The sequence below is a fragment of the Candoia aspera genome, chromosome 13 (assembly GCF_035149785.1).
Source record: "Candoia aspera isolate rCanAsp1 chromosome 13, rCanAsp1.hap2, whole genome shotgun sequence".
Lineage (NCBI taxonomy): Eukaryota > Metazoa > Chordata > Lepidosauria > Squamata > Boidae > Candoia > Candoia aspera.
The window spans coordinates 1,161,791-1,303,807 of NC_086165.1; the positions used below are offsets into that span (position 1 = coordinate 1,161,791).

Sequence of the window (142,017 nt, forward strand, 5' to 3'; positions counted from 1 at the left end):
AGGACCAAAGAAAGGAAGACGACGTCCTTTTCAGAAATAATGCAATGGATGACATTAATGCAATAATGCAATGAATGACAGGGAACCTCTCTTTCCAAACACCAGGGGCTTCCTCACTGGTCATGACAGTGATTATTAAGCAGTGAGTCCCTCCACCTTGCTGCTGGTCATCCTGTTCTTCTCTTTCTTCCTATTGATCAGTCAACTGATTATGTGCCATCAAGTCATTGTTGACTCTTAGCGACAACATGGATAGAACTTCTCCATGATGTTCTGTCCCCAACCTGGTTGTTCAGGTCTTCCAACAGCACACCCCTCGCCACTATCACTGAGTCCATCCCTCTTGCTGCTGGCCATCCTCTTCTTCTCTTTCCTTCCACTTTCCCAGCATTATAGATTTCTCAAAGAAGCTAGGCCATTGACTGATTATGTGTCATCAAGTTGGCGCTGACTCTTAGTGACCTTGGGCCTTCAGGACTTCCAACAGTGCACCACTTTAATTGAGGGCATCCACCTTGCTGCTGGTCGTCCTCTTCTTCTCTTTCCTTCTACCCTTCCTGGTCACTTGTGCCTTGAGAGAGAACTCTGGGTTGATTTGTTCCATGATCCATTGGTTTGTTTTCCTGGCTGTCCATGGCACTCTCAGAAGTCTTCTCCAACACCATAGTTCAGAAGCATGAACCCTCTTCCTATCCTGCCTGAAGTTTCCTATACTGCATGGAGATGGCTCCTCTTTCTGTGCTCTCACAGCTTCCTTGAAAGAACACAGTGACGTGACTCAGTCCCAGCCCTCCTCCTGAGATTAAGAGAAGTCCTGCTCCCTATTGTTGTTGAAGCCACTAAACCCATGACATTCCTTGGGCAGGACTCCAGAGTAGAAATTTTTCCATGTCCATAACTGAAAGGGATGATAAATCCATTTTATATGCGTGCAATCTTCTGCCCCATGCTGTGAATTAATATGGCTGGAATCTTGCCATCCCAACTACGGAACATGTGAAGCACGAAGAAAAGGGTTGCTGACTCTGCCTTGGTGCCTTTCCAAGCTCTGTTGCAGGCGGCAGACCCGTGTGTCAAAGATCCTAGGTCCAGTCCTGGCCTCTCATGCAGGAAACACTCTTCCTTGAAACATCTACCATTTTCCCCCAGTTTAGGACCCTCCCCAAATTCCCAGACATCCAAATCACCAGGCCTCTGAGACTGGAAATTAGCTGGGCTGAGGACAGACAAAAAATGAGAAAGATGGAAAACTGCAGGACAGGTTTAATAAATGCTGGTGGATTCTCCTCTGCATTTGCAGTCCAAGCTGTGTTTGCAGCCCAAATTCAGAGTTCTGGATCAGGCCATTTCCAACTGTTTTCCAAGAGCAGTGTTTCTCAACCTCAGCAACTTTTAAGATGTGTGGACTTCAACTCCCAGAATTCTGGCAGGGGGAATTCTGGGAGTTGAAGTCCATGCATCTTAAAGTTGCTGAGGTTGAGAAACACTGGACTAGACTGTTTAAAAGAAAAAAACTTGGAAGTTGACAGTGATAAATCACCTCTGCATGGTTGTCAGGAGCACTATGGGGGTGCCCAACTCTGGACACCACATTTTAGGGAGGAAAGAGAAACTGGAGCCTGTCCAGAATTTCTGCATGCGGCTTTCTGTATTTGTGACAATGAATGGGACTTTCGTTCCTAGAAGGACCTCTTACAAATGCCAGGCGGTTTATTACGTTGCAATTGTGTTTGTCTGACAGGTTGCCCACAGTTCACTTAGCCATAATATACTTAATTAACTTAATTCCCTCTATTTGCACAAGATGTTATGTTAAAATGCGTTTGTGGCTCCTCTGAGGGTCCCTTGAAGGCCTTTTCTTTGCACAGACTTTGGGATGTGCTGCATGGTGCCTTCTGACCGCTGCCAGCCGGTGGAGCTGTTGACCCGAGCAAACGCATGCGACATCCTCGCCTGCTGTCTTTTTCACAAAGGGCGGTAAAATGGGCACAATTACCCGCTTTTTAGGCTTTTCAGGGAGCCTCCTTCGATGCCCAAGAGGCCTCTCTGCTTGCCAAGCCTTCTCAGCCCTCTGCCGAAGGAGCTCGGAGCGTTCTGCACCGCCCTCAGCCCTGGCTGGTGGCTGGCATCTGATGTCTGCCCTGGCGAGAGCGGGAAGGGGAGAGACGGCTGGCGTTCCTCTCTTGCCCAGCCTGCAGGAGGAGAGTCGGGCATGACCAGATCTGGACACGCTGCTCCTGCCCAAGGCTAAATCCAGCATCTTTTGAATGCATTTTTGCACCTGGGAACCCTGTGGCAAGCATTTCTGGAGGTGCGATGGGGTGAAATGGGGTTTTGTATTGATAGAAGGAGTTAGCTTTCGCCCCACTCCCTGCACTTCTTAGTCCCGGCTCCACCTCATTTCAGGAGTGGCCGCCTATGCTGGGCGGCTTCCAGCCCCAGAGAGATGCATCTTTGTTTTCCGGAAGGGTGCTTTGATCCGAAGAGCCCCACCAAATCATCACACTGGCCTGGAGATATTCCCTGAGAGTTCAGGGTGGGGGAGACAGAGGTGGCCCTCCGTTTATCCCTACAACCCCGACTCTGTGCGGCAGGTGGGAGCGGCTGGCCCCAACTCACGCAGGCGGCTCCATGCCTGGGGGAGAGCTTGGCTCTGGCTCAGCAAAGCAGGCCTGTTGTTCGACAGTTCAAGGCCTGGAGAAAGACACTGAGGCCACCACGCTCGGGATGGCCAACTGTGCCAGCGCTGCTAGGAAGCTGGGAAGTCTACGGTGCCAACCTCACCAGGGGTGCCAGGCAGTGGAAGGCCAGGGAGAGGTCTTGCCAGCTGGAGAGGGGGTGGGAGGGAGGGAGAGACCAGCTGCTTGATTCCCTTGCAAGAAGCCTGTGGGTCCCACGGGGTGGTGGGGAGGCTGGTGGCCTTCAGCCTTGTCTGAGCTCACTCAGCTCGGCTGCTGGTTCAGCAAAGGAGCCTCTCAGGTGAAGGAGCTGCTCCTGCTGCACCACAGAAAAGGAGGTGGGGGGGTGGTGCTTGTCCTTGGGAAGGAAGGGAGAGAGGGAGGACCATTAGCAACTGGATGGCTCCCAGATGTGGTGGTCTACAGCCCCCCTCACCCCATGGGCACACGACAGGAGGCACCCGCGTGAAAAACGGTGGAAGAACCCAAGCCTGTCTGATGGATCCAGAAGAAAGGGAAGGGGGACCAGCTGGCTCAGATCCTCTTCCCAGGCATAGTCTGGGTCTGCTGCCAGCCACCCCCGTTAAAAGGGGCAGATGCTCCTCCTGTTTCTGGGAAGCGCAAAGAGGATCTTGTGACTCTCACAGGCAGTGGGCACCTTGCCCAGGAAATGTGGGCTGCTGACAAAAGAGCTGTAACTTCTTCCCATAAAAAACAAGGGCGTCTTTGCCCGCCCTGTGGAGCAAACAGATGCCGGCTCTTTTCAGAGAGCGGAGCAACCCTTCAGTGTGATTTCTGGAGCCAGGCAACCCTGTGGGTCAGGGGTAGGGGTGGGAGGAGAAGGGCTCCGATTCAGTCCCAGGAAGGGCTGGAAAAAGGGCAGAGCCCCTGGAGAGCTGCAGACCATTTTTTCTAACATGGGCCAGTCACTTTTTTTTTCCGGGGTGGTGGGGAGAAAGAAATGAAGAAGCTGCAGGCTCTTGGCCCCGTTAGGGGCTGGGACACTGGCAGGACAGTCTGCCCAGAAAAGGACCAGCTTCCCCTTGAGGGGCTTCGAAAAGACCGAAAACTTCTCAGCTGCCTTCACACCCAGAGAGGCCCGTGTGTGGCCACCTCAGAACACCCTCTCTGCTTTGGATCTTTCTGGCTCCCGAGGAAACCCAGGGAAAGGTTAAGACTCCCTCATGCCAAGCACGCTCCAGCCGGCAGAACGTAGGGATCGGAAGGACCTGGGAGATTATGTGGTCCAGCCCTCTACCAAAATCCCCCAGACGTCCTCTGGCCTCTGCTGGACCGCCCCTGCTGAAAAGTCCATCACCTCCCGAGGCAGCCTCTTCCAGAGGGCCAGCCCAAATCTGTTTCCCTGTCACTGAAGCCCACGGCTGTTCCGTGGGACAGCTCTGAACAGTTATGCCCCCTACACGAAGACGCCTTTCTGTGCACGCTTCTGTTCCTCTGGCTAAACATACCCAGCGGCTGCCCCCGTTCCTCGTAAGGCCTTCCTTCCATCATGATGGTCTTCTGGACTGGCTCGTTTCTCTTTCCTCCCTAAAATGTGTCCAGAATTGGGCACCCCCATAGTGTTCCTGACAACCATGCAGAGGTGATTTGCCATTGTCAACTTCCAAGTTTCTTTTTTTAACAGTCTAGATCAGTGTTTCTCAATCTTGGCAACTTTAAGAGGTGTGGACTTCATCTCCCAGAATTCCACACCTCTTAAAGTTGCCAAGGTTCAGAAACACTGGTCTAGTCTGTGCTAGGACTTCCCAGTGGTCTCCCATCCATGGATAAATCAAGGCCAACTCCGATGGATTTTCTCCAACAATTTGCCACCAGATTTTAGGCTAGAAGGCACCATTTACACACCAAGAGAGAAGAGGAGGGATCAGCCAAGGCCGACTCGTTCTCCAAAATAGGATATTCCAACAGCAGAATCCGGGGGCAGCTCCAAGGCGCTGGCCACGGAAAGGGCCGTGACTTCACCGCGCCGCTTCGCCAACAGGGGCAGCGGGCTGCAAAAATCCGGCCGACCACGAGAGGCCCGCAAAGCCACGCCGCGCACACGGCTCGCAGCCGGCGACGCGCTCCAGCGGCTGCACGCCCTCGCGCCCCGCCCGCAAACCTCGCGCGCCCCCGAGCCAGCGGGAGACGCCCCCCGTCCCCTCCCTGCCCTGCGATTGGGCGCCCCGCGGCGGGCCGGGCGATAAAAGGGCGAGCCCGGGGGGGTGGTGTTGCCAGTGCGGAGTCGCAAGCGCGCTGGAGGAAGCGGGGACAGGCGTGGGAAGCGGCGCGTCTCGGAGAGCGGAGCTGCGCGAGGTAGGCGCGCCGTGCCTGCTCTTCCTCCCCCCGCCCCCGCTGTGCTCGGGCCCTGAAGACCGATTGGGACGGGGCTTTTATGGGGGGGGGTCTCTCCTTTTCCGCCCCCCTTCGGAATTTAACTTAACAGGCGGGGAAAGGCGACTCGGAAACCTGGCAAGGTCGCGCTGGTTATCTTCTAAAGTCAACCCCCCTTACACACACACACACACAGACAGTGTACCTGGATGCCGTGCAGCATCCCCCCTACCCTGGCTGGGAATGATGGGACTTATGGAGAGGGTGATGGGCTCAGGAGGAAGGGACCCCGAGGTGATGGGCTTGGCGCTCGAGTAGATCTGCAGAAGATCTGCGGAGGGGAGCGATGGCAAGGCGCAGCCAGCCTGGGTTAGGCGGATCCATGAAATTCTCCCCCCCAATGTACGAGCGTGTCCTGGTGGGAGGGTGCTGGAGGTCCTTCCCCCCAAAAAAGCCCTCTGCCCGACAGACGGCGCCGCACCCCGTCCGGAGCGCTCCCGTAAAGGTCGTAACGCGCTGCCTCCTCCCCGCAGGCGGGCGTTCCTGGCTCCCTCGAAGGCCGACCGACCGACCGACGCCCTGATGTGGTTCCTGGAAAAGATGCGGGCGGCCCACGGAGAGGCCAGCCTGCTGGGCCCCCTCTTCCTGGCCGGGTCCCCCGAGAAAGGCCAGGCGGGGGCGCCCGCCGCTGCCTTCCCCAACATCCTGACCCCGGACCGCATCCCCGAGTTCTGCATCCCACCGCGGCTGGCCGGCCCGCCGCCCCCGCCGAGCCTGGCCCCCGCCCTCCGGCCCCACCTCATCCAGGTGGAGAGCGCGGAGGAGCCCCTGGGCCCGGGGCAGGGTGCCACCAACTCGGACCCCTGCTCACAGGCCGCCCTCTCGCTGCCCCACGTGCCCAGGGCCCAGACCTCCTACGGGTTCTGCGTGCTGCTGGAGAGCCCACACACCCGCCGGAAGGAGTCCATCTTCCATGGTGAGCCCTCGGGCAGCCCCCTGGCCTCACCCCGGCCCCGGGCCGGCAGCTGTGGCGGCAGGGAGCCGGCCTGCACCCCAGCGGCGGCCCCCCGGTGGCCCCTCTTCAGCGGGCAGGGCCCCTGGGACAGTGACACGGCCTCCTCCTCCAGCGAGTCCTCGCCCTTCGGCTCCCCGCTCCTGGGCAGGTCCCCTGCCCGGCCCGGCTGCCTGTTCAAAGCCTGGAGCCAGGAGCGGCTGCCCGGCAGGGCCTGGACATCCCGGCGGCTGTCTGGTGGCATCTCGAGGGCTGGCTCCTGGTCAGTGGACGAGGGCAGCTCCACCTCCGACAGCAGCCCTGGCTCCCCCCGGCGCTCCTCGGAGAGCCTCCTGCCACCCCCTGCCTTCCCCCTGGACTTGCCCCGCGGCCTGGAGCGCCTGGGCCGCGAGGCCACCGTGGTGATGGACAAGGGAGGGCTGCTGCGCCTCTCCTCTGAGCACTGCCCCGAGAACCGGCGCCTGCGCATCCGCCTGATCAGTGTGGAGGGCCTGTATGAGGAGGCCGCGCTGGAGCCCCAGAGCATCAACTGCTGCGTCACCTTCTCGCTGCTGCCCGGCAAGGCCCAGAAGCAGCGGAGCACCGTCATCAAGAGGAGCCGGAACCCCATCTTCAACGAGGACTTCTTCTTCGTGGGCATTTCCGGGGACCACCTCCGGCACCTCTCTGTCAGGATGAAGGCCCTGAACAAGGGGGGGAACATGAAAAGGGACTTGGTGCTGGGGGAGAGCGAAGTGCCTTTGACGCAGATTTTGGCCGCGTGAAACTCAGGGCGGTCTCTGGATTGACTGATTTATTTATTTGGAGTGACGGGTCTGTGCGTGCGGGTTTTTTGTTTTTAATAAAGTGGAATTTTATTTAAATGTGCAAAAGTGTCTTCTGTGCTTAAATCGTAGAGAAGTGTTTTTGGATTCCAGGCCTAGAGTTGACCTGGAGTTCAGCCCTGGGTCTGCACGGTCAGCCTCTCTAATGGGGTCAGTTTGGCTAATCCCGCAGATGCAGGACGGATGCTAATTCGATCTCAGGTTAAGGCCCCCAGAGACAAGAAATTAAAAATACTAATGCAATACTACAGCCAGTTTGAAAAGTGGGAGTTTTTCTCTGGGCATGTACGTGTAAGATGGTGGTGGGGGCTCTTGGTGGGCTGTTCAAGGCCCTTAATCACCCCAGGAGGAGAGCTGTGTTTAGTTTATGATAATTAAAAAGGAGGAGAAATCTGTTAGCACCTTCCCCAATGAACTCATTTTATTCAAAGGCAGCAGCTTTAGTGAGCTTCATCAGTTGCATGTAAGTCCATGAAATCTGCCTTTGAATAAAACCTCTTCATCAGAAAAGATGCTACCTGACTCCTCCTGATTTTTTTAATCAGCACAGGAATCCAGGTGGGTCTTCTTATTCGGAATTACTAAGGAACCAAGTGAGGTGAGAACATAAAAAGGGCATATTCCCACCTGCAACCCCCCCACCCCCAGAATGTACAATCAATGTTCTCAACCTTGGCCATTTTCAGGCGGGTGGACTTCAACTCCCAGAATTCCCCAGATAGCTTTGCTGTCTGGGGAATTCTGGGAGTTGAAGTCCACCCGCCTGAAAGTGGCCAAGGTTGAGAAACACCGATCTATCATTTTGATCAGGGTGGAAAAGGAGAGAGGATATTGGTATAAATCAGGAAATAAGCCCAGGAAGCAAAAACATGTCAGATCTCTGCCCCAAAGAGCTTACAGTCTAGTTTCCCTCCACGTGGAGTGAGTCTAAGAGACAAAGGACAAGAACCACTGATAAAATGGATGGCTTTAAAAAAAAATCTCCCAAATATACAGTAGAAAAAGTCTGCATCAGCCAGAGCTCAGCTGGCAAATTTCTGGGGGTGGAATTCACAGCCCACAAAATGAAAGTCTGCTAGCATCCCTGGGCATGGCAAGCTCTGATATGCAGAGGGCAGGAGGAAGGAAACAGTATAGAAATTATATGCTCTTATAGGCCACCTTTTAGGAGCCAGAACAAAAGATGCTGTAGATCTGCAAGATCCCCCTTCTCCTCGATTAGATTCTCTTCGATTAGACGCCCCTTGTTCCATGCCAGCTTTCGCTCTTGTAAACCTGTCGACCGGAAGGCTCTGCAAGGTTTCCCCTTATGCCTTATTTGGCTGTCGCCTGACCACAGCAAGGCTTGCTCCTGAGGAAGCCTGGTACAGGACCAGGACTGCTTGGTTTTGCTCCCTTTGCAGCCTTTGACTTCACTCTTGACTTGGAAAGGAGGAAAAGATCTGTGGAAGAGGCAGCTAAATGGCAGAGGACCTGGGCAGAAAAGGAAGCTGCTGTAGAAGGAGACAAAAGCCCGGGGCTTGGGGGGACAAACCGTGTCCCATGAGTTGAAAGGGTGCAGACTTCTCTCTGGTAAATTCTCCCCCACCCTTGAAAAAAACAAATCCATACCAATGCATGGGAACAGGCTTGGCAACGCCCCAACTTAACTAGGAGCAGGCAAACAGAATTCTAAATCTCATAGCCACAGGCCAGTAAGTGCTTCTAAATTGCAGGCAGCATCAATTAAGTAGTACATTCGTGTCCTTCAATTAAATAACGTATTTGTACTTAAAGGGCCGATTCCATGGCCACCAGAGGCTAACCGAAGGTATTAGGGGTAGAGGGACTATGCGGGTTGATGCGGCAGAAGGGAAAGAATCTTGCGGGGCAGTTTGCCAAGCCTGAGCCCGTCTTATGTGGGCCTCCAAACAGCCGCCTCGTCCTGCGAGCGGAAGGTCGGAGCTGGGGGTGCCCTGTTTCCTTCATTTATGGCCTCAAGGAGCAACTGAAACAGAGTCGAGGAAGTAATCTATCAGCCAAGAGACGGCTTTCTTCCTGAAGTGGACACAGAGGCGTAAATCTGTCTTCCCAACTTCCTCATTTCAGTTGCTCCTTGGGGGACCAAGCTATGTGTCCGCCCTTCTCAACGAAGAAAACCGTTCTTCCTGAAACACGTTGGCCAAAGCTGTAAGAAATAGTTGATGTGAACTTTCCACCGCAGCCAGAGCTTTCCACACATCACTGTTCCCGTTACAAGGCAGCCAGTAAGTCGAGGACAACTCCCTGGACACCTGGGTAATGTCTGTATATTTCACATACACAAGTTCGGTGCTCTAGGCACTTTTTTCCTGGAAAGCACCAAAGCACTCCAAAAATGAAGTCTGAGGACTTCTGGAGCCGTCCCAAGAGGCTCTCCTCCCAGGCCTTGGACCGCAAGCGAGTGGGCACCAGTTGAAGGAGAAGCACGCAAGCGGTGGCAGTCCAGGCCAACCAGCTTTACTCCTGCTGCCTGTTCAACTCCCGGAGTACGTCAACGTTGGTTGTGCTGGGCTGAAACATGGGTAAACAGGTGGTGGCGTGGCTGCGGCAAGTTCACGTGGCAGAGAGACCTTTCCCTGCCTCTCACAGCAGGGAACCGGGAGCTCAACAGGTTGACCTGAGCCCAAAGCAACTGCTGTGTGTACAGAAATAGATCTACCCAGCAATTTGAAAACATTAACATTACAGAAAGAGCTGTAAAAGGGCTGTAATCAATACCACGAAGGGCAGAGGCCCTGAAATCACCCACCCCACCCCCTGTGCCACAGAAGGCTCAGCCCTGTAAGTACACTGGCCAATGCTAGCCTCCGAGAAAGAGGCGGCCTGAGAGGGCTCCTTCGCAGGCCCCTGGCTGCCTGCATGCTCTGGAGGGAAGCGCAGAGGCGCCGGAGGATCCCACAGGGCTTCAGCCTCCTTGGGTCACGTAGCTTTCAGCCCCTCTGATGGGGACATCCAGAGAGGGAGCTACGTGGGGGTCAGAAAAGGTGGGACTGACCGAACAACTTGGTGGCCACTCTGCTGATAAATTGCCTACGCGTGTGGAAGTAGGGGGATCCAAAGCTGGGGCTGGAAAAGCAAGGGTCTGAAGGGTGCCGGAGGGGATGAAGGGCGCTGGCCAGCTATGAGCTCTGAATTGGGAACTGACCAGGGGAAGGGGGCAATGGCCCTCGCCCTGCTCAGGGGGTGCCAGCTGCTGGGCGATGGAAAAGGCTTTGGTCCAACCCAGCTGCTGGACTCCACTGAACTGCCAGCCATGATCACCAGATGATCTTCAAGGAAGCAGAGAGAAACACACCAAGTTTTTTTCAACTCCTGGGAATACAGCGTGTGGCGGACTTACACACTCCCCACCGCCACCACCTGATGTGTCTTTATTCATCTGGGTTCTTGTAACCTTTCCTAGAAAAAACTCTGGAAAAGGGCAGCCTGACAAACCAAGGCTCGGGTGTAAGAAAGCCCCTGCAGGTGGTTGCCAGGCTACTAATGATAACCTGGCAGAGGAAAAGAAGTGTGTTTTGTGTGTGTTTTGGGTGTGTGTGTGTTTTGGGGGGAGCCAAGATAAATCCTGCCTGGGAAGTGGAGGGGGAAGGGCGCTCCAAGTGTCCACCGAACTGACCTCTGGCTCAAGGACAGTGGGCAGCCGATGCCTCAGCCCAGTTCAGTGCAGACATGGCCCCGACACATGCAACAGCGCCTCCTTTCAAGGGGCTAGTGTCCTGCTGGGCCCAGCAGCCTCCCAGGAACAGCCTTTCCCAGCCAGCATCCTTTCAGGCATACGGGGACCTCACTTGCCAGAGTCCCGGCCCTGTCGTCCCAGCTCACAGGCATTGATCCCGGAGGGCAAAGGTGGTCCAAGAGGGTCGGGCCTAAGGAGGTGAGGGCGTGTCTTCTCATTCGTCACCTCTGGAATTTGGGTTGTTGGCTTCCAAAGCTGCTGCCTTTTCTTAAGGGTTCCCTGCTTCCTTTCTTCAGTCAGATCCTTTGGCAGTTGCCTCAAAAGGAAGCGATGCTTCCCAAGCAAAATTCTCACACAATTCTCATTAGCAACTTTGATTGAGAGGAAGTGGATGGGGTTGCAGGAATTCCAGCAACCAAACTATTCTCTATTTAGAACGAATTTACCCCCTACTGCACTGGGTTGCAGGCTTTCTTCGCTTCCAGTGGCCTTCCTGTAACCTGGCAAGGATTTGGTCGTTTCACCGATAACAGGAAAACTTGCAGCAGGCGGTTGACATAAACATCTCAACTTTTATCAGGCTGAGAACGATTTGTGCATCTATCCAGCTTTTCCTCAAGGCACAACAACGCCATCAAGCAGGCTTGCCCAAGTCTTAAGTGTAGAAGAGTTGCTGCCTGGTCCCCCGAAACCGTAAGCTTGGTGGGGCCTAGAAACCAGCCCTTTCTCTGACGGCTTATAGCTGATGGAGCCCCTTCTCCAGGGAAAGGAAGGTGGCCAGACTTGGTGGTCAGCAGATGGGAGGAATGGAGGGGGAAGAACTTCCCCTTCTCCCTCTATGCCAGTGTGCAGATTTTCCCGGGAAGTCCTGCTCCAGGTCATCCTCCAGAGACCTTAAAACTATTTTTTTATGCACAGCCTTTTCAGCTGCAGCTCCAGGTTTTGGAACTGCCTTTTAGAAGCCCCCCAGCTGCTGGTTTTCTGGCGAAGAGGTCAAGCCTCGCCTCTTTACAAGTTTGGCAACAAGGGAAGGAAAAACAAGCTTCTTTTTGTAGTTTTATTCACTGTCCCAGTTTGGGTCATCTTTATGAATGTTGCTTTTAGTAGCCCTTGAGTCTGTTTTTATTTTCAGAGAAAACATGGCCAATTTTGCAAGAGCACACAAAAAATAAGAGGATATCCTAACTAAAGATGTTGCCCCCCTGGCTGCCAGGCACTTCTGCATACCCGGTCTGCAGTGGGCAAAATGTTCCAGCTTCTTCCTTGGCTGCTAAGGTGTAACAATGTTTCCCGTAACTTGTCCTTCGCTCCCCCGTATTAATGGGGATGTGGCTGAAGTGCATGAATAAGAGGCTGTCTAGAAAATGAACGCTGGAGGAGGATTTTGGTAAGTGAGAGTGAAATTGAGAAATGGAGAGGCTGCGAAAATTACGTAGGCAAAGCTGTATGAGGAAGACAAACCAGGTAATGATGCAATTTTAGTTGGAGCCCTTTCCGGCCCATCCTGCAAATCTCATTCAGAAAAATGGCACGTAATTCCTTCTGTACTGGATTAAGACCAACTACCCCCTGCCCCACAAGGACAGTTACAAAGGGGGGAAAGTATCCAGAAATGATGAACGGGAATGTCTTTTTTCAACTTCTCCCACCTCTTTATTGGCTTGATAGGAAACCTCCAAAGGCAACTGGAACAAGGAGGTCTTCCAGGGCTGGCAACTTCTTCGGGACCAGGACTCACGTTTGGCTTCTCAGTGCCTGGGAGAGGAGAGGGCTTTGGAAAACCCTGCAACGCACCTGCACATTCTTCCATTGTCTGGAGAATGGATGGCGTGCTCGCTCGCTCGCTCCCTCTCCCTCCTGTTCATCCAAGGGTTGTTTCCAGAGAATGGGGAAAGCTGGGCTCCAGCAACTCCGAGCTTTCAGTAAATCTGGTCAGAGAAACTTCCATGGGAATCTTATCTTTGGATGGACTCAGCTGTGGTCCAGAGTCTGACATAGTGTAGCCGGGGCCCCACCCTACAGGCTTTGATCTAGTTATAATAAAGTTAAATAGGACTACTCTGTAGGTATTTCATAGGTTTTCCATTTCTGTCACATTAAACACGATTCTTCCCAGAAAATTCAGGTTCAGTTGAGAACCGCTCACGTTCTGGCTCAGATTCTGGGGCGAGAGATCCCCCACGGCTGGTTTGGGAACAGCCCCCCCAAACTCTTACGTTTGTGCTTCCATTGAGCTTAGTAGGAAGAAAGGAGGAGTCAGAAATGCTGCTGTTGTGGAAGGCAGTGTCTTGTTCTTTGCAGCCTGTGGCATTGTGTGTGTTCTTCCTGGCAAAGGGAAGACGAAGAGGGAGGGAGGACACCTTTAAGGGACATTTAGAGCAGGACCCTTCTTCTTCCAAGCAACAGTGGGCTGGTCCCCTCTTCCTTGTCGGAAGAGCTCCCTGGAAACAGTTCCCACTGGCCAAAACGTTCAGGGAAAGTCCCTATGGCTCTCGGGGCGCTCGTTCATCTTTCTGATCCTAATTGGATTTCAGGAAGGCGGGGGAGGAAGGAGAACAAGACAGCCTTTCCAGAAGTGAACGCTTGCATTTCTCAATAATGAACTCATAACACCAATATATTAAACAAATGGAAAGCTTGGCTGATAAGATCCTGGTGGAAAAAAAAAAAAGCCCTACTGGGTTGCCCAAGTGATCTGCATGTGAACTATTCAAGGGATGCCTAATCTAGCTTGATTCTTTGTGTTTCCACTTAATATAATTATGCCAGGCACTGCTGGCTGCTGTAGCTGAGTCTGGCAGGCGGCACACCGAGATAAGACAGGGGGTTGCATTCATGGAAATAGTCAAAATGGCTGCACTGGCTTATGCTAATCCTGCACGTATCCACTGCAGAAATTTAATTATTCCAGCCTCTGGGACCTGCTGACTACTTAACTGAGTTTGGCACGGAGATGTTACAATGCTGAGTTCACCAGTTGAGCAGCAGCAGATGAGGTCAGAAGGGCTGGGCTGGGATTCTCAATTTCCATTTCCTACCCACCCTCCGCAGCCTGCCACTCTCCAGAGGTGTCAGATCCTACGAATCCCAGCCAGCACAGTCTCTGAGGGGCATCTGTTTGGCCAACAAGCCCAGGTAGAAATCGGACAGTTTCGTTGGTCCTTCCCCACGTTAGCCCTGATTTGAGGTGTGCGAGCGCCAGGCTGAGCTGCAAATTGGACTCATGGAAAAGCAACAAAAGAAGTATTTCAGAACACTGAGATTCGTGTGACTCGTTGGCCGTCTCAATCACCTGGGAAACGGCCTGTCAAGAACTGGTTACGGAACAGAAGATTTGTGTTGAGAATGCCTGCATAGGAACATTAGAGGGCTTCTCGTGCAGTTGAGGCATTTTTAAGCTTGAAATGCTTCTTAAGCTTAAGTCCAGACTTGGGCTTTACTCTTCAGCCCTGACCAAAGGCCTGTCTTGGGACTCCTCACTCTTGGCTCAGCTCTCACTGCTGCCTGTAGAACTCCAAATCATGCAAGCCTGTGGCGTTTTTGTCTCAATAATTAAACCACCCTTGGAGCCCAGGCTTAATAATCTGCAGGAGGGAAACCTGCTTGGGGACAGCGATTGGCATGGCTGAGAAGGGACAAACCGAATAATGGGACGCTGAGCGCACCAGGACTCCAGCGAACCCTCCTTATTTATATTTCCATTTAATGTTCTTGCTGTAAACAAACATTACCTTAACATGCTCTATCTCTCAGCACATGGCTGGGTTTTTTGTTTTTTGTTTAAGTACTTGACTCTTGATTAAAGGGTATTTTGAATGGTATAGTTATCAGCTACCAAGATTCCAGTTCATGTAGAAATGCAAGATCCTTTGAAAATACAGGCTAATATTTGCATTATAGTACTTTATCTTGCAGGTCTTTTAAGTTAAATTGAAGTTCATTGTCCAGCAATGGGAGGGATCTGGATGGGCGTGCCTTCCCCACCTGTTGTGGCCAATGGTGTTTCTAGGAACTCTTGTGCAATCAGTGGGCAAAGTCAAGGAGCCCCGAAAAGACTGTTCATGTCAGCCAGTCAGGCTGGATCATGCACTCTTGAATGGAAAATAATCTCAGTATTAAACACTGGACTGCTGCAGAAGGCAAACAGCAGAGTTGATTGCTGATGGGAACAGGTGCCCAGGTGCAACCTTTCTCTTCTCCAAGGTTAAAGAAAAGGAGGTCAACTCACATGCTGAAAACTGGCACTCTAGACCATACATCTCTCACAGAATAAGGAAATCCTTTAAACAGTCAGATGCTCCCGCCCCCACAACAAGGCTATCTCACCAAGGAGAGTACTTTAAAAGTAAGATCCCCCCCACTTCCAAAATAGGAGATTTCCTGCCAAAGGCACATGGCTATCCAAGCGACCCAGTTCTGACAGCGCTGCCATGAACCAGCTCAGAGCCGGCTGGCATCACGGGCACCCTTTGGGGAACAGACGCTTTGCTTCATCTGGTAAGTTCTAACTGTGAAACAACTCCTGCGCCTCTCCAGCTTCTCCAGCAGCTCACGTGCCTCTGGGCCGGGTGGGCTAGAAAGAAACAAGAGGAAGGCAGACTCCAGCGCCAGGAGCAGCCGTGGGGTGATGCTTTGCAAGATCGAGGCAGCCGGCCTGTTGCTGCTGATCTGCGCCTGCAACCGCAGGGCGAGAGCCGGCTCTGGTCTGTGGGGCCCCCTTGCAGCTGTGCGGGGGGGCAGAGTCCCCTCTCAATGCTTGGTCTTCTCCCTTTATGAACTCTCCTTCCTTTCCTATATTTTAGATTGGGTGTGTTGCCTGGGTTCCAATGTTGTTTAGTTTTAGTATGTTCTCTTGTTTATGCTAAAAATTCAGCTATTTGGATTTGTAGACAATAAACTATAATTTGCTGCACCATGGGAACCCGGCTACTGCAAGCCACAGTTTATGATTTGGCATGTTGGGCAAATTTCACAAGCAGTCTTGAAGAAACCCTGTTTAAGCAAAAACCAAGGCTTAGCATCAGATGGAAACCAGACATACCATACAACTTCGTTGGCTCAGCACTAGCTATGAATCCAGTGAGCATAAGGCCAAGAGACCAGGAAACAAATGCAGCCACCACTTTTTGAGAAATGAGAAACAGCCTGGTGACAGTGAGAATTTGCTGTCAGAACTGCCAGGCTGGACATTATCTAAGCCAAAGATGGTAAAATCATAGAGGTCGAGTAGGTGGAAGTTAGTTGCTGGAAGCTGGAGAATCTGATATAGATGGCTAAGTACGTAACTCTGTCCACATCCTGGTTTATCGACAAGTTTGGTTGTAGGCGCACAAAGTGGTATATTTCTGCAACCATTTCTATTTTCTATATCTGACCTGATGTTTACAATTCCTCTGTAGACTGTGTGTCTGCAAGCATATAATTTATCAGTGCCAGACTACCAAACTGGCAAAGGCGAATACTGTTGATCTTGGAAAGCGTGGCTCCCTGATGACCCCAATCGACAGTTTTGTAAACAAACACTGGGCTGGCACCCTCTTTGCATTTTCCAAATCAGTTATGCTGATTCCAGATACATTAATAGCTACAAAATACATATAGGCTAACGAGGCAGAGTGCGTTTATATCCCGTTCCCTCTTCTTCTAGCTTCTCTTCTGTTTTAGTATCACTCTGCAGCTACATTCACCTTTCTCAACCTGGTGCCTTTGATGCCCTGGCTGGCATGAAGAGTGTCCAAGAGATCCGAAGAGTGCCCACTTAGAGACGTTCGACCCATACTTAAAAGCTGCTGCTAGTCACTAGTCTGTCTCTGGACTGCTGCTTGCCTCTAAGAGTCAAGGTTAACATAACTTCATTCATACTTGATCCAATCTTCTGTGAATATTCTCGATTACTTTTTGCAGACCACTTCCTGATGATTAGAGAATTGCACCGGCATTTTGTTACAGGCTTAAATGACGTTTTATTATTTTATCCCTTTCATCAACTTGAATATTTAGCTTTATTGCTTGAATTGTACTTGGTGAACCAGATTCCTTCAGGTTAACTTGTGCTCTCAGATGGGTTCTCGTTTTGTACTAAGCTATGATTTGCTTTAATCCCAGTTTGCTCAGCAAGCCGTAACGGCAGGGTCCACGCCTTGGGCTAGGCCAGATCCACACCAAGGACATTGTGAGTCAATGCCGTATCTTCAGAATCTCAACTTAAAGAGTCAGAACCCTCAATTCTGCTACCTGCTAGGAAGCGAGGGGCTTCCCGGGGGTGTTAGCGGTCCAGCCTCTGCGGCAGGATCGGCGCCTCTGCAAGGCTTCCAAGATGGCAGGAGCTGTCCATGGTCCTGGGCATTCTTGCTCAGCACCGCTCCCTTGGCCCTCGGAGCACGCTGGTTCCTGCGGATTTTGTTTGTTGAGAAGGCAGAGGCATGAGGAATAATGGGGACAGTTATCCCAGGAACAAACTTTGCCTCTCCAAACATTCAGGAATGCATTCAGTGAAAAACTTGGGTCACTGTCAGAGATGAATGAATGGAGTGCCCCCAAGTAGAAACAGACGGTTGCCCATATCCCATTAAACAAGGAAAGAACAAAGGATAAAAAATCTCAGCCAGATTCTGCTTCTGTAACTGAGGTGTTCTTCCTACCCACCAACTATCAGAGCTAGGCACTTAAACACTGAAAATGGCCTGGTCCAACACTATGCTAAGTCATGACTCAGCTACCCAGGATTTATTAGGGTTTATTTCCTAAGAAACCTAAACTGATGGAAAAAAGTTTAGCATAACTTCATGGCATTTTGGTTCTGACAGTGGGAAGGTGTGGGAAGCAGTCAAGGAGAAAATTGCACCGCTCTGAGCCTTTGGAGCCTGCAGCCCTTCCGAATGAGAGTCAGAAATGTTGCCTGCTTAATCCAGGCTCCAACTGTCAAATATTGATTCAATGCAACCCCTTAGCAACCCTTGCTGTCTAAATAGAACAGCAGGATCAGTGTCAGCGCTCAGTCGGATATGAAAAATGGTGACGTGGGCAAGAGGAAATACGTGATTTTTCAGGAAACAAACTCAGCAGTACAGCTGCTATCTTTCAACCCCCAGTCCACCAAAGCAAATTGTATTTGAATGGAACTCTGTGTTCCAAGTCTCTTATTTGGGTTTTCTGCAGTCTTCCCCCCTTGAAAAAGCACACCCAAGAAGCTATTCACCCAGCCAATGTTGGAGAAGGTTCCCCCCCACCCCTGGCTGTCCAGAGAAGTTCAAGAGAGTAACAGGAAGTTCAAATTCAGGACGCACATCCTTAAAACCTTTGTTTGCTGTTGTAGTTCAAAGGTTTAATTATGGAACTTGAGTTTAGGGAATCTGAGATCTGGAGTACATTGAGCTAAGCCATCATGAGATTCATACGGTATTGGCATAATGTGTGAATAAGGAGAACAGAGGCTTATTCAACAAACCACAGTTAAATCAAAGCTTAGCATCTATAACATGCACCAAAATCTGTCAAACCTAAGTGGCCTTAAGTAATAATCACAATCAATTAATGCTTATTTGGGGGGCTTCCTAATTTACTTAAACTGCAATCCTGGACAAAGCATAATAGGATTCCCATATCTTGCTAAGGCATGGCTTGCTAACCTAAATTATTTAATAAACATGATTGGCTGGATTTGCATAGCACATAATTTTTTTTTTTGCATTTGATATACACCATTTTAAAAAGTTTTTAACATTGAAAGTTGATATAGAAATATATTAAATAAGACATAAACTCTAGCTTACAAACCACAGTGTCAAGATTCATATTAGAACAAAAGAAATCACCTTATGAGTAGCATGTTATGTGAACCAGGCCTATTCTATCTAGTTCAATACTAATATTGAATGATAATCATTTAGTGACACTTAACCTTATTCTAATTAGCCCTTTTACTGAACGATTTGCTGAAAAGCTTGTGCTTCTGGCTGGGAAGCTCATTTCCCATGCTGCCCCCTTTTCAAACCCACAATTTTTTTGTCTTAGTGTTATAAAGAGAGCGGCATTAGCCTTCGATAAGAAGCCCCTTAGCCATTTTACCGTTTGGAAGAGGCAATCAGAGGCAGTTTTCCCTGAGCTTAATCAGCTCCAAATGAACCATCAGGGTGTTTTGCTTTGAAGCTCTTGTTCCAGGATTTGGAGGGAAAAGCTGGAGAGCTTTTCACCCCCAATGCTGGTGTGCGAGTGTTTTCCCCCCCGAGAGCTGTTTACCGAACAGGGCAGCCCCTTCAAAACATGCATGTTTAAACAGATGTTTCCCGTCGAAAGCTACAGCGATTCCTGCAACAGACGCACTGCACCAAAAGGTGAACAGATGGGGCTGCCTTCAATGGCCATCCAGGGATGACCTTTTGCATCTCCATCACCTCGTCATCGGCAGAGCTGTGATCCTCTGCGCCCCCCCCCGCGAAGCGCTGTCTAAGAAGAACCGAGGCTGGACAAACGGCCTCTCATGAGCCGGCCTTTGGCAGGCCTGCAAGTGGACTTTTGGAAGAGGAGCAGAAAAGAGTAAGAGGAAAGCTCACCGGATAGGAAGGAAGTATAGGAAGGAGAAGATAAATAAGAGAATTAAATCCTCCCCCTCCTCCTTCCCCATCACTACTGTTATTTTGGGGGGTGGAACTTACAGCTGTCATGGTAACGGTGTGCTAATGACCGTGGCATTACTCTGTGGCCATCCTCTGGGACTTTCTCCCCTGAACGGGGGATTGGACCCCAAAACCCAAACTGTCTTCTCCAACTTAGCAATTTGGAGCTCCATGCCCTGTGCACGTGCGCATGTGTGCATCTGCTTTTTCATTACAGAAACAAAGCAAGATAAAAACTAGAACAGGTAGAGAGAAGTATATGAGCCAAGAACAAAACAAAAGCAAAGAAAAAAAAGAGTGTAAACACACACACACAACTTTTAAAGTTTTCGCGTTCAATATTTCTGCCCAGAACATTTGTACAGACAAAGGTAATTGATCAGGAGAAACATGATGAACATAGCTAATAAATAGTGACCCGATTTGAATTATTTTATCCTTCGTGCAAGATTTGTTTGAAGTTTCTCCCATACCTGGCTAAACAAACCACCCAGTGCGGTAAAGCATGAATCAAGGTTTACAAACTACAGTGGCTGTGTTCACACATTATACTAACTCCACCCGTCTCCTGGGAAGGAGGGTAAAAACTGCAGCATTTAGTTCCAGAGCCAACTGGCACATATTTTATTGCTATTTGGCAATAGAGCAGCTTTGCCAAAAGGCATCAGGCGACGCACCTTACATTTCTTTCAGGCAGACAGCCCTATTTATTCCATCTTGAAAAGAGCTCATGGAGTCTTTTATTTATTTATTTATATTTCAAATTTCGTCACTGCCCATCTTACATGAAGCGACTCTTGGGGAAAAGAACCCTCCAAGCATTTTAATGGCGTGCATAAATACATATATCCACTCATTTCTGTTTGAGAAATTGCCACATCCTTTTTCCTGAGTTTTGGATGGGCTTTTCTGGAAATGAGCAAACAATGTGTTCATGCCAGCCTAGCATACAGGAATGCAACGCAATGTGCCCTGCTGCAGATGAACAGACTGATTGCATATGCTGCTGCTAAGGCAAGGAAACTCACCATTCCCACTGATTCAGGAGCACCAGAAAGGAAGACAAACAAAATGTTCTTGACTGTCATCAGCAAGGACAGGGAAGGGAGGTCTGTAAAAATTCAGCAGTTGGCAATAAAAAGTCCATCCTTGTCCATAATGGAGTTGTCCCTTAAAAGTTTGATTGCATTTGTTCAAATTCCCCACAATTTCCAGAGTAGAAACTTCAGATTATTTTAACATGAAGGATTCATTTTTGGGAAGCGGCTTGAAAATGATTAGGATTCCTGTGTATTTTGATGGATATACTGTACAAGGCTATAGAATTGTTCTATATACTTATCATCTCTTCAAAACACCTGGTTTCCTGAACCAAGCATATTGGGGAGAACAGAAGTTTACGAGCAACTTGAGCACTCTTATTTAGACACATCGGCTTGGTTCAAATGACATGTTTAGCCATGATGTAGCTTCTTTGGCTATGGGATACTGGATTGTGTAAACAAAGACACGTTGCTTTTAAACTATGGTCTCTCCCCAGCCCCAACCAGTCTCTGGATACGCCATCCTTGTCCCTTGGGATGATATGCCTTGCATCTGAGGAAGGAGGCCACAATCCACCAAGCCTTATGCTGTGACAAATTGATTTGGCCTTAAGGTCTCACCAGACTTTTCATTTGTACGTATTTGCTGTGAAAATTAACCCTTTGGGAAGGGTTGGTCAATGGTTGGTCAATTCAACACTAATAGTTAAGCAAACTCTGGCCTAGCCCAAGGTGCAAATGACCTCGTGATAACCAGCAAGGAAAGAATTCTCGGTGGATAATCTCGTTCACAAGAATGTCATGGAAAAACTCCTCCTTTGTGGACCAGGGCTGAGTGGGAAATCTGCAGAACTGGGCTACCCATGATAAATTCAGGGCCTCAGCCTTTGGGTGCGAACCCGTGCTGCCGTTCCTTTGCAGAGCAAGTCCAAGGACTTCTCTTTCCTTGCCAACACTCTTCATTTCTCCCAAAGACAGATTCTGCCCAGTCGCTGGGAGTCAGGTGGCATATAAATTTTAAAAAAATAAAAATCCCACTGCTACAGATGTGTAATCCCCAAACACCCCGATATCCCCGCTGTTCCAGGATCTATTATGGTAGGACTCAGACTCAGAACCTGAGATAGTAGGTGATGCCGGCTGACAACAGGCTGATCAAGCCATCCATTCTGTGGCTTTGTTTGGAAACAAAAGTGGCTTTGAAGTAAAAATAGCCCGGAGACGTCAATGGGTTTTCCTTCTTTTTCACAGGGTGGATTCATCCAGCACAGCAGCTCCTGCCTTAGATATAATCCGAGGCTTTTAATGCCATCGATTGATCACAAAGGTCACTTGGAAACACCACAGGACAACGGCCCGGAGCAGGCGGGGTCTCGCGGAGAAGGAAAGCGGACCGCCACGTGCGCAGCCTCAGTGACCTTCTGTGAAATGGGCACGTGGGTGCTCCCTCAGCTTGGCGGGTCTTGCTATACCCGCATCTGGGTGGGCTCAGCAATGCTGGTTTGCCCAGGATTTCGCTTCTCCTGCAGCTGCTGGGCACCGAGATGGATTGCCCCTTCGGGGCAAAGGGCGGCAGGTGGCAGCCACCCCGGAGAGGCGGCGCAGCAAGGGCGTGGAGGGAGGCGCGGCAGCCCTGCACGTCGGAATGCTGCTCCTGCGCCTTACGGGTCGGGCCGCGCCTTTTCACATGTGTGCGATGCTGCGTTTTCGGGCCGCGATGCCCGACTCGGCCTCCCGGGCTCTTCTAAGCCGCAACGCACCAGGCAGGTCGGGCTGGGCCATGGACAGCTGACAGTTGCAGGCTCAGTTTAGACTCTGGGCGAGTCAGCGTCGTTCACACGACGCGTGTACCCCACGCACCCACCGGACGCCCTCGCGCGGCGAACCCCCGGGGGGCGGTTCCTCGGGGCGCGCGTGCGAGCCCAGCCAATTAGGGCGCGGGGAAGGGTCGCGCCCCGCCTCGCGCTCTCCGGCGATCGAATGGGGGGCTGCCGGGGCGGGGCCTGACAGCCAGGGCCACGCCCACCGCGCGGCTCCCCTCGGCCGTTCCGCCGCAGCGCGGCCTCGGGCCTGGCCGGGAAAAGCCGGCTGGGGTGGTCGAGGCCGCCGGGCTGGGGAGGCCCGTCCTCCGCCGGCTCCTCCTCCTCCTCCTCTCCTTGCCGGCGGGTTCGGGAGGGCGAGCCTCGCCAGCGCGGGCAAGAACAGCAGGGAAAGCCTGCCGCTTGGATCGAGCACGCATGCGCGGGACCGCCGCCGACGGAGGGCGGGGCGCTCCCGCGGGCGCGCGCCGCTCCCAGCTGTCGCGGGCGCGCGCGCGCTCAGCAGGCCTTTCCCTCCCGCCCTGCGAGGAAGGCCCGCCGCCGCCGCCATGGTGCTGGAGTCGGTGGTGGCCGACCTGCTCAACCGCTTCCTGGGCAGCTACGTGGAGAACCTGAACAGGTCCCAGCTGAAGCTGGGCATCTGGGCGGGTAAGCAGCGCCAGGGGCCGGCCGGCCCGGGCCCTCCGCGGGCTCCCCTCCGCAGGGCGGGGGGCTTTCCTCCCCCCCCCGCAGCGGGCCCGCGGAAGCTCCCGGTGGCTTGCAAAGCGGGGTGCGGCCCAGGCAGAGCGGGCTGCCCGCCGTGGCTCCCGAGGACGAGGGTCGGGGGGCAGGCCTGGCACGCGCGGAGGACGTGGCGACCCCCCAGGGCCGCCCCTTCCCCGGGTTTGAACTCTAAGCTGTTTGGAGCTTCCTTGAGAAGCTCTTTGGGCTTCCCGAAGCCTCCCAGGGGGTGAGGGGTCTCGCAGACTCCCAATTACCGTTGTCATTATCATTATCGTTATCGTTATCTATTTATCTGTTTATTTAAATTCGTTGGCCTCCCAACTCCAGTGGACTCTGGGCAGCGTACAAAACTGGAAAAAGCATAAAAACAGCTCAAAACGTAAAATCGGACACTACACGTATTCTGAGTATGTGGACACCCATCTTCTGGTTGTGAAATGCTGCTTTGTGGAAGAGTCTCAGGTTTTCAGCGCCTGCAGCAGCAACGGACTATTATTGTGCCTCTTTGCTGTGGCGTAAGAAGCCGCCTTTTCATAATGCATCGCTCGGTTGCCTTTCTTAAAAAATTAGTTCGGTGGCTTGTGTTTTGGTTGGTCAGCTTCGTCCCAAAGTTAAGTTCCTCCCCCTTGAACCTGCCAGGGTCGAGCAACAATAGTAAATATAGTACAGTACATAATCTCTCATGCCATATTTATAACGCCTGATCTCAAAGCCTTGGTGCTTTTTTCTCGGTTTGTGAAAAACCAGTGAACCTTAGTGCGCTGGATAAGAAGACCGACTCAGTTTTGTCTTTGAAAATATACGTACCTCAGTGCATTGCATTCGCATTAGATTTCTTCAGAACAGCCTGCCTTAAAGTTATGATGTTTAAATCTGACTAAAAAAGAAAGACCATTTTAACTTTATTTTATTCATGTTGCTCAAAAGAACTTTATAAGGAAGGCTTCCTGCATTTACAGAAATAAAACTGTAAATGGTGTTTTGGCTGAGATTTCTCAATGACTGGGCTGAATCCAGTTTTTCCAGTTTCGGTATAATCGGAAATATTTTCTTGACAAACTGCATTATTGTTCTGCAAATGTTTGCGCTGGAAGGTGTCCAGTGGGAATGCTTATATGTGGAAGCTGGATTTCAGTTGTATCTACTGTCCATCGCTTCTGCAAAAAATGCCATCCATACCTTGTTAGCTGTCAGTTGTGTCCTCTTTTGGAAAGAGACTTCTGAAAGAACATCTCTTTAAAGATTCATTAGGTTGCAAAGAATCTAAGCTTCCTTGAAAAAACGATTCTTGCTTCTGTGGGGCGGATTTAGCAGAAAACATATTTACTTTCTGGGCTGGACTGAAACATGGATTTGGTCGAAGCAAGAGCAGCGGAAGGGCCAAGAAAGAATTGAGTGTTGCCTTGAAAATCATCTGCCCTGCGATGACTGAGACCAACTGTGTGCATTCTTTGGTTGGAAGAAGTTTGCAGATCATGAGACGTACAGCCACGAGTTGCCGGTAGATAGTGGAGTTACACAACCACGCAGGGTCAGACTCCCTATCAGGGTTGGGTCAAGGCTTTTTGTAGAAATGTTGGGCTTTAGGTTTAAAAGTGTTTTTGCTACTGGTTAGAAAACGGTATCAAAAAGATAGGATGTCTTTTGTGACGAAACCCAGCTTTTCAGGAATGGGAGTCCCTCTTGCGTCTTCCTGTGGGTTTGCAATAAGAGTTAAGCGCAGGCTGCGTTTAGCGCAAGGCCTGAGTGCTTCCAAGTTGCCCTCTCATGGTAGCTTCCCTAGCGATGACTGTGGTTAATCAGCACGTACAGTACTGTGTTCCATAAGCAGGATACGAGACTGCGAGTTTTCTCTGCTCTTTTTGGCTGCAACCGTGATTTAACCTCACATCTGTGGTCTGGTTCCTCTCCAAACCAGAACTCATAAATAGTTGCAGGGCACTCTGGTTAGGTTAGAGATAACCAATAGAGGAAGAGCTGTGTTGTGAGTATCTTCTGATTCTGGTTGTTCAAAATGAGGTGTATTTCATGAAATGGAAAAGTTTACAAAATGGGCCTTCCCTTTTGGCTCATGGGTATGTTAAACAAGCCGAAAAAGGAAGTATTGTCAAGCACACATCTGTTTGGATGCGGGACTTTAGGGTTAGGGTTAGGGTTACTGGAAGTTTGACATGAGCTTAGTAACTGACTGACCCATTTTAAAAAATGGCATTGCTGCTTTTTGCTTTAAAACCCCTGTTGGGAACAGTAGGAAGTTTGAAGCAAAGTGCATTTCTAGAGATTGGCACTGAGTCAAATATTACGATAAAATGAAGTATAAGTCTTCTGCAGGGAAGGGGTTTAGTCCCTGCCCAGATTGGGGCAGTTCTCAAAGCAGAAGCTGCTACTCATGACCCACATAACTTGCTTTCTGCAGATGTGGGTGCAGTTTCTCTAAAAGATTCAAAACTGAGCAGCTCCTTAATATTAACTTTGCTTTTCCTCTAGATTAATGACTTGTCACCGCTTCGCTCGTGGCCTCTTCAAAATTATGCTCGCATTGCTGCTACCGAAATTAGCATGAGAAAGTTAATGCAATTATTATACTGTGGCACTTGTTCCTTCCATGGTTTTATAATAAGAATGAATAAGAATGAAAATAAAAGGTTGTGACGCAGCATTGCCCGTTTCATTCCCCCTTTAGTTTTCTGTTTCAATCATTTTTTATTGTATTAATGCTTACACTTGCTTTAGGGTTTTAGTTTTTATTTTATGCTTGTTTGATCCCCAAATCTGACGAGAGCAAATAAGCCAATATTCCATACCCACTAAATATGCTCAATATTCAACTGGGGGGGGGGCATCCTTCCCCTGAACCTACTGCTATTTCTCTTATTTCTGGATGTTGTCCCTTTGGTTATATAAACATCGGCTTTTGTGATTAGGTAGATATGGTGGGAATATGGCTCATAGATACCATTTTTCTTTTATAGGCAATGTGGCACTGGATAACCTACTAATCAAGGAGAATGCTCTGGTAAGCAGTCTGGAAGTTGTTGAGAAATTCCTTTCATTATCTCCGTGGATCCAATGTGTGATTTACAAACTTAAAAATAAATGTAGTTAATGCAGTTTCAATTGATTTAAGAAACCTGGATTTTAGCTGTTTGCTGGTCTCAAGATTTCGTGGTGTTAAGAGAAGCCCCGAATAGTACTGAAATGGTGGCATGCCAAGCCCCAATTGCCTCTCTGAAATATGTTTCCATTCTAGCATTAGTAGGAAGGAAAATTAAGTATCCCAACCACAGGGCTGTCTTACTCTCTTTTCTCATCAAGGGACCGCAAAGCATCACGAGGGGGTTTTACGCGACTAACCCCCTTTCCTGCTGGCAGACAGCCTGCCTGACTTGATTAGTAACTTTGACTATGGTTCAGCTTAGTGCTAAAAAGTATCTTCTCTTTCTTGATTAGAGTGAATTGGATGTACCGTTTAGAGTAAAGGCTGGCCAGATAGGTAAGTCCTTTACTCAGAATGATTTTTTGGTGGTTATATGCAATTTGTGGGCCTGCGCTTGAAAAATACCTGGAAATTACAGCTAGCCAACATTCAGCTGCTCTCCATTTGCCAGAACTGGCAGGGAGGCAACAATTTCACTATTGCTGTTTTGTTTCCAGGCACAGACCAAGTACAAATCATAGAAATAACCAGCAAGGTGCATTTGAATATTATCCCTACCATGAATCTGGTTGCACGGTATAGTTGGTCTCTGCTCGCTGCTTATTTAATCCGTTAGCGCAATGAATGAAACTTAAATAGAGGATATTTTGTTTTTAGATAAGCTTACTCTGAAGATTCCTTGGAAGAATTTGTACGGTGAAGCAGTAGTCGCATCCCTGGAAGGCTTATATCTCCTTGTTGTCCCTGGAGCAAGTAAGTTTCTTGGGGTAAATTTACATTGCTCAGTGGAGCCGCATTGAGTTGATGCCCTGCCAGTCCCTGTATTTAGGATCTATTGCCGACAGAGGTATGCAAAGCAGAAAGCGTTGAGCCGTTTTAAGCACAAAGAGTCATAAAACATCCCATTTGGAACACTGGGAAGTCTTTGTAGCTTGACACACTCCCGAAATGCTTGGAGCAGCTGTTTTGCGCTCAAAATAGGAGAGCGGGTGAAATTTCACACTCAGAACCATTTTGAAACTAAACATTTTTCAGCCTTGACTTTCTGGTGTCTTTTGCGAAGTGTATGGGCAAGATAAAATGTTAGCTGAAGTGGGCTGATGAGTCTGAGTCTCTCATTGCAGTCCGGGACTTCCTAGAATTATGTCCTACTGTGTACGTGGAACCTGACTCCCAGGCGAATCCACATAGAATTATATAGTTTGGCTTTCTTTGTTGGTAATCTTACATAAAACATCCTACCAGGCACTCATCACTCATATTACATCGGTCTTAAGCGTGTGGTCTTGACGAGGAAACTTGTAAATAGAAGCTCAGGAATATCCAATAACAAGTAGATGCTAAGAAACAAAGCTAATCATATTGAAGTTCTGAGCGTGCTACAGAATATTCTGATTCTTAATTTCTGTTCTCTGAAGGTTATTATAATGACAGATGGGAAAGGCAGGCTGCATAATTGGATGCAAAGAGAGCAGAGCGATGGTCTGATCAAGACATTATGTTCCATAAGGATGCAGTATTGAAAAAGTATGACTTGCTTACTGTTTTTCCCTTGCAGGCATTAAATATGATGCAGAAAAAGAAGAAAAATACCTACAAGATAATAAGCAAAAGGAATTATCAAGAATTGAAGAAGCCTTACGAAAGTCAGCAGAAAAAGGTATATTCTTTTTAAGAGATGAACACGACTGATATGTTCAGAGCTACTCCAGAAAGCTGAAGTGAAGCAGAGCAGTCCTGGAACATCCCAAGGGCCAAATTACCTGCATTTTTGTTAATTTTATGTGGGAGAGAAGGAGCTTAAAATCTATTTTTCCATACTTTAGGGTTATTACTATCTGTTTCATACTGTACTGGGAATTTTATGCTTTCATTTTTGTCCTTTACCTTGTCTTCGGTTGGAAGCACCTTGTCTTGCATAATTTAAAAAACAAAAACAAATGTGGTCTATGGACTTTTTGGTTAAGGCACAAACTCTCCTTGTAGATTGAAGCTTTCAGTGACAAACATGGTTGTGGGTCCCAGTTTTATTTCCTCTTGTCTCGGTGTTCAAAAATGTGTATTGGTGGTTCCGCCTGAAGAGCTGCTGCGTTGCTTTAAATGTGTGCTTTTTGATTACGCTGTCGTGTGGATGAAGGAGCTCATCCAGATTTCATACGTGGCCTGGAGAATATTGTGCACACGCCCGGTGGGTATGCATGCTTAATGACTACATTCAAGCAGTTGGAAGAGGGAGGTGGAATGGCTGGATTGCAAGATTAGCGGCCTAGACCAGTGTTTCTCAACCTTGGCGGCTTGAAGAGGTGTGGACTTCAACTCCCAGAATTCCCCAGATAGCCATGCTGGCTGGGGAATTCTGGGAGTTGAAGTCCACACCTCTTAAAGTGGCCAAGGTTGAGAAACACTGGTCTAGATTAATGCTACTGGCTGTATTCTGTCGACTACTAGAGCATTCCCTGGATGGTGACTCTGGGGAAGCTGATCAAAAAACTCTCACACTTCAGAGATTCTTAATGTTTCAAGCTTTGCTAACCTAAACCAACCACATTATACCTTAACATAGTGTATGAATCAAACATGGTGAGAGATGAGTTGTGCCTGGAGGTAGCTAAGGATCTCAGAGGCCTTAAGGGCCATTTCACTTTGATGGGCTCTCAGTCTCTGGTGATAAAATTACTCTTTTTATGATGGAAGTTTTTAACAAAGCAATGCTAGTAGAATATTTTCCCAACTTGGGTCAAAGTTGTTTAACAATACTAGTGTTCTGGTTTGAGGTAGCTTTGAGAAGTTGTTGGCTAGAACATTAACCTCAACAACTAAAAAGGTTATTTCATTTTAATATAGGCTTGTATGAAAAATGCAGAAACACTTTTAAATAGTGTAGTGAATTTTTATTACAGGCACTTGTGGATATTTAATTTAACAGTTCTGATGAAAGATGGTATTTTCCTCAGCTACCTTCTTAATTTGTCTTCCTTTATTTCTGTTGCTTGCTTTATAAGACTTTCCTAACTTTAATTTATCCTCTTTCTGTAAAATTGCTTGCATTATGAAGGACCTAAGTCTAAAAAGACTAAAAAACATTTTAAGAAACCATTTAAAGCCCGTGAGCACTCGAAAGGTGGGTACAATTAGCAGAATCTGCTGAATATTCTGTTTGCTGCTTCTGTTTTTTTGTAAATTGGTTTTAAAAATTCCGCAGTAATATGTGCAATTTCATTTTTGCCAATAACGTTTTCATGAGAAATGAAGGTAATCAGAGATAAACAAGAGGAAAACCAGCGAAGGTGTTTCGTATTGTACGTTGTGATGAAACATGGGCTGCAAATTTGAAAACGTTGTGCCCAGAGCACTGGGGAGAAAACAGTTTATTTAATATGCAGTTCAGCTGTGTGTCCTCTGTTTGATATTTTCCATGTTGGCTATTTCTCAAAAATATAAATAATCTATAATAAAATTGTTCCCCTTTGATTCTGTGAAACAGTGATGATGTGATTAACATTGTCCTTAAACTTGGGAGAACAATGCTTGGAATTATTTGGAGTTTAGCAAAAAAAGTCAAACAGTCAAAAATGGAAGTGTCAGATCCTGCACGCTAGAGGAAATGTAACACTAACCATAAACTACACATGTCTTGCTGTATATGTATGAACATGTGTGTTCAGAAACATGCAGGGATGTGGTAACCTAAATCCTATCAGTTGTCAGTCACTCTGTCACCTTGCTTTAGCCTTTGCTGTTGCTTCTTAAAATGAAATAAAAACCTGCTGCATTGCTTAGAAGTGATGAAAAGTAAAGAGATGATGCTTAATGAGATAATCTAGGTATTAAATTTAAGGAATGAGATGGAGGCTAACTTACAAATTATTGTTTAGATAAACCAAAGAAAGAGAAGAAAGATACTTTTTTGGAAAAGCTCGCAACCCAAGTCGTCAAAAATCTACAAGTCAAAATCACTGGCATCCATGTAAAGTATGAAGATGATGTAAGTAGTGTGAATTCTGTTTAGAGCTGGTAACCAAAAGAAGCAGTCTTGCTGAATTTATATGAACTGTTGGGGTGCTTATCTGAGGAACAGTGCAATAGTTTCAATGAACAATGGCATAAAAAGTAGGTAAGGATGTAAAATACATTGTTTCTTGAAAAGGCTGGCAACTTTCCCGTACGAGATTTACAGAAGGCTATTGTTCCTTCAAAATATGTGTAAGTAATGGAATTACAGAACAATTCAATCCTGTCCTCACTTGCCAGCACCTGTCTGAGATCTTATGCAGATTTTTTTTAGATGTAACTAAATTGAAAACACAGGGATTATGCGAAGGTGTTTCATATTCCTTATGAAGTATTTTCTCCTGGTATTTTGTAGATCACCGATCCTAACCGACCAATTTCTTTAGGAATGACTCTGGCAGAGCTCAGCTTGCAGGTAAGGGAGAGATGGGTTTAAAAGTCCCTGATGTGCTATGGACTAACCAAAGAATGAAACATTGTTTTAAGTTATACAGGTATTTTCACCCTGGAAGCCGTTAATAAAGATAAATGCTGCTTAATTAATGTAAAACCCCAGTTGCAGCTTTATCAGTAGGAAATTAGTGGAGACATGCAAGAGACATTTTTAGCTGTGAGGCTTTGACTTTGAGGAAGGAAATAAATTAGTTCCAAGTATGAGCACCTAAAACCTGGCACCTAAATGGTGTAAAATTGAGAAGTTTGAAATAAACAATATCACATAATTTCTTTCTCATTCCCAGACTACTAATGAAAACTGGACTCCTTGTATTTTAAACGAGACTGCGAAGATCATTTACAAGGTACAGCTGTCATTAGGTTCAAGCACAGGAACTTCCTTTTAGTCGTTTCTAGAGATACTGGAAAAGCACAGACAGGTAGAATTTTAATAGCCAGGATGCACAGTGATGCTGTGGTTAAGCCTAAAGGGTTGGACCCAGCACGGCAGAGCTTTTGATCTCTTCCCCTTTGAATAGTGTATTCTATCCCTCTTTCTCCCTCGCTTTCCCAAAAGATCACATACTGTTTTTGAAAGCAAGTTTGTGCTCCAGTCTTTTAAACGCAAGTTTCTGATAAACATACCCCGTTTTGACACTCCCTTGGGCAAGCCGAACAACTCATTAATTGGCTCCCAGCCAGAGGAGTGATTTTGGCAGCTTGTCTAGATCAAGGCCATGTTGCCCTCAAACTGAATTGTTCTGGCTTGGCTTTATATCTGTCTCTGTGAGCGCCTGTACTTTGAAGGGCTTCCCCAAATGCTTCTCTGACGTTAAAGTTGTTTGGGTTTGAGTGATACTTGCTATTCTTCACTGCAGCAGCTAATGAATTACATCTGTTCTTCCAGCTTTTGTGCCTTGATTCCCTCAGCGCCTACTGGAATGTGGATGGCGAAATGTATTACCATTCTTCCCGGGAGCAAATCTTGGTAATTTAAGTCTCAGTGTATTTTATGTTTATGACCACGCTTCTTCCTGCCTTTTTACTGATAAGTTTGAAAGAGCAGTAGTATAAAATGAGGTTAGCAAGCAGCCAAGGACTTCCACTTGAGGGCATTTCCCTTGCATGATGTCATCGCCAAAGTCCACAACTGTCCACATTTAATGGGCAAGTGTAAGATGAGAAGCAGGAGTACCTGCCTAGGCCAGCGTTTTGCAAACTTGGCAACCTTAAGATGAGTGGACTTCGACTCCCAGAATTCTCCGGCCAGCATCGAACACTGTCCTAGGCCGAGGTAGAGTTTAATAAAGCGATAACTTCAAATTAGGCCAGTTTGCAGTGGGCAGTTGCCCCTCAAATAAAACCTCTGACTTTTTCTGATGAGGCAAGAGAGAAATGAGACATTCTGACCTGTTTCCCTAAGAGAAAGAATTGCTGGATCCAATGCTGTGTTGATAACTCTGCAGCCAAAATTCATACATGTCAATTTATTTCTTAGTACTGCAGAAATTTACAGTCTGTTTTCTTGTGTGAATGTTTGGTTATTTATTTCAATTTATATAGCCACCCCTCTTGCCAAAGCAGCTCTGAGTGGTGAAGGAATTTAAAATTAAAGCAACAATATAAATAACTATAAAACATAACATATAATCAGAGGGAAAAAAGGAAATGGCAGCCAAGAAATAAAACTGCAAAATAAAACTTCACTAGCCTCCTGATCCCCATGCCTGGTCAAACAGCTAGGTCTTCAGTGCATCTAGAGAGGACAGTAGTTAAAAAGCTTGTGACGGTTTGACTTGTATTGTGCAGAGTTAGTTCTAAACAATTGAGTTGGCCTAGAAACTCCTTTACTTCTGTTACGCTTTTTTCTAATGAAGCTTAACATTCTCTTAATTCCTTATCCTACCTGTCCACTACTGAGAAGATGAGGCTCCATGCAGTGATGTCTTTGCTTCATAGAAAATCCTCAGCACCTATCGATCTTGAGAGTTAGGCCTCTGCGGTGTACCTGTGGGCAAGCCTTTGGCCTGATGCTGCTTTGGAAGTCAGCAGAATACTCTTCTGACTTGTGTCTGTGGATGTTGCAGGCCACGTGTGAAAGTGTGGCGAGGGGTCGTACAGGACCCTGGTACTCTGGAAGAAAAACGGCGGGGTGGCTTCTGTGTTATGGTTGAGTTATTTCTGGTAGCTTGAATTCTACCTCATTTAAAAGTGGTGAGATGTCCACATAGTCATTTGAGCATCATCAGGACTATGTTCTCCTACATGTTTGTCGTTAGAAAGCTTGGAGTTATGAAGGGTTTTTCTTTGCCATGTACAGGAGCAGTTGAAAAAAGGAGTCCCTTCTATGAACCGAGAGCCTCCTGACTATCAGTACAGTAAGTGAGAAGGACAGAACTGGGGGCACAGAATTCGCTACTGGTAATGGCAGACAGCCCACGGGGGGAGCTTCGGAAGACTGAGCAGACATCAGTCCACCTGTGTTGGAGCTGGGGCTTCTACAAAGCATGCCTGGTCTCTGTCGATACTCTCTGAAGTTTGCTACCAGGTGAAGCAAGTGGGTGTGGGGTGGGATAAGACTCTGGTGGCCGTGGAGCTGTGTTGTGAAGAGGAATTTAGGCTAAGAAGTTCAATATTCAGATAGGAATAGAAACAGGAGGAGAGGATCAGGGTGAAATAAATAGGCCAGATAGGGTTCACGTTATCTCCATGGTGGAAGAGGGTAGCACTTCTTTGGCAACTCAGTGGCTCCTGTCTTGTGCTAAGTACAGAGGGAGTCCCTTTGGCGCAGCATGTTGTATGAACACACCAGCTGTGACTTATAAGCCAAGGTTTTTGGCATGGCATGATGTATGGACCCAACTAGTAATGAGCTGGTAAGCAGCATATTTTAGATTTGAACTCTTCAGTACTGATTTTATATCCACTTTTATTCCTCCCTCTCTTTTCTGGAAGTATTTAAGCCTGTATTGGCTTCTGCAAAACTCTACATTAATCCTCATGCTGAAGTAGAACTAAAAACTCCCAAGGTTGACTGGAGCATGGAAGTCCAGAGCATCGCTGTCGAACTGACCAAGCCTCAGGTAGGGAGGGGCACGTCACCCACGGGAGGCAGGTGATGACTCCCCTAAACTGTCCTGGGAGGGTTGTGTGTGACCGGAAGGATTTGAAAAAGCTGCGCGGTGAACATGTTTTGTTACCTTGCTTTCCTGTCTTCGTGGACTGTGCTTATTTCCATAAAAAGTTTTGTTCCGAATTCTTTGTGATTGACTTGGGGACTGATGGGTGGTGATAGAAATTTGAATAAATAATTTATTAAATTGACATGCTGCCCAATTCCCAGCAACTCTGGGCAGTTTACAATTGTTAGAAACCTTCCGTGCAACTTCCTTAGTTAATGCTCAACATTCGGTGGTTCCCTGATTAAGATTCCTTGTTGTTTTTTGTTCATTTAGTACCTCAGTATGATGGATCTCTTGGAATCCATTGACTACATGGTTCGAAATGCCCCATACAGAAAATACAGACCTGAAGTGCCTCTGCGTGGGAATGCCGGACAGTGGTAAGCTGGAGGTGCTTGTTCGTTGCTTCTCGTCTGCTCGGAGTTGCGGTGTTTCAGTGCAGCAAATGGCCGTCTTTGGTGAGGAGCACGCCACGTGCAGGCAGTCAACGGGGACCCTAGTGGATGCTCTGAGGGCCTGTCACCTTATAGATGGTGCAGATTGTGGTAGTTGGCATTCAGTTCCGAACAACTCTTGCGTGTGCTGAACCTTTAATGATTTTGTTTTGAAAGCAAGCTTTGAGAAGTTGGATGTTCGAACTTCATATGCTATGTCTGTACTGTTACTACCATGCGATATCTTAATGGCTCATAAAATCAAAATAAAGCTCATATGGAGAATGATACTACTTTAAGCTAATGTTAAACATGTGCTCTGAAAAAAATGGGTTTCTGCCTACTAGTCCCTTGCATAATGGATATTAGAGACTAGATTTTTCAGATGATAGCTGTGGTCAACATTCACTCATCCACATGATGCTTTTCTTTAATTTTCAGTCTCCTGAAGCAGCCTTTTCTACACTTCCCACTCCTCCTAAGCAAGTGGCGTTTTCCAAAGTATATTAAAATATTGAATGGAGAATTTTTTTTTCTGGTTCAGCTACAGAAATTAAGGGGTGATTTTGCAGAGGAACAGCTAAGAGCATGCTGAGAATCTATTGAATTAGCCACAAAGACAAGAGTACAAGTGGTCCTCATTTAGCAACCACACTTGGGACCTGCAACTCGATCATTAAGCAAAGCAGTCACTAAGTGGAACTGCAACTGTACTTATGATCTTACTTGAGATTTCTTTTGCTTTACAGACCTGCAGAGGTTGTAAATGCAAGGATTGGTCGCAAAGTTACTTTTTCATCACTGTCGTAACTGTGAATGGTCGCTGTGCAAGGCAGTCACTAAACGGACCACCTGTATTTCAGAAAATTAAGAGACGTAGCTTGAATTGTTGATGCTCTGTGCGCTATCTGTTGGTTTGATTGTGTAAATAAAGCTGAAGTGAGAGAAGAGTTTCATTAACCAGGTTTTCAGAAATCGTTTAACTTTCAGTAGAGGAGTTTGAGTAAAAATGACAGGCTTCTGCTTGCTGGGGCAACTTCAGTTTTAACCAGAATTCTATAAAATTCTTAGCATTAAGAAAGCAATCTGATTTCCAGTACTGGAACTGAGTTTGCAGCATGTTACATGCTGAATCCCAAGACTTCTTGGTTTCAGTTTAGAAAAAAAATCCTTTAATTGGGGAAATACTAGGCTTAGAAGCTCTTGCCAGCAAATATCTTGCCTGCCCTGAGTTTTGTTCCTGTTCGTTCAAACCGTTGATTATTTCTTGCAGGTGGAAGTATGCAGGAAACTGCATTCTCGACCTTCACATCAAGCGATACTCACAGATGTGGTCATGGAATAACATAAAGCGCCACAGGCAACTTCTAAAAAGTTACAAGAATGTGTACAAAGTTAAACTGACACAAACCAAATTGCCAGAAGAACATCAGAAACAAATCCAGGTAATTGACATATGGCTAGAAGGTGCGTATCGATCGTATGGAATGTGGAACCCAGCTTACGTTCCAGGCATCGTCACAGCTGGGCAAAGTAGGGCTTCGGGAACGCTGCCGATTCTTCTTACCTAGTTTCGTACTTGGTACGCGTGCCCCCCGATCCCAAAACTTCCGGGCCACTAATGGTCTCGTAACATGAAAGCATCCGTAAGACAAAAGAAAAATAACCTGAATATACATTAAAGAGCCAAACCAAAATCAGAAGGTGAAACTGGAAAATAACAGAAGTTTTGAATTTTCACAAACCTGGCTTCCTGTCAGAGCATCCCCTCTTCCTGTGCTGGGCGAAACGGGCGGGCCCTGACAGCCTCCTTGAGCCCCGGAGGGACTGAGCTGGCCGAATCTCGGTGGGAAGGGTGGGCGGTCCAAAGTGGGGGAGCAGCTATGGAATTACCTGGCCTTACAGGAGAGTTTAAAGCAGCTGATGCATGGAGAACAAGCTGTAATACTGGATCAAATTAACGAGCTGTAAATGCAAAAGGGAAACCTGCTAACGAATGGGTGGCCAGGTGGCCTTTGGCAAAGAGCGGCTCTTAATCTTAAGGGCGCCTTGGTGGAATCGTTAATTGCTCCGCTTGTGTCGGAGCTTCAGCACGTGTTGCCCAGGGCCCGCCCTCCTCCGGGAACACGCTTTGGCCCTGGATTAGACGGGCTGGCACGGCAGGCAAGCGCCAAAACAGGAGGAGGGTTGCAGGAAGCGTGCAGAAGCCACCCCGAAACCCCATTTATGCATTTGCTCCGCAGGACTTCGAGAAAGCTCTAGATGTTTTCAGCATTGTTTTAGCAAGGCAACAAGCACAAACTGAGGTAAGTTCTTTTCCCCCCCCGTATTCATTTTATATGGATTTTAAAATATTCAGGGGTTCTACAAGTTTTAAATATGAAGTGAGCTTTACATATCTGATCTGGAAATGGCTTTACTGACCATCAGTACTTCCAAGACAGGTTACGTTGTCGGCAAAACATAATAAATTTCTAAAAACAGCAAATTGAGAAGTTACTTACAGTGTAGTAACACAGATTTATGAGCTTTTCAAATTATTTAGTTCGAATTATTCTTGCCGTTTTATTTGTTGACTAGTGACGATAAACTACAGGTAGTTCTCGACTTATGACCACAATTGGGATCAGAATTCCCATTGTAAGTCATTGCGGTCATAAGTGGAGTCACCATGTGACCGGACTGATTTTACGACCATTTTTACGGTGGCCGTTAAGCGAATCCAACTTCCCAATGGGCGTTTTTGGCTGGAAAATGGTTGCCAAGCTCCCAAAATGCGATCATGTGACTGCAGGCAGTGGTGTGACGTTTTGCAACACTTGGAAGTGCTTTACAGGCTCTAAAACACCCATTGCGAGGCCGTTGTGACTTCAGGCGGTCATTAAACAAACTGTTGTAAGTCAAGGACTCCCTGTAGCTATTAGCATGCAGACCTCACAGGTGCAAAATGGCAGTTTGTTTGCTTATACATACGTAAAATACACGTCTGAAGGTTGAGGTTAGGTTGTTGACCCAGGCTGTGCGTTCCTGCTTCTCGCTTGGGTACAGCAGCCTTGATGGATGAGTTGGCTGCAAGGCTCCACCTGCCCTCTTCGTGTGTGTGGCCTGCTTCAGAGCATCTCCCTTGTCCAGGGATGGAAGGAGTCACCCCACATGACCCTTCATGATTGTACTGTTAGATGTTAGTCCTGCAGGCTGCTTGTGGGTCACACCAGTGGCCATATTATGCTGCTGATTGTGATAGCTCTCTTTTCTCTAAAATTTCTGGCCACAGCCTCAGCAAACTTTAGTTTTAAAGGTTAAATTTCTTGAGCCCCTTTCTGTTTGCTGATGAAAGTGTAGCATCTCTAATCCAGTGTTTCTCAGCCTTGGCCACTTCACGCTGTGTGGGCTTCCACTCCCTGCTGGCTGGGGAATTCTGGGGATTGAAGTCCACACAGCTTGAAGTGGCCCAGAAACACTGCTCTAATCATTGGCCTGCACCTTAACTCTCTGATTTATAGGTCGTCAGGTCAGGACAGAAACTGTCAAAGAAATCTGATGGGGAGAGAAAAAGTGGATGGTTTTCTGGCTTGTGGGGAAAGAAGGAATCCAAGAAGAAAGAAGAGGAAGAAAAAGAGTCAGTTCCTGAAAGTAAGCCAGAGACCAACCAGCAGCCCTGCTCCAGAGTGACCGGTTGCAGGTGGCTGAACGTTAGGCTGGGCTGCAGAGATCATCTGGGGGCGCTGGTGATGAGGGGAAGGCGCCAAGTCAGTGCAGATGCACGAGCAGAAGTGGAGGCAGATGAACGCTGGGGCCGGCACCGTGTCGAGCCTGCTTGGTGGCGGTAAGAGGGCAGAGCACCAACACTTCTTTGTGCTCATTGTGCCCTCCAGCTCCCAATCGGGAGCCCTGCTGAGGGTGACCTGGGTCCTTTGGAGAAGGATTTATTTATCTAAATAATTTATATGGCTGCCCATCTCACAACGCTGACTCTGGGTGGCATGCAGAGTTTAAATCAATGCAAACAATGGTCCTTGATGCCTGAGGTAAACAGTAGGTCCCAATCGTAAAACTACATCAGCAGCAGGGCTCACCTAACCCCGGGCCAAACACCCAGAGAGACCGCAGAAGGTGAACAGGGTCGGGGCTGCTGGGATCTCGGGGCGGGGGGACGCCGTTCCACTCGGATGGCCCAGATGGTGTTGCCAGATGATGTTGCGGGTTTCCTTGCTGATGCTCTTGCTTGTACGCTCTCTGGTTTGGGCAGTCCAAGTGAGGTGAGTGGGGTGGTGTTTTCTGTTAGAGGTTCTTCTGAGCTTGCGGGACCTCAGAAAGTAGATGGGGGTCTCTCTAGTATGAAGTGCACTGAGGCGTGGCCCACATCCCTTCTGGACTGCTGGATTCAGGAAGGGGTTAATGGAAGTGGTGGGTCACTATCCTGAAGTAAGTCCTGCCTTGATCCAGATGCACTGGACAATCTGCCTGGCTAGATGAGAAGGTGGTGGTGATTGGCTGCAGAGGATCCAAGAGGAGCAGGTTGTCTGGGTCCCCTTTAGTCAGGATTCAGCCCTGACATGCAGTAGAAAGAGCCTTGTTGCTCCAGTAACTTGCCATGGATGGAGCTTGGATGCGGGGAGTGTACCCTTCCTTGTTGTCTTGGGCCTCTTGGCAGTGTCCAGCATGATTCACCATGGTTTCGTGCTGGCTGGTCTGCAGAGGTTAGGAGCGGGGGCATCGTTTTGCGGTGACTCTGGTCTGACCCGAGTGAGCAGCTCCAGTCACAGGATGAGAGGCTGAGCCCTAGGCTGCTCTGGTGTAAATGCCACTGGTCTCCCTTCCCTCCCCTTGTTTATTTAACATCTGTAAGAAACCAGTGGGAGACGTTATCAAGATGACGGGTCATAATGCAGTCATTGGGCAAGAATTGCTTATTACTTTAAAGATGGCTTCATCTTCATTCCTTTGGGTGGTTTCTCATCCTGGTTTCTCTGTTGTGTGCTACCCAAGGTCCCAGTGACTGAGGTGGTATACAGAAACTGTAAAATAAATCAATAAATCAGTCTTGTGCAACAGTTGGTAGGTAAACTCATGCTTTTAAAACTGATTGGACAGCATGAATCCTTACATTCATGAACATGGGGCTGCTGTCTCTTTATACGTAAACTCTTTGGTGATGGTATTGCCGTTCATCCCTTGCAAACTGGAAAACTGTGTTGAAATTGAATGATGCTGCAAGCAGATGCTGCAAGCCTCTGGAGAGTGGCTCACGATAATATCTTCAACCCTTTCTGCAGCTATTGATGACCTCATGACCCCTGAAGAGAAGGCCAAGCTTTTCACTGCCATTGGGTATAGTGACAGTACTCACAATCTGACTTTACCCAAAAAGGTATTTGTGCTTTTTGATTAAAGCTGGAATGTCACAGAATATGATGATTTCCTCCATTTCTTGTAGAGTGAAAGTTGATATGAAAAATTTTGCATTCTTTGGCTGGGTTCAGCCCCAGAAAGCCAGCGTTTTGCCATTTAGTGAACCACAGTGGCTGGGTTCACACCGAGTCCAGGCAGAATGGGTATTCAGAGCATTGATGGTTGGCTTTGCCCATTGTCCTAAGCCAAAGAGACATGATATTACTGCTTCGTGCATTGGGTGAGCTCGGTTTGAGAGCTGCTAGAGAAACTTAGAGGCGGGCTGTATTTGACATACATCCTTCTTTCTCACACTGTGGTTTAGAGTAGGGGGCCCTGGGCACTGTGCCTGCCTAATTTTTATGATGATGACACAGCATTCATTAGTATGACTAATGCTCTGTAATGCTTTTGTCTCCTGTTTAGTATGTGGCCCACGTGATGTCCCTGAAACTCCTAAGCACGTCCTTTACTATTAAAGAGGACGGAAATGTTCCAGACACTCTTAAAATTCAAATCATTGATTTAAGTACTGAAGTCTCACAAAGGCCAGGCGCACAAGCTTTTAAGTAAGTGCCAGTTCCAGAAGTCTTGGACGCCGAGCAGAAACAACTCCAGTTCCAATTTGATTATGTGCATTTTGTGTAAATACTTGTTGTCTTATTTAAAGGGGTGGCTTCTTTGGAATCGTTGATGACAGACACACAACGGTTTGGCAGAACAGCACTGGATTCTCCTCATGGACACTTCTAAGCTTAAAGTTTGGGTTCTGTTCCCACTCCTGCATCAGCTGGGCTGTCAGCCTTTTCATTTCCTTTTCGTTAATTATGCAGATGTTTTCCCCTCCTTAAGACAGACCCTCATCTAATCTGTTCCTTACATTTTGGGGAGGAGAAACAAGTTGCATATTATTGACGTCCTCAGTTCCAACCAGTCTGTGCCGTGTGCAAGGCGGCTGGCTGAGCAGTTGAACTAGTTTCTGTTGAGTGCAGTTTGGAAGAGGAAGGGCTCTGCTTGAACCAAACAGGGAGCGTCTGCATGGAAAGCACTTTCTCAAATTCGGCTCTTCCACACCTCTCCTTTTATTCTTCACAGCAGCGTTACCTGCATGCACGCTCGCATGTACGATGAACACACGAGGAAATACTTTGTGAAATCACTTCCCTATTTGGTTATTTCTTGCACTTAACTTGTTGTTATTAAAGTTAGAATGCTGCTGTAAGGTCAATTATAAATGCATTTGAAAAATACATATATCTGTACAGTTTATTTATTTATTATTTAAATTTATATCACCGCCCATCTCCCCCAACCACCAATTCAGTGGTTTTAATAATGAAGTAACCGTTTCAGTGCATTTTATTGTTCAGCTATTTTATTGTTGACTGTTTTAATATCTGTAATGTGTTCAAGTATTTGTTTTATTATTAAAAACTATTTAAGAGACCTAAGACTATTCAGACCACGTCCCTGGTATATCCTGTTCATATGGATACTGAAATTCTGCTTTCCCGTGATAATTTACAGGGTAGAGGCAAAACTTCAGCACTGGTATGTGACGGGCTTGAGGCAACGGAACGTTGTGCCTTCTCTCGTGGCTTCCATTGGTGATGCTGAGTCATCCCTGCTTGAAATAAAATTTGAGACAAATCCAGAGGATAGTGTGGCTGATCAGAGCCTCTTCGTTCAGTCGCAGCCTGTAGAAATGATCTACGATGCAGTGAGTGATATCAGCGTGAAATGCTTATCAGTCCTTGCATTTGATCTTCCTCCTTTCCTATTTCCATATTTGCAGTTCCATAAAGGAAATGAAAATGATTCAGCTGACATCTCTCCTTTTCAGAGAACAATCAACGCACTGGTGGAATTCTTCCAGACAAGCCGAGGCATGGACCTTGAACGCTTAACCACGGCTACTTTGTCGAAGCTAGAAGAAATTAAAGAGAGGACAGCCACAGGTCTGTTTTAGAAGCGTCTCTTCTTACACTAGCAAGTCAACTCCAGATGACTGACTAACCATTTTGACACCGTGGGCAAATATATAAACAGGTGGGGGGGGGCAGAGGGGTTTCCCATTGCCTCTGGGGGTAGTGATGTATTTTTAACAGAACTCTGCTCCGGTTGGGGAAGAGGGAGCCGTCCTGCTCAGCTCCATTTTGCTTTCTGTTTTAGGGCTTATGCATATTATCGAAACGCGAAAAGTCCTTGACCTCAGGATTAACTTGAAGCCTTCCTATCTGCTGATCCCGCAAACTGGCTTCCACCATGAAAAGTCAAACTTACTTATTTTGGACCTAGGTACTTTCCAGGTACGTTACGATGACCTTTCTTAAAGATTGAAGACAAGACATCGTTAAATTAAACATTGGTTGAAAAGCAGCTCCCCACCGCCATACTTCCTGCCAAGGACATGTACATGCATACATTCTTTCAAAGGTCAAGAAACGTCATGAAGATACGTATTTCTGTTTGAAATATAGCAAGCAAATTATGACACTGTTACTAATACTGTTGAACGTTTGCTGGCCTGTAATTGACCTGTTGATACCAGACCATCTTAGGGACAAAAAAATAGAAAATGCTTTTTGGCATGAAAAGTAGTTGATACAGCACTTTATAATGCAGAAAAAAGCTGCTCCATTAAACACAAAGACACCAATGTGTCGCATGGGCTTTGATGAATACGGTAATTGTCTAGTTGTGTTTAGTGATGTGTTTGTGAAGACTGAGTGACGTTTTAAGCAACAGAGAAACTTACTATTCTATAGCTGAAGAGCATCGGTCAAGGTCACCACCACCCTTCGAGCAGTTCCTTGGAAGAGATCATGGATAAAGCGTATGACAAGTTTGACATAGAAATCAAGAACGTACAGCTGCTGTTTGGCAGATCAGGTATTATGACTCTAAACACAAAATACTCTTGACTGCGTATCAAGTGGAAATTAATTCTTTAAAAATGTAATACTGAGGGAGGAAAAGAACTTGGTAATTGGTAGTGATCCTTTTCTGCTTCATCTGAACTTGTGTGCACTGGCATCTGTCCTATTTCTAGGCATGCCAACTTAATGCCAAAGTGAGGTTCCTCTTCAGAGTTGACCCAGAGGCTCCAGACTGCATGCCAGGGTGTGTCTCATGTTGACTTGGTCTCCTCCTCCTCCTCTTTTAACAAATAAACATCCCTGTAGTACTTACTTGGATAGATGTTTATTTGTTTAAAACGATCATAATTATAATTAAAATACGACATTTGAGCAGCTGAGGGGCAGGCAGGGAGAATCATTACATGGCACCAGACTTAACTTATATGGCTGCCCAACTCAGCATGATTCTGGGTGTGTGGTATACACCAATCAGCAAACCTGAACACAAAAGGAAAATAACACAAACCACCAAAACAAGCTAAAACAATTAAATGGCAGTCAGAACTAAAAACAGACCGTATCTCACCAAAAGGGAGCTCTGCTCATCCTGCTCTGCCAGGAAGAGCCGGGTCTAAAGGCCTGCAGGGTTGGGGCCAACTCTACAGTGGTGGTGGGGAGAGTGGTCCAGAGATGAACGTGCGGAAGGACGTCTGTGGAGAAGGCCCCACCGGTTACCTGAACCTTCAGGAAACTGGTGTTTCGGCTAGTGCTGTTTTCCGTCAGGACAGATGAAGGCCTAGAGTTCCTGCCAACCGAAGAAAATTGGCGCAGGGGGTACAGTATTAACTGTATCGACTTTTTGAAATTGGAATTTATTTACTTTCCTGGAGTTTGGCAGTTGTGCATTTTTAATCCTTCGTTTTTTGGGGGGTATCGCTAGGACTTACTAGGCTTTTGTGCATCAGTGTTATCGCTATTATGCTATAATTACCAAAGGATGAGCAGCTCTTTAATTGTACTTTAGGAGAAGACTGGACAAAGGCTCGGTTTGAGCCTGCCTCGCTGCTGCACGTACTGCGTCCCATGGACATGTGTGTACGAGTTGCCAAGTCGATGGTGGAGAAGGATATCAGGATGGCAAAGTAACGTAGCAATTTTAATAGCTGTGAAGATCGTTTAGTTGGACAGTATTTTCTAACAGTGGGGTGGGCCGCATTTTTGTGGCTGGGGAGCTGGACTTTTACTAAATGTGCTTGCTGGTGCCACAGGCCTCTTGCAGTGTTGCTAGAGCAGTGTTTCTCGACCTTGTCCACTTTAAGATGGGTGGACTTCAACCCCCAGAATTCCCCAGCCAGCCATGCTGGCTGGGGAATTCTGGGAGTTGAAGTCCACCCATCTTAAAGTGGCCAAGGTTGGGAAACCCTGTGCTAGAAAGACATTATTAGCAGGACTGGGAATTCATGGCCCGTTCTTCATTTTGGGTTGTTTGGGAGAGGTATTTTTAACTCTATCCTTTGGCGCACAGAAGCTACCGATCGATGCCATGAAACTCTTGCTAATGACATTTAATTATCCAAAGCTTCTCGGGAGAGGGTAGCAGGCAGGTCTCCCTGGAGAAGTTCTAATGGTCTTTTAAAAAACTTTTCAAATACACCTTAGCATTCCTTGGATGTTTCTCAGAAACATTAGTTTAGGCCCAGTTCAGCGAAAGCTGTGAGCTGGCTGTTCATTTCATGTCCTGGTAGCCAGAGGTCGGTGCGTTTGTTTGTCAAGACAAGATCTCATTACATTTCTTTTGATGGTGCCTTCCGTGCAGTGCGTGCCAATTTCAGAGCCCCGCTGATTTGTGTGTGTGTGTGTGTTTGTGCGCTTTCCCTTCTGGATCAAGCGTGTAGCAAAGTGATTAGCAACCTAGTTCTGTTTCTTCTGCACAGCATGAACATCTTTGTATATCCTCAGGTTTAAAGTGTCCGGGGAGCTTCCTTTGGCTCATCTGAGAATGTCTGATCAGAAGATCAAAGGTGTTTTTGAACTTATTGATAGTATTCCCCTTCCACAGAAATCAGCTGTTTCAGCTTCAGGTGCAAAGGTAAACTATCAAACGCGTTGAATATCGGGGAGCAACTGAGAGGGTCGTATTCTGTCATCTAATAAGAATAGAAGAATATGTTAAAAAACAAAAACAAAGCCACAAGCAGGATGTGCAAATGTAGGCAGCCCTGCTGACAAGCGTGGATGTTGTAAAAGGTTGGCCTGAAGATCAGCTCTTGCTTTGGAGACAGCGTTTGCTTAGAGGATTTCAAACAGGGCCTCCCCTCCCCTCCCCTCCCCTCCCCTCCCCTTCCCTTCCCTTCAGCAATTAGCATAAGTATTGGCATTTCTGATACACAGAAAGGTTGAAAGTGTAATAAATACTTGTGAAACAGTTGTGCCACCTTTGCACTGCTGTGGGCACATCCCTCCCTGAAGCATTGTTAGAGTAACATGAAAGTATAATTCAGTGGTTTCTCACTGTCTTGGCATTCTTTTCTAGGCTCCTGCCATTCCTGTGGTTTCTGATAGAGGGAAAGATATCCTTGGTACAACATTGTTTCTGGGAGAATTAGGATCAGGTAAAAAAGGAGAAAAGAAAGGACATCAAATTTATGGCAGATCCAAGGCAGTTGCTGGGATTTGGCTCCTGAGCTGTTGATTCAGTAGAGCAGAAAAGGTATCTGCAGCTGGCAAACTAAACTGTCGGGAAAGGTAGCAAAATGGTTCCCCCACCAACCCAAGATTGCTCCTCCATCAGCAGAGGAGTGTTGCTGGGAGGACATTCAAGATTCCTGCCTTTCTTGAGAAGGCGGGGCCAGCAGGCAAAGCTTTTAAGGGAGAGCCGCTCAGTCCCCTGTTAAACTTCGCCTTCTAGGTGATCTCACATTCCTTCTTAGGCAGTTCCTTGATTTGGACAGTGAATGATTATTTGAATAGTGAGATGCTGCTAACTTCTCTTGATAGAATCATCACCTGGTAGTCTGCGGGTCCCCAAACCTATAAAATTAATACATTGAAAAATTATAAATGGAGACTGGAAAATCTTGCATTATTTTTTGGGTGCGGGGAGGACTGTATTAATATACTGTTGCTGAAGCACTGAGATTGAGCCCGGTCTAAATGGAATAATCAGATTATTGCAGAAGGGATTCTTCCGGCTTAGACCACTTACTTTAACTTCCAGTTTAAATCTTTAAATGAAACATTTAAAAAAAAACAACGAATTATGGTAAAGAGAAGAAACTGCAAGTGACTGTCCCAACCCAATTTTATCCAAACAGAATGTTCTGATGGCACTTTCTTTGTTCCTTAGAATCTGAGGATGAATATTTTGATACTGATGAGTATCTCCAATCGCCAAAGAAAGCAGCTTCCCCTAAAGAGAGGCGGCTGAAGAATAAGACTGGAAGTGTTCAGGAAGAGCTGACAGACCTGCAATTAAAATTTGAAATCAAGGAGGCAAGTGTGGGTTTATTTATTTTTTCCCAGGAGGTGAAAGTGAGCGACTCAGCCGTGTGGGCTGCCAGAGAAAGAGAGAGACCGAGGGCATCGGGAAGAAACCAGGTGTCTGGACCTGCCCAGCTTTCAAAATCTAACAAGCATCTCTCACTTAGGTGATTTTGGAGCTCACCAAGCAACTGCAGAGAGAAGAAACAATACTAATACTCAACGTAAAGCAGCTTGGGATGGAAGCCATTGCTAGAACATACGACTTGAGAGCTGTGTCTTACTTGAGAAGGATTAGCCTGAATTACTATGAAATTCAAGGTAACGTCAATAAATCCACCAGTTACAAAAATACACTTTTGGGATGGGGGATGAGGAAAAAAAAATCATTATTTGTATCCTGTGGTCCTTTGGTGGAAAAAACTGCCATTTTTTTATTTTTATGTTTTATTTAAAAAGCTTTGTGAATTTTGTTTAAAAGTGCTAATTCTAGAAAAGGCTTACTTTAGAAACAGCCTGCGGACTTTCCATAATCCCTCATTTCTTAGATGTCCCATATTTTTGTAGGTAAACGACAGCAACTTCGTTTGATTAGTTCATTGGAGGAATCTGGATTAGATCTTTTGAAAGTAGAATATATCAAGGTAAAGGATTTTTTAAAAATGTTACGAAATTATGCATATTGAACTGCATAAGCAAATAATTGTGTTTGTATAATACGAAGATTCTGTTTTTGGTCACTGATTCATTGATCTTTCCCCGCAGGCCAGTAAAAACGGTCCAGAATTTCAGACAGTTTTTGACAATACTGAACAAAGAGTGGAGGTAAGAAAAATTTAAGAAAGGTAAGGAAAATGTAAGCAGGTTTTTGAGCGATGCCTGACTTTTTATAAACTCTTGTTTGTGTTATTGCTCTTGACTTACATCAAGGAAGGTGGTATCTTTGGCTGTCCCTCATTTTGAAACAGCCTGCTGTGTCCTTAGCCTGCTAAGCTAAGTACAGGTAGTCCTTGCTTAACGACCATTCGTTTAGCAATGGCTCAGACTTAAGATGGCGCTGAAAAACCCGACTTAACAACTGGTCCTCACACTTAGGACCGTTGCAGCATCCCTGCGGTCACATGATCACCATTTTCAATCTTCCAGCCAGCTTCCAGCAAGCAAAATCAATGGGGAACCGCATGATTCACTTAACAACCACATTGTTCACTTAACAACCATGTGATTTGGTTAATGCCCACCTCAAAAAAGATTGTAAAATCGGGTCAGATTTGCTTAATGAGCACATTGCTTACTGGCGGAAATTCTGGTCCCAATTGTTGTTGTTAAGCGAGGACTACCTGTATCTGTCATGCCCCAAGTCAGACGATGAAGTGGCATGGGGTCCTTTTTAGTAGTTTTGGATCATAAGGTGACCTTTGAAAGGAAGTCCAAGACTAGAGAAACCAACCTTCTTCAAAGAGGGATGCTTTGATTCTTCAAGAAGGCAGTTGCTCCCTCTGGGAAGTTTTGCTGAGATCCATTTATGAAATGCTCATGAACGCCAGCATGCAGAGGTTCCCTTTTTCCTCTAACCAACGACGCAATCCCTGCGCATTAGAAAAAGCAGTTCTTGTGGACTGGTGGGCGAATTGTGCAGTCTTGCTATTGAAGAGGCGCCTTTTCTCCCACTGTCCCCCCAACCCCACAGGTGGCTTTCTCCTCCCTCCAAGTGTTGCTTCACACCCAGGCTCTTCTCTCAGCACTCGGGTACCTCATGGCGGTGGCCCCAGCAAGAGCCCAGCAGCCCCCGGCCCAGCAGAGACTGGAGGAAGCAGAGAAGAAGGAGTCGGCTGGGAAGGAAGGTAATGGGCGGCCGTATTTCTAGGCCATTTTCTCCCCATTCAAGATGGCCTTAAACAGGCCTGCATTGTGCTGATTTCTTTTTTAAAAATCTCTTCCTACAGTGGCAAAACTGAGCAAAGACAAGGATGTGTTTAATTTCAAACTTTTTGCCAAGATGGAGGCCTTCTGTTTAAACGTTTGCGATGAGAAGAACAATATTGCTGAAATCAAAATCCAAGGTAATGGGAAGATGCACCATTTTGTTCAGTTTGTCCAAGCTGTCAAGAACTTCCTCTAAACTTGAATTATTGAAACATATTCCATACATTGGAGGACCTTGATTTTATTCGTTTCTGATATCTTAATTCTGATCTAGTGTATAGTGGAATGTCAGGTTAAATACACATACTGTATTTCTGGTGGTTTGAAATGGGGGGGGGGAAATGGTTGCACAAAGACAGAGCAGAACGAGATAAGTTCCTCGGCTATCGACATAACACATTCGGTGGCCCAGATCTTTAAAATACTTGTAAAACGACCTCAAAATATGCTTTTGGAATTTGAATAGTACAGTAATGGTTGGTCTATTCGGTTAGGGCTGTGTGATTGCATTTGTACGGTTCTTAACAACCACATTTAAAAACGATTGCCCACTTTTTCCCTTTCAGGCCTTGACTCCTTTCTTTTTCTGCAGTCCAGTCAAACCATTGCCTTTGCACGGCTGAAAGACATAGTCGTGATAGATGTTGATTCGAGGACAGTTCATAAAAAGGTACAGTTACTAATTTGACTGCAAGTTTTGATCTTGTTCCTATGAAAGACCTTTTATTCCTCAAGGAGAAGAAAATGCTACTCGGCACACTGCATGGCAGACTTGCGAGCTGCGTGGTTTGGGCTAGAGGGGACCTGGAGACTAAACGGCCACTTGCTTTGTATGTAGGAGCTGGCCGAGGGAGAAGCAGCGGCTGAAATTCCTCTTGGCTGCCTGGTGGGAAGGGAGGCGCTTGGACTTTGCAAAGCTGCCCTGGAGGAGCTAAAGGCGCAGCCCTAAGTTCTGAGAGTAGGGGAGGAAGCGGCGCCCCCCTCGTGTTGAAATGTTTATGTCTTTTGGGGATCAGTAAGGCAAGGCCAAATACTTCGTCTTTTAAAAAGGCGCAAATCTATGCCAGAAATCTGCTTGTTTGCCTTGAAAAGACAGGACTGACCCGCAAATCAGGCAGAGTGTAGTAACCCCTTTTCTGACTGACCAATTTCATTAAAAGGCAGAAGCTTTCTCGAGCTGCAGCTCCCTTCTGTGATGGAAAGGGTCTCTGAAGGGGGAGGTGGTGTGGTGGACTTCAGTGACGCTGCAGGTTCTCGGGAAGGAGGGAGCACATTCCGAGGAGGGGGGCAAGATGAGCGAAAGCACAGTCCGGGGATGGAACATGGGAAGACGACGAGGTTCGGGATGGCCCCGCCCTGGAGCCTTCCCAGGTTATTTCCCCCGAGGTTGGGTAGAGTCGCCTTAGCCTGGCAAGCGTCTGTCTGTACGGTGTGAGCAAATAAAGAACTGGAGTTTGAATGGACTGGTGCCTTGTCATTCTTGGGCTGGGCAGAAACTGACATAGAAACAACTTCTCTAGCAAACGATACGCCTGCTTGCCCACTTTTTAGGCTGTTTCGATCGTCGGCGATGAGGTCTTCAGTTTCAACCTGGCATTGTATCCAGAGGCGACCAAGGGAGAAGCTTACACAGATATGTCCAGAGTGGATGGAACCGTGGCTCTTAAAACGGGGTGCATTCAGATTATCTATCTGCACAAATTCCTCATGTCGCTCCTGGTAAGACTGCCCACCCAGGCGTTTTCGTTCAGTTTTTGTTGTTGCGTGGAAGGAAGTCCTCATATTGGTATGCAAAAAATGCAGGATCTCTTTGTCACATGCTTAATGGGAAGCTCAAAAATGCGAAACGTAAATAGGAATGTTAAGTAACACGAAAGAGTGCCCCGCTGCCCCCTCGCCCGTTCCCGATCTGCAAACTCTTGCTTTGTTACAGAACTTCCTGAGCAACCTCCAAAGTGCCACCGAGGCCCTGAGCGCAGCCACGGTCCAGGCTGCTGAAAAGGCTGCCACCAGCGTGAGAGACTTTGCTCAGAGGAGTTTCCGCCTCTCCGTGGACATCAACCTGAAGGCTCCGGTCATCCTCATCCCACAGTCCTCCGTGTCTCTGAACGCCGTGGTCGTTGATCTCGGGCTGATTAGAATACGAAACCAATTCAGTCTGGTGCCAGCAGAGGATTGCCCGCTCCCTCCCATCATGGACAAAATGGACGTACACCTAACACAGCTTAAGTTGTCGCGGTAAATCTGTTTCCTCTTTCCTCTTCGCCAGTGAAATGCCGCATTATTTGGGGAGTGTTTGTCCACGTCACCCCACGATAACCGCGTTACTTTCTCTAGGACTGTCTTGCAGCGAGCGGGTTCGCAGCCAGATATTCAGATTCTGCATCCTATTAATCTGGACCTTTCCGTGAACCGCAACCTGGCCGGAATGTGGTATCACAAGATACCCATGGTGGAAGTCGGGGGGTATCTCGATACTATCAGTGTAAGTTAATTTCTCCTCCTGCGCATGCTTGTATGTTTCCCTCAGTAGAGACAAAACAGAAGATGCCAAGAAACAGGCAAAGGCATTTGTCCGTGTAACACCCCCCAGCTGGTTTTCTTTCCCATTCGCCAGACGCTGCTGTGCTTTTAAAAAGCAGCTCTTGCGACTACACTGCAGCTCTGTTTTTGGGGGGGGGGGGAATCCTCTACCGTACACATACATGAGGAATTCTTGGGTTCCAAACTCTTGAACAGCTCTTGATTAATTCCAGTATTACGAGAGGTGCCTTTTCTGGCCTACAGCCTCACTTCGGGGGTGTGCTGGAAAGTGCCGAACTGTCCCCCAGTAATTGGGGCCTAGGTGCCCTCTTTGAGACCATGGTGATTATTTGTGGGGGGTAACCTTGTTAACTTGGCTTTTGCTGAGGCTGCGCCCCCAGGAGGCCTCTGGGATATCGAAAGAGGTGTCTTTTCTGAGGAGGAAGGGAGGAAGAGCCACAGAGATGATTTTTAAGCGAGTGATGGTTATATAGCAAACAATGGTTCGCATAATGACCTTGGATGGAACCTTCCCTTGGTTACGACTACAAGAGAAGCAAGGACATTGGAATGGGATGGTGAACGATGAAAGCCAGCGTAGCTGGACTGTCAGTTGTTGATAAATGTGTGTCGGCTTTTATTTCATGTTTTATTGGACACACTTTAAAGGTACGGCTGTGGAAGGACTTACTGGAAAGGCAGGTGAATGTAGCTGTTTACCTGATGTGCAAGGACAGTCCCCGTTGTTCATTCAGTTGGAAGAAATGTAATTCCCCCTTGAAATGCCACTGTTTTTAGATTACCCTGAGTCAGGAGGACTTAAACGTTCTGCTTAAAGTTGTGACTGAAAACCTGGCCGAAGCAGACAGATCGGTCTCTGGCGCAGAACCAGCCGCACAGATCGAAGGTAGGACATGGGCATCTTCAGGGCCAAATGCGTCTCTCTTCCAGGTTTTGTAGTCAGAGTTTTTCCTGTGGGGAGTCTTCTCCTTGCTGTTCGTGCTTCTGCTGGCCAAATGCTCAGAGGAGAGGAAGTCCTCAGGGCCGTCAGAAAAATGAGAACTGGGCGGCTGAGCGTCCACCCAACCCGGCCTTTGGGACTATCCTAGAGAATTGCTCCAGCGAGTCCCCTCTGAGCAGCCAAGTGCAGCATTTGCAGAATTTCAGCGGAGGAAAAAGGCACATAAGAAGCCTATCAAACTCTATTCTGTGGAGAGAAGATGGATCTGGGGAATATTTCCTCCTCTCTCAAAGTACTAGAAACCGTGTTTGCCCAGCCAGGGAGGCTACGTGGGGAGAGATTCCAGGCAAATAGAAATTCCATTTCATGGAGTGGATAATGAAACTGGAATTCCCTGCCATCAGAGACAGGAGAGCCTGCCAGTTTGGGCGGCTTTAAAAGAGGACTAAACAAATGGGAATAAGGAATTAAAGCTGGGTGTGGCTGCTGGTTAGGTTATGCCGACCTCCAGCTCCAGGGCAATCTGCCACTTAAGCCTGTGGGGGGTGGGGGGGAGTCTTATTGTGTGATTAGGAGCTAATGTGCCAGGTCCTGCTGTGGATTGACAACTGATAGCAGGTAGATTGCAGCAGGAAAGGTGTTCTAGAGGAGCTTGGCCTGATCCAAGCTCGTAGCTCATGACTTAAACCCATAAAGAAGTATTGTTTTTGCAACAAGTTGTAAAGACGCTTTTTTCACATGGAAGTCTCTTGTTTTGGAATTAGCGGGCAAGGCAAAAGAAACAGCGCCATCAGCTGGAGCTCAGAAACCAAGCATCTCAGAAGACGCCCCGAAGGAAGATAGAACCAATCTGCTGCTGAACTTTGAAATAAACAAGGTAAGAAAGCTCATGAATCTATGTCTCATTTCAGTTGTTGTATTTACACCCTACTTTTTAGATTTTTAAAAAAATGTGTATTGGTTCTTACTTTGCTTGGCAGTGTAACATTCAGCTTCTGAATCCAAACGCAGGAGCCGATTGAGCCTAATTCGGACATAAGGGATCCACGGTTTACCTGAATAAGTGCTTATTTGGTCTTCTTCGCGTGACTCCTTTCTGGCATGATACCTGCATGTGCTTTACCCAGGCCAGAGGAACTGTGTCCATCATCGGTCCAGCTCTCTTTGCTCCCAGTGGGCTTACAGCGTTTATCTGGAAGGGCTTTCCCTGTCCTGCTAGGCGGTGGTAACAGTGGAACTTGGGGGTTCCCCTTTGCAAAGCATGTGCTGCCCTCTCGAGGGAACATTCCAGATTTCAGTGGAGGGGTGAAAAGGGATGGGGGAGAAGGTTAGTGCCCCATTTGCTGTGGCTTATCCTGGTTGTGGGAAACAGTGGTGACTTCTCAGGAGTCATCAGCCAGACCCGGCTGGATGGTGCCTCCATCTGGACGAGTCAAGGTCAGAATTGCTGTGTTCGGATTGGATGCTCCAGGAACTTGAGTCTAGAGATGACTTCTTTGGCGTATTCACGAATCTGACTGAAATGAATTCTTGTTTCTGCCTACAACACCTCCCTCCTTGAAGAGGCTTGGCAAAATGGGAAATGTACAGCGAAAACTAGAATATGAATGGCTGATGTACTTTTACGAGTCCGTGCTATCTTTAAGATACCTTATTTTCCCCCTTTTAGGTTTTAGTAACGTTAACGAAACAAGTGGAAAAGCAAAGCTTTCCTTTATACAGGCTAACGGTATTAAAACTTGGAAGTGAAGGTAGAATTAAAATGCATGATATGACTGTTACGGCATATCTTAAGAAAATCCAGATGAAATGCCTTGAATTCACTGGTAAGTTTATTTAATTTAGGATCTGACAAATGAATGTAAATCAGATTACACACAGGTTTTTATATGACAATGTTAAGCTACAGATTGAGTTTTTCTAAATATTTAAATTTTGTGGTGTGACTTTTTATTCTTACTCATTCCACAAAGCTGTATTTGAGTTTAGTTTTAAAGCATTTTTAAGGGTCTAGCTTCACTTGCTATTTTTCCATAAAGACACCCATTTTCTCAATTCCTGTAATAATTTAGTGGTGGGTGGGTTTGGGTAGTTGAAAAAATTTGTTAGAGAATATCTGGCTAGAAATGTGGGACATTGTTATTCTCATTTAATGCTGACTACAAGGATTTTCCCTAAAGAGAAGAACGGAAATGAGAAATGATACAACTTGGTGAAATAATGATTATTGCGATGTAAATCTTTAATGCTAAAACAAGCCAGATTTCCCTTCTTAGACAGGAAGACCTCACCGAACATGTGAAGCATCTGTTTATATTTTGGGTAATTTCTGAGTTTCTTAAATTCTACCAACTATGCTTTTGAGGGATATTGCCTCAGTGAAGAAATTGCCATCTTCACTGTATTAATCAACTTTTACTTGCTCAGTGAATCTGTTGGCAACGAGTGGCTTACAACTGTTTCAGTGTGGATTGTATTGTTTCTACAGATTCCAAAGGAGATCCGTTAAATATTATTAGTTCTTCAGATGAATCTGGCAAGCATCTTCTCAAGATGGAATATGTTAAGGTTGAGCCCTTATTTTAAACTAAAAATTACGGTGGGGTATTTGGAGTCGACGTTTAAAATAAAAAAGCCAATGTATTTTCTACAGAGGATCAAAGTGGAATGATGCAAATTAATATACGTTGCAAAGGACTGAACTGAATCGTAGTTGCTAGTAGTCATCAGACTGAGGTTTCTGCTAGAAGGCTGGATAGTGTGGGTCTCTCCCTTTTGACCGGTCAGTTTTATAGGGAGGTGGGCTTGATATTCCAATCGCTTTCTCATATGCGAAAGAGAGCACATCTTCCTTTCCCCTTTTCTTCCTTGTCCTCCGATCCTGGGAATCGAATGGCACCCAGCTTAGTCTCCTCTGTGGCACTTCTAGGGGTAGCATGGCATGGGGCTTACTCTGCTGAGATAGCAGATGGCAGAAAAAGTCACGGTATTTGAACCCAGGGCTGCCTGCAGGATATAGTAAAAAGTGTCAAGATGGTGCCGCAACAGTGGGACTGAACCAGGAGGAGCTTTGACTGCACCGTTGTGTCTGCCATCTTGACTCTTTTGACCACGCCCCCTTTTGAACGTAACGGTTTGCTTGAGCACGTGCACACTTTGATATTGCTTCAAGATTTGCAGTAAGCTGAAATTTTGATTTTCACTTAGGCCGATATAGACGGTCCTCACTTTGAAACAGTTTACAATAAAACAAAGCAGTTGCTGAATGTAAGTACTAAAACATATTACTATACGAGCTACTGGATGTAGAATGGTCTTGGTGTTATTTTGAGAACAAGTACTAGTTTAACTGAAAAGATTCTAACTGGGGTTTTTTAAGCAAACTAACTTCCGTTTACCCTACATAGACTGAAGGGCATTTTTTAATAATAGAAATGGTAAAAACCTGCTTTCAGATGAGATGGCAGAGTCTCCCTGATTTCTTTTCTTCCTTTTTTCAGGTATCCTTTTCATCGTTAGACTTACTTTTGCACGCCGATGCCTTGCTTTCTATCATGAACTTTTTCACGTATGCCTCGAGTGGCCTTACACCGGCTGATAAGGGGACTGATGTAAAGGGACCGTTGGAGGAGCCCAAAACAGCTGTGGCAAAATCAGGTATTGGGGGGCTGATCTCTCTCTCTCTGTCTCTCTCTTGCGATCCTTTTTGATAATGATAAGTCAACGGGGTCCCTTAATTTAAGAAGCATTTTGACTTTTCAAGTCTTTTTGCATGGTTTTGAAATGGGGGCAGTGGGGGACAGGAAGTAAGAGAAGCTGGTGTGATGAAACAGAGAAGGAGGCCGAAGAGGTTGGTGTGTTCACTGTTACGAGACAGGGAGGAAGATGAAGACGAAGATGAAGAGAGAGAGTTAGGAGCACTGCTAGGGAGGGATGCCTAATGAGCTGACAGACGTCTTGTTCTTCCGCAGCTGCTGCTACTGCAGCCGGTGGTGATGTGTTTGACTTGAAGCTTGCTGCCCAGCTGAATGCCTTTAACATTTTGGTCTGTGACCAGAAAGCTAATATTGCAGATATCCGGATACAAGGTAAGCGCGTTTGAAATAATGCACAAGAATTCATAAAAAATTCAACCCCCTCTCCCCAATTATTTAGCCCCTGCTATTGCTGTAGGACTGGGTTCTCCTGGTTCAGTCCTTGGGTCAGATACTTTGCCTGTAGCAGCCAGAGAGGACAGCTAGTTATGGGATAAGTGTAAATCCTTTAAGAAAAATCGCTGCATCCGAACTTTTGTCAGAAGTTGAATGCCTCCACCTCTGTCTTGTCTGTCTGTCTGTCTTTCTAGGCATGGAGGCCTGTGTGTTTACAACAATGAAGCACACCGAAGTTTTTGCCAGGCTTCGGGATTTCATAATAACAAATGTTGATCCGGAAACTGTTCATAAAAAGGTGACCCTGGAATTGGGGCTGCCAAAATGAGCCTCGTGAACAAATTCGGAAGAACTAAGAACAGAACAGAAGAGGAGGGCAGAGGGAAAATGGCACATCTTGAATGCGTTGAGGAAGCGCAGGACTGCATGCTCTGGCCTGTTCGCCCTTGGCCTGTCCCTTATGAGAGGGAGACCCTGGACTGCAGGACAGGGAGGGGGGCCAGCTGGAGCTGGAAGCTTGCGCAGGGCAGGGGCTGAGCCACCCGGGAAGGTGTTGGGACCAGCACAGAATCTAGTTAAACCAGGAGGGGAGAACAGGCGCCCCCCTTTTCAAATTCAAGATCAGTCCTATTGGCTTTTAAGTAATGCTCACTAAAATTACTACATGTGCCCTTTGACGGTCATAAGACCTTTATGCTATACCCTAGGGACCGTTTTTCTTGCTAAAGGATGGAGGAGACTAGACAATGATGGGTGGTATCAGAGAGATCTACCCGATCCTAATCATGGTAAATACGATCTTTGCAGACCGTCTCGATAGTGGGAGATGAAGTCTTCCGGTTCACGATGTCCCTTTATTCCGATGCCACAGAGGGAGACGCTCATGTGGATGTGTCCAAGGCAGACGGTAAAATGTCGCTGAAGGTGGGCTGCGTTCAGATCGTTTATGTGCATAAATTCTTCATGTCGCTTCTGGTAAGAGAGCTTGATCTTTCTGTCGACTTACGTTACCCTTTTCAAACGTGGTTTAGGGGTTTGATTTGCGGGGCAAGACCCCAGTCTCACCCTAAATGCCAGAAAAGAACAGAATTGGTTCCAGCACGGTCCAGGCCCATCGGGGGGTGCAGAGCTTGGTCATCCCCCCAAGTTCTTCTTCCTTTACATTGTGACACTTGGGAATAGGACTGTTAGTTGGGGGAGCTCAGGCAATAATGATTGTTTAGCTTTTCCTTTTTTTAAAAAAAAATACTGGCTACAAACTCAGCTGTTGGATCCGTTTGTGCCTTTCCTTCTTGGATCGCTTTGAGCTTGCAGTGGTCCTGCTTCATGAGCCTGTGTACTTCTGCCTTTGCTCAGCATTTCCTCAACCACTTCCAAACGGCAAAGGAGGCCCTGAGCGCCGCCACGGTTCAAGCTGCAGAAAAGGCCGCCTCCAGCATGAAGGATTTTGCTGAAAAGAGCTTTCGCCTCTCGATGGACATCAACCTGAAAGCTCCGGTGATAGTGATCCCTCAGTCTTCTGTGTCCAGCAATGTCCTGATAGCTGATCTTGGCTTAATCAGAGTTTGGAATGAATTCGCTCTGGTCTCTGGGGAAGAGGGTGCTCCTCCTCCGGTGATTGACAAGATGGATATACAGCTCACCCAGTTAAAGATCTCCAGGTATAAATGCCGCTCACCTCTTTCTCCCTGAGGTAGAGGTTCATGGATCGAGGGCTGCCCAGTGCAGATTTTTGTTGGAAGTTGCCCTGTGGTTTCTCCTGGCAGGGCAAGCAGTTTTCTGCAGCAGAGAGGCCGCTCCTTGAAGAGGGCACTGCACAGCTTTGCGATGGCTCTCTGGGGCATGGCAAAGTGGCTCTCTCTGCATTTGGTGGTGAATGCAAGCCTAAACCACAGCGTGTTGCTGTCCTAAGCAAGCCATATTGCTTTGTTTTTTCATTAGACACAGGAAGCATTTCGGGAGGGCTTAGTCAGGATGTGGCACCTGAGCTGAGCTGAGCTGAGCTGTGCTGGGCAGGGTAGCCTGTCTGACTGGTGGCCCTTGCAGCTTTGCTCCAAATCAGGCAACGGAAATGGCTTGGGCGTCTGTTGGGAGGGTCTAACAAACCGGAGCAGCCTTTCACCAGTGAACCTGCATGGAAACACCCCTGCGGTGGGTTTGTGTTACAGTGAAGAGATCCATCCAGAAATAAGCGGGGGGCCTTACACTGAAGCCCCTGAGCCTTAGCAGGAAAGAAGCGGGCAGGCCCTGCCGAGCCCTCCTGCCTACCCTAACTTGGATCACGTATAGCAGAAACAGGTTATAAGAGAAGGCAGCGGGCTTCCCAGGCCGTGAGATGCCCATTCCCAAGGGGGCGAGCTTTAGACCGCGCAGGGCCATTCCCAGTGATGTCATGGACTGCCAGCAGGAGGGGCCAGTTCCCTCGAAGGGCCACCTTGTGAGTCACCCTCCGTCCCCCTTTAACTTGCAGGACCACAGTAGGCAGCGGCCCTCAGCCAGACACTGAAATTTTGCAGCCGGTCAATCTGCAGTTGTCGGTCCAGAGGAATTTAGCCTCAGCATGGTATCCACAGATTCCAGGGATTGCCGTCCAAGGAGACCTAAAGGCCATGCTGGTAAGGTCATGCAATGTGAGAGCCACGACCTCTGTGGAGACAAGCTGTGGATCATGATTATAACTTGGGTTATGAGGCATTGGACTGCTAAATGTTACACTGCTTTTGCCTCGAAAAGGGCCTTGATTTTCCCAAGTTAGGCTTATCTCCACTCACAAGTTAAAGCTGTTTTACACCAGATTTTTTTTCTTCTGTGAGGAAGCATTCAGGCCTGTTCTGAACACATGCAAGATTGATCTTTACTGTTTGCAAATGTTTGTAAAAAACAACAACGGGTTGTGTTGCCAGAGGAAAGCAGTTTAATAATGGGTCATACCCTTTGCAGATCTCAATCAGTCAAGACGACTTGACTTTGCTCATGAAAATTTTGCTAGAGAATCTCAGTGAAGCTGCTGCTGATCCCAGCATTACGCATTCAACCTTACCAGAAGCTCAGAAATTTAAAAAGCACAAGCCTGAAACTGTGGCTGATCTTGATGAAGGTACGTCTTTTCCCAAAGTTGGACATTTAATTAAAATAGTTGCAAAATATCTTATTTGGTTGTTAACCACAATCAGGGCAAAATAGTACTGTGAAGCACTGGAAAAACCCATTTGTTGTAGCAGCTAGAAACCTGGAGACCTTGGGCATGAAAGCCAGCTGGGTGGCTTTGGGCCAGTCACTCTTTCTCAGCCAGTCCACCTCACAGGAGTGTTGTTATGGTGAAAATAGGAGGTGAGAACATTAGATAGGTATGCCGCCTTGAGTCCAGCAAAAAAATAGTCCAGCAATTAAATGTAAAAAGCTTTAACACAAGCGGATATTCATTCAAAATGCATGTAATGGAAGGTTAAGCCAGGCAACCTTTAAGCATCGGAGAACGATTCCTGTCAGTTGTGTGGATGCGTACAGCGCTCAGTGGAGGGGGCTGCAGAGGTAAAGGTAAAGGTTTCCCTTGACGTAAAGTCCAGTCGTGTCCGACTCTAGGGGGCGGTGCTCATCTCCGTTTCAAAGCCTTGGAGCCGGCGTTGTCCATAGGACACTTCCGGGTCATGTGGCCAGCATGACTCACGGAACGCCGTTACCTTCCCGCCGAAGCGGTACCAATTAATCTACTCACATTTGCATGTTTTCGAACTGCTTGGTGTGCAGAAGCTGGGACGAGCAACGGGAGCTCACCCCGCCGCGCGGTTTCGAACCGCCGACCTTCCGATCGACAGCTCAGCGGTTTAACCCGCAGCGCCACCGCGTCCCTTCAAAAAATCAAGATGGTGACCATGACTGATCAAAGCCACCAATTTGACTTTTTAAAAACTCCCTCAGCATGGTCATGTCTGGCACTTGGTTGCAAGATGCATTCTATGCCAAAGAACACTGGGTCTTAATATCAGAAACAAGCATTTTCTTTTTGTTGAATTGATTTCTGCTGATATTTAATCTAGTTAAAAAAAAAGTGCTAGAAGCAAGTATTTGCATCTGGTTATTATTTCTATTTTTTTTTAGTGAAAAAGCAAGGATACAACTACTTAGCATATGATGCAATAAGATACTGGACATTTGTAATTCAGTTGGAAGAAAAAATATTTCTTATTTCAGATGCAGTCCTGTGCATGCTTACCAAGGGAATAAATGTAGCTAAATAGTACATGCCAAGTTGTAAAATATATTATAATTGAACAGCGAAAGAAGTTTAAGTCTGCAATGAAAATGTTTCATACGCAGTATTTCATTCCCACAGTTTTCACAGCTTCAAAATTTCTAGAGATGTTTACAAAAAATAAAGTTTTTGTTTGTAAAGTAAGATCAAACAGGGTTGCCTCTAAATTGAAGATAATGGTCTCATAACAATTAAATGAGTATCAGTCCTCAGACAGCAGGTAGTAATTATTGCTTTTAAACACCTTTCTTCTTTCTCAATCATCCAGGAACTCCTGAGGTTTCTGGAGAGGAAGGACTTGGTGGTGCCCCGGCTAAGAAAAGTGTGGCTGTGATGTTTCATTTTAACTTTGAATCTCTTTCCATTGTTCTCTACAATACTGATAAGAACCAGGTTTGTGACAATGTTCTGGGAAGGCAGTTTCCTGGGGAGCCCTAGATACAGCGTTAATAAAATAACATGCAAACTCGATCAGCATGATCCAAAAAGTGGAGCGTTTGTAGCCAAAACATGTGAAAATTTATCTTTGAGTTTGGTATCCCCTTGTGTGTGCCCCTTCATACATGCACACACCCATTGTTCATCACTGGGTATTTTTTGGGTTTTTTTCATTGACTAACTTGGGCATTTTGATGTCAAAGTCTTAAGACATTTGTTTGGAGAGATCTCTTCTTTGTAAATTGAGTTTTATGGTTTTAATATAAAAAGTTGTCCTTCCATGGCTCTTTCTCTCTTCAAATAGACAGCCCAAACCAGTAATGGAGAAGTGTCAAATCTGTAGGCCATGAGAGTAATCTCTTCACCGTGGCCATTTTTATATATTGTAGAAATCTCAGCTTCCGCTTCACAATCGCCACTTACGTCTTGGAGAACTCCGGCTGCATTTTATGAGCTCATCAGGACAGATGTTTTCAGACGGCTCTATAGATATCGGTACTAAGATGGAAACATGCACGCTGGATGATCTCAGAGAAGGGATACAGAGAGCGACTTCCAGGTTAGCTGTCTAGCAGTTGTTTGAAAACACTGCATCTCTTCTATGAGTACCATACGTACTTTGATCAATGCTCACACGCCATCCGCTGATGTTCTCCTAAGGCTTTACTATCCAAGAACAGAATACAAGGGGAGAGAAGTGGATGTGCAAGTGAAGACCAGTTTGTAAATGCCATAATAATGCTACTAGTGCGTGTATCAGTGTTCAGCCTTGGAATCTGAGGGTGAGCCAGTCTCCCTTCAGCTTTTGTTCCTTTAGGTGGTGACTTGAGTAGTTCTGCAAAGTCACCAGTTTATTCATTCGCTTCCTGTGTTTCTAGACTGTTCAGGAACTGCAGTTCTATGGGTGGTATGTAAATTATACTGTCCCTGCTGCAGTTGTAGGCTGCATTCATTCATTCATTCAATTTGTAGCGAAGAAGAAATTAAAAAATGATTGAGAATTGCCACTTGGCGTCAAATTATAGTAGCAAGTGGCAAATCATGGTATCTTTATTTCCTTGAACGTGTCTTCATATAATTGGTCAGCGATTAAAAATCCACCTTTTGTAAAGAATATGGAATTTGGTGGAAGGTCTGTTGAATCTGATGCCTTGCAGATGGTGGCCTTCTGACTAGAAATTCCAGGAATCCTAGCCTCGGCGTAATTGGAGGGTGCAAACTGGATTAATCTATTACAATTTCTTCCATAAACACAACCACCTCTTCTATGATTGCATTTCTTTTTCAGAATGCTGGCTAAAAAGGATGGTAAAGCTGGTAGTGTCATGATTGACATCAGCTACAAGCAAGATAAAAATGGGAGTGAAATTGTATCTGTCTTGGATCAACTGTATCTGTGTGCCAGCATGGAGTTCTTACTGACAGTGGCAGATTTCTTCATTAAATCTGTGCCTGCAGCCTCTCCAGCAGAAAGATCAACCCAGTTTCCATTAAAGCATGCTTCCCAGGGAAAGTCTAAGCCTGGAAAAGGTCAGCAGACAGAAGGAGTCATGCGCATCCACTTTGAATATCAGTAATTCTTAATCACTGGGCAGTTTTGCGTTCTAAGGCCACTGACTTTATTTCAGTTTATGTTGGATGGTGCCTTGAGTGTTTGCGTGATCCGAAGATTGTCCAGAATACTGACAGCTTTTGACAATGTCTCTGGAAAGTTAAATACAGGTAGTCCTTCCTTAACGACCAGAATTGGGACTGGGATTTCAGTTGCTAAGCAAAGCAGTCATTAAGCGAATCTGACCTGATTTTACAACTTTTTTGTGGCTGTCATTAAGTGAATCACTGTAGACATTACAGTGAGCCATATGGATGTTAAACGAATCATGTGGTTCCCCATTGATTTTGCTTGCCAGAAGCTGGCTGGGAAGGTTGAAAATGGCGATCGTGTGACTCCAGGGTGCTGCGATGGTCATAAATGTGAACCGGTGGCCAAGAGCCCAAATCATGACTGCATGACTGTGGGGAATGCTGCTATTAAGTGCGAGGACTGATCGCAAATAGGTTTTTTCAGCACCTTTGTAAGTCAGAACCGTCACTAAACGAATGATTGTTAAGCGAGGACTACCTGTAGGTGATAATCAAATGCTGAGGGTATTTTCAAAAGTAGTTTGTAACTTGGCATCTCCTATGAAGGGATCCGGGGGACAGAAGTCAGTCCTGGGAATGTTAAAATGCTCTTTTTCGTGGCTAAAGCATTGCATTCCTCAGGGAGTGTGTGTGTGTGTGTGTGTGTGCGCTGTTGCCTCTCGGTCGGATTCAGCAGTTGTGTGACCGGAGGCCACTCGCAAAACGCTTTCTCCGTCTCTGTCCGCCCCTGGACGGGGTTGGTTCTCGAGGTCTGCTGAGGACGACATCCCTGCGGGGCTGCTCTTCCAGTTGTGCCGTCTTTAGAGCAGAGATACCGAGGCTGCGGCTCAAGCCCAGGCTTGTTGTGTTTTCTGTAGTCGCGATAGTGGCGGTGCGCGTTACTACTGTGGTCCGATAACCAATTCATAGATCAGTAAACTTTTGCAGCTGCAGCTCTGCGGTCGAACATGTCAGTGATCGCACGGATCCTGGATCCAGAAATTGTGTTCGTGGCCAACCTGACCAAGGCCGACGCTCCTGCCTTAGCGGCTTCATTCCAGTGCCATTTCATGCTGTCGGGGGGCTCCGCGGCACAGCAGATGACCGCTCAGGTCCTTGACCTCAAGGTGCTGGCCTGCCCGTTCCTCCAGGGGAAAGCAAAGAAGGACGTCACCACGGTGAGCCCCTTGCTGGGATGTCCACCTTTGTATATGTTAAGGAAGTTGACTTTTTCCCTGAAAATAGACAGGTTGCATTGACCGTGATATTTTGCCTGTGTTCTTTTAAGGTGGTGCAACCATGCTCTTTAGCTGTGGAAGCCATGATGAATCCTTCGGGAGTGCAAAGCGTGGATATGATCATGGACACATTGATTGTGAAAGTTAGTAGCAAGTCGCATTCCGTCGCCCTGGTGCTTCGGGGCATTCCTAGGAAAAAATCTGTGGCTGAGTTCAGATCTACGGCATGTAGGGTAGATAATCTAGTATTCCATGCCTTCCTCTTCTGGACGTTTTAAACCTCACTTCAGGCTGTGTGCTAGTCAGAGCGAGCGCCGGCAGCACACAGTGCAGTCCTCTGACAGAGGAAGCTTCCCTCTCTTGGCGACCATGCAGCTTCTGCCTTCCGGTGATCCACAGTAAAAGCACTGGCTGATTTCATCAGGAGTAATCTGACCACCGCTCTGAAAATATCCCCACATATACTGTAAAATAGCAGCTCTTTGTCACAGGCTGATGTGTGGAAGGCCCTTGATTTAAATCAGCCGTTGACTGTGCAGGCAGGATTACGGAGTTCGAATGCAAACCCATTTGCAAAGTGGGAGGAAGTGTCCTGACTAAGCAAGAACCACGCCGAGACGAGGAAGAAGTCTCTAGTGCTTTATTACTGCTATAGTAGACAGAAAATCCTACCCAACTGAAGAGGCCTGGGAAAACCCAGACAGATAAACCCCAAAAGTCAAGGCGGGTCTGTTCTGTATCTCTTTGAATGGCAGCTCAAAGCCTCTAAACTATGCTTGCGTTTTTGCCCCGGATAGTGGCCCCCTCCTGCTCACCATCAGTACTCATGACAGGAAGCCTATCCAAGTTTACCCAGCAACTGCCTACAACACTGTTGTGCTGGCTGGGGAATTCTGGGAGTTGAAGTCCACACCTCTTAAAAGTTGTCAAGTCTGAAAAACACCGGTCTACAATTAGTACATCTCTAGAAAGGGCATAGTTCAGCTCTAATTTCCTTTTTTTTTTTTTTAGGTTTCCCCAATAATTCTCAACACTGTAATGACTATCCTGGCTGCCATGAAGCCACAGGCAAAGGAGGAAGAATCTGGAGGGATGGCTTGTCATCCTGAGAACCTCTGGAGCGTCAAATCAGTCGACCAGTGCCAGAACTGGTTCCTGGGCGTTGACATGGCCACCGAAGTCACTGAAACCTTCCTGGCCAGTGAGCAGCGTGAAAAAAAGGAGTGCTTTGAGATGGAGGTGAAATTGGTTCAGATCACCCTGGAGTGTGGCTTGGGACATCGTACCGTTCCTTTATTACTAGCAGAATCTGCCTTTTCTGGAAACGTGAAAAATTGGTCGTCTCTCATGACAGCCAGAGCTGATATGACGCTGGAGGTATGTAAACAGGGACAATGGCTTTGCGTCGGGACACCCCTCTTTTAAAAGGCTTTGTTGCTAGGAGCAGCAACCCCTTGAACTTGTAATAGGGTTCCGTGATTCTTGAGTTGGGTTTTGTTGATCAGAAAGAGAAAGATGTATGGGCTTCAGCTTTGTGTTCAATACTGCATTCCAGGTGCATTATTACAATGAAACTCATGCTCTCTGGGAACCCCTCATAGAGCAGGTGGACAGAGAAGGACGGCGGTGGAACTTACAGTTGGAAGTAAACAAACATTTCATTTAAAGTTTCTGTTTAGCCGTTTGTTTTCTGCGTGTTTTAAAATGCAAAGTTTATTTTTACCATGCTTTGGGGAAATTGGTGGTCTGGAACTTCATTATGCAGTGGTACAGTCTCGTTTAATTTCCTTGATTCAGTTTGTCCTCTGCCGCGTAGATGAACAGCCTTTCAGGACCAGTTACAGCATTAATATTAATCCAGTGGAAGCTGTTGCTCTAATATTGTTTTCTCTGATGATCAAGTAGCTGAAGGATGTGTATTACGTTTCATTCTAAAAAACTATGTTATTAAACACATTAGGAATTTCTAAAGTTAAGGATTTGTTTTCTTTTAAATTCATGTTTGCCACATCTTGTCTCTTAAAGCGTATCTATAATGTTAAAGGAACCCTTTATCTGCGTTTGTAGTTCTTAGTTTTATTTTGGGGAAAAAAGAGAGTTAATAATTTGGGTGTAATGCTGCCTTTCTTCTGGACATTTATAGACCAAAGGACAAATCTGTCCAAGCCAAGCCTGGCAGGCCAAATTGGGCCTTCGGCTTAATTCAGACGGGCATGTATTTGAGTCCCTCCTTTTCCTTCTTAGATGAAGTCAAACCCTGAACAGGACAGAGCTCTGTTGCCAGGAGATGACTTCATTGTCCTACCTGAACCACAGCGGACGATCAGTATCTCGTCAAAAGACACCATGAATATAACAATATCCAAATGTTGCCTGACTGTCCTTAATAATCTAGCCAAGGTAACTTCTGTGATCAAAGGGGGTAGCAATCAGGCCAGCTCTTCTCACACTCATACCTCACAGTGGCATTATTTTTCTGCTTTGGTGACTCAGTTTGCAAGCTGGAGATGACCTTGGTCTCCTGAGGAAGCATCGTCCTTTCCCTGTATAGCAATCACGCAACAAAGATCTGTTGTTTATCCATAGTACAGTAAACTTGAAATTCAGGTCCTAGAGTTAAATCTAGTCACATCTAATAGTATTATCGTAATGGTTGATGAATGGTGCTCCAACTTGGTTGGCCTAGCTGTTGGTAGAAGAGGGACATGGCACAGACGATTCCGCGGGGGCATTTTTCCCTCACACACCATAATTTCAGATGTGGTGAAGGTCTGCTAAAGGGCCCATTTTCTGCAGCAGCGACCGATCAGTTGAAAGTCTACGTTAGATGCCATACACGCAAGGATCCTTTCCCCTCACGCAGTTCAGATAGACTTCTTCAAATGTTGGCGGGCGTTTCAATGTCTTTAATTGGTATCACATCACAGTTCCTAACGTAATTATTGGCTTTATTTTTAGGGCTTTTCAGAAGGAGCTGCTGCTACTTACGACTATGCTTTGAAAGACAGGGCTCCCTTTACCGTCAGGAACGCTTTGGGAATCCCTCTCAGAGTTCATGCGTGCAGGAGCCTCCAGGCTGTTGGATTACCTAAAAGCGATGACGTTCACGATATAGGAATTGGTCAGAGCATAGAACTGGAGTATGCTGCCTCGGACTCACTGAACAAAGGAAAGCTAAGCGTCTTACATCGCCAAGACAGTTCTCTGTTAACACTGAGCTTTGGTAAGGTGAAAGAAAGAGTTTGGAAATGTTTCTAAACGACCAGGAATGATTTCCAGGCAAGGACTTTTAAAAACGGTTCTTTTGAGATTAGCAAGGGTTGCCTTACTGCAGGGTTTCTCAGCCTTGGCGACTTTAAGATGTGTGGACTTCAACTCCCAGAATTCCCCAGCCAGCGCATGCTGGCTGGGGAATTCTGGGAGTTGAAGTCCACACATCTTAAAGTCGCCAAGGCTGAGAAACCCTGCCTTACTGTCTCCCATTGATTGAAGAAGTTGAAATTTACTTAGGTGGAGGAACATTTGAACTCTCATATCGTACCTTTTTTTCCCTTCCAGAATAAGCCTTTTAATTATTATTTAATTATAATACTGATCACGGCTAGCTTGGATTGTGAAGTTTCTCCATTCTCCCTTGCATTTGGAATTATTCCAGCCATTCAGAAGAAGTACCGTGTGTGATCTTGGGAGGCCTTTTGGAGAAAGGCTGCTCTTGTGCATAAAAGCAAAAAATTACCTGCAGGGTGAACTATTAGTATTTTAGGTATAAAGCTGCATTTAGGACCCTCCTCTTTGGGAGGTTTATCATTCACTGGCAGGGAACTTTTGACTGATTTTTTTTCATTACTTAGTTGCATGGTCTACCACAGTTCTGCGACAGGAAATATTTTATTTTCCTTGTCAGCAGATGAAGTTTACATGCGGCAGCTGTAAGTTTCTGGAACTGGGGAATAATTGCTTGAATGATAGTGGAGGTGCAGATTCTCTTTTTTTTCTTTTTTGTAAGAAAAAGCGCTGAAGGAGTAACATAATCAGATGTTGTTTTGATGTAAAACAGCACCTGAAGGACACAGCGAGGTGGCAGGGGTTCCCATAGCAAAGCCAGGGAGAAGACTGCATAGCGTAAGAGAGCCTCAGAGCAATTCCTCCCATACGGTCGTTGTGCAGATCGACGCAGAAGAAGGAAACAAAGTGGTCACGCTGCGCTCCCCTCTCCAGGTAAGTCGTGGTGTTCTGAGTCTGCCTGCAAAGGCCTTGTGCACGTCGAGCATGCTGTGGAAACTCCAGCGAGTTGTGCTTTCCTGCAGCATTGATCCTGTATGCGAAAGCATTTAACTCTCCTGACTTCAGCGTAGGGTAGCCCCATTTTTTGCAGCCCCTGACATCAGTTTGGAAAAAGTTAATGTCTCTGAGACCATGCATGTTTCAAAAGTCAGACTACGGAGGTAACATATCCAGATTTGTGGGGCACTTGGGACACTACCTATATGCCGCATTTTGTTGTTTCTGCCTCCTTTCCTGTTCATGGCAGTGCATGGAAGGTCAGACAAGTGCTTGACCAGAGAAGTTTCCAATTTAGAAAGGAGATCCGAGAGCAGGGTTTCTCAACACCAACTGGCAGTCAGAAGCCACCATGAAAACTCCTCCATCCCACAAACACACGGACAGACTCAGCCATAGTGTCAACTGGGAAGCTGAGAGCATCCTAAGCCAAGCCAAGTCCAGAAACGCGAGGGGATTCCTGGAAGCTTGGCACTCGGACAAATCAGCCATCAGTAGACACGGAGTGATAAACCAGATTCACACACCATTCAAGAGAGACAACAGAAAAGCTAAGAAGGAAGCCAAAAGAGCAGAACACATCCCCTCCAGCGGCCAACAGCCAGATAAGCAGGGACCAGCACCAGACAAACGATCAGGCAGAAAACAATGTCCCAATCAAGGAACTACCAAGGAGGAAACCAGACCCCCACCAAGACTGGCAGGGCGAGCCGCGGTATATAAGCAGAGAGCAGACCCCCCCTCCCTCGCACTGATGATGTCACCTAGTCAGGCAACGAAACGTCTGCCAGCCAACCGCCAAGCTCAGAGAGCACCGAGGGCTCCACAGTTCAACCCTGCGCTACGGAGATTCTCTTCTGTTAATATTAAGAGATTCTCTTCTGTTGGAACCATTAATTTGTTCATGGTGCAGTAAAATATTGCTATTTTCCATTTCAGATTAAGAACCACTTCTCTGTCCCGTTTATAATCTACAAATTTGTTAGGGACATTAAACAGTTGCAGCCTGTAGGTGTGTCTATGCCGGAAGAGGAATTTCACATTCCTTTAGATTCGTATAGGTAAGTATCTCACTTGTTCAGACCCTTAAGCACTTTCATTTTTTGCAAAGTATCCCGAGGCTTTGGGCTCTTTTTCAATGCCTTCTGCTTTTTCTGTGGTTGGGTTATCAGATGTCAGCTGTATGTTCAGCCAGCGGGGGTCTTAAAAGACCAGTTTGAACCATCCACAACCTACATATCTTGGCAAGAGGAGCTGCACAGGAGTAGTGAAGTTAAATGTCTGCTGCAGTGCCCAGCCACCGAAGTCAATTTCCTGCCACTGATATTGAAGGCCACTGCTGTGCCCGACGAGCTGAGCTTTATTGCGACTCAGAAGGAGAACTGGGAGCCGGCCTACATTATTCATTTCTATCCCACGCTTACTGTGCGGAATCTTCTACCGTACTCCTTGCGATACCTGCTTGAGGTACGTTGGTGAGCAGGGGCTGTGATGCAACTTGTAAAGGCCCAGGTGGTTTTGGTATTCAATACATTCCTCTTTTTTGGTGGGGAGCAAGACATCAAAGTTTGTCGTTCTTCCACAAATCTTTGCTTACTGATACTTTAATTTTGCCCTAAATGCCTTTAGCACTTTCTGACCTTTTGTCTGGGAAATGAATAGGGTTATGGTTTTTACAAGCATTTTAAAAATGTCTTCTTATGGTGATGAGTTGGAGAGCATATTAATTTTTTTAAAAAATGCCCCACGTTCAGTATGTTCAAGGATAAAATTAGTACCTCTGGCAGTCTGGGTGGGTGAGCAAGAGGGAATTAATGGGCAGTTGTGCCCGAGGCAACTGGAGCATCTCAGCTAGGATCTGGGCCACATTCTTGAAGTTGTACTATGATGGATGATGCCCTGCTTCCAGTTGTTTGTTATTTATTTTTCATACTTAGCCTGGAGAAATTATGATCATTTTTACTTCCCTACAGTAGTAAACAGATAGCGCCCTCAAGTTGTCTTTATAATATTTAATTGTTCTCTGCAAACATCAGGGGGTTTAATTTTGTCTTGGTGTCCCAAGAAGTGCCTTCAGTCCATGTCAGTGCTGCTTGTATATCTTCACAGGCTCTTACAGTCTTTATTGCTATTTTCAGGGAACGGCGGAGGCCCATGAGCTACAAGAAGGAAGCACTGCTGATGTCCTCCAGTCAAGAATCGATGGGGAAATCATGGAGCTGGTCCTGATAAAATATCAGGGCAAAAACTGGAATGGGCACTTTCGTGTCCGCGACACGCTGCCAGAATTTTTCCCAGTATGCTTCACATCACATTCCGCAGACGTAGCAACAGTGGACATATATATTCACGTCAGGAAAGTCAGCACCCACCTGATCCTCTCCGTGTATAGTCCTTACTGGATCATCAATAAGACTTCCCGTGTTCTCCAGTACCGCGCTGAGGATGTTCACGTAAAACACCCAGCAGACTTTCGGGACACCATTTTATTCTCCTTCAAGAGAAAAAATATTTTCAGTAAAAACAAGGTATGATGTCAGGCTTCTGTTTCATTTGCCTAACGAAGTGAGCTATGTAACTTTGGTGATTCTTATTAATAGCCTATTTTGCAATTTGGAAAGGTTGTGCTCAACCTGCTTATGAAAATTGCCTGTTTTATTTAGCTAATAGTCCACTGTTTTTGAAGAAGATGAAATATATTTAATCAGCTTGGTATTGATTTGCCCTCTAGACTATGCTGGACTAAATGTTTCCTAATTAATTTTATGGCTTTATTTTTTTATTTGTTTTTACTGATTTGCACTTTATTGCAGATTTCCCATCATTTTTCTTAATTGGAAATGAGCAATTTGAATGAATGGATCTCAATTTTCTCTGTTTATGCCTGCAGCTATCCAAGTATGGATCAAATCTCTCTCTCTCTCTCTCTTTTAACATTGCCACCTCAGCAGTGAAATAAAGTTTTCCTCTCCAGCTTTTTAGGTGATCAAGAAAGTGTGAGATCGGATTTCTTGCAATTTTCTACACTTACCTTCCTAACACTACAGTCTCCACTTGTGGCTTATTGCTGGAAACTTGAAGCATAACTGCAGCTCCTTGATATTAGGAGTGGACATTACTGATCTTCAGAAACAAGCTCATGGCTTGTTTTCTGTGCCCCAAATCACTTTGTCCTCCTTTTCAATCTAGATCCAGCTGAGCATCTCAACCAGCACATGGTCAAACAGTTTCTCCCTGGATACAGTAGGAAACTCTGGATGTGTGAAGTGCCCAGCCAGCAACATGGACTTTCTGGTAATGTCTGATTTCTACACTTGCTTCCTGCTTTGACTAATTGCCGTCGTTTGTACCAGCCATAGGTAACAAAATCCAATTTGTACATCAGTCTCATTTACTCTGCTTTTTCTTCATACTGTTCTGCTCTCAATAGGTGGGGTGGGGTGGGGTGGGGTGGGATGATTCTTGGTCCAAGGAATCAGATTCCCTCTTCCTGGCAGTGCATAAACCAAAGCCTTTCCTTAGATCAGCACAAGCTATAAAAATGTTCTAAGCCATGTTAAAATGCACACAATGCCGCATCTTTTTGAAATACGAACTGTAATATCATTCTACAGGTTGGCGTTACTATTAAAATGAGCAGCTTCAATCTCACCCGGATAGTCACTTTGACTCCATTCTATACCGTCACGAACCTGTCTTCCTTGGAGCTGGAATTCGGAGAAATGGGAGCTGATGGCTCATTTCCTACTAACAAATGGAATTATTTTGCACCCTCAGAGGTAGTATTTTAAGGCTGGGTTTGTCAGTTAAGCTGGCTTGCTCTTAATGTCAAGTCTGTAGGTTGAGTCATGGCAACTGGATTTCTTTCTCTTTGGTTGAAACGTTTTGCTGCTTGTCCAAGCAGCTTCTTCAGTCTGGGCAAAGGTTGGTGAGGGGACCGCATATATGTCTTCCAGGGTGGCTGCATCATCCCTGCACCTGAATGGCTTGTTAATTGTGCCATGGAGGTGTGGATTGTCTTTGGGATCTCTTACTCCCAAATCCCTTGCTCATCCCCAAGTGGATCGTTAAGAGTGGCCTTCCTGATGAACTTGTGAAGCCATTCAGGTGCAGGGACGATGCAGCCACCCTGGAAGACACATATGGGGTCCCCCCACCAGCCTTTGCCCAGACTGAAGAAGCTGCTTGGACAAGCAGTGAAATGTTTCAGCCAAAGAGAAAGAAGTCCGGTTGCCATGACCCAACCTACAGACAGTTCCGCCTGGATGACTGAGAATCTTCATCGACATATCTTAAATGCCAAGCTTTCTGAAACAAAGGCTTATTTTTTATTCAACTCAATATTAGAGTTTCTAGTTGTAAAACATAGTTGCAATGTTAGCAGTTCAGTGGCCAGTAGGTATGACTTGGAAGGAGCTCTGTTAAGGATGATTATTGCTCATTATTGCTCTCACTCATGTTTGTTACAGCCGTAAGGCCAGACATAATAAAACTATGCAGTAGCAACCATCTTACATTTATACGTATACATATACATATACATAAAACAAAAACACTCTGGTGTAAACGCACACTAATCTGCTGGTTGGGACGTTAAGCAGCACATTCAGCTGGAGATCTGAGTGGTAATAATTGTATTGATTGCCCAACTTCACAACCTCCGTGTACAGCTATTGTGGAATTTGGGGAGTTGTATTCCCAGAATATCTAGAGGGCACCAGGTTGGAGGACATGCCGACTCCAGCTTCTTACAAGAAATCAATAAAAACAATTGGTATACTTACTTATTTATCTATCCCTCAAAACCATTCCCTTCTTTCTGTAAGTGTCTTGCATTTTGGCCTGAAAGTTCGTCTGGCAAGCTGTGTATCAGAGTGAGCGGCTCCAATCAGTTTTCCAAACCATTCTTCTACAACCGACAGGACAACGGGACATTGCTGAGCCTGGAAGAATTGGTGAGAGTGCAAATATGTTGGTTATTTTCTGTTAAAGCCCTGAAAGCGATCTGGGGCCCTCGTTTAAGCCTGGCAGCGCAGGGCTCCCTGGCCTTGCTGACGGTAGTCATTTGTCCCCTTCACCTGGCCAGCACCGGGGTGGCTCCCTGCCGCTTTCAGAGCCACAGCGAAGCTGCCAAGATGCGGTGGGCATCAAGGCCTGGCTGTTTCTGGAGCGTTGCTTCTCTTCCTCCCAACAGAACACCGGTATCCTGGTGGACGTCAGTGTGGCTGAGCATTCCACAGTTGCCACCTTCTCTGGTTATTACGAGGGGGCTGCGCCTGCGCTGGTCATTAATCACACTTCATGGGCGACTCTTAAATACCAGCAGAGGTGGGTGAGGCGGCATCCACTGCTGGAGAGGGAGGCTTTGTCTTGTCGTCAGTTGCGGACTGTGGTGTCGTAACAAAGGTTTTGTGCAGCCGGGTGAATTTTGCACTTGTGTTTTTTAATCCGTGCAGCGGCGTGGCGGCAGCGATGGAACTAAAGCCGAGGGAAGTTAGATTGTTCGTTTGGGCAGATCCTACAGGGATAAGAAAATTAAGTTGGGAATACGCACAGAACACTGGTGAACTCGATCTTCTTAAGGTATTCTATATCTAAAAAAACCTGTTAATGTAGCTTTTCCACAGCTGTGTGCAACTTACAGCAGCCTCAGTCTCTATGCACAATTCTGATCTTTCAGGCTTCTTTTTTTTTAAATCTTCTTTTTGGGGCCCCTTGGAAATAGGGTATCGTTTTTGAACCCTAAAGCCTCAATGTATTCATCTAGGCAGCTCATTATAGTAGAGCACAGCAACTCCTTTACAGCAATATTTGTTATGCTATTCCATTCCTTTCTCTGGCTAAGCATCTAGTGACTCTTTTTCAAGCTAAATGAATTGCTACACCATCTTAATAAAACTGTACGCAGAGGTTTGCGTTTGTCTGATTCCTGCCTCAGCCTGGTTTCTTCCCTCCTACCAATCCAGGATGAATGTGGGCAGTTTTCCTACAACGCCAACACCCCAATCCACTGGGTCTCGTTCCTGGATGGGCGGCAGAGGGTCCTGCTGTTTGCGGAGGACGTTGCTTTGGTGTCCAAAGCGAGGCAAGCAGAGGAGATGGAGCAGCCTGACCAAGAAGTCAGCATTGCGCTTCACGGCCTTGGGCTGTCGCTGGTCAACAACGAAAGGAAGCAGGAGATCTCTTACGTAGGGATCACCAGGTAACAGCAGCCGGCTGCTGGTGCCTTTTGCTGCAAAGCATCAGTCTGTCGCATCTTGCTAAGTCAAACGCCCGTTTCCGATTCCTTCAGGATAAAGGGGCCTGCTGGAGATAGTTTGGAAGGCTTTTCTTTGGCCCTTCAGTGCTTCCAGTCGCATTGCTGAGGAGCAGCAGCATCGACCGTTTAGAAATTAAACCCTGAAGAGTTTCCAGGCAGTTATTTTGTGAGGCTTCAGTTAGACGTGCAGTATATTTTCTTATTAAGAGTTTAGCTGCTTCTTTCCTTTTTTCCTTGCAGTTCAGGCATTGTCTGGGAATTAAAACCAAAGCAGAGGTGGAAGCCATTTAATCAGAAGGACATCAGCCTCTTGGAACAAGCTTATCAAAAGCACATCTCGGCACAAAGCACAGAGACTTCTGGCTGGGTTAAAATCAACAGCAGTTTTGAGGTACGCTGGAGCTGCAGAGGAAGGTCAGACCACCCGAGTGGCAGATACGCAGCTCAGCCTGAGATGCTTGATCGGATCTCCTCTTTGTAGATATTAGCTTCCTTCCAGAAGTGAGAACACCTCCAGCCAATTCTTGAATCCTTGGCAGGTCATTTGAGCATGAAGCAGAAGGGCCAACTGTGACAAACTGGGGTAGAGGTTCAGGTGAGGAAGAAGTTGGATGGGTAGTCTGAGAACCAGGGAAGCCCAGCCCTTGCCCCCCAGAGGGCAGCGTCTGGGGTTTGAAAGAGTGCACGAAGAGTTGCTGAGGCCATGAGCTCCTCCTGTTGCCGACTTACTCAGCAGCTTCGGTACTAGTGTTTCACTGGCATCTGGAGGATTCAGAGTGTGGACCTCTGCCTGGGCACACAGGCAAGTGAGGTGTGTTGGGGGCATGGCTAAACCGAACTATTTTTCTCTGTTACGAAAAGATGACCATTTTGATGCAATAGGAACATTCATTTTTTTAAAGAAGGCAGCCCCCAAGTCATGATGCTTTAGATACTGGACAGTCAGTAGCATATTTCAGCACGTGAGGTGTAAGGAATTAAGGTTTGTGAAGAGGGCCGGCCCAGGAGCAGCAGAATCAAGATTCTTTGACTCTGAGCTCCTGAACAAGACCTGGGTTGAGCACTGAAGATATAGGGTGGGCAGCAAAATGGTCCACAGCCAGGTGAGTCAGGGTGTAGTTTTCCATGGGGCAAGGGGCAATCTGCTCTCCTGGATGCTGTTGTGGCTCTGCCTGTCAGCTGTTGTGCTTGCCACCCAAATGATGCTGCCCTGGGAGACGGTTCAGAGGAAGATTTTCAGGGGGTTTCCTCGCTGTTTCTTTGCTTGCAAAAAAAGAAGTGGGATGGGGGGCATTGTGGGAGTTATGGATCTATTTTCTCTATTTTCAGGTAAACTTTGATAAAGCGCCTATGGAAATGCGCCTTCCGTTGAAATGCTTTATCAAGCGAGACTTTCTGTCGGGCATCCAGATTGAATTCAAACAGTCACAGCATCAGAAGAGCTTACGGGCTCAGTTATATTGGCTCCAGGTATGACTCTTTACGTTTCTTAGGTTTTAGAGAAGGTTAGCCAATCTCTCCCTAGGGATTAAGAGGCTGGACTTGTTAAAGATGATCATCGTAAGTTCTGCCAAAGTCCCTTATCACTATATTTACCCAGGGCCGACTCCTAGAAATTCACTTGGTGGTCTTCCTGAAAAAAGTAAGGACTATAAAAATGTCACAACTGTATGTTGTAGAAACATAAAAGTCACAATTTTCCTCTAAGCAAATCCTCCAAGATTTGCCCCTTAATCTGGTGTCATGCGTCTAATATATTTCTGATTGGTTTACGTTTTTGTTAACTAGATGCTGACGCACTTTAGTCTGCAGAGTTACATGTTTAGAAATAACTCCTAAGCTGGCAGACTAGGTTAATCTTCTCCACACATCACTGTTCCCCTCCCTTGAAGGTGGATAACCAACTCCCAGGCTCCATGTTCCCTGTGGTGTTTCATCCTGTGGCCCCTCCCAAATCCATCGCACTGGATTCAGGTAAGAGGCATCTAGAAATGATCACGCAGCAACCAGCTAACCAAACAAGGCAAAACTGGCGTTCAATTCATCTGCCTTTTTTTCCTTAGAACCAAAACCGTTCATTGATGTCAGTGTCATCATTCGATTTAATGAATACAGTAAAGTGTTGCAGTTCAAGTAAGTTAATTATACTCGGAAATGTCTGAAACATAAATCATATCCGTCTGGCTCCAAACTAAATAATGACGTCTTCTTAATAGTCAGAGAAAAGGTAAAACAGTCCAGTGACTCCATGTTTGTAGCTTTTGGCATAATGTTCAAAGATGATTTCCCCCACAATTCTCTCTAGAAGATGAGAAATTTGGTGCCTGATCATAGCTAGCGGGTTCTCAGGGAGTAAATCTGTGGGTGGGGGGCTTTCTGCTTTCCCATGTCTAGAGTCCTGCATCGGAATGATCTAGTGAAATACTTTTGCTTTTAGTTCATCTGTCTTCACTGGGAGAGAGACAATTTTCATTTGAGATAGTTCAGCTGAAATCTTTTCTGGCCTGAGCTATCTTGTGCCTTGGGAAGGAGGCTGGAATACAAATACATTTTACGTACATACATAAATATTCTGTCTTTGTGTTAAACTGGTTGAGGAAAAAAAGCATCAAAGTTCTGGAATTACTCTCAAGTTTTCCAAAGCCATACAATTGGCTCTTCAAACATTTCCAGTGTTTCCGATCAATCTGTATAAAATATTACAGATTTCAGTTATTTTAAGATTAAAAATTAAAATGATCTTTTCATGGATGTCTGTGTGCTTATGAATAGGCAAATGTATTTTTAGCTCCAACCAGCCTCTCCTGCAAAAATGCGTATGATAGAACAAAATAAAAATAAACAAAACAGCACCGAATAACTGAAATTACAGTTGACCAAAATTAAAGCTAGTGCCTTCAGCTCTAAAGAGCACAGTTTAATATCTCAAAATCCACTTTTAGAAGCTGAGTGGAATAGCTGCGTTTCCAGACCTCCCTGAATGTCACCAGGGAGGCGAATCGTTTTACCTCCTTGAGGGGGCAGTGCCATCTCATGAGTTGCTGCCAGGAACAGTCCTTGTCCTCTGCCCCCACGATCCTCTCTGGTGGAGATGCAGCGGGGCTCCCAAGGAAGAGGTCCAGTTAGAGGAAGAGACGACGGGACCCGCGACTGTCCAGGGGTTTTCGATTCTGGCCTTCCTCATACTTCCTCTCGCCAAGTGAAGCAGTTGCTCTCCCGCAGGTTTCTGTGTCAGTTCTGATTTTCTTTTGCTTAGATACTTCATGGTCCTTGTCCAGGAGATGGCTCTGAAACTAGATCAGGGATTCCTAGGAGCTCTTATTGAACTCTTCACTCCATCTACAGACCCAGAAGCTGAAAAACAAAAGGTAAGGCCTGCTTAAGAGGTTGGTGTCTCTACCTTAATTGGGAGACATGTTTTAAGAACAAGAGGGGTTAAGGGGGGTGGATTTCAGAAAAGTATAGGCGTAGGCACTGAAAGGGCTGAGGATATTAACCAAAATAAACCAGTGTAAACATCTGTTGGTCCTATTGCGTTCATGCTTGAACCCCGTTGAGGACACCTGTTCAAAATTATTTCCGCTTTGACAGATGAAGTTGATACAAAAGGATATTGATGCTCTTAACACAGAGTTGATGGAGTCGTCCTTGACAGATGCATCCACGCTTAGTTTCTTTGAACATTTCCACATTTCTCCACTGAAGGTACGTTTTCAAGGAATGGCAGCACCTCCCAAAAAGAGGGGGCTGTTGTGCCGATCACCCCCAGGTGCGCAGCAAGGTCTTCCCCGAACAACACGGCCACAGGGCAGCTGAACGCTCCGAAGAGTTTGCCCCAAACGCCTCAGTTACGTCGGAGGTGCGAGGCTCGCGGCTTGGCGCACGTGCCAGGGCTTCAGAGCCCGAGCACTTACTCCCTCTAGTGAGCACTGCCTGAGGCCGCTCCTCTGAGAAGCTCCATGTCCCCTTTCTCATTTTCCTGGTTTACATCCTTACATGAGCTCAGCAGGGAGAAAATGGCTTCGTGATCTCGGTTGCGTTCTCGCTCCGCTTCCATATATGGTAAACTTTAATTTCTTTCTCCATTAGCCGGCTAACGAGATGGAAGAAAACATCTCCTGGGTTAATTTAGAATAATTTGTGGAACCTGCCTTAAATTTTATTTATTTATTTATTTATTTTTACACTTTTGAGCCTAAAGCTTTGTGTTAGAGGACCACCAATTCCATCATTTGCTTTTCATTATCATGGCCATAATAGATGTGGAAGGCATAATTTCTAGTTCCATTTCTCCCTGTCCCCCAATATTTTAGAAGTGGTTTTTTTTCATCAAATGAGTTTGCATTTAAGTTCTTAATTTCTGTGCAGAAGTGTTAAATTGAAAATTCAACACGCTGTTCCACACTGAATTCTTTGATTCTTTTTCCCCCATCTTAAAAGTATGCTAACAGGACTGAAAGCCAGGTTTGAAATATGGCTGATGTTGAAAGGAGACGTGCTGAATATGAAACTCACCAGAAGTTAACCCATGAACAAGCTGGCAGAAATGAGTTACTGAAAATCTCAGTAGTTTTTTTAAAGTGGTATTTAAATGAACTCTGCATTCAGCAAAGATTAATGGCCGACCACCCAGAAGGGCTATTTTAAGTGCGGTTTTCTGTCTTGCCAGCTACATCTCAGCCTTTCCTTGGGCTCTGCCACTGAAGCGTCTGAGTCGGGCAAAGGCGAGGTGATAGCCATCCATTCCGTGAATCTGCTCTTGAAGAGCATCGGCGCCACCCTGACAGATGTGGACGACCTGATCTTCAAGTGAGTGGCTCAGTGTTTATGTCAGAAGTTTCCTGGGAGGAGAGAAAGGCAACCCAGTGGCCTCCAGGTGGCTTGGACTGTTCATTCCTCGCATCCAACAGGACAGTGGGTCAGAGATTATGGAAGGATATGTGCATGTATTCATTTATTTACTGGGCTTATACGCTGCTCCTGCCACTCCAGGTCTGGAGCAGCAAACATACCCTGTTCCTTAAATAAGGTTTGAAAAACCCGCACATAACAACAGCATTGCAGTTACACTACCCTGCCAAGGAACAGTACCCAAAGCCCATTTAAACGAAGCCCCAAACCACCAGAGGGGCTGAAATTCATAATGCAGCTTTCCACAAAGGCCGTTGGGGAAGCCAGGCCGTAGCAGCTTTCCTAAAACCCAGCAGGGGTTGGAGCCATGGAGAGCTCAGGCAGGATGCTGCCCGAAGGCCCCTGCAGATGACATTCCCTGTGAGAACGGACTGGGAAGGAGCTCCTTCTGCCTCCAGGTCCCGAGCTGTAAATAGTTTTCAAGGTGATAACCAGCAGCTTGTTGTACTCCAGGCATCTGGAGGGCTCCGTGTTGTCCCTGCCTTAGAGGATGAATGTTTGCAGGACTGGCCACGTCTGATTTTCTTGCCACTGCATGGGTTGATTCTTTTGGAAACTCCAGCCTAGGCTTGTTAGCAGGGGAAGGGATTCGTGGCAAATCTTCTTAGAAGGTTTTAGCCACGTAGGGAATGAGTATCACACGCTCTAAAGTGGTGAGGAACATCGATTGTGAAGCCCCTTGCCCAGATCTCTTCTCCACCATGAATCTGCTTCCTGGATGGCTTGTCAGCTCAGCGGGGCTTCAGTGGAACAGGATGAAGGCAGTCTGCTCTGCAGGGTTGCTGTATGGAGGGATGTATGTAAGGTTCCTTAAATGCAAAAGGGCAGTAGTTCTAAGCAACGGGTGGCCTTTGCTCTTCACGAAATCGTTTATGTCTGCTTTCAGACTTGCTTTCTTCGAAATCAAGTATCAGTTTTACAAAAGAAATGAATTGCTGTGGAGAGTGATTGGCCATTACAAAGGGCAAGTAAGTAGTAGTAGCAGTAGTAGTTGGTGTTCAGATTTATATAGCTGCTCATCTCGCAAGAGGTGTTCTTTGCCCCTTCCTCCCCCTGGTATACCACCCACAAGTACAGCACGGAGCCATCGCGGTCCCTATCCTGGTTAAGGGCTGTTCCTTTTGGCCTGCGCATCGCTTCTCCTTGCGCCCTCCTCCTCTCCTGCTTTCAGGGTACGCCTGTGTATAAATCCAAACACTCGTTTTCTGTGTTCCTTTTTTTTAAAAAAAAAGTTCTTGAAGCAGATGTACATCCTTGTGCTGGGGCTGGATGTCCTGGGAAACCCCTTCGGCCTAATCAGGGGCCTTTCGGAAGGCGTGGAGGCCTTCTTCTACGAGCCCTTCCAGGTATGGCACCCGAGTGTCTCGGAGCAACGGTTGAAAGAGCTGGAGCAAAAAACACTGAAACCTTGCGTCTGGATAGATACCCCCTCCCACACCTCCCTCCCACGTGTATTTTTAAGAGAGCCGTGCGTCGGGTAAAAGCACCGGAGGCAAACAAACCACAGGGTTACCCCCTGCATGTCTCATCGGGGGGGAGCGGGGAATGTCAGTGAAACCTTGCTCTCCTCCATGACCAGCTGCTCAGTGCCGTCGCCAGTCGTGTGACAGGACTCAGGAGGTGGAATCCACCTGAACGCCCGCTTCCTCCTCTAGCCTTGCCACGGGTGTTCCAGCGAGGAGCACGTGTAGTTTTAAGTAACTTATTCCAAGGGTTCAGCTGCCACCTGAGCTGTCTAAAGCCACGACTGGCAAGAGGGGGGTGCTGGATGCGCACTGAACACTTTGCTTCGTTCTCAGAATCCAAAAGCACATGTAATTTCTCCTTAGGGAGCTGTTCAAGGACCTGAAGAGTTTGCTGAAGGGTTTGTGATTGGCATGAGAAGCCTCCTTGGCCATACTGTCGGTAGGTGGAGCACCGACAATGGGACTGGCCGGGAGAAGCTTCCTGGGGCTGCTCTCGGCCTGCGGCGCGTGAACTTCCCTTGACCTGTCTCCCCTGGGCTCGCAGGCGGCGCAGCAGGCGTGGTGTCCCGCATCACTGGCTCGGTTGGAAAAGGTTTGGCTGCCATCACTATGGATAAGGAGTATCAGCAGAAGAGAAGGGAGGAGATGGGGCGTCAGCCGAAAGATTTTGGGGACAGCCTTGCCAAAGGTGGAAAAGGCCTTCTGAGGGTAGGCTGTTTTAGATAACTCCCTGGACCTCTGTTTTTTCCTGCTATATTAAATTAACCCCAATCCATGTTGCCTTTCTTGTGTTTGGGGTCTGTTTCATTTGCTCCTGCTAGTTAGTTAAAAAAAAAAAGGCAACCTACCAAAACAACAAAAATAGAACTATTAATTACATGCAGTAACATTGTGTTTTGATATCTTTTTCAAGTGTATTTTCTGTTAGGTTTTCATAGACGTTTTGGGGACAAAACGTACCATCCATCTCTGCGTCCTTTGTGCATGTGTGGGTGAGGGTGGCGGGAGTGCCTGCTGGAAGATGGGGAACAAGTTATTTTTCTCCAGAGAACAAGCTCTTGATACCTGGTACAGGTTGTCTTTGATGGCTCGGGTGTCTCCCACTCCATAGCAGCAGCAGCAGCAGCAGAGTGATGGCTTTGGAAAGAGGGGATTTAGGAGTAAATTTTAATATTACAGTATTCGCAGCTTTTTCTGTTGACCAGAGTTCTCAAAATACCCTAGAAATGTGAAGCAGGGTTGAAATTCCCAGACCCTGTTTGGTTCCTTCTGCTGAGCCAGACGTTGCCCAGAAGACACCCTGGGCGCTGGAAGACAGGCCCCAGCCTGCTCTTGAAGGGCTTGACAGGCATCTGCCGTGCAGGGCGTTGAGGCTCCCTGTGGTTTAAGCTGATTCCAGCTAGGTCGGGTGGGTATTGATGGAGGCATTCCTAGAATATATACCTATCCTTCTCTTATCTAATATAAGAAGTTACTGTAGTTTCTGTATTACTCTTCCTTATGAAAAGCAGTTTAGAGTCTTGTGTTTTACATACTGCGCTGTGTGTCTGGGCAGACTTTATTACCAGAATTTCCGGTTGTGGTGAATTCATGGGCTTGTCTTAAGATGAACATCCGAGTAGGCTAAGCCCGTTTTAGCCTTGAACTCCAGAATTTGCAGAGGTGGAGGTCTGTGGGTGAAATGCATGTGAAACTCTTCCATTCCAACCTGCTATTCCACCTTTTTTTTCCTCCCCCCCCCCCGCTTTCTTCAAGGGCGTTCTTGGTGGAGTCACTGGGATCGTCACGAAACCTGTGGAAGGTAGGTTAACAGGGCTCCCTTCGCGAGGGACAGTGGAGGCGTCCAGAGTTTCTAAGGAAACATGTAAACCTGTAAATTTTTTTATTGAAACGTTAAATTAATTCTCACAGAATTCAGTGAAGAAGCATATTAATGATAGCAACTGTAGTAATTGCTTTGCCTCGCATTCCATTTAAGTGTTCCTGATTTGAATTACCTGAAGTATTAAGTCCTTACGTGAAGTGAAACATGACCGTGCTGCACCATATTAGAACCAAGAGACAACAGCACTAACTTCGATATTTGCAAGTGCAGTGAAAGTTTAAATGGAGAACCAGTGCTTCTTGCAGATGGCCTGAAATTAAAACCCTTTGAATTTAGCGGCACTGTCTGCAGCCAGGAAACGCAGTCCTGTTTTTCTTACTCTTGATACCGAAAGGTGCCAAAAAGGAAGGTGCGGCTGGCTTCTTCAAAGGGATCGGGAAGGGACTGGTCGGAGTGGTGGCCCGTCCAACTGGGGGCATCATTGACATGGCAAGCAGTACCTTCCAAGGGATCCAGAGGTAAGCGCAGCGGGTCATTTGGGTCTCCTTTTTCAGAAGGAGAGAGAGGCAGGCTCATTTAAAAATCAGCACGTGTTCTTTCCTGCCCGAGAGACAGACTTGTGTGGGAAGGAGGACATGGACGCGCATGCCCAGCGTCTGCTGCTCTGGTTGTATGAATCGGGCCTTTCGGTGCAGAGCAGCACGCTGCCTTCCGCTAGCTGCCGTTTAATGAAACGGGTTCCAGGACGAAACCCCACGGGCTGTAGAATAATTCAGAGGCAACGGGCCTGTTGAGCTGTTCCACTTTCCGGAATGCCCCACGTCAGGTCCTTCCTTCCGTCCCTGCTCCTAGGGTGGCCGAATCTACCGAAGAAGTGTCCAGCCTGCGCCCCCCTCGTCTCATCCGTGAAGACGGGGTCGTCCGGCCCTACGACAGAGGCGAGGCAGAAGGCTGTGACTTGTTTGAGGTACAGCTTTCAAACGTAGATTTCCGTACGTGCCCTTGTGTACGTGGTTTTTTACTGCTTTGTTGATGCTGACTGTGGAGGGTCCTTGCTGAGGAAGGCGTATGGGAAACAAACAAAATAACGGAGTCATTTGTACATATTGTGCGTATTGGAAGAGGTTTGAATTGGCTCTTTTCTGGCCCAGTTTAGTGGCTGACGTTTTGTTCTCAGATTGCTGAGAGGCATTCAAAGATTGAAAGGGTGTCGTCTGTGGATTTTTAATGAGGTGGTATAAACAAGCCTCAGCCCTGACCCACAGAAAGCTTGTGCTTTCTGCTTCCGAACTCTGGAATATTCTCTTGAAAATGGAATGAATCCCTTGCAGGGTCCAATCTATAAGTTAGTCTCCCAAGTAAACCAGGCTGAGATGCATTGCTCCATTCCGTAAGAACAGATTCTGTGAACCATTTCATTGTCTAAACTGAAATGGTCTCTCAGTTCAAACGGGTGTCCCTGAACAACCTGGAAATCCATGCGTGATTGCAGTGGGAATGAGCCCGTGTGCACTTCCCTTCGAGGGTGGCTCGATCATTTCTGGTTCACCTTAACTATTGCCTTCTCACAACAAGGGGACTCCAGTGTATGGAGTATGTTTTAATAAATCATTGTTAAGGGTAGCCACCCTGTAGAACCTAAATCTTGAAGGCAAATGGAAAGTTTTCCCCACGGCTGAAGAAGGGAAGCAGGGGAAAGTGGAAGGCTGGAAGGGGAGGCTGACCGAGGTGGGGTGCCATGCCAACCGTTGTTAGCTTTGAGACATAGGTACCTTTCGTAAGGAGGGGTCGAGGTTCTTTTTTATGATTCGGTCACCAGTGTGGCAAAGGAGTTTGGAGGTCCCGATTCATGCTCAGCCACAAAGCGAGTTGGCTGACTTTGGGCCACGTTTCCCTCCTACGGTCCTTTTGTGAAATTCACAAGGTGTGGGCCATGCTGGCATTAGAGGAAGAAGGCCAGGTCTCAGCAGGGGCGCGGAGGCATTTGAATTTTAAGCATGTGCCTTTCCTTTTTGCTGGGCTCTTCGGTGATATTATGCATTCGTCTTAAGAAATATATTTAACTGTTAAAAAGACTACCTTGATTTCCATATTAGCAAGAAGCTTGTACTTTAATAACATCAAAATTCCAGACGAATGCCCTAAAATCAGACAGTTCTTTTTCTCTCTCTTTGTATTATCTTTTAACTGCAGCATGCAAACCCTTTCTAATGTTTCTTCTTTCTTCCTTTCTCCTTCCATGCATGCACAACCCGGCTGGAACGATGGAATCTCCCATTACGGTTCTCTCTTCCTGATTAATTTAACTGTCTTTATCTGCCGGGGTCTGATTTAAATTTAAAGGCATAATTCCAGAGACACCCACTTGGTGTGGTGCTGTTTCGCTGAGCCTCTGAATATTGTTGATACTGATTTTTGATATTCTTCGTTTCAAATTGCAGGGGAACATTTCTTAATGCTAAGAGTAGCAGTCTGCTAGGAAGGTTAGCCGTGGACAGGAAGGGGTTGCAGAGCTAGCCATGAAAGAAGTGGGGAAACAGCTCACGTTTTTGGATGGGCCAATTCTTCCTATTAAATTATTTGTAATTGAGACCCAGGACACTGTTGTGAGAGGTATTGTAGAACATCATTGTATGATATGCAAAGAGGGTCTCTGGCTGAGGGGCTTACAGAAGCACTGGCATGTTCTGGGCATCTCGTTAGGCACAGGCTTCCCTGGGGGCAGGTGGCAAAATGTGCATTGTGGCATCGTGATGTGGATTCTGCTCCTGGCATCCCTGTATGCAACGTCACAGTGCAAGCGCAAAAAGGCTGCACATGGGTTGTGATGTCCTGATGCATGTTTTGCCATTTCGTCATCACCGTGGATAGAAGCGGACAGCTGTGTTACTGTGGGTGGATATTTGGAGGTCTCCTGGGCACCCCAAACCAGAAGCCTGTGTGGCCTTCGGTTTCGCTGTCAAACTTCATCAGAACCTGGCTGGAACGTGTAACAGGTTTTTTGGTAGGGAATCTGACTATGTTGCAAGCTATATCAACACCCAGAACTCCCTCTGTAGGTAGGTGGTGTCTTAATAATCCTGTCCAGATCAGTCAGCTTACCCTTTTCAAACAGTGACACCTGTGCCTTGATGCTCAAAGGAAATGAGGTATTCAGAAATACGCATTTATTTTTACTTCTTACAAATTTAAATATTTCTCTTCAATGTATGGTTATACTATACTGTTTTAAAGCTGACAAATTATGTTGGGGGGGAGCGTATCCTTACGGCATTGTAAAATGTGGCAGACATTTTTGGGGCGATGAAAAAATGGACATAGCTTTCTCCCGAACATGTGCTAAATTTGGTTAATGTTGAGAGTTAGCGTTACTGTTGTTATGAACAGTAAGAGCTGCCCCGTGCAGAGCGGCAGAGAGGGAAAAATGGCCCCACTGCCTTTCATTTGTACAGGTAGTCCTCACTTAATGACCATTCATTTAGTGATGCTTCAGGCTTATGACGGTGCTGGAAAAACTGACTTACAACTGGCGCTCACACTTACGACTGTCACAGCTTCCACACAGTCATGTGATCATGATTTGGGCACTTGGCAACTGGTTCTCATTTACGAGCATTGCAGCATCCCATGGTCACATGATCACCATTTTTGACCTTCCCGGCCAGCTTCTGGCAGGCAAAGTCAGTGGGGAACTGTGTGATTCGCTTAATGACCACGTGGTTTGCTTAACTACTGTGGTGATTTGCTTAACAATGGATGCAAAAAGGTTGTAAAATTGGGTCAGATTCACTTAATGCCTGCTTCACTAAGCAACCAAAATTCCAGTCTCAGTTGTGGTCGCTAAGCGAGGACTACCTGTATGTAGTTGCTTTCACTTGCAACAGACAAGGACGCTTACGTTTCTCAATAACATTTTTTTCTCCCTCTGCCAGAATAAAGCTAGTTCTTGTTAATATTTTCAGCTTAATCTTGGTGTTCAAATGCACTCAGCAATTTGTAATGTTGCAAAAATGTGTATATAATGCTATGAGCTATGAATTAAAAAATGGCTTTTCGTACCTAAACTTGTGAGAACCTTTTCTGAAAGTGGATGGTAGTTTTATCCCCTGCCTCTTTCCCTGAGAAGGGCTGCTGTCTAGAGCAGGGGTCGATCATGTGACACCTTTCAGGCAGACAGAGCCTCAGCACCCATCGTCCCCAGCCAAGATAACCAGTGGGGAAGGGGCTGCTGTCCTAAACATCTGGAGGGCACCGACTGGGCGTCATCTCCTGTTTCTTTTAGTTCCATTGGTCTTTGAACTGCCTGGGGGTATTTTGTTTGCCTTTTGTCGCCCCCCCCGTTGGTGCCCCTTCGCCCTCAAGTGCCCCCTCAGTGGGGTCAGAACTAGGGGCCCCCGGTTGAGCAGAAGGGGGCTGGCGGTGGAGGCCTCCTAACGGTTTCCACGGGGCTCCAGTTCGCTCCGGCTTTGTCCCAGAGGGGGCTCTTGGACCGTCAGCAGCGCCTTGGGGAGGGGGGTCGGTCCGAGGCAAGCAGGTGGTGCCCCGTGTGGGAGTCCAGACACTGCAGCTCTAACCTGAAGCCCTTTCACTCCCCCCCCTTCTGGCTCCAGAATGCCCACGTCAAGAAGCTGGAGGCAGAGAGTTTCCAGCACCATTGCCCAGTGCCCGGAAGCAGGAGGGCCCACCTCATGGTGACCAGCAGGTAGGGCTGGACCGGCCAGACCAAAGGGGCCTGGGATTCAAGGATCGAGGCAGCCTAATCCGGAAGGTGCTGGTGCTGGTGCTGCTCTTTGTTCGTCGTCTCACTGAATGGGGCGGAGGAGCTTTGGCCCTGCAGAAGTTGAGCGCCTGCGTAGACCTCAGCCGAAGCTTACGTGAAAAGCAGCGGAAGGCGCCTCTCGGTGACTGGACGCCTGGAAGTTGTTTTAAAGTGGGACTTGCCTCCCAGCACCCGCTTGGGTGCGGGTCGGCATCTGGATCGGCCTTCGGTCGCCGATTTATATGTGGGAGAGAGCAAAGAGGCTGGCTTAGCTTTCCTTCTGCCAGCTGAAGGGCCTTTCCCATCTTCTCCCAGGTGGTCCTCAACTCCGCATGCCGGCATCACCCCCCGAACTGTTGCAGGCAAAGTGGGGGCTTTGCAATTACGCTGAGCCTCCCCACAAGTAGGACTGGGGCTTCCGGGGGGAGGGCTTGCTTTCTGCGTTCATCCTCTGGTGGAGGAGGGATCGCTGTGCTCAAGTCAAAACGCTTTTGGTCTCAGTTGCCTTGGCCATTCTGTCAGTGGGTTGATGGTTTCTTCTGAAAGGGAAGCCCTAAAACACCCTTCTGCCAATCTAGGAGAGTCATGTTAATGAAAGAAGTGGAGATCCTGGGGCACATGAGCACGGATTGGGATTACTTGTATGAAGATTTTACACGCCCGCCCACTGCAAACGGCAACGTCCTGCAAATCTTCGTTAGGGTAAGGAAGTCTGACCTCTGCGTAATAAGGTTGATCAATGCGCAATCACGGTTAGCAGCCTGAAGCTGTTATTAATCAGCAAAACAAGCTGCTGCAGCAATACAGACCCAGCAGCAAAGCCTGCAGTGTGTCGCAAGAAGGTAGATATATTTTAGGTCATCCTCGTAGCATTTGTTTTGTTCGTTGAGTGGTAGTTAGCCCTCAGCCTGGACTAATGCTGCACCTCCTTTTATGAGCTTAGAATAAGAACCCTTTTTTGGGGGGAGATGGGTGGTGATATAAATTGGATGGATGGACGGACAAACAAACAAACAAATGGCTCAGTTTAAATTCCTGTTGTTCCCAAGGAGGGATACTTGAGCATTTCCGAAACCTTTATTCCAAGCTTTTTTTCCTTGTCTTGTGCACATCTCCATCTCAGTTATTGGTTGATCTGATGGGCTGACTTGATGAGGAACTTGGTCTGCTCAGGTGAGGATTTGATAACAGAGGAAAGTTGTTAAGGTTCCAGGCATCTTTCTCCAAAGCAGAGTCCTTCCTGTTCTCTCATCTTCGAAAACGTAATACATTGCGGGAAAAATGTGATCTTTTACGCAGCGGGCTGCAGTTCATGAAAATGTATGCCCTAATAACCATGTTTCTCTTCTACGTATCGTTAAGAATCTCTCAGCAAAAATAACAGAGGGGTTAACTTTGGGTATTCAGATATTCCAAGGTGAAATTGGGTAAATGCAGAAATGTTTTCTGATTCATTTTCTGGTACCTCTTTTAATACTTAAGTGCAATTCCTAACAGAACCGAGGGATGCTACCGTTCCACAAAAAAGAGAGTTCGGGGCAAGAGTTAATAAAGAAAATCCGGCTCACAGATGCAGCTGCAGCAAAGGTAAAGCATTAAACTTAACCGTGAGGTTGGTATCTTGCTGTCATGGCAGTGCTGGGCCTTTGCCTTTGAAATGTTACTTCACCACATCTCGGGTGACGTCTGTGCTGTGCCGTTTTGCCTGACGTTAGGACATGAACGTGTCTCTAGCCTTTCTAGAGCAATTTTCAGGTGCAGGGGTTTTTCTACCCTCCACCTGGAAGGTTAATTTTTGTTTAATTAGGAAAGGGGGACAAAAACATTCCTTCCCTTTTGGTGCACGAGGGCTGACACTTGCCTCTGTTAGGCAGTATCATGGTAGCTTTTGACAGTTCCTTAGCTGCAGTGCATTCAACGGCAAGAGAGCGTCGAGGCGCTGGTCTCGCGGGGGAAGGCAGTGGCATTTGCTCATGTGTTCCTAATGATGCTCGCTGCTCACCCGGGCCGTTTCCATCCCCCCCACCGCCCGATTGTGCCTCCCCTGCTCTTTCTTTAAGGCGGCAATGGCCGTAGCTTGATTTTCGGTGATGCTCCCTTTTTATTTATTTTATTTATATATCAAATTTAGTCACCGCCCATCTCACTCAGAGAGCGACTCTGGACCGTTTACAATAAAGCAGGAATAAAATATTAGTTAAAATACAATAAAACAATACAATAAAAACAATCTTCTTAACTAAATAATATATTCCAAGGGGTCAATTGTAAAAAGTTCTTAATTTAATTTCCAGGGAGCGTCTTCAGGGTGCTAGCCACCCCCAGGGTTGGTTACCCCTTTTGCACACTTGCTTTAGACAGCACCTTCACTGTTACTAGTAACACGCTAGCACTGACATCAACACGGCCAAAACTGGTGAACGGTATTAGTTGCGTTTATAGCGTCAGCATGTCCAGTTTACAGCCCAGAATAACAAATTGGTGCCTGAGTTTTTCCATCTTTCCAAGAAAAGTTTGCTCATCTTTTCAGGAAAGGGTTTTTCCCCCTGCAACGCTCAGGAACGACTAACCAAGTTCTTCCCCTTCACAGAGAATGTGTCAAGCCATCGACGCGGCTGAAGCCAGCAGGCACCAGCAGACGTTGGTGAAGCAAGCGTCTCTGAAGAGAAGTGCATCCAAGACGTGATTGTGACAACGGACGCCTTCGCTTAGCCGGTCTTTATGAACATGTCTTTTTGGGGAACAATCAGGGCACGTCTGACGATTCTCGGCCTGGGCTTGCGAGCTTTGGAACTGTTTGAGCCAGCCCTGGTCTCACCCTCACTGCATCTAGATTTTGGATTGATTGCGTGTGTACGTCTGTAAAATCTTGACAATCAAGACCCCGAAGAAGAAATTCTGAGATTCCTTCTGCTTTGAATTTCCCTTATAATAAATTAATCAAAATTCATTTCTGCTTCCTTTGGCAGAAAATAAGTTTTCACTTGGAGTAAGTTTCGTACGTCAACAAAATTGATCAAAGGTCCATCCGATCTATTCGGAGATAGATTTTTTTAACGCAGAAGACTCATTTTTCCTCCCAGTCCAGGAGCTGGTGGAGTGAGTCACTTGTGCAGTTGTAATCAGGGGCACAAGTTCTTTATCCTTGTTGGTCAGCAAATAGTGCCTAATTATGTTAATTGCTCATGTTTAGATTTATGTGATATGGAAATGAATGTTTGGCTTAGAATATAATCCTTTCTTCAGAAATGATCAGCACAAAATTTCCACTAGATACTCCAGTGACAAAATATATGGAAAAATACGTAGTTTTAAAAAAATGAACTGACTCAGGGTCATGGCACATCCCGTGCCCCGAACGCAGCGGCTTAAAGCCCACGCTTGTCTACTCCGGCCGACTGACAGGATGCCGTTCGGTCAGCTCCCTCGTCTCTCTCTCCTGAGACCGAGTCCAGCGGATTTGAGGTAGCAGTTCAAGAACACCCGTGCGCTTGCTGGGGATCACACCCCGAGGGGTGCAGCTCCTCTGAGAAGGAACCCCTCCGGCTCTTGCCGCTGGATATTCCTGCCAGAGTCCTCTTTCAAGGCAAAGTGGTGAATCAAGTACTTCTGCTGCCACATCTTTATACATGAAGGCATTTCTGCTTAACATTCAGCACGTCCTAAGCCCGATTATTTGTTTTTTGGCGACGCTCTCTTTTTGCACACTCGTTTTAGTCAGCACCTTCACTGTTACTAGTAACATGCTAGCATTGACATTAACATGGCCAAAACTGGCGAACGATATTAGCACGTTGATAGTTTCAGCACGTCCAACTTACAGCCCTTAATAATAAATCCATCAGTGCCAAAGAGTTTGAAGCAAAGAAGATAACAGATTTGGGTGCCAGCAGTTTCAGTCAAATTAGGGGATAATAATGGCCTCAGGCGAAAAATAAATAGCACAAACTGTTATTCATAAAATAATATTAGGTTCTGATTTAGAATTGTAAACAAGGCCAAAACTATTATGTCTAGGTCAGAGTTTACAGGTAGAAGTCTTCAAACTTACCTTGTTCATTCAGGGAGTTTGGCTAGTGGTCACATAAAATGTACTATTTTCTGTGTTTACTTTTGTTACATATATAATATATAATACTGCCAAATAAACATATTTTATATGCAACTCTTTCTGTGATATAATCAATGAATGTCCATTGTGGTGCACAGTTTACTCCACCTGCAAAGTGGTGCGTAGCTGAGTCATCAGTCAAACTCTCTGAAGGAGGGTTTGATCGCTTTCCACAAGATGGTAGCATTTTCTTTCTTTTACAGCTGATACTTCAGTCTTTCTATTGGAGGGCAGGAACAAGCTGTGTAAAGTCACAGGGCTCATGTGTAATAGTTACAAAACTTCACTTCTTCACATACCCATTCCTCTGCTTTCTCCAGAAGAGGGTTTGCTGACTTTAAAAATAAGCCACACTTAGGATTGATATATTGGAATTGTTTGGCTTTCTTCCAGGGCCTTCGTTGTTTGGCGAGTTTAAAGGCTGCAAAATAATTTGTTTATTATTGAACCAAACTTAGTGATTGTACAAAAATGCAAGTTTTTTAAGGAAGGAGGGGGAAACAATTGGTGTAACTAGATGGAGATAGATTTTATTTTTATTAAACAGATCTTGGACTCTCCTGATGAATTTGATTAGCAGTAAGATGATAGAATTTGCTAAGTTGGTAAGCAAATTAAAAATAAATGAATCCTGGTAACTTGGGTATCTATTTTTGTTTGTAAATAGCTTTAAAAATGATTTAAGAGGGATAGGCACATAATGACTATTAGCCATGGTAGCCAACTAAATTGTACACTCTTTTGTACAGTTAAAAGAAATGCCCATCTCTATGCTTTCCCAGTGGCTACTGCTGAAAGTGGAAGACTGAGATGGATAAACGTGAAGGCATTTGGTGTTTGAAGAATAGGATTTTTGAAACAACATGACCACAACTGTCTTCACCAACAAAGCTGCATAATTGGATTGATGCCAGTGCAGAAACCAGGTGACCTCATTCAGGACAGCTGAACAGGTACAATTGGCCATGGACAAGAAGGCCCAAAATGGTTTGTAAAATGCATTTGGATGCTTGGTATGACTGCACTAATGTCTGAGCCAGCTACTCCTTCGTAGAAACTGTTCTTGAAGGCCTCTTCATGTCTAAAATGTTCATAAATATTCAGAGACAGTGGCATGAGACCACGGTGTCTCGAAAAATGAGTCTTGAATTCTGGTGCAGCAGCCTGGAGACCTTCTGTGCATTTTCATCAGGTGCAGAAATAGATTTTCACTTAATATGAAATGCAAAGTACCACAGGACCAAATGATGACACCATTATGCAGTGAGTGGTGTTTTTTTTAAAAAAGGATTTTGTATGTTTGCATTGACATGTAACCTGAGCACTCTACCAGGGAAAAGGGGCAAAAGACACCATATTACTGTTAGCTGTGTTACAGCTGTTGATACAGACCTAAATTATGGCATAACCTTTGATAAGAGTAGGGCCCATGCAAGCTTCTTCAGCAACCGGCGTATTAGTCTTTGAAATGCCACAAGACGCTTTAGCACCCTGAGTTTTATTACACATAGGGATGTGGAAAACAGGTCAGGCAGCTGAATATTCATCACACCAGCTCTTAAGAATGAATGCATGCCTTTCCAAAGTGTACAGGTAGAGGCTGGAGGGTAATTAGTTGTGTAATTCATTATGCATGCTTTTTGTTGTACAGTAGGTGAGTTGGCTCCTCAAGTTGTACTCTTCCAGGTCAGTGCAGTTTTGATTGAATGGAGTGGTGGTGGTGCAGGCTGGGAGAGCGTTGCATAATTAAAGTTGTGCTGGCTGCAATCACAAGCCCACCTTTTCAGAAGAGTTCCGGAACTAAAAATATATTTTCAAAAGTTTTCACCCCGTCTTTGCTTAAAACCCAGGGATAGAAACTGTTGGATCTGCTCTTGTATGTTAGATGTCAAGATGGTTTCCATCCTTTTCTGAAGAAATTTCTGAACGATAATTAATAATTTTATTTATTTATTTATTTGCATGTGCCATGTCGCCCATTCATCAACTTCGGGCATAATTTTTTTAGAGGTTCTGTATAAACCTCTCAGGAATTAATATTGGGAAATGTAGGAGGGTGGGGGGGAAACAGAGTTTGTGTGTGCCTGTGTGTGTTGCAAAATGTATGTAATGCAAAAGGCTGCATTACATAAATTAAAAATGCATTGTAAAAACTTCCCATTGGCATATAGTTGGCCATGATGGGAATGAAATGCTGGATTCAATAGGCTTTGGTCTGCTGCAACAAAGCTCTTGTGTTCTAAATAACTTGGCCTGCAATGTCCAGCCTTGACATTTGGACAGGGATTGTAACCCAAGTTGTGATACATACATTTTAGCAAGTGCATAGCTAAATACATTTCTGGTTGGTACCAAAAGATCCTGTTCCTTCAAGACTGTTGGGGCACGTGAACCTGTTTATATTCAGTGGTGATTCTGTTGCTCACTTCTGAAAACTGCATGCCACCACCGGTTTCCATCTCCCAAGCTTCCATCTCTCAACACTGTGATTTGACCTGCTGTTTGGCTATTACAGAATTTAAAAAATGAGGATTAGGCTTCTCTTTTCAGTTTTGGGCTTTGAGGAAAACAATATCCAATTGTCATTTGCTAAACTAGCCAAAAAATGGTTCATGTGAGGGAAGACCGGAGGGTGCTCTCAACAGTTAAAAGCCGAAGGATGTAACTTAGTTATGGAGCACATCTAACAAGGCAGCAAAGCCCAGACCTTCATAATGGCAAGGAGAAAGAAAAGAACCTGGGTGCCTAGCCCGTGGTCTGCTGGAACGCCCAAGTTTTAATGACTGTTATACTTGTCTCTCCACCTGTGACACCTTGGTATCCATCTTAATTTTTGGATTCTTCTCAACGAGACAATGATTAAAGATCTCTTCTCCAGCTTCAGCTAGTGATCAATGGCAGCTGGTACTTGCCATTGTTTATCTCACCAACTGGAGGCGAGGGGCAGATCAGGGAGCATAATATCCTCCTGTGGGCCCACTTTGCTTTGATCTTCTCCTGCCTCAAAGGCAATACATTTTTATTAGTCCCTCTTGGTGACCCCAGGAGGATCAATCATGTTCCCAGACTGCAGATGGCATCTGCTTGTCCCTGCAGCTCGAGAAGACAGGGCGGTCACACTTGTGATGGGAAGGGAAGACTTTAACTCCTAATAAGATATTTATTATTGGTTGCTCTTATTCTTCGTATTTTGGCCCTGTCCTCAGAATGTGCTTCCTCTCCTGTGCATGTGCAATTAAGGTCTTTTTTCTCACAGATCCCATTCCATGACCATTGAAGCAGATGGTGCTTTTCTTGGGCCAGCTTGAGAGTAGAAAGGCTGGGATTTCTGTCTCTCTCTTGTCCCTAGGCCAACAATGTTTGCTGGGTTTTTTTAAGTTTCCTGCTCTGAGCATGGGTGGTTTTATTTATTTATTTATTTACTTACTTACTTAATTTTATCAAATTTATATGGCCGCCCATCTCACAAGAAGTGATTCTGGGCCGCGTACAGCAAAAAAATTAAAAAAAACAATAAACATGTCAAAAGCAGTCAATTAAAAAGTATTAAAGTTTTGTAAGATTCTGTGTAAAAGTGAACCATTGCAAGCTGTCATTTTTCAGGAACGAAATTCTGGGCAAACCTTTCTTTTGCGAAGGAGGCCAAAGGGGTAATGTTGGGCTAAAACTCAGAAGGCCCTGCTCCCTCCTTCGTTGGAAAGGGCTGTTTTAACTTCTCCAAACTTGCTATTGATGCATTGCATTTGCCATAACGTTTTGTGCGCCAGCCTTTTTCTTAACTTTGCAATGTTGGAAATGACTTCTGAGCCACGCTGTATCGTTGCCTGCTGGCAGTGTGAGTAAATCTCTCTAGTCTGGGACTTTATGCAGCTGTCAGGGGGAGAGGAATGCCCAGCGAACGCTTTCTGAGCTGAAGAACACAGTTAAGCTTCTTATGTGAATTTCTCTCATAGAAGAAAGAGCGCTTTCTGTGGACTTATTTTTAAACTTCTCCCTCATACAGTGAATTGCCTGGGAAATGTGATGGGTTGGCAGTTTTACGGCTGCGAGCTGTCCATTAATCCCGAGAAGAGAGTTTAATAAACTGCAGATCCTCTTTGAAGTGTGTTGTCCCCTCCAGACCTAGGGTTCAAGTCGAAACAGGGCCATCTCTGCATCCATCCTCCCATCCATGGTGGGCAAATTAAGTTCCCTGACCTTTGCTTGGGGAGAGCAGAGTATTAAGTGATCGGCTTTCAGCTCAGGTTGAGAGTTGTGCTTTTTTGGAATTGCTGAAGGGCTCTGTAGGACGATGCAGGAAACTAGCTTCCTGCATCATCCTACAGAGCCCTTCAGCAACTCCAAAACTTAACAAAACTGGAGTGAAGTTTTCAAGGCATACAAAGATGGGTGAGAAGGGAACAAGAGCTTCACTTAGGGCAGCAAAAAGCTACATGGACAGGAACAAGTTATTTTGCTGCTGAGGTTAAACTGTGGTTTAACCACGGTTAATTGGTGAAACAGTTGGCTGAGCTCCCCCAACATGCTAGACCAAGGTTTTTTCAACCAGGGTTCTGTGGAGCCCTAAGGTCCGCAAGAGGTCTCTAGGGGTTTCCTGGGAGATCACGATTCATTTAAAAAATTATTTCAAATCCAGGCAACTTCTCATTAAAGAGGTAAGTTTCATTCTATTTTTAGTTTAAGAACACGGTTAATGCATATAGACAGGCCTACCCATGAAATGAATATGATAATTTTGTAACCTCTGGCCTATGTTGGAGCCTGAATGTGAGGACCGAAAAATATTTCAAGGTTTTCCTCCAGGGTCAAAAAATTGAGAAAGGCTGTGCTAAACCATAAAGCAGGGGTGCAAAACGTGCGGGCCCAAGAACTTCGTCCAGACCACCAGCATCCTTTTAATGGCTCTTCGAAGGACCCTCGTTTATTTTTATTCTTTTGTGCTGGGGCAGTTTGTGGCCTTGCTGGGCAACTGTACTTCAAACTGCCAATCATCCTCCCTAACAGTGGCCCCTCCCCACTTTGGGATTGGGGCCCTTTACGTGCTGTGCACAGCTTGGCGGAGCCCTCCAGTCACACGTTCCCGCCATGGACCCTGGGTTGCAGCCGTGGCAACTGAGCGCTAACCCCGAGCCAGGCTGACTGTGTTCCAGGCTAGCATGGTGTGTAAGTCCTGCCAAGGCATTCTTAGTTTCTGCCTGAAAGGTCCATGTTTCAACAGAGAAAGTACACGGCAGTTGAAGGGCCCTGCAAAGATACACCTGCCCTCTTTCGTAGCTGCCAAAACTGCAAATCTATGCAGGAAAACATGGCGTTTGGGGTACTTTTAGCCCAGGCCAGTGAGCGATTCATGGCACAACCCGATCGTTGAGCTTCTGTGAATGGACGGACTGGCAACCGTTCATTTTTATTTGCGCAGGTTTGCTCGAAATTTCAACCCCACTGGTAAGTGAGCTAGAACTTCCTTTAAGTTTATGTTTCATTCTTTTCCCTCTAGGATGACTGGCCCACAGCACGGTCTTTGGGAAAACCTTGCCTTGCCCTCTTTTCCGTGGCAGCTTCTCGAGAAGGAAGGGGCACAGAACTCAGTGCTGGGTGCAACACCTCCATGCCCTCTCAAGTTCTGAGGCCAAACTCTTTTGCCTGTTAAACTAAGAAAAGAATTCGGGGGAAAAAGTAGTAGGCAAATCATTAAGATAATGGGCCAATTGATTAAAACATAGTCAGGTAAACAAGCTTAAAATGGAGTGTGGTGAGTAAATATTATATGATCTTCAAGCACAGTATCCTTCTCCAAAATATGCTGCAAAAGTTCTTCCCCTCAACAGCATGATCAGCATTTCTGAGTGCCCCCGGCTTTGCCTTTAGCCAAAGATTATTCACTTACTGACATTTATTCTACAAATGACTCAAATCTGTCATCAACCAAAAGTTGCTCCGAAACTGAATTTAGTGAATGGAACCTGGCTTTGTTAAGGGGATAAAAATGGATTTCGTTCACACATGGCGGAGAGAATTGGGTTCAAATCCTCTTGGAAGTGGCCTTGAAGTCACTCTCCTCAGCTTTCATTCCATACATAAGGTGAAATTTGATCCTTAGGAAGAGATGGACCACAGGCGGTGCTCGGTAGCCGCCGTGGGCCAAAGGGTTAGCTGCTGGGAGGCTTCAAGGCCAATGGGGTCAGTTGCTTAGGTATTAACTCTTCGGAGAAAATCTAAGCAGTGGGAAAGTTGGGCTCCACGGCTGTGGTTTGTAGGACCCGGTGCCTTGAAGTCAGCTGATGGAAGCGTTCGGCTGGGACTGCACAGAACATGGCTGCAATTATAATGGAGCATTGACTTTTCCACACCGACTAGCTAAAGCAGTATGCAAAGAACCAACTTAATTATTATACTGGGCAAGGAAGAGGCTTTCCCTATCTCCTCCTCCTCACTCTTCTGCTGAAGGCCCACAAGAGAGAGGATGTTAAAGCATCGTCGCAGGGACTCTGTGTGTCCGCGTGAGCTGTGTGGCCATTGGCACCGGCTCCAGCTATCTGGGACAACGCCAAAGTTTCTGCGATTGGAGCTGAGCCACATGATCCCCATGTTGGAGGAAAATGGCGAAAAACACAAAATGAGTGTTCTGGAAGATGCTGGAATTAAGTCTAGCTCAAGAAAGCATCACTGACTCTCCACACTGATCGTCTCTGGTCAGTAATCTTCCCTCAGCAAAGCCTGGTCCTGAGAAATTCATCCTGGGATGGTAACATTTGATCCGCACATGCTTTTGAGCAGGAACTGAGAGCAGGTTATTCTGCCTGAACTTGGTTTCACCTTCATCCTTCGCTCAGGGGCTGCTTGCACTTGTAGAGGCTGGTCTGCTGTTGCTGGAAGGAGCAAAGTCCTCAGGTCAGCAGATGGCCTTGTGGTGGCTCTTTCCAGCCTGCCTCGGCTGACCGTCCCATCCCAGTAGGAACAGCTGCTCCACTTGCTTTGGGGCCGCAACACCTGATCGGTTATTCTTCGGTTTTTTCTTTTGACCAAACATAAATCTTTGCTTTTCGAGCTGGCCTACGGTTCCATCCACCTGTGCTTGCCTTGAGTGATGTATAACCTCATGCCAGGTTTTCTTCACTTTAGGTAGCTATAATTGCATCAAGGGTTGCAACCTGTTGACGGAAGAGCTGAACAGGTGTTTCTTGGTGGTTGCAGGATAGACACGCAGTTCCTCTGTGCGAAGGGATGACTCCAACTTCTATCTCTGCAGACTTTTCTAAACCAGAAGCTCTTTGTTTCACACAAAAGCACACACAAAGCTGCAAGGAGACACCCAATCGATTACAGTGTTTCTGCCATCTTTTGCTGTTAAAGATCACAAATTATCAGTGATGTCGGATTGGCAATGCCTGTTTTAGTCAGTGACAGAGTTCACAGCCCCAATCAGGGCTGTGAACATCGGAGAATAATTAAGAATCATACTTTGGGGTGATTTGGGGGGTGTTTTATGCATCGTAACATTTCTGGTTTCATGCCAAAAGCATCGTTGCTTTTAATAAACTTCAGAAGACATCTTTCTGTTCTAGAAAAAGGCAGTCTTAGATGCAAGCTATGCATTTCTGTTAGGAAGAGCCATTGCAATGGTACCCATCCAGAATATCTGGAGACCAAGAGAGGAAAAAAGAAAAAGGGGAAATGCCTCTTTGGGGAACCGGCTTGCAAGAAGGACGCTCAGGGAAATACGTAGGTATAAGTTCTTGTTTTGGTTAGAGTAATTCCTGTCCTGAAGCTAGGCCTTCCTGTTCTACTCTGGGAACATTTTGTCAGAGTCTGCAAACAAGCCAAGAATCTCCAACAACACAGACTTTCTCAATGCTGAAGCTGTATCCCTGCATCCTTCCCACATTGCGTGTGCTCCAGGACTCCGGCTGTTGGTTGGATGAGGGAACCATCATGATGAGCCTTTCAGACCAGGAGGGGATTGCTACAGCTCAGAGTTTCAACAGAGAGATCTAAAAACATCTTGTAGCCTAATTTTAGGCTGCCAGGTCTCCCTGGGGTGATTAAATTGCTCCCTGAAGACTTTCCAAGCACAGTCTCTGTTTTCTAAGAACTTGACTACCATTGGAATGAAAAGTGCCAGTGTATGTGTTGGCATCCAGATTAGAGCTGCTATTTACCAGGTTAATATAGCTCACCTGGAAGAGCTGCTTCAATTTGGTGCCCTCCCAGGGCATTAGGTGGCAACTTCCACAATCCCAAATCAACACGGCCATTATTCTGTGCAATGATTGGTGGTAGCTTTTTGGCAGAAGGTCATTTTCATCATTTTCCATCTGCTGTTCTTCATGGGTGAACTTAGACTTTATGCATGCCAAGGTTAAAAACTTCAAGTTGAGTTTGACTTCTGCTGATTTCACAACCATGCAGTTTTCTTGGCAATGGCATGGAAATTGTTTTTTGACTTCCCAGTCTAAACAGCTCCGGGATGTCCTGGTGGGCTCATACTTCAAACTGTTAAAAAACCAAAACAACTTTAGATTAGTTCCTCCATCTCTTACTGTGCTTGAACTCTGATGGGAAGTGGCTGTCTAGGCAGAAGTATTTCTGGTGGCCTGTTCATTCTTTTTTTTCATGGCGATTCCCAGGTTTAAAATTCTGCAGCAAAGCAGGTGCCCCATAAGTGGGGCTGTGGAGACCCCTTTTTGGACCACTCTGTGCTGCATCTGCTGACTTAAGAATTTCCCTGCGGTTTGGGCTTCTACTCTCTATTCAAACTTTTCCCCTTAATTTGCCCACATCAGATTAGCCCCGTGGTTTAAAGTAGCTGTGCCATGCCCCAAAGGATGGGAAGTGGGTACCTTGGCTCCTTGGTATTTCCAGCCCAACAAAGGGCAAGGGTGAACAGAAGGCAGAATGACCAAGTGGAGACAGGACAGGGCTCTTCTCCGGAGCTTGATACCAACTTTGCTTAGCCCTGGAGTCTGGATCAGAACACGTGCCACCACGATATCCTATCCTGCTGAGCACACTCAGCGTGGGGACCAATTTCCCGGTGCCTGATCTAGATGGCTGAATTTCTAAATTTGTGAAACCTGCAATCTGATGGCAAGCAGCGAAAAGGTCCTCAGCAAAGCAAGCGGGAGGCTTTAAAACAAAATGATAAAGCTGGGTAATTTCATTAACAACAGTTGTATTTACTGGGAGCCACAGATGGTGCCGTTTAGCTTATGGCCAATTTGTTAAGTTAAAATGAATATAAAGAAAGACAGGAAAGTATTCCAAGTGAGAGGTGGTTAAAAATTTAAATAGGGACCAGATGGCTGAAGATCATCATTCATCCAAATTTGGTGAGGAATAGCCTGCACAATTGGAGAGCTGTTTATATCGAAGCCCTTGGAGGTACCAGGCCTTGTGCAGATCCAGAAGGGAATCACCAAGTCTTGTTTGTTTGTTTGTTTGATCCTGCAGGCTGGTGAAGTGGGTACAGGAAGGTCCTGCTATGCTGTTTCCGTCACTTGGCCCTGGATGACTAGCGGGAAGCAGCCAGGGTAGAACTAAATGTTGTTTTCAACAGTTTTTGCTGTCAAATGATGGGAAGATTAAAACATACATCACATTTCTGTTTCGACACCCCTTTGGCATGGAAGCTCTCAGCCTAGCTCCCAATTCAGACAAGATGCTTGTATCATCTTCAGCAACAACAACAAAGCTGCAAAGATACATGAGGAAGACGAGGGAAGTTGCTCGGCCCCTCAGCTTTTCTAAGGTGTAAGTATCTTAAAAGGGTAAAAGTTGCTTCTGCGTGAAATTTGTGGTGCAATTTGATTTCACCGTGAAAACGTGGGCTCAGTAAATGCTTTTTCTTTTTCTGCTCTGTTATTTAGCAGAGTTTAATTCAGGAAAATAATGCAGCACCAAAACTCTTCCAGTCATGCTGAACTCTTCTAAGAATTTGCACCGGCAAAGTTGAGTCGCTCCCCACAGAGAAAATGTTTCCACAACTGGTCACTTTCCACTGGTTTCCAACCTGGCCCCCTAATATTACTTCTAATCCTGCTCTTCCTTTAGACAGAAGGTCCTCCCGGTTTCATCTTTACAACAATCTTGGGAGGTAGATTGGGTTAAAAAGGAGTGATTTAAAGGCTTTTGTATTTTCCAAGTAAAGTTCTGTTCTGCCAAATGCAGACAAAAATGTGTCTTCAATATTTTTCTCACAGCCAACACTGGTAAGTCTGTCTGTAGATCCCCAAGGAAGGAATTCCAATGGTATACGTAAAAGAGAATATATAAATGCTGATTTAAGACTTAGATTATTATTAGAGTTCTCTGGCCGTTCATACGCTTCTTTCAAGAAATTTATTCCTTCTGTTAAAGAGAGAGGAACCACCGCTTTAAAAAAATGCATTATAGAGGAGGGTTTTTTTGTTTCAACATGAATGTAGTTCAAATCTAAAATATTCTCCCTACTGGTGTATTCTGTACATACAGTATGAAAGTGGAGGATTTATTTATGTTTTGGTTTTAACTGCCCAAGAGAGAAAGGTTGGTATTGAATTCAGTGGTGCAGCTAGAAGACAATGGAGGAAAAAACTCCTTTAGGCCATAATGTGTAGTTAATAGTTCAAATTAATTCAGTTGATTATGCATCAACCAATAGGTCAAACTCCGCTTAAGGGGCCATAATTTATAGTACAGCATTTTGCCCAAAGCAACGTGAAAGCCCTCAAGCAGCATGCTGAATTATTACACCAACACAATGCAGAAAACTTCCTGGAAATGCAAGGTCAGGGGCAGTTTCCTGTCATCTCTGAGCATTCTTCCAAGTCCAAGAACCAGCTGGCTGGACAGTACTGGAAATCAGCATTCCCCTGGATTCACAATAAATTAGGATACCTGTGACGGTTTGCACTTACTGAGGCCTACCTCTTGAGTTTGGTTAGAGGAGTGTGACAAAACAGGAAAGAGTGATTTCTGTTGATCCCTCTGGGCTGGAGAAGCAACTGAGGACCACAGCTTAGGTGGAATTCTTGTTGCATGGATGATTCCTCAAGGGCTACTGGAGACTTAAATGACTCCTGTAGCAAGGGAACTAGAGTGGGAGAGGGGTATAGCCCCATTTCCTACTTGTGGGCACCCTCCCTGGTGTGATCTGGCTAGCCACCATGAAAAACAAAAGGCTGGACTAAGGTGGGGCGGCAGCCTGACCCTGCACAGCTATTTTTAAGTTCCTGTGTTCTTAAGGTGTGGTAAGAGACACTGATAAATACATGGAGGACAGGCCTATCAAGGACTATTGGTCTTGAAGACTCCATATTACCTTTGAGCTGCGGGCAGCAGACTTCAGATATCAGTTGCAGGAGAACAACAGCAGCAGGGGAAACAAAGGTCTCCATCCCCAGAACATAAGCATCCCAGATGCATCCACTGGCCACGGTGAGAAACAAGGTCAAACTAAGATGGGCCTTGGCATGATCTAACAGGGCTACTCTTATGTTTTTACCAAGAAAACAGTGTCTTTTTTGTAATAGCAATTATGTAAAATTATTTGAGCATTCTGAAATATAATAAAAATGTTAGTAATAATAATAATAATAATAATAGAACAATTGTATCTGTTACAGAAGCAAGGAGGGCTTTGAAACCTAATTTTGTATATGACTTGTGCAGAAAATGGAGATGTGTCTTTTTCATGTGCTCCTTGAAAACACGGTTTCTTCCCTGGTGTAATTCACTGTGTAATTGTAGGTCCTACCTCCCCCATTATTGTTACAAAATGGGAATACTTTATTGAAGAAATAATTCACTCCAGATTATCCTGCCTGCTGTACTAAAAATTTCAGTCCTTGCGATGTCAAATAACATCTAATCTCTGGAAAGAGTTTGTGATTTAGATGGGAATCTGGAGGCCTCTTGGGCTATTAGGTGCAGTACCTACCTTATTAAGAAATAATAGGGGCAAATTCCAAAGACAGGACAGCAGACATAACAAGGGGACATTGATTGTCAGTGAGAGAGAAATTATATTTTTTCCCCCTTTAGCTGCACAGCAGGCCCTCAGACCTGCCAGCCAGGCCTTCTGCACAAATTTAGGTGCATGGGCCTGACAATCCCTGACAGATCTTCACATCTGGAAAACTAGATAATAACAACAATTCAATTCAAGTAGAAGGAATGAAAATTAGGTTTTCAGTCTTGATGCCAGGTAGGAGCTTTAGATACAGAGACAGAAATTTGAGTTTGCATGAATTGACTATTTAAAAAGCAAAGGGGGAAAAGGATGGAGGGATGGATGGATGGATGGATGAATGGATGGATGGATGATGTGCAGCCCCACCTGTACCACAGCCTCTGAAGCTGCTACTGCTGGGCTTGCTGTTTGCTTGCTCAGAGGATCACGCCTCAGAGTAGGATGCTTCTGCTTTGCTGCTGTGGACTTTTTCCTCTGGCTAAGCTTTGAGAGCCTTTCACCCTGCTGACAAATTTGCCTTCTTGGAACACGCCTTTGAGTCACATACAACCTTCTAGTTAAGCAGGGGCCAGGACAAGGACAGGCAACATTCTGCCTCACGTTGACCAAACTCGGCCCAGGCGGAAGAACTTTGCATGGATTGTGACCTGGAGAAAGATACAGAACTATATAGTATGCTTGATGGCTGCCCATTTGCAGAGTGTTAGCTCAGCCCTCTGTGTTTTTTCTGAAGTTAGTTTCTTTGGCAGTTACTCTCGGGAAAGTGTGTCTTGGTTTGCAGCCTCAACCGTTTTTGTTTGGTCTAGCCAGGTGCGTTTTAATGAAGATGCTGATGCATCCAAGGTTCTAAAATGCCACCAGAAAAGTATTGACCCACTTCTTTGATAGATGACTTGTTCTAGTTTATTTTTCTCCTTGCTTCACACTTAAAAAAAGACAAGTAATGGGGCTGTTGAAAGCGCTGGATATCAGGCAAAGACAATATAGGCAACAGCCAAACGCTTTGCATTAACCAACATTGAGAGTTTCGCTTTCAAGTGCTGGGGAGAGGGCTAAAAGATGTAGGGGGAAGCATATGGCCCTCCAGATACCTCTGAGCCAACAGTCCCAGAGACCCATCCTAATCAATGGATGAGGAAAGCTAGAAGTTTGGGGCCTTGGCTTCCCTGGGCCCCGTTGCACACCCTTCCAAGAGAAAGTGGATTGTTAAATCCGGCAAACCTAAACACAATCTGGGGGGGCAACAAAGGCTTTTGTGACATGTTAAAGACTACTGTGGTACAAGTTGCCCACAACCATGTATGCCATCCTAAATTTGGCTTGAAGGTCCATGACCTGCCCAGGGGTCCTTGGCAGAGGGAAGAAAGCTGTAGACGGATTCACAGGCTGTTGATGCTGTTTACTCTTCTCTTAGGTCTGCATCGGTGGATGATGGTCCATGTCAGTTACTGGGAAGATGAAGATGTTCACTGTCTTCCTTCTGTGGTCTCCAGTGTCTCCACCAGTCTCGTCCCTTGGTGCAAAGCTCCTTCATTTTTCTCTGGGAGCTTGAAGGCTATCAGAAATTCTTGGGAGATATTCAAGGTAACCTTCAGCTTAGCACTTCCCCAAGCTGCTCACCAATAATGGTGTGTGTGTATGTGTGTGCATGCATACTTTCAACTTCAAAATGTCTCCAAGCTTTAGAGCACTGGTTTGAAAGGAAGGCTTCAGAGCACACGACGGTTTGGCTTGTATTGAAGAATAAAACTGTAGGATAAAACAGAAAGATTGTCTGGGGCAGCAGAAAATCCCCCCCTTCCTAAAACATTGCCCTTCCTTCCTTCCTTCCTTCCTTCCTTCCTTCCTTCCTTCCTTCCTTCCTTCCTTCCTTCCTTCCTTCCTTCCTTCCTTCCTTCCTTCCTTCCTTCCTTCCTTCCTTCCTTCCTTCCTTCCTTCCTTCCTTCCTTCCTTCCTTCCTTCCTTCCTTCCTTCCTTCCTGTGTTTGTGTGCATTTAAGGTTTCAAAGAATGTGGGGGTAATATGGTGTCCCTTAACAGAACCCAAAAGAACAAAAACCTATCCATGGGTCATTGGGTTATCTAACCATTACCTAGCTTCATCTAACATGAAGCATTTTCCAAACTCAACTTGGAATCTAGAAAGTCAGTTTTATTTTGCTTATTTATCTGGCACCTGAATCTGGCACTGGGTTTCATGAATATATTAAAATGACCTAAGTATAGAGCAGGAACAGGTGGAGGCTGAACAAAGCACCAGGATTTCCTGGATAAAATTCCTACAGCTTCTGCTGGTTTTGGTTACTCTATTTTGGCAACTGAGCCTTCCTCGGATTTCTCCAGGTTGGGAGTGGAAAGCTGTGTGGCAGCAACCCGTATTTGCTCAGCTGGTTGTGAGTCTAAAGATGCTCTGTCACGTTGGTTTTACGGAGGTCCACAAGCCTACTTATAAAACAATTAAGTTAGATTTGAAAAAAAATCAGTGCTTGAAGGAATCCAGCTGAGATTTATTATTATACATACCATAGTTATAAAGCTCTGTAACTGGATTCTGTTTGTCAGTTCTAATTTATAATGTTTGATGGCTATTTTTATTGCTCCTGCTGGGCTGCTTTAAAAAAAAATCATTATTGTATGGTTTTTGTTGCAGGTTAGTGGTTCTGCCTGAAGTTAAATGGAGGCCATCTGCAGAAAGACTCTGGGACAGGAGATTCACTTTTTGGCATTTCTCTTGCCTGCATGGTATGGAAAGACCCAAATAAGGGACTATTATACTTAATATGAATGCAAGGAACTTTCATAAACTATTCTGTGCTTCCTTGGGTTGAATCCCCCCCCACTCAAAAAAAGAGAAAAGAGTTTTTCAGCCTCTTCTTCCTCTTTCAGCTTCTGGGTAAAATGGCAGCCATTTGGCTGCTGTCCTGACACAAGACAAATGAGACTCGAGAATTTGGAGAGATACTGTGGTTGCCGGGGGGTTCCAAAATAGCAAACTATTTTTCACGGCCCACAATGTGATCAGGAGTAAGTTGAAGCAGGTGTGCAGGCATACACAGGAGTCGTCTGCAGAATGGGGGATTCAGCATGTAGCTGCATCTGAGTGTGTGTGTTTGGGTTTATATATATAATCCCCTTTCACACCTGGCCAGCTGTTTTCTTCTCTGGGCCAGACTGTGGCATCCTGGTAGCACTAGAATTTCAACCATCCTTTTGAACCTGAGCATAAAAGTTCTGCAGCACCAACATGACCCTGGTGGGATTAAAAATTAAAGTCTTCATGATCCCCCATATTTCACTGCTGGAAATAGGGATATATTAATAACAATCTGATTAGGGATGCTGATTTTCTTCCTAGTTCATCTGTTCCTTGTAAGTTTGTTATTGGTTGTCCTGCACTCTGGAAGTTCTATGTCAAAGGGCAATTTAGAAATTGAATGAAGTAATTTTTGCACTAAGGGCTATTGCCAACTCCTGCCTCATCTCCCTGATGCATCCCCAGATGGCTTACCTGGGCCTTCCCCAGTCGGATGATCCCCCAGATGTCTTAACTATCACTCCCATTTATCCCCAGCCCAAATGGCCTGGATGGATACTTGATGCAAATCCCTTGGGCCTTTATGTTTCTATAACAAAATAAGTCATCTCCCTAAAGACAGAGCCTAGGACACAGTAGAGCTGCTGACTGACTAACAGTCAAGAAAGGGGAACAGATCTGGTTAGCAGGAAGCACAAAAATGTATGGTGCTTCCTAACTGGGAACCAATTTTACGTGTTACCCCACTGGGCTCCACACACCCCTCCATCATTTATTTTTCTCTTTTGGAATTGTAAGTAGAGCTGTTAGCAAGTAGCTGTAAGTGGAGATGTGATCGCCTGGGGAAAAAAAACCAACAACTGGAAAATGTTTAAAATGTCTATTTTATTTAGGCTGGGGGCAGAAAGAAACTTCTCTCCCTGCCCACTAAAAATAAAACCCTTTTCCCCCCTTGGCTTTATATATCTCTCCTGTGTTTTCAAGTATCTGGTGCTTTGGAAGGCTGTGACTGTAAACATGCAGGAAATGATAGTTGAAATGGAGGGTTGTGTTTGTTTCATTCAATTTGGATGCCACCGGACTCCAGCTGACTCTGGGCAGCATTTAGTCATCTTCCAAATGTCAAGAAAAAGAAAAGACAAAGGGGCCAGGGGAGGACCAGTGAGACAAAAGCTGAAATGCAGCACAACCAGCTTGAATCGCAGTGTTAAGTCTTTCCTACCTTGCCTTTAGAAGAAGAAGAAAATACTTACAATGGCCAATGTATAAAACCCAGTAAGGTAAAACAAGCTACGTGTATATGGGGAAGCACAGATAATAAACTTAACTGGATGCATCGATCAGTTGGGGGTGCATTTGACATACTATATAACATAAGAAAATTTAGCCACACTGAATCACAGATACGTATCTGAAGGTAAAAATTGGCATAGAACTTGCCTTCAGAGATTATATTTTTATAATCAGATCGTTGCGTGATTATGTCTTGCAACTGAAGGTGTGTGTGCCATGCTTCCGTCTAAGAAAAATTGTGTCTTAATCTGTGAACATAGTTTGTCCTAGAGAACAGAATTATGTCATGCTTGAATGCCAAGTGTGTGTGTGTGTGTGTGTGTGTGTGTATGTTTATATATATATGGCAACCATTGCTGAGTGAAGAATTGCCAGCTGCATGCTTTGGGGTCTTAGTTTAAATTCATCCTTTGGGGCAAGGATGGCATGAAATGATCCTGGTTTCTCCTTCCCTTTTTTGCCTATGTGGCAGGATCTGCTGCCTTCTCCCATACACAGTCATGCTTTGCTAACAGTTAAGTTACAGGCATGATTTGGAGTAACCAGGATTAGTCACCGCCTCTCTGGAGAGAGTTTCCACTGGGAACTGCGGTGAAGATGGGGTCCCTTGTCAAAAGTTAAATGAAATATCAGATGCGCACTTTGTCTTTGCTCCAGTTCAGCTCCTTGTGACTCTGAGTCCCTGTCATGACCCCGTTGCAAGGCACAAAGAGCCTCACAACGTGGATCATGATCATTAAGGAAAAGAGGAAGGAGATAATTAAAACAGTGCTTAAACCAAGCACCCAAAGCACCCATACCCATGGACTCATATACAGCTGAAAAGAAGGGCTTCAGATAAGCAGTGATAAGCCACACCTGGTGCCCTGGAGGACACACCGGAACCAAGAGGACAAGGAAAGACACCGGGAAAACGCCCACACAGCCATCAAGGAGCCCATCAAGAGGGATTGGGGACAATGAAGGGTGGAGGAGCACGGGACCCCGCAAGAGGGTATAAACAGGGCGCCTCACCACCGCACCCCCGTTCCCGTTTTTTGTTCTGTCAGCCACCATTCCAATAAACCGGAAATCCTTAATACCTATTAAGTGAGTCCGTGCCTTATTGTGAAGCGAGACTGACCCTGACAGTCCCTGTTTTTTCTTTATTATCAACCCCTGCTGCCTTCTTCCCTCTTTTTTAAAAAAAATCAGGCAAGCTTGTTGGATAATAGCTGGCTTACAGTATCAATTACCCTAAAGTGAGCTGAATTGTGTGTAAATCTAACCCATTTGTTTCAATTGTCCCATTTTACTGCATTTTGTCTCCGTTTTGAAATCAATCCATTGTCCTTCACTCCTGCTTGCTTTGCTTTGCTGCAAGCCTTCTGGAGGGTTTAGCAGCACTTTCCTCTGTTGCAATGTCCCTTTGTCCAGCACATCCAGCTACAACAGCTACATTCAGGAACATGAAGAACCTCCTCCATTATCTCTGGGTTTGATGGGAAGTCCATTTCTGGCTCCCAGGGAACCATTTTCTAGTCACTCAGGGCAACACCCAGGCCCATCCGTGCCCTGGCTCCAAAGGCAGGAGAGAGATGCTTTGCTGCCGTCGGTGGGGGTGCCCAGCTCTGGAATGGCTTTCTCACTTTCTCATGCTCCTTTGTGACCCACCCGCTGAACCTCATCACTGGAGGTGCTTCTCCAGGAGGTGTTACTCCATTAGTGCCAACGTCGTTTTGCGATCTGGAATGAACCTTTGCATCTTATTGGGACAGATTCACCTGCTTGGCTGCTCTGTTCAGTGTTAAATTTGGAAGATCCGGTTGTCTATTGAGAACCTCCCTCGTGCGTTTGATTAGGCCCTTCCAAAAGCCATCGAAACTATTGGCAGTCACAGCATGTTGGTTGTGTGCTCTTCTCTTCTTCTGTGTCATGACCCTCCTGTCAGCTGGCTGGATCAGTGACCTTAGATCTCATTTGGCCAGCCGTTCTGCCCTTCAAGATTCCCCTTCCTGCTGCCCCCTGCAGGCCTTACTTTCAGGATTAGGCAAGGTCTTCAGGACACACACTCCATTTATCCAATTTCTCATGTGAGAATGTGGAACCTGGGTGAGTGCTGGCATATATTGCCTTCTTAGAACGGCGCAAGGCTCCTGAAAGGAAATGTCTTTTTTTGTTGGCTAAGTCTCTCCTCTCCTCTCCTCTCCTCTCCTCTCCTCTCCTCTCCTCTCCTCTCCTCAGCCTTGCTGGCAAGGATGCTGAGTTGCAGAGCTGCCCACATGCATCCTTCTGAAGGCAGATCACACAACAATTTCTGCTCCCAGTTGCATGTGTGCTTGGAAACAACCCCCTCACCTCCAGCTGGCCTATCCTGCATTTTCCTTTATGGCCCCATCTGTTGAACCTCATCGTTGGAGGTGCTTCTCCAGAAGGCGTTACTAGGCTATGGAAGTTAATGCTCTCTCTGCATTTCCATTGAGTTGACTGTTATTGGTGAGGGCGGCACATGGGCCAAGAGAACTGCATTCTAGGACAGTGGTAGAGGAATTGGCCTATGAGAAGAATTTCCCCCTCTCTCTCTCTCAGAAATCCAACAGGAAAGTCATTTTCTCTTCATTAGTTGTTGCTGATATAAATGAAGATGGGGATTTGGGAGATTTAAATATTTAAGCAGCTCTCTGCAGTGCAGGAAATGTAAACAGCCCACAACCTGAGCTGAGGAAGGGGGAGAAAAAAAACATCCTCCCTTCTTTCTGTCTCCCACTCCATGGGTATATGGAATGCAAGTGGATGTTATCGTAAGCTGAAGATCAACCATGCCCTACCCAGGGGGGGGGGTAAAGTCAGGAGGTTTTATTCTTCTAAACATTAACAACAGATATGGGCTGAAATGCAAAAAAGGGGGGGGCAGCCAAGAAGATTAGAACAGTTCACATGGCATTAATGGTCTTCTGTTAAGCTAGAAGTGTTGACTACACAACTTCTGGTGAAGACCTGCATGTGTGGAGAAGGCATCACTGCAGGAATATGCTATTGACTGTTAACAGCACCAAGCTCTTCAGGAGATTCATCTTCCCCTCCAGTGGTTGATTGGAGGAGTCCAACAAAATCAGATGATGGGCATAAATGTATGATTTCTGGTAAATGTTTCCATCTCTTCCATCTCTTAAATCTTGGTGGATCCTTTAGGTTTCACACAGTTGACAGGTGAGACTAAGACTTTATTGAACAAGAATTATATTGCCCTTCAAATGCAGATGGGAAGAGTGTCTCTCATGTGTCCTGTGGAAATCCATCCCCTTTTTCCCAGGAGCCAGGAAAAAAAAAGTCATTTCTAAGATGGAGCTTAGAGAAACAAGGGCTCCATCTGCTGCCTTCTTTCTTCCAAACAAGACTGCCAGTAACTGGAGCCTGTCTAGATCTCAAAGGGCATAAAAATCCCTTTGCCCGTCTCAGGGCATTCAGATTGAGTTGGGCCAAATTCCAAATGCTGGTGGGAAAGAAGAGTTTGTGAAATTCCCTGGCATACCTGCTGGATGATTGTGGGAAGGTGATGCTAGGTCAATGGACACCTGTCTGGTCCAGGAAGGCAGCTTTTTATGTTCTGTGAACCCTTGGTATCCAGGCACCAATTCATCGCCACCAGTAGGCAGTTGGGTCCCCTTTGAAAATGAACTTGCAGAAGAGTCCACATGCGTGTTGAGCATATGATGAGGCTGGTGCTCTGTCTGTGGAAGTGGCAGGGACCATACGGCGGTGTTCACTTGATAAATGCATCTGCCTTTGATTAGTTATGCTTAGCAGAGATTACTTGATGCTTGGAAATGCAGCCCACACGTTTGGCTGCCCTGTCCAGACACTGCCTGCATCCTGCCTGGCCTGCCCTTGTCTCTCCAACTTACCTCATCCACTCAAAGAAGGGATGTTATAACAGTATGTGAGCAGCATCTGTAAATTTGATTCAGGAGCTCTCTTGCCTTCACCCAAGATGACCTCAAGCCAGCCGATCCTTCTGGTGGAGTTTGCTTAATGCACACATTTTATTTTACTCTTGGAGGGGGGAAAAATGATTTTCAGAATTACGGGTTGTTTCTCAGAGACAGCTTCTCTGCTTTTTTGCATTTGGGAAGGTTTGAATCACGTTTAAGAAGCAACAGTTCTCACAAAACAGAGATCAACAAGCCTTCTCTCCTTCCTCTGAAAATGGTGGGCTGAGGTATTTAATGTATGTGTGTTTTAAAATAGTCTTTTTTCCCCAATTGCTCATGAATATTGAACAGCTGAACAGTTTCTATTCAAAGAAACAACATTTATTTATTTATTTAGAAAACTTGCATGACTGCCTGTCTTATATATGGTAATTGTAGGCAGCTCACAATGACATCCAATAAAAACTCAATTAATATGACCAACCAAACTCTACAACACCACCATTGATCCCAACACAGCGCCACAACATCCCACTAATTCTATACCAATGTTCTTTCAACCTTGGCCACTTGAAGATGTGTGGACTTCAACTCCCAGAATTCCCTAGCCAGCAAGGCTGGCTGGGGAATTCTGGGAGTTGAAGTCCACACATCTGCCCTATGCTGACTTGGGCATTTGCTGATGGCTAATCCTCTGCTTGGGCAACAACAGATTGCATTCCCACTTCCTCTGTTCTAACACTGATTGCTATAAAATGCCAACAACACCTACTTAAGAGGCAGTCGACAACACTGAGTAAAAGCCAGTCAAGCAGGGTGGAAACCCTTTTTCCTCTCCAAGCCCCCCTTCCCCCTTTGAGTCCTGTTGTGGTCCATGTTCTGGGAGCAGGCAGTGGAAACAAACAAGACTTTGCATTTGGACATTCTCTTCCACCAGCTTCCGCAGAGCCCCACGCATTTTGTAACAGAGAGCAGCCTGGAAGAGTAAACTCTATCAATAATCTGGCAAGGGGACAGATTGAAAGGCATCAAGGTGAGTCTTTGGTTCAGGGGTCTGCAGTTTGTCCCCATGCACAAGCCACGAAGTTGCTCCCCAGACCAAACTGTCTCCCCACTGCAGGGCGTTGGAGGGCTTGCAAGTTGCAATAAATGCAACCTCAGGCATGGCATGATGTTCATAATATGCTGCCTCAAAAGCCCCCCTTGATGGATGTCAGGCCCACCTCAGCCTTGCTGTCTTTTAAACAGAGTTGTGACCACGTTTGTTCAGCAGCAGATCTATTTCTAGGTGTTTTCCCAGCTTCTTGCTTAGTCACTTTCCCAGTTTTGTTTCTTTTTGCAAACTTAGCACCCTGCAGTCAGTAAATTGGACTCTGGAGGCTATGTTGTTAAGTAAGCAGTTTTGTCTGCTCCAGTTCCACATCTCCCCGTAGCTGTGGCTGCTGAGATCTTGACCTGGCCTCTGGAAATAGACTGCTCCAGACAGGTCACATCTGGTGCCCCTCAAAACCTCGGAATGCTGAAAGAGTTCGAAGCACCCTTTTGCAAAACTTCCTCGCTGCTTATTCTCGTAGCCCGATCTCTGATCACTTGATGTCCCCAGTCTGGCGCTTCTTCAGATGGTGCCTCTGCCTCTTTTGCAAGATGCAAAGAGTGCCAGGTTGCTCACAGGTTTGGGACATGAGTCATCACAACGCATTCTGCCCATCTTAAGTTTCAGCAGCCTCTGCGTTGTGTCCCTTTTCTCTCTAATGGTAGTGGAACGAACAAAACAGACAGGCAAGGTATAGTCAAGATTCTTTCCAAAATTTTCAGGCTGCTTTTGCATTTTTCAGAATCATTTTCACTCAGGGCTAAGATGAGAAACCTGCCCAGTTGCCAACCGTGTCTACAAAGATTTGCATCAGTACAGAGGTTTTTTGTGGCAGGACCAGTGAACGTCACGGCTGTCCTTTCATTCACGTCCTGACAGATTCAAAGATTCCTTTAGGTGGAAAGTGAAGCGAAGTGAAGCGAAGCTAGGAGGAAAAGATATTTTTATTTATTTATCATATTTTTATCACCGCTCATCTCCCCCACACGAGGGAGATATGCAGAGGGAGGTCAGGATATGCCTTAAATTTACGAGGAAAGATTAGTTCTGGAAGCTAGCCCAAATTAAAGGTCTCTTGGGTTGTTCCACTGCATCTCAACAGTTTGAGTTAATGGTGGGGGAGGTGTGCATTGAATGATCTACAGCAGTGTTCCTCAACCTTGGCGACTTTAAGACGTGTGGGCTTCAACTCCCAGAATTCCCCAGCCAGCCATGCTGGGAGTTGAAGCCCACACGTCTTAAAGTCGCCAAGGTTGAGAAACACTGCTGTACGGACTGACTCAGCCAATTTGGACACACACAAAATCATTTTGCAAGCCTATGCACGAAGAACTTCAGGAACCCTAACATCTAACTGCTTCTGGGCTTTCTGAATCTCTTGACTTGGCATTTACAGAGGGTGGGGAAATGAAGTGGGGAGCCTGGTATTTTAATATAGATTCCCTTTCTTAATAAGCACTAACTTTTTGCCTTTTTGCCTTTCTACTGTGGCTGCGGCACAACTGAGCTGACATTTTCAAGGCACTTCCAACAGTGTCTCCAAGATCTTGGAAAATGTTAGCCATGCCTTAGTGCCCAGTGTTGCATAATTGGTATCATTCTGTTCCAGAGTACCTCGCTTTCTACAATCATTTAGCCTGAGTTGCAGGGCCGACCGTCTCCAATAAAGACAATTTATTAATCTTTCAATTTACATTTTTTTTCCAAGGGTATCTTTAGAAAAACAAACAAAGCATTGTTGCCTTCTTTGTTGTTCTTTCAATTTTACTAATTAAACCTTTCAAGCCGGAATCTCCTGTGAGGTCCTTGAGCGTCCTCCTCCCTTCTTGATTCAGCCACAGCGTTACTTTCAAGAAACCGTCTCCGTTAGCTTCCCAAAGCGGGTCCCCCAGGGGTTCAAATCCCCACCAAGTGGTGATTCTTCTTCCTTTTCCTGCAAGGGAAGTGGAATGAGGCCTTATTAAATTCCTGAAACTGAATTCGCTTAAATTCCCTCCAAGTACGATATTTTGCCTGACAAGCTGTGTCAAGAAAAACGGCTTTCGTCTTGCTAATTAAGACATTTCTTTTGACAGGCTGGATTGCATTTAAGCTCAGTGTGTTGTACACAAGCTAATAATTTAATGTTTTTTTTGCCTTCCTCCAGTGCAACTAAATATGCTATAGCCAGAAACTGTCAAAATAACAGAAGACTCAAAAGTTTGGTTCAAGTGTTGAAGGAATGCCAAACTAAAGCAGGGGAACTATGCCGCTGTGTTGACTGATATGCATCCCTTTATCTAAAAGGCTTGATGGGAAAGGCTTCAAAAACTTGCAGCTTCCAGCCTGGCCTGCTCCAAATGCACGGAGACTGGGATTCCCAGATGGACTTCGGAGGCAGACTGGCCGAAAGCTGGCTTGGAATTCTGTGACTGCCATCCTGACACATCTGGGGGAGGTCCCAGTCTGGAGAGGATCCATGAGATTAGCTCTCATGTGGAGTCTTCAGGGAAGATGCTCCATTTCAGCACTAAACAGAGATAGCCTAAGTTCATGATCAACAAGTTAAGCTTTCAATGTTCTTTATTTTTCAGATCCACACGATTCCCATCTTATAAATTCTGCACCGGCCCTCACTTGGCTTCCAAGCTTATTGTGGTCACTGTGATGTATGGAGGGACGGTTGGGATAAGGCTGGGGCAAACACACTCCTTAGGGAGCTTTGAGCCAGCAAGACTCCGCACGTACCGGCTTGCCTGCCCATTCCTTCCTGCCGGTGTGTTGAGTGGTTGTTTGCCATCATTGTTTGACAGCTAGTTTTATGCCACTAGGCTACCTTTACCCCCAAGTCTCTTGCCATCTGTAATCTTGAGGGCCACGAACGATGACGGGAGAATCAAGGCAGGCTTCTGGGCATGGCAGGCAGGTGGGCAAGGAGGGGGGGGGCTGCTTTTCCCAAGATCTGGTTCTGAGCTTCCCCCCATCTTCTCTTGATGGAGAACGTCCTTGGAGGAGCTTCCAGTAATACTGTGGAACGTGGTGGCCTCTGCAGCGACTGACAGGAATCAAGCCAGAGCACAGCTCTGCTGGAACTGGAAGGCTGAGGAGGCCTCCACATTTTCCACCACAAAGGTGAGCAAAGCTGTTCCTGCTCTCACAAACGGTAGCTATCTTCAAAGGAGGAAGTGGAGAGAGAGAGGGGTGTGGAGGATCCCAGAACAGAGGCTAGTGTTGAATTTCCTTTACTTTATAAAAGAATAAAGGTAGTCCTCGACTTATGACCACAATTGGGACCGGAACCTCCATTGCTAAGTGAGGCGGTTGTTAAGTGAGTCACACCCGATCTTATGTTCTTTTGCCACAGTTGTTAAGCAAATCACCATGGCCGTTAAGTGAATCTGGCTTCCCCCATTGGCTTTGCTTGTCGGAAGCTGGCTGGGAAGGTTACAAATGGTAATCACGTGACCTTGGAACACTGCAACCATTATAAGTGCAAGCCGGTTGCCAAGCGCCTGAATTTTGATCATGTGACTGCAGGGACGCTGCGGCAGTCATAAGCGCGAGGACCGGTCGCAAGTCACTTTTTTCAGTGCCGCTGTAACTTCAAACGGTTGCTAAATGAATAGTCATAAATCGAGGACTACCTATAGGCTGCTCCCTTTGACTGCTGAGTCCCCTATATTTATTTATTGACTTTGCTAGACTGATGTTTCCTCCAGGGGCTGAAAGCAATGTGCAGAGCGCACACCTGCACCCCATTTCCCCACAAGAGCAACCCTGTGAGGTCAGCTGGGCTGAGGAAGAGGGAGTGGCCCCAAGTTGGCTGATCATGGGCCAGCCCAGTCCTCGCCCTGTACTGCAGCTCCTGTGCCAAGGGACCTGGCATTCCTGATACCTGAGGTCTTACCGCCTCCTTGTTGGGGCTACTTAATACAATGAGCCTTGGCACCTTCTCCAGCAGGCCTTCACTCCTCCGCCCCTCTGTGACCATCCTACCTTGTGATTTATGTTCTCCGCTTCCATTTCACTTCTGCATCTCATGGTTGGCTTACCGAAGTCTAATGCTTTTGCCACCTCCTCCCCTTTTCCCTCAGGACTGAACAGCCCCTCCATTCAGCCTTTAATTCTTGAACGGGGGGGGGGCACCCTCCTTCTCTTAAACAGGGTGGTTAAAACATGGTGGATAATCAAATGCAATGATGGAATGATCCCCTAAGGGAGAACATGCTGCAATTTGTAAAAGATTGCCTCCAGATGCAGCAGCAGAAACCCCCGTCCCCTTCTTAAGACGCCCACCCAGCAGTGTGGCTGGATTTGCATCGGAGATGGGTTGGAAGGAGAGAGAAAGGAGAAGGGCTTCCCTGAATATTTACTCAAAGGTTCCAGACCGTTAAAAAAATTAAGCCCAAATCACTGAAGTCATGAAATTAATAGAATCATCAAACAACAAAAAGCTGAGATGCAACTTTGCAGGTTTTCAAATGCTGAAGGAGTGAGAAGCGCAAGAGGATTTTCCTTAGCTTGGGGGCCGCTCTGGAGGGTCCCCTTCTAGATTCCAGAAAGATGAGTCTTGTTTTTTTCCCCCTTATAAAAAATTGGCCATTCCTGAAAGTTCTTGTGCTTCGCACCAAAGTCAACACATTAAACATGTCCCTCCTGTTCCTAAAATTATTTTACATTATTTTATGTATGTATGTTTGAAAATGGATCAATAAAAGTATTTGGTTTTTGAAAAATATCAGATACTTCCCACCTGTTCCTAACTTTAGCGTCCCTCTGTGGAAAAGAAATAATCAGAGTGGGAAAAACTAGGAAGATTAAAGATGGACGTTCACTGGATTTCAGGGTGCTTGGAATAAAAGGCCTCATCTGGAAGCATCCCGAACTGTTGAGCATCTCCTTGGAGCAGCAAGTCCTCCAAATTATTTGAATATTGTGTGAAGAAGGATGTTCATGTCCCTGTACTTCTAAGAGTTACAAAAAATACTAAAACTCCTTCAGCTCTTTGGCCAGGATATCTAGGCTCAGACTAAGCTATTTCATTTCATTTCATTTCATTTCAAGATGCTGTAATTTCTTTGTGCAGCCTAACTCATAGGCCACACACACACACACACACACACACATTTTGCTATGATATGTCAAGGAGTTCTCAGCACCCAGCAACTTCTCCTGGATTCTTCCATCTCCTGGTTAATTACGTGTCTTTGTGTTTCCACCGATGAATTCCTTTGTGGTGCGAGGGCAATGTATGTTCCATTTAGCATCTCGGTTGCTCCTCCGTTGCAAGGGGTAATTATGCAACAAAGACCCTGCTTGAATGACAGATGCCGAAGCACGTTTTTCTGCCTTGAGACGGCACCGTTGTTTATTAATTAAAAACAGAATTTCTAAACTGGGAACAAGATGAAATGTTGGCCTTCTGAACTCTGTTATAATAGAAATACCACATCCGAGATAACAATAGGTATTTCGCCCCATTTGGTTACAATCCTGATGTGCTTAGAGCTAAGTCACATGCTCACACCGGCCTTTTCTGTAGAGGCGGATGAGGTCTCCCGTTTCCTCCATTTCTCATTTTGTGATCTGGCAAGCTGTTGGGCTTGAGAACGTGTTAAACTTTGCAGTAACGTTTGCATACATTTTGGTGCCTGGCTCTCTAAACATGCATTTCTGACTGTTACACAGTTTGTGCAGACCATTGCCCTCATATAATGCATTTTTGTACCTTATTTTCATGAATATAAGCAGTTTTGTACACATGTCCCTTACATACTTAAAAAAAATAGCAAAGTACATTGCAAAATTTTAAAAAGTGAGAATTCTGAGTAACAACGTAGGTTTTGGCCTGCGAGCCTTCGTTTGCTTGGAAAGTTCCTGGTTTGCTGCTGGCATCCAAATTTAGTCTTGTCTTTTCTTCAGCTGGAAGAAGTTACATTATGGAAAAAATGCTTGCAAATCTTAGCTGTGTCACACCTTATTAGTCATACAAACACTTGGAAAGCAAGGGGAAGAAATGCAACCTTCCACAAATGTGCAGAGGGAGGTTATTTTCCATATTGATAATGAAAAAGTAGCACTTTGAAGCTTCTCCAGATTTACTTCGGCTCAGGCTGGATCAGGTTTTAGAGCCTCACGTTCTGTGAACAGCGCAGTTTTCAGCAGGAGGATTAAACACACTTTTGGAAAGCGGTGGGGTGGGAAACTTATGCTCCAACTTGGCACACTCTTTAATTCCCCTCCACTCAGCTGCCCCATTAGGTGCCAAGTATATTTTGGCATGTGCCTTCTTGGGGTTACTTTTCCAAATGCCAGGATTGACGGGGGTTGTACACAGGTAAATTAGGCCCCAAAACTCTAAAAAATAAGCGCGTCTTGTACGTGAACATGGCTTGTGTTTGGAATTTGAGGCAGCATCTCTTGGTTGGGAATTTCCTGCCCTGCCCGGTATTGGGCACAGGTTGACTCATGTTTCTGGGTTCAAGGGCAACCCTATACCCCACAAATGGTAGCTTACACCCGAATGTTTGAGAAGCCAAGAGTGTGGTCCCATCTGGGAGGGATCTGTAGATGAGAAGAAGTGCAAAAGATCTTCCCAGCTGGTACCTCTTGGAGTTGGGGTTGGCATCTTCAAAGGATGCTCTTCAAAGCTCTACAGCAGTGTTTGTCAACCTTGGCCACTTGAAGATGGGTGGACTTCAACTCCCAGAATTCCCCAGCCAGCCATGCTGGCTGGGGAATTCTGGGAGTTGAAGTCCACCCATCTTCAAGTGGCCAAGGTTGACAAACACCGCTCTACGGAGTTCTGCTGCATTAATTGGTCAGAAGGAAAGTCCTGTCTCAATATTTGATGGGCCGTTCTTTCTCCTAAGCAGCCTCCACAAGGGCAGCTTCACCCATTAAAAATGGCATTTTAGGCTGCCGTCCTCCATGTAGCTAATTACCTGAAGGTTCTACCTTCCTGGAATCAGTGCAATTCATCTGAAAGCCTCTGTTGGATTTTGCTGCTAGCGATTCTCTTCTGTTGGTGCGTGGCTCCCGTTTTTGCAGGTATGAAAAGATATCTATCTGATGAACAATATACTTGTTTTATGCACATTCCTCTTCTTGCAGACATCCCTTACAAATTCCCAGCCCAGAGGGCAATCTGTGCTTCCAATATCTTCCTAGCAGGATGAAGCTTGACAGGTGCAGCTTCTTCTGTTAGAGGATGCCTGGAAGCTAATTCCAGGCACAGAGTTCTCTATCTGGTTATGGAAGCCCGCCTCTCGGTGCCAAATCCGGTTAGGGTAGCCTCACTTGACAGATGACCAAACCTCCTGCCGGCTACAGATGTGATTTCCCTTCTTGGATCAGCCACGTGGCTCATCTCAATATCCAGGATCCTTAGGCGGCCTGCTAAAACAAGGATGGGAAGTGAGGCAGGGCAGAAGAGAAAGTGGCTGGGCATCATTGTTATAATGTCTTGAGAGAGGAAGAGAAAAGTGCGCGTTGATTTTGTTTCGCGATGCCGCAAGAGTAGGCGCAGGCGTATGGCAACTGAGGAGGTGCCTCCCCTTGTTCAGGACTTGGCTAGTAAGTAGCTCGACCCCTTCCTTCTCTTGTTCTGGGCCTTTTCTAACGTGCCACGTTTTTCTCTCTTATCTTTTACATTTTCTGAAGGGCGAGCTATTACAGAGAATGATGCTGCTGAGCAAAGCAAGCGATCAGTCTGGCTCGCAAAGCCGGTATGGGGAACGTTCAGCCAGGTGAATTTTGCTGAACAAATGTTCTGTATAGTTTGGGGGGGTGGGGAGGGGAACCAAACCATTTACATGTTGCACCAAGCAAGGGCTGGTTTAATAGTGGTTTATTGAACAGTCCCATTAACAATTGGCTGGGTTCAAGCAACGTGGTATTCCAGGAACCACTTCACAAACTACAGCTGGTTAAATTCATTCAGAAGGCTGACTTGGAGCTAAACAAGACACAATATGGTTTAGCATAGCATACTGATGCAGTTGCTGAATAAATAAAAACACCCTTTTGCTTCTATTTGGACTGTTGAATCTGAACTGCATGCTAAGCCATAGCAAAAATTCAAGTGGAAGTGCTTAGCAGATTAAAGGCTAGATCAACTGATTAAACCTTATTTTAATCAACTAAGAAGGTGCCCCTGGTTAATTGGAAAGGAACTGCAAGTGATTCCCTTTCCTTGCACAGGAGAAATGCTTTCTGACGCGATGCCTCTTTGGGCAAATATGGGCTGAAGATGTTCCTGACTTGCCTAAAATTTGCATCTTCCAATTTATGTATTGTTCCAAAGCTGGCAATAATGACCATTTTCTCCACTGACAACTGCAAGGCAGGGCCTTTTCTTTCTGTGGGGTGGAGCTTTTGTTTTTGCAGATCTTGACACCGAACAGGACAGATCTTCCAATAAATGGTGCCTTCAAGCAGAGAACCGTCTTGGTAAAGGAGAATACCTGGTCTAATCAAAGAAGGCAACTTTTCCCATCAAAAATGACCTTTGCAATATGTTTTGTCTTCCTTCGTTTTCAGACACCTGCATTCCCTGCAAAGGGGGAATGAAGTACCACATTTAGCTTTGGCTGATTATAACGACAACAATAAATCCATGTCTTTGACTCTTGAAAATCATAACACAGTAATCAGATCAAGGCGAGATCACTTCTGATAGTTTGCAACGTTTGATTCTTTGGTTACTCAAACGTTTGTTTATTTGCTGCTCTTTGGAAAAGTGGAGCTGCTTTTTTACAGAGCTGGGAAGGTCTGGAGAGAGGGTTCCTGCACCACCAATTTCTCCAGCTCTGCTTGCAGAACCGTGTTGGCCATGAAAGAACCTGCCCTGGGCTGATGCAGCACCAGCAGATGATGCTCACTTGGCTTCCTGGGTATTGTATTTCTTATGCAAAATGCCAATCTCCTTCCATGAACCGTGTGTGTGTGTGTGTGTGTGAATTGAGAGCAAGTGTGTTGGGGTGGTTAAGGTGATGGACTTGGGGGAGGGATACCCAGGTTCTGGTCCTCTGTTAGGCACAGAAGCTGCCCTCCCACTCAGCCCTTGGCTGGCAAATTGGAAAGCATCCATCTATTGACCTGCATTGGATGAGCATTGTGGATTATAGTCCATAACCTTCAATTAAGAACGCTTCATCTTGCGGTGGATTGATCCAGGGCAGTCACCGTCATCGTCGTCATCATCATCTGTGCCCTTTCCCCCTGCTTTTGGGTGATGGGACGGGGTCATGGGGTGTTGCCAGGATGCTAAAACACACCTTTCAAGAGTATCCAGTGCCAGCCTTTCTGTCCTACTGCTAAGAAAACGACACGGGTGCGGAGCCCTAGGATTCTCGTGATCCTAGACACAACTCCAGTGAACTCATCTCCATCCACTGTCACCTTCCTTAATCACACTTCACCCTTTTCCTCTTCTGCCTCATCGCCACAGTCTTGATGTCCCACATGTAAGCTCTGCAGTGGTGGCCTTTTGGGGCCTGAGCTGTGTAAAGCATCCCTGCAAAGTGAATTGTAGCAACAACACACCTCCGTCGCACTTGACGTGTTCTCGGCAAAGCCCAAAGCTGGGGGGTTTACCAGGGATGTGATCTTGCCTTGCCACCAACATGGTTGCTGCTGGTGGGTGAGATTTTGGTTCCTGCCTCCAAGGTGTTCACAGCGTTGGGTGTGCCCTTCTCCGTCTCCCTTTTAAGCCATCCAGTGACCGTGGGAGACGGAGAGAGCGAGCAGTTGCCTCAAGGTCATTGGAGCCCACCTCACCCCGCGCCCTCGGAGCCACACTGCTCCGCAGCTCCTCTCAACCCTGCAAAACGCAGCCTCGGTGTCTGGAAGAAAGAGCCCACCCACAAGATAAATTTGGGGAGAGGTGGTGAGAGATGTGAGCGCCTGAAGTGTTTTTAAATTGCTGCTTAAACAGATGTAACAATCTTGTTTGACAACCCAACCATAAAAACCTCCTTAATAACGCTGCTCGTTTGTATTCCAGATTGGATTAATAGATATAAATATTTCAGGGATTAAACAGGCTCTCCCTGCCGGCAAGTGCAAATCTTCACAGGATGCATGAAAGCAGAAAAGGGACCCTGCCGATAGAGATTCCGGCGGTTTCGGGAGCTGCGTTCGAGCAGGCTTCCACGAAGACAAAAATGCTGCAGATTCCCCATCCTCCCTGAGCCGCGTCACAGAATTTGAAAATGCTGCAATTCCTTCCCTTCCAGGTAGTAATGCAAGCTACCCGTGACATTTCAGTAGGTGAGATCTGTCCTAGCACTCCTACCCGAGCTGAGATGCAGCTGTTTGATGGGCCGTTTGGCTACTCCGTCGTCCCGTTCACACCCAGCCATCTGACGCTACTGAGCTGCAGCCTTGGAACCTCTCCCCACCAAGCTCAGTCACATTTGCCTGATTGCGGGGGAGGCCAAGTCCCAGAGTTGCTTCTCTTACATGGCTTGCTCCGAAGCAGCCTCCGTGGGAGATGCCTCCAGACCACCGTTTATCGGGCTGGCAAAAGGAGAGTCTTGGAAGAACCAGCGGTGGAGCTTCTGTGGCTCAGGCCACCGAGCAAGCAGTGCGTGGGGATGCTTTATAGGACAGGCCTGGCCAGAGGTCATCGTGTAGTCCCTGCAGGCAAGCGCCTGGGGTTGGATGAGGCCAGCGAATCTTGATTCCTGGTCAGAATTAGGACCGAAGGTAAGGTGATTAGGACAGCGTTGGGACCGAAGGTAAACTCAGAGACTGGGAATACTTCAGTGACAACTAGAGAGCAGATTGGCAGGAGAAAAAAGGGAGAGGAAATGTATCAGTGTGAAGCAAAATGTCAAGGACACTTGATTAGCCATGGTTCATATCTTGAGCACATTATCAAAGATGAAGAATCTTTTCAGTTGGGTTTGGCGTGCTGAGAACAAGAAGAGTAGTCGGAAACGTAAGTCAAACACAGATCTCTGCTCCACCCCCAGTGTTTTTTGACTTGCTTTTTAACCAGTTGAGAAGATCTGTTGGGTGACGGACTGGGGAGTGGGTGACAGTCAAGTTCTTACGATTTTCTGTACTGTCCACATCTTCTGTGTAGCCTTTTTGGGAGAGTTGAAGTGATCATGAACCAGCAGAGGATAGTGCAGATAATTTAACAGGCTGTGGCAGCGTTTTATACAAAATTATTTATGATGGAAATTATTGTCATCAAATATTCATCTCTTCCTTTACTCATGCAATATGGCTAGGGAAGAAGTGTTTTTCTCAGGCCAGCTAGGCGGGGAAAGGCTGTAAGATGCTTGGCTGCCTTTGGCAATATGAGGTGAATTTTGAAGATGTTCTTCTAGGCAGAGAGGGGGCTGAGAGGAACACCACTGCTCCACCTTTGGTGGGGGATCAAAGTTGCCAGAGAATGGGAACCTCCCCTCTGCCGAACATGTGGGCTGCAGAAGGCTGCCATTTTGAGCGAGTGAAGGGGGCCAGAGCCAAGTGCTTGGCTGATAACAGCCAGGAATTAAAATCTCTGCAGAACCCTAACATGATGGCTTTAAAGTTCCCTTTTCCTTCCCTCCCTGTGCCAATCTTTTAAAGAAGAAGGTAGCCTTTTTTTTTAATTGTGCCTTTGTCTCCTCTTGTTTATTTTCAATACCCGGGACTATGGTGCCAAATAAGCCATTGTGTTGAAGCATGGGGGTGCTAAAACAGGGCTGCGTCCCCTTCCTATGGTTCACTGTTTTCTTGGCCAACCTAGAATCTCACCTTCTGCAGCTGTAGGACCTATCTGGTTCCAAGTGCCAAAGCTGCTCACCATGGATGCACTTGGACCTTCATGTGGGGATGAGAGGGGACAGGTTTTCTGTATGCCCACTGTACCTTTGAAGATACCACACAGTGGGCCAACTTGGGTTGCACGTGTCTTCGTTTTGGGCCTTGAATCCATCCCATTTTGAGGAGGACATCTGTTGTTGATTGGGCAGGCTCCAAACCAGGACAAAGAGAAAACGGTTGCACTCATTGTCTCCTAGAGCTCCGGACAAGGATGGCCATCTGTGGAGGTGAATTGGCTCCCAGCTCAGCTCGCTTTGGCAAGTGGCACAAGTATTTGGTGTAGCGTGTCTAAGCCCCATCTAAATGCCTGGGCTGGACACGTCCCTAAAACTCTGTGACTCTTAGACCCCAAAACGCTGAGCCTTTTTAATCCCAGCCGGAGGAGTGGTGGTCCGTGGCCAAAATCGACAACGCAATGGAAGCTCGAGCATTATGAACCCTGAGGAACTCCTCAAGAAGGCTCACGTCACATGGACAACATGGGACCGAGAGAATCAGAAGAACTGAAAATGTAGAATAGTGGCACGGGAAAGGAAGAAGCAGCGGAATCAAATAAAAATAATGGGAGGAGATGGGGGTTTAATATTTCATCTGAGGGCAACCAAATATTTTAAAGGAAAGTTTCACTCACAGGGGAGAATATTTTTTGCATGCAGACTCCTGAGAATTTTATCTCTTTGAATTCTGATACAGTTGGCCATTGGAAATGCGATCAATTCCCCTGCACTTTTACCCGTACGTGCATAGTGCAGCATGTAAGAGCAGGCCCTTTCTCTGCTCCCTTTCCCAAATGCACATTTTAAATTCGTTTGTTCTTTACTTTTGCTGCCTCTCTCTCCCTCCTTCCCCCCGCCCCGCCCCGGATCTGCATTCACAGCCACATTCATTCTCCCCAGTCAAGGCAGCAGGGAGGGCCAGGTTGTTGACCTGATGGCGAATTCAGCCCCCTCTGAAAACCGCTGGTTTGTTCCCTCAGCAGCAGAATCTGAATTGCTGGCTTGCTTAACGTTACGTGTGTCCTCCCTTTCATCTGCCAAATGTTGCATCCTGGGCTTCCATTGGCCCCTGGATAATAGAGGCCCTGGTTTGATTCACTCTCTGATCTTGCCTCAAACATCGCTCCGTCAATTTGCTTTCTAAGGAGGCATCGCTATGACCCGGTGGGAATTTGTGTCTTTAATTTGTCCTTTCACCTCCTCTTACAGCGCTTAAAGCATCCGTTCTCATCTCTCCCACTCAGCCCTTGTGCGTGAAAATGAAACAGGCCTCCATAGAGCTTGAGTTTGTGTGGTTGATATTTCCAGGCAATCTGTTGTCGCAGAACTAGATCAAAACCAATGTTTTTTGTTTATGCAGGGATTCTTGTGTCAAAGAAATGTTTCGTTTCCTCTGCTCTAATCAGCCAGGCTGGAAAGAAGGTTTGGACAGCTCTGCAAGTGCTGGGTTGGATGACAATAGGCAGCATCCGAGGGGTGGCTGCCGACGGCCTTGGTCCTCAGAGAGGCGACTGGAAGGAATTTCTTGGACCCAACCATTAGCTGGGATCCAGCCCACCCCAGTTCAAACTCCCCTGAATAATGGGAGATGGGTGGTGCTTCTGCCAAATTTGGAGAGTGGCCTTCTCTCTTTATAGGGACATGATGGTGCTGCGGGTTAAACCGCTGAGCTGCTGAGCTGGCCGATCGGAAGGTCGGCGGTTCGAATCCGTGTGATGGGGTGAGCGCCTGTTGCTAGTCCCAGCTCCTGCCAACCTAGCAGTTCGAAAACATGCAAATGTGAGTAGATTAATAGGCACCGCTTCGGCAGGCAGGTAACAGCGTTCCGTTCAGTCATGCCAGCCACATGACCATGGAAGTGTCTACGGACAGACGCCGGCTCTTCGGCCTTGAAACGGAGATGAGCACCGCCCCCTAGAGTCAGACACAGCTGGACTTAATGTCAAGGGAAACCTTTACCTTTACCTTCTCTCTTTCCACAACTTCCTTCAGGAGATGTTTTTTGAGGTGCCTCTCAAAAGGAAAGGGAATGTATCATCATCATCATCTACACAACAATGTGAAATCACAGCTGCTGCGGTTCTTCAGCTGGTGTTGGCCTTCATTTGCATCGAGTTCTTCCCAAGAACCTTGGAGGTCGTAATGTACCGGTGTAGTTCATGTGCAGATCCAAGAAGGGTGGCCTTTTGGAATTGACAGATGGAAATTTTGTCAATGTGCAGATTTTCTTAGTGCCATCCAAGGCTTTTTTGGTATGGCCCCCAGGGTGCCGATAACCACTGGGACCACCACGGCCGGTTTATGCTGTAATCTTTCAACTTGGATTTTCAGATCTTGATACTTTATGATCTTCTCCAATTCTTTGTCTTCCATTCTACTATCCCCTGGTATTGCCACATCAGTTATCAACACTTTCTCCTCTTCAACTTCCTTCTCCTTCCCTTCTCCTCCCATCCAGCCAGTGAATCCAAGCCTGCAGTGTCTCCTTGTTCTTAAGAAAATAGTTAGGGCTGAAGAGCACAAACAGTTGCAGAATCAAGAAAGGCTGAAGAGAATGCCTTCGCACCCTGGAGCACCCAAACAGTCGCAGCGGTAACAGAATCTGTTTTTGGAGTCCTTCTTAGGGCTTTGCCTTTGCCCTAACCAGCTTCTAAGCAGAGGAAGCAGCCATCAAGGACCACCTTCCAGGCAGGCAGTTGGCCAGGCGTGACCTTCTCAGCTGGGCACCAGGGAAGGTGCCATCAGCGGTGGCTGGCAAGCATCAGGCCTTCTCAGCTCCCACCCTGGTACTGCAAGGTGGAAACAGCAGCATCAGAAACAACCATCTGGGGGGAGAGAGAGATCAACGCTGCCTTTCCCGAGTGCTGCCGCCTTGGCGTCTGCCGGGGTTGCCAACTGACCTGCCAAATCAGACTGTTCCTTTGAAGCAGAGCAGGCCTTTATTCCAGAGAAGGGGTGGGGTTGCGGAAAAAGACGTTTCACTCTTCCTTTTTACAGTGGAGACGCACAAGCGGCTTAGTCCATCGTAGGTAGACTTTGAAGCTTAATAGCTTGTCTTCCCCCGCCAATTACGCTTGAGAAATGGGATCGCTTGGAGACTCATATCGAATTGTTATCAAAAACATTTCAGTTCAGATTTTGACAGCTTCTGCGGGAATGAGTTTCTTCAGTCCAGAGTAGAGGCCAGAGACTTGGACTCCATAACTTCCCACTCAAGCTATGGATTTCCTGTCAGGAAAAATAAACCCATGCCTGAATTCATCTGCAATTAAAGCATCTGGCTCTCTTTTCGCATCTGTTAGTTCTCCTGTTTTGATTGTGTGCAAAGAAAGGGAGATTCACAAAGGTATTGGGCTATAAAGACAACTCTATTTTTTGAGAATTAATTTCTTCAGAACGGCTAACGTTGCCATGATGTTTCTTTCAGAATAATACCGTTTGGAGGTGTTAAAGAAGTCACTTTGCAAGGGATGGATCACAAGTGCAGACGGAATATGCCAGATTTCTCAGCCTTTGATGAATGCATCTCTTCGCAGGAGGGACGTGGCATGAAGATCTCAAAGGATGCTTCAAGTTTGAGCCGGCTCCTAAATCTCTTCCTGATCTCAGTTTTCAGACATAAGGCAATCATATGGCTATGCCTGATTTACACTTTGCTCTTTGAGTGAATAATATACAAGCTTGGTCCATGCATGGGGTAAATTGGGTTTGGCTTAATATGTGGCAGGAATGCAGATATTCTGTTCTGTAAATCACGGTTTACAAATCTGTATTTACCAGCTGTAAAATACAATTTGTATCTACCAGCTTAGCCAAGTATGCAGACCAAGTCCTAATGCACAGATTGAGGCAATTCCCACATTATTTAGTGTTAAAAGGGTAAACTATGGGCTGCATGTCCCTGGTTCAAATCTCAATATATTACCGTATTATTGGGGGGAGCAATTAACTTTTTCAGCCACACACAGCTTATGGGAATAGAAATCCTTACCTGGTGTAGTTATTTATACTTAAAAAAATGTATGTCCTTTCTTTCCCACCATCAGAGTCCGGGCTGATTTAAAGGCTTCAAAACAGCACAATTAAAGAAGCAATGAAAATTACACCATCATCTTCACACAGAACAGCACCTGACATGGCAGTTTTATAGTGGAGATATAAATTACCCTTCTGAAGGTGATGAACAGTGTTTTCATGGCAGCAAAGCTGAGGCCCTCAGATTCATAAATCAGTTGTGTTAAATGCTCCAAGCTGACACAATTTCAGCACTGGGCATGGAACATTATTTTCTTCTGCAAATGCAGATTTGTTTTTATGACAAAGTAACCAAGTTACGTTACCACAAATTCTTAGCGATCCATCCTGATCTCTAGTTTTCCTCCATTTGTTGGTCTTGGTTCTTAACCAGAGCCACACACCGCAAAAGTCTAACTGAATGGCATCTAGGACGCCTTTGGAATTCTTTTGCGAGGTGTGATTAGATGGTGGGCAGATCCTTCCCACCGCTTGAAGGTCTTTGCTAGGGCTTCTGTTGCCTACAAGGGTGCACAGACACTGTGGAAATTTAGATTTGACCTGCTGATCTGTAACAGTCCGTGGGAATGACCTTGGGAGACAGGAGCAGACTGGACAACCGGTGTATAAAAGATGTCTCAGCCCACTGAAGGGGAGGGGGTGTGGGAAGCATTTCAGAAGGGACCCTCCCTGGTTTTCCGGAGACTAAAAGGAGAGGAGGGGAGGAATACTTTCAGGCTTGCAAGAGTGATCTTAGCCCTCTGAGGTGGTCCAGACAAGAAGCACAGCCATGAACGCTAGCTGTGTCTGTATTGTAAGGTCACATTGACAGAATCTTGCAAGACTGTACAAAATAGATGGATACCCAGTGAACTGGACTAGTACAGCTTTTGCATTTGTCTCCAGGCAAGATAAGGTAACCTTAAAAAGCGTTGGTGAAAACAAAGAACCTCAGTTGTCACCAGCACGAACACCTGGTTTGCTAGCTTCAAGTAACCAAGGAAGGAGAGTTCTAATTATCTGGGGAAGTGCTAATTATCTAAGGTATTTAAACTATAAATATAGGAAACTGGAACTGGCTTTTTACATTTCCTCACTAAAGGAGACTCACTCGAGATCTCCCCTCTCCCTCTTTCTCTTTTCTCCCCAGCTGTCCAAAGATTCCACATTCAAAATTAAATTTAGATTTCACAACACTATTCTTACTTCTGATTCCTATTTAAGAAATCAATTTCAGGATAAGCCAAAAGGAGTCATCCAGTCCTGCCCCTCCCACGCCAAGTTTATTGGCAGAAATACGGCCCTGATTCAAGGTTATCCTACCCTTACCCTCCTCTCTGTCTTCAAGGAAGCTGCTGATATCTGTGGGCAATTCCCCCCTTCCCAGCCATTGACAAGGGAGCTGGATGTAGAAGCACGACAGAGTCCCCCCAGCGAGTCATTATCATGGCGTGAATGACAGTTGCAAGCCCACGGCTTGACAGGAAGGGCCACAACCCCTCACCTGGAGCTCCTTCACGCGGGATACGCGGACTCATCCGGCTACCCACCCTCCAGGACTCTCATGCAGATGAAACCGCGTTAAGGGAAAGAGGGGTTGTCAGACAAGAGAAATAAAAACCCCAGCCAATGCTGCAGCGTGCCTTATTGCGCTTTTCTAGAGCCATTTCTTCACCTATGCCTCTCCAACAGTGAGTAACTCCTGCGATCACGCTTGCTCAGTGCTGTCGCTTTACTGCTGGGGAAAAAAACGACTGCAGCTGGGAAGTTTGGCTTTCTTCAAGTCGGTTCCCTGCGGACTGCGAGCGTACAAAGCGCCTTTAGGACAGGAAGGCAGGATTTGACCTGATCGTCACGATTACCATCATTCATCAGTCTGGGTTAGCAGAATGGTTGGCCATACAGACGGGGTGTACTGGGTTGGGGAAGACTGGACTATTCACCAAATAATAATAATAATAATAATAATAATGTGTAAACTGGCCGTGGTGGTCCCAGTGGTTATCGGCACACTGGGGGCCATTCCAAAAAACCTTGGACGGCAGTTAGAAAATCTGTGCGTGGACAAAATTTCCATCTGTCAGTTACAAAAGGGCAGGCTGCTTATCCACACATGTACTATGCCGATACATTAGGGCATCCGAGGTCAGTGTTTCTCAGCCTTGGCCACTTTAAGCTGCGTGGACTTCAACTCCCAGAATTCCCCATGTGCTGGCTGGGGAATTCTGGGAGCTGAAGTCCACAGAGCTTAAAGTAACCAAGGTTGAGAAACACTGTCCTACGTTCCTGGGAAGAACTCAATGAGAATGAAGGCCAACACCAGCTAAAGAACTGGCAGCTGTGATTTCACATTGTGTATAATAATAATAACAATAATTATTATTATAATTGTAATAATAATAATTATAATAATATTAATAATATAATAATAATTGTAATAATTTATAAATTAACACAGCTTTCCTCCTACAATTCTCAGCTGGTCATGCTACAAAAAAAATAATTTGAGTAATAATGTAGTAATTAATAATAACTTTGTTGTTGTTGTTGTTTATTCGTTTAGTCGCTTCCGACTCTTCGTGACTTCATGGACCAGCCCACGCCAGAGCTTCCTGTCGGTCGTCAACACCCCCAGCTCCCCCAGGGACGAGTCCGTCACCTCTAGAATATCATCCATCCATCTTGCCCTTGGTCGGCCCCTCTTCCTTTTGCCTTCCACTCTCCCTAGCATCAGCATCTTCTCCAGGCTGTCCTGTCTTCTCATTATGTGGCCAAAGTATTTCAGTTTTGCCTTTAATATCATTCCCTCAAGTGAGCAGTCTGGCTTTATTTCCTGGAGAATGGACTGGTTGGATCTTCTTGCAGTCCAAGGCACTCTCAGAATTTTCCTCCAACACCACAGTTCAAAAGCATCGATCTTCCTTCGCTCAGCCTTCCTTATGGTCCAGCTCTCGCAGCCATATGTTACTATAGGGAACACCATTGCTTTAACTATGCGGGCCTTTGTTGTCAGTGTGATGTCTCTGCTCTTAACTATTTTATCGAGATTTGTCATTGCTCTTCTTCCAAGGATTAAGCGTCTTCTGATTTCCTGACTGCAGTCAGCATCTGCAGTAATCTTTGCACCTAGGAATACAAAGTCTTTCACTGCTTCTACATTTTCTCCCTCTATTTGCCAGTTATCAATCAAGCTGGTTGCCATAATCTTGGTTTTTTTGAGGTTTAGCTGCAAACCAGCTTTTGCACTTTCTTCTTTCACCTTCATCATAAGGCTCCTCAGTTCCTCTTCACTTTCAGCCATCAAAGTGGTATCATCTGCATATCTGAGATTGTTAATGTTTCTTCCAGAGATTTTAACTCCAGCCTTGGATTCCTCAAGGCCAGCTTGTCGCATGATGTGTTCTGCATACAAGTTGAATAGGTAGGGTGAGAGTATACAGCCCTGCCGTACTCCTTTCCCAATCTTAAACCAGTCTGTTGTTCCGTGGTCTGTTCTTACTGTTGCTACTTGGTCGTTATACAGATTCTTCAGGAGGCAGACAAGATGACTTGGTATCCCCATACCACTAAGAACTTGCCACAATTTGTTATGGTCCACACAGTCAAAGGCTTTAGAATAGTCAATAAAACAGAAATAGATGTTTTTCTGAAACTCCCTGGCTTTTTCCATTATCCAGCGGATATTGGCAATTTGGTCTCTAGTTCCTCTGCCTTTTCTAAACCCAGCTTGTACATCTGGCAATTCTCGCTCCATGAAGTGCTGAAGTCTACCTTGCAGGATTTTGAGCATTACCTTACTGGCATGTGAAATGAGTGCCACTGTTCGATAGTTTGAACATTCTTTAGTGTTTCCCTTTTTTGGTATGGGGATATAAGTTGATTTTTTCCAGTCTGATGGCCATTCTTGTGTTTTCCAAATTTGCTGGCATATAGCATGCATTACCTTGACAGCATCATCTTGCAAGATTTTGAACAGTTCAGCTGGGATGCCGTCGTCTCCTGTTGCCTTGTTATTAGCAATGCTTCTTAAGGCCCACTCAACCTCACTCTTCAGGATGTCTGGCTCTAGCTCACCGACCACACCGTCAAAGCTATCCCCGATATTGTTATCCTTCCTATACAGGTTTTCTGTATATTCTTGCCACCTTTTCTTGATCTCTTCTTCTTCTGTTAGGTCCTTGCCATCTTTGTTTTTGATCATACCCATTTTTGCCTGGAATTTACCTCCAATGTTTCTAATTTTCTGGAAGAGGTCTCTTGTCCTTCCTATTCTATTGTCTTCTTCCACTTCCGCGCATTGCTTGTTTAAAAATAATTCCTTATCTCTTCTGGCTAACCTCTGGAATTTTGCATTTAATTGGGCATATCTCCCCCTATCACTGTTGCCTTTTGCTTTCCTTCTTTCTTGGGCTACTTCTAGTGTCTCAGCAGACAGCCATTTTGCCTTCTTGGTTTTCTCTTTCTTTGGGATGTATTTTGTTGCCGCCTCCTGAACAATGATGCCAACTTCTGTCCAGAGTTCTTCCGGGACCCTATCTACTAAGTCCAGTCCCTTAAATCTATTCTTCACCTCCACTGCATATTCCTTAGGAATATTAGTGAGCTCATATCTAGCTGATCTGTGGGTCTTCCCTAATCTCTTTAGTCTGATCCTAAATTGTGCAAGAAGAAGTTCGTGATCTGAACTACAGTCAGCTCCAGGCCTTGTTTTTACCGACTGTACAGATGTCCGCCACCTTTGGCTGCAAAGGATGTAATCAATCTGATTTCGGTGTTGTCCATCTGGTGAAGTCCATGTATAAAGCCGTCTCTTAGGTTGTTGGAAGAGAGTGTTTGTTATGCAGAGTGAATTGTCTTGGCAAAATTCTATCAGCCTGTGTCCTGCTTCGTTTTGTTCTCCCAGGCCATACTTACCTGTAATTCCAGGTGTCATTTGACTGCCCACCTTAGCATTCCAGTCTCCTGTGATGAAAATAACATCTCTTTTAGGCGTGTTGTCCAGTAGGTGCTGCAGATCCTCATAGAACTGCTCTACTTCAGCTTCTTCAGCATTTGTGGTTGGGGCGTATATTTGGATCACTGTGATGTTAGATGGCTTGCCCTGAATTCGAATTGAGATCATTCTGTCGTTTTTTGGGTTGTATCCAAGCACTGCTTTAGCCACTTTACTATTAATTATGAAGGCTACTCCATTTCTTCTGTGGTCCTCTTGTCCGCAGTAGTAGATCTGGTGGTCATTTGATGTGAAGTGGCCCATTCCAGTCCATTTCAGTTCACTGATGCCCAGAATGTCTATCTTTAATCTTGACATCTCACCAATAACCACATCCAATTTGCCCTGGCTCATAGATCTTACATTCCAGGTTCCGATGGTGTGTTGATCCTTAGAACATCGGATTCGCCGTTCACCACCAGCACCGTCGGCCGCTAGCCGTCCTTTCGGCTTTGAGCTAGCTGCGTCATCACGTCTGGGGCTAGTCGAGCTCATCCTCTGTTCCTCCCCAGTAGCATTTTGACCATCTTCTAACCTGGGGGTCTCATCTTCCGATGGTATACCGACATATCTCTGGTTGTACTGATCCATTTAGTTTTCACGGCAAGAATACTGGGGTGGGTTGCCATGACCTTCCCCAGGGATCGCATTTAGTCTGACCTCTCTGTCACGACCTTCCCGTCTTGGGTGGCCCTTCACGGTTTAGCTCATGGCATCATTGAGGTGCTCAAGCTCCAGCACCACGACAAAGTAACGATCCTTTGCTGAAGAATAATAACTATTAGTAATAATTTTATTTATTTATTTATTGTAGTGTGACCAGCTGGGAATTGTAGGAGGAGAGCTGTGTTAATGTACGATAGCAAAAAATCTGGAGGAGCCTGGGAGCTCCTTTTCTGCCTAGCAGAATTTATGAAAAGGCACCCGCTTTTGTGAGCTGAAGCTTCTTTGGACACATGGAGTGGCTTGACTGATGTCTGATGGAGTGAACGGTTCGGATGGGAACTATAATTTTAGGAACTCTAATCCCCCTACCCGTGGCCGAAGCTGGCATCTTGAACTGCAAGATACGTGAGGCTCAATCCGATGGGCGGGTTCCGATCTATATCTGGGGGCTGCGTGGAGTCCTTTGGGAAATGGGTAGCTTATAAATCTTCGAGGAAATAAATGAATGTTTTGAACCAGCAGAAATTGCTGAGCCTTCTTTGAAGCCTGGGCAGCCCCATATAAAATAGACGCGTGGGAGGAAAGTGAGGAACAGCTTGAGGTCAAAGGACAACCAGGGGCCCGGGAGGAAGCAAGTTGGCTGATGGTGTGAGTAACCAGGATAAGCGATGGGAGACGGTTTGGATTTCAAAAAGGGAGTTTTGGAAATGGATCTTGCTGGCTGGTTCTTTTCTTGGAGGTTGACACGAGGCATACTGATCATTTGCCGAGGAGACTGTAATGCCCACCTTGGCCCAGCGTCAGATCTCAGCTTGGATCATCGCAGAAGCGTGAAATCAGATCTCTTGTCTGAAGGGTGCCCGGTTCTGTTTCTGTTGCTCTTCTTCCGGGCTGCACTCAGACGCCTTTATTTATTTTTTGATGTTTCTCTGTGGAGCCAACCTGAAACAATGGACCTCTCCTCCTCCTCTTCTTTTATTCTCTCAGCAGTGATCTGCCAGGGAGGATTCGAAACAAAACTCTCCCTGTCGGGAGGCCTCCCTGCTGATCTTGCACCCTTTGGGTTATTCAGAACCCTTCTGGCCCCCAGCTCCCCAAAAGGGTATTTGATGGCTGCAGAAAGTCCAGGGAAGTGCAACTCCAAAGCTCAAGGGGCTTGCACGGAAGTAAGAAAGCAAAATCATGTTGAAGAGGATTTAAAAAAAAAATTGCAATATGATTAGAATTAGAACACACACTGGATATTGCTGGGTATGAACCGACTGTTCCTGAAATCATAAGGATAACTAACACATAAATATTATGTAAGATAACAGCATGGATTCTGCTTCCCTCACTCTTCTGCCGCTGCAGAACTAATTACGTTCTCTGTGTGCGGTGCGGCAGGAGCAAATGGAGTTCTTCCGGTGAACAAGGTCTCCCCACAAGGTCTCCTCCTCTGCCTTGCTGCCCCCATGGATTTGCATTCGGGGAGGGGTGCGACTGTGGCCTCCCCAGGCAGTCTCCAGACAGAGGCCCAACATCTCTGGCAGTTTGCAAGCAAATGGGGCATCTCCAGATCAAAACAGTGGCTTGGCTTCCCAAGGGGCCTTGAGGAGGGGAGGCTGAAGAATAAAGAAAAGCTCGAGCTTCCAAATTCAAAAGATATATTTGACCTCAGGGAGTTCAGGCTGCCTGATAAGAGGTTTTCAAGAGGGGTGGAACATCTCTCTCCATCTTTGTCAAACAGCCTCCAAAAGAGAAGTAGGAAAGAGAAGGAAGGAAGATTTTGATTTTGATTTTGATTTTGATTTTGCTAGCTGGTCACAGCATGGGTGAGCAACCCTTGGCTTCTGACACTCCTTGGAGCTTGCACCTCACTTGCCATGGAAAACTGGTGGGGATGCAGTTTGAAATTATGGAAATTGTGTTCCAGCACATCTGGAGCACATGTGGTTGGGGTTGAGGGCTAGTTTAAAGGAAGGTCTGGGCTGGCGGACAGATGAGCTTGCAGGAAGATGATTGAGATCATGCGATCTGCAGGTATGTTGCATGGAGATCTTTCCGAGCTGTTTTTTACGGTGGGCTAAAAGCTGCAGCTCTGGGCTCACTCCTGCTCTGGAATTCAAGCTGAGAGGCTTCTCTCTTGGTGGGGAGGGAAGAGAAGGGGCTGCGCAAGCCGAAGGGGCAAGCAAGGAACAGAAGAAATGTTTATGTATGGATCCCCCCCTCCCCGCCACAAGCAGCAGATCTTCCTGTTTGATCTCCTCCTGAAAACCAGGGAAGAAAGGGCATCCTTGTCCGGAATGCTCTGGACAGACTCTGCAGAAAAAAGCCTTCTGTGGATCCTACTCCAGAGTAAGTGTACAAAGGCTAACGTTCTGTGCATTTTCATGGCACGGCAGGTTAGATTTGGGGCCCTCCTAAAACAATTACCAGAGGTTAGATTATAGGATTTGTCGCTGAGCACATTTGGAAGCCCTTTCTCCATCAGCAGCCTTCCCAGCAGAGCGGAAGGTCCCAGCTCTTCCTGCCTTTTCAACTTCCCCGAAAGCGCAGGGGTGTGTGTGTCGCAGGGGCTTTTGTTAAGGGAGTGCAGGGCGCAGGGCGCAGTTCGTTCTCCAGGGATGCTGAGCACCTGGGGCCCGGCCCTCGGACCATGAAGGGTCAGAGGGCTCCAGGTCAAATGGCTTGTCGCTCTGGCCGACCTCTAGTGTCCAGAGAGAGGAGAGGAAAGGGTCATAAAGCAGATCTTCCACTCTGGGGGTGAGGTGGGGGGACTCCCTTCCAAAGGCGACAATTTTGCCCCCTGCCTGCGCTTCCCCATTGGGGTTTTGGCGTAGCCGCTTCCCAGCCCCTCCGCTGCGTCACATTGTCTAAGACGGGAAAGTTTTGGAGTTCTGACCTTTGCCAAGGAAGATGTGTCAGCAGCTGCACAAGGCATCCTGGTGTGAACTACACTTCACAGGTACTGCAAAGCCGGGGGCATGGATTATAATAGCGAGTGTGAGCCATTATTGTCAATGCCACCCCCGTGTGCCAAATTATAATAGTAAGGCCTGGTGACACCCGGTTAAAATTCCTGGGCTCGAGTTCCATAGTGGGGTAGGAAGAGATCGAGGGGAGAGAGATGCGCTTCAAAGGCTACGTTTCCCCCAATAAAAGCATAGCGGCAGTGAATGCTTCTACAACGTCTGGACGTCGCACCTCTCAGCAGACACAGTGATGAAGGCCTCTGCACTCCGAGAACTGCATCTGAACCGGAGAATGAAGCTCAGCTTAGCGGCACGAAAGAAGCCTAAGGAACAAGCCACTTTCTTGCAACGCACAAGAACACTTTTGCGAAGTTATTTGGTTGCATTCTAAGACAGGCATTTCAAGCACCTGTTCCTTGGCTTTTCAACAACTGGAATACCTGGTTCTGTGGCAGCTCATTTATTTTGTTCCTCCTTGTTTCATTCCCATTGCTTTCTATGGGAAAGCTGATCTGTTTTTTGCTAGCTGAAACGGATCTTTTCCTGTCAACGGCATGTTTCAGGTGTTCTGCTATTTTTTGGTCAAAGAATCAGAGCTGCCACATTTCAGGTACATTGAAAGAAAGTTCTCTCTTTGGGGAAGCAATTTATCAGGGGACACTGCAGAGATTTCCAGGGAAAGCCCAGCTCCTTCCCTTGCTTATGACTTCGACGCTTTCTGATCAACTGCCCTGCTTTGTACTAGATCTCAAAAGAACTGCCAAATTTCAGAAGCATATGCTGGCTGGGGAATTCTGGGAGTTGAAGTCCACCCACCTTAAAGTTGCCAAGGTTGAGGAACACTGGTCTAAAGGGTCTCTAGGTCACAGGCAATTGGAAAGGCACAGACATGGCCCATCTTCTCACTTCCAAGGAATTTTTATGTGGCTTTACAGGTGGTTCCAGATGATTTCCATTTTCCATCTCAATAGAAACAATTGAAGAAAACAAACAAACAAACAGCCATTTGTTTGAATTCCCTCCATTCCTTCTAAATAATATTAACGCAATGATCCTTTATTCTCTTGAAAAATTGATGTCCAACCCATTCCTAAGTCCTACAGATCTTCCTCCGTGATGGCTGAAGACTCCCTCTTCTCTGTACTCCTAGAGTGTTGGGGCACTTGGACCCCACTTGATTTATGAGAAGTAGTTATTTATAGGCTAGGATCTTGAGCTAGGAGGTCATGCTAGAGAAGGGCGTCCCCATCCTCACACCTGTGGTAGGAGGTACTTGTAGCAGCTGCTTGTGAAGATTCCTGGGATGGTCCACACCATCTAACACAGAGGGTAAGCAGGGCTGCATTCCATAAGGAGGGGGCTAGAAGACCTGGGTGGCAAAATTTCCTTCCATCCCTTTGTTCTCCTGCTTCTCCCCTGCCCCAAAACTGCCGCTTGTGAAGGAAGGGTTGAAAGATCTCATCAGAGGTCTACGTTGCTGGCTTGCAGAGAGCTCTTGAAATGAAGGGACTGTCTGGTTGTCCTCTGCTCTCATGGCCCTGTAGAGAAACCTGGTGATGATTAGCCGTTCAAATGCAGGGGGATCAGCCTGTGAGCAGAAAGCAAAACTCAACCCCATATTGGGTGGTGTGAAGCACGCTTCCATTATTGCTCCTTCTGCTTTGTCTCGCTACATGGCAACACATGGCCATTTGGCCTATGTGCAGCTCCCCGCTTTTTCTTGAAAATTAAGCCAGAGGTTTTTCTTTCAAATTCTGAGCAACTCACCCCAATCCCAATCAATTCTTAAAACTGCCAAAGGTTGCCTGTCAAAGGAGAAGGAAGAAGGAACATTTTTTTCTGAATTCCTAAATTTTTTAAGGAATTTTCTGGGGAAGACCCATTGTTCAGGCAGAGCACCGAGCTGATGTAATTCAGACATGTGATGGAGGGGGTACAGTACGTGGCTGAGAACCTGTAAGACTGCTGCAGAGGGACCCCGACTTTCCTGTTTTGATGTAGCCACAAACAGCAGCATGAAAGCAGACTGATTTTATCATCCAGGTGGAACCTCGGAGGTGTTCCTCACGTTGGTTGTGAAAGGAACCTGGCTGTAACATTCGGCTGTAACATTCAGTGCTTTTAGCAGTGGCAGATTCAAGGGGCTTCCCGATCCTGAGGAGGAGGGGGCCCTTGCAGGGTTGGGTCTCTCATTGGGCAGAACAGGAAGGTGGTGTTGGGCAGACAGGCAGCTGTGATGACCCCCCCAACTGTTTGTCTTGAGAGGCCCCACTTTTTTTTTGCTGAGAAGGGGAATGTTATAAGTACGTTGCTGTGTTTGCTGAATATGTAACAGTGGGTATGATTTTACCTGAGGGCACACAAGACCTAAAAAACGTCTTGGAGCTTCAGGACCAAAGTGATCCTCGTGGAGCTCCCTACTCCCTGCTGAGCCCGTTGTCCTTCCTAAAACAGCACATGTCACTCCTCTGTGCCTGTTTGCACAATGCGCTTACTGAAGACCTGAGATAACCCCCTTGTCCTATGCAGGAGATTGCAATCCTGACTACCTTTCAGAAGCCAAACTGCATCTGGGGGTGGAAGAGAATGGAAGATAAGGTGTTCCCACCCTCTTCTCTTGCCTTATTTCCTCAGCCTAAATTCTCCCTGGCTCCAGCCTCTGGCATCAGCTTGTCCCTCTGAGCATATGCATCTTTCTCTGGACAGGGACCAGGATGTCTCTTGCTGGCTGGTGTTATCTTAATGTTCTGCCTGAGATTTATTAATAGGGAATGGAGAAAGGACAAGATCATTTTCCATATCATAACCACTTGGCGGAGAGCCATAAAATAAAGGGGGGAAAAAAAATTCAGATACAGTCCCAATCGTTTATTGCCTGGCAAAGTCTGCCAAGGGAAGGTCGTCCGAGATTTCTTACCCATCAATCTGGGAAGGTGATAAATGTGTCACTCGCCACCGTCTTGATCTAGGCGTTGTGGGGAGCGGCGAGAAGATGCTTCTTCTTTCAATGGAGATTGATTTCCTTTGGGAAGGGCTGCAGCAGCTGAAACAGACTCCTCGGCCTTGGCCTCCTGGGATGAGGGAATGGCCTCCCAGGCTGGTTGATTATCCACCCCAGGCCCTCTGTGTTACCCTTCCCATGTTGCCTTCTTGTCATCTTCTGTGTGATGAATTACAGGGTTAGACTTCCCTTTGGAATTCTATCCTGGCCGGAAATCATGGGTCAAATTCATTTTGAAGGTGACTGCTGGGGGACGTCCTCTCCCCAAAATGCATGGTTTGAAGGGGTGATGGTAAAACTTAAGGGGTGTCTTGGGAGGAACCTCTCAGCCAGCCTCGAGGGGAGGCAGCCGGATCTGCAGAGCAGAGCGTTCCAACGTGTCTGAGGTCGGGAACAGCAGAGTCACCCTTCAGCCGTTGAAAAAGAGTTTTGAATGTTACAGGGAAGATGCCAAAACACTGGTGACTGGCTCTGTGTAAATCCAGCAGTGGGGAATGGCCCTTCTGAGCAAATCCCAGCTGTGCCCTGAAGAGGCTCTGGAGGCCTGGGAGCAGCTGCTTGTTGTTTGGGGGCCCCCTGAACTATGTTCGCAACAGGCTGGAAACTCGGGGAGCCCCTCTCTGAAAGTAAGCAGCGGAAGCTTTGAGCATGAATTAAAGATGAGTGCAAGTTCCGGGGGCTTCTGTCTGCTGCGCAGAGAGCCACAGTCCAGGGCTCGTCTCTCTCCCAGGTCTGGAGCATCAAGAGACATGTGATTCCCAGGAGCCACTGCATTGTGCAAAGTGTCGGGGAAGAAGGAGGGCGGTGACTGGGGAGGACGTTGGGGCTGGGGTGGCCGCTGCTGCGGCCCTGAGGCTCCCGTTGTTTGCTACACAGGAAGAAGCACCGGATGTGGGGGAGATATTTTAACCAGCAGGCGGAGGCTGAGTGGAACCAGCTCTGAAGAGCTGTCTCTCCGGTGGAGGGGTGCCATGAGGCACGGAGCAGCCCCCCCGAGTGGAACTGGGAACAGAAGCCAGGAGGTCCAGTAGAACGTTTCTGCTCCGTTTGGCAAGAGCTGTGGGTCTGCTGCTGCTGTGGAGCGACATCACGAGCGCACAGGGCCTGCGTGGGTTTGGGAGATTGTGCAGAGGCTCTTCAGATGCTCCTGAAAATCGATCCTTCTGGCCTCGGTGCTGCCCATTGGCTCCAAGCTGGGCTGATCGCAGAGCCAGCTGCTGCTGCTGGAGTCATGTTTAAGCCACCCTTTCCCTTGGCAAGGAGTGGCTGACCCCTCAAGGCGCAGCGGTGTCCTCTTGGCAGCAGACACCATAGAGAGGAAGTCCGTTTCAGCAAGGCCACAGAGTGGCCATTGCAACGTAAATGGGGCCAGAGTGGTCCCTGGCGAGAGCAGCTTGGAGGATGCAGGTCATCGGAAGCAGACAGCAGAGGCTGCGGCTCGAGTGACAGCCGTGCTAAGAGCCGCCCTAATCCTGGCCTCTCAGCTGCTGTGGGCAAGCCCTGGACCAGTGCCGTGCCCGAGCTCTAAACTGCAAAGGTTCTACGCTGAGAACCTTCGGTGGATTTGGGAAAATCCCTGGAGTTTTTAATTCCCTCAGCAAACTGTTGTCTGGATGTGCGGGTGCGTGCCTGCTTTTCTCCCAGCCTAAACCCAGGGAGGTAATCCCTCTCTTCCCATGTGTTGCATGGCTTCAAAATGGAAATTATAGGGATTTGGAGGGGGGGGAAGGGGGGACTGTAGCATTTGTCTCCTGTAGCAACAGCAACCAGCTGGCTGGTGAGCAGCCTTGAATGTTAACATGTTTAATGGGGTTTTGCAGATAGTCTGCTCTCAGTTGTACAGGTAGTCCTCGCTTAATGACCATTTGTTTAGCAACTGTCTGGAGTTACAACAGCACTGAAAAAAACAACTTACAGTAATTCCTCCCACTTGCGACCATCGCAGCATCCCCACAGTCATGTGATTGCGATTTGGGTGCTTGGTACCTGTTGTGCATTCACAACAGTTGCAGCGTCCTGCTGTCACTTGATCGCCATTTTTTACCTTCCAATAAGCAAAATCAATAGAGAACTGTGTGATTCGCTTAACAACCACATTGATTTGCTTAATGACCACTACAAAAATGGTCATAAAATTGGGTTTGGATTTACTCAACGACCGCATCAGCGACCTAAATTCCAGTCCCAATTGTATTTGTTAAGCGAGGACTACCTGTACCCTTCTTTGTGCACCATTATTGTTAATGGTGGCTATTAATAATAATTAATATTTATTCTGCTTGCAACAATTGTTCCAGGTAGTCCTTGTTTAGTGACCGTTCACAGTTACGACAGTGATGAAAAGGTAACTTTGCGACCAATCCTCGCATGTATGACTTTTGCAGGTCTGCAAAGCAAAGGAAAGCTGAAGTCAGATCATAAGCTCAGTCATGGTTTTATTTAGCAACCGCTTCACTTAATGACCAAGTTGCTGGTCCCAACTGAGGTCTCTAAGTAAGTACAACCTGTACTGTGTTTAGTCTCCCTTTGATCTTGGTTCCAATCCCTCCAATTCTGGCCTCTGTTTGGCTGATCTTGTCTGGACTCAGAAAAAAAGCACAATTGGGTCTGATTTGTATTTGGATGGGAGACCACAAGGCTATAGATTTGGGCTACAGACTGGACTTCAAAGTAAAAAAAATATCTAGAAGAGTGCAATGGCAAGCCATGTTCATATGGCACTCCAGAAAACAATGGGGTTGTGTAGATGCCAGGAGTCAAACTTCTTTTTGGCTCTTTGCTGAAAATTCATCCAGAACAGTTCCTCAGTATTGTTTTATTGAAGAACAGTCATTTTTAAAAATTCAACTCCAGGGTTCCTTGGCTGCTGGGCTGGTTCCAGAGCACAGGGCAT

The 142,017-nt window shown here is 46.3% G+C and overlaps 2 protein-coding genes across 2 annotated transcripts; both read left to right on the top strand.

The window, feature by feature from the left end:
- Positions 1-5,596: 5,596 nt before the first annotated feature.
- On the top strand, positions 5,597-6,860 carry LOC134504709 (C2 calcium-dependent domain-containing protein 4C-like). Its single transcript, XM_063314036.1, has one exon. The coding sequence runs from the start codon at positions 5,613-5,615 to the stop codon at positions 6,786-6,788; it is 1,176 nt and encodes a 391-aa protein (XP_063170106.1). The 5' UTR covers positions 5,597-5,612; the 3' UTR covers positions 6,789-6,860.
- Positions 6,861-22,519: 15,659 nt separating this feature from the next.
- Positions 22,520-90,475, top strand: VPS13C (vacuolar protein sorting 13 homolog C). Its single transcript, XM_063313993.1, has 86 exons — positions 22,520-22,671; positions 25,719-25,762; positions 26,197-26,239; positions 26,561-26,656; positions 27,462-27,563; positions 28,041-28,078; positions 28,508-28,526; positions 28,959-29,024; positions 29,779-29,888; positions 30,270-30,329; positions 30,655-30,714; positions 31,257-31,337; positions 32,670-32,727; positions 33,305-33,432; positions 33,805-33,911; positions 35,239-35,410; positions 36,209-36,271; positions 37,469-37,598; positions 39,242-39,336; positions 39,783-39,925; positions 40,884-41,076; positions 41,200-41,314; positions 41,529-41,665; positions 42,125-42,248; positions 43,242-43,359; positions 44,177-44,306; positions 44,751-44,829; positions 45,564-45,709; positions 45,865-46,018; positions 46,265-46,341; positions 46,463-46,522; positions 47,388-47,541; positions 47,644-47,760; positions 48,190-48,293; positions 49,175-49,342; positions 49,557-49,861; positions 49,961-50,108; positions 50,945-51,053; positions 51,872-51,984; positions 52,777-52,933; positions 53,596-53,675; positions 54,315-54,374; positions 54,608-54,764; positions 55,079-55,195; positions 55,453-55,556; positions 56,066-56,233; positions 56,615-56,919; positions 57,729-57,873; positions 58,199-58,355; positions 59,779-59,903; positions 60,338-60,507; positions 61,237-61,478; positions 62,520-62,749; positions 62,860-62,952; positions 63,821-64,186; positions 64,365-64,454; positions 65,054-65,209; positions 65,768-66,032; positions 66,867-67,027; positions 68,030-68,151; positions 68,263-68,557; positions 69,229-69,618; positions 70,280-70,384; positions 70,705-70,869; positions 71,917-72,045; positions 72,285-72,418; positions 72,547-72,673; positions 73,057-73,292; positions 73,590-73,740; positions 74,679-74,819; positions 75,242-75,323; positions 75,413-75,482; positions 76,606-76,717; positions 76,941-77,054; positions 78,019-78,158; positions 79,147-79,228; positions 79,493-79,606; positions 80,090-80,165; positions 80,271-80,434; positions 81,482-81,527; positions 81,946-82,069; positions 82,404-82,518; positions 86,162-86,253; positions 86,889-87,012; positions 87,808-87,897; positions 88,901-90,475. The coding sequence occupies exons 1-86, from the start codon at positions 22,572-22,574 to the stop codon at positions 88,994-88,996; spliced, it is 11,250 nt and encodes a 3,749-aa protein (XP_063170063.1). The 5' UTR covers positions 22,520-22,571; the 3' UTR covers positions 88,997-90,475.
- Positions 90,476-142,017: the final 51,542 nt, after the last annotated feature.

Bases quoted from the DNA above. Each gene is read 5' to 3' on its own strand.
- LOC134504709 (XM_063314036.1), top strand. From the start codon at position 5,613: ATGCGGGCGGCCCACGGAGAGGCCAGCCTGCTGGGCCCCCTCTTCCTG.
- VPS13C (XM_063313993.1), top strand. From the start codon at position 22,572: ATGGTGCTGGAGTCGGTGGTGGCCGACCTGCTCAACCGCTTCCTGGGC. The intron at 41,666-42,124 runs GTACGTTACGAT...ACTATTCTATAG, and splicing joins TGGACCTAGGTACTTTCCAG to CTGAAGAGCATCGGTCAAGG. The intron at 47,542-47,643 runs GTAATGGGCGGC...CTCTTCCTACAG, and splicing joins GGAGTCGGCTGGGAAGGAAG to TGGCAAAACTGAGCAAAGAC.